This window comes from Sylvia atricapilla, chromosome 7 (assembly GCF_009819655.1).
Source record: "Sylvia atricapilla isolate bSylAtr1 chromosome 7, bSylAtr1.pri, whole genome shotgun sequence".
Classification (NCBI taxonomy): Eukaryota; Metazoa; Chordata; class Aves; order Passeriformes; family Sylviidae; genus Sylvia; species Sylvia atricapilla.
In genome coordinates, this window is record NC_089146.1 from 20,429,670 (window position 1) to 20,536,590 (window position 106,921).

Below are 106,921 nucleotides of genomic sequence, written 5' to 3' on the forward strand. Positions count from 1 at the left end.
TGGACAAGTTAATAATCTCTGCAAAGTATATTTGGTCTTGATGAGACTTCTCACATAAAAATTATAAACTATATGCAAAAGCTAAAACATACAGTATAATTAAGTACTGTGGTTTCCCTATAATTTCCAGCATGTTTTTTTCTTACCTTTCTTTTACCAGCTACTAATTTTCTCCTTCAATAATTTAAATCCTTTCTGTTAATCTGTAACTAAAGTAGACTTTGCAGATGAAATGGTACAGTTCTAATCAGATACCAGTCTGCTATGGCATTTTGCTATGTGTGATACTTGCTGCTATCTGGTGCAACCTGGAGAGATCTCTGGAAAGGCCAGCTTGCTGGAAAAATACAACAAATAAGCTGTGTTGCATAGAAGGATTTAAGAAATATTACTTCACTTTCTTCTTTCCAGCATCAGGTTAAAGTTCTTATGGCTTAAGCACATTACAGATTCCTAGTCTTCTCTGTCATATCAGACTCAGCTTGGATACCTTTTCTGTACTGTACTCTTGGTTTTATTTGGAAGATATTTGATTTCACAGTCATCAGTCTGTGATCAGAGTGAGCTCCCAGGTTTTAGTCTTCTAGCTACATAAAATTGCCACAGCTTTTAAGAGAGGATTCTTTTCACAGTGACTGTGATAATCGATTCTGAATGCTGCCCTCACTATCTCCTGCATGTTTTATTTTGCTGAAGATTATAAAGGGATTCTTTTCTTATCGTAAACCAGATGTCTATGGCTCTTAAACAGAAGTAACTTTCAGTATATATTTCATGATTTAATTTAGAGTTAAGAGAGAGACAGTTAAAACTAGGAAAATGGACATCTGTAACAGTGCAACTTCAATACATTACAAAACCGTTGCTCTGAGATCTACCTCCTGGCTTTTTTCTCCTTCAGCATTGTGATTCAAGTCTTTCTCTGAACTTGGAGTAAACTGTGAAATGTGTTCAAAAATTACATTGAAAAAGCCATCACTAAGGAGGGATCTTTGCAATGATCAGTAATTTTTATCAGTAGCCTTCCAGGCACATATATAGCACATATGGATATCCTGGTGAAGATTTACTCAGAAGATAGGACAGCAGTTTCCAGCTGTCTGCCTTGTGCATGTGAACGAGCACAATTTTCTGGTCATAGTCTCAGTCACAAACTATACATGAAAAAACATGTATAGTTTGGAGCATTAGGACATAAATTCTTAATAAAATAAAAAGTATGCAAGATAGAATTATGTCATATAAAAAGCAAGGTACATGTTGTCCACAATAATAAAACCTATTAGGGAAAAGAAAGAAAAAATTAAAAGCTTCCTTATAAATATGTAATAATTTTAAGATAATTTCCCCTTCCTCATTATTCCCCAAGTGATCCCTAAGTCCAGTCTTTTACCTGCTTTTGTGTAATTTAAAGGGAAATGGAGATTTCAATTTCTGCGACATTTGAAAAATTAGACTTTCAGCAACCTTGAAAACACTTCTGCAAGCACCTGGAAACATCAGGTAAATTTGCACCCTTAGGAATCACAGAGGATCTTGACCTTGGCCTTGAAGCCAGTAGGCTGGAGTTCACCCATGGCATGTGTTTGTTCTGAATTGGTGAGTCAGTAGAATAGCACAGAAAGGTTCTGTTTTGTTACAAGAGTAATTTCTATTATGTTTAACTGGAGAAGCATTACATGTTTCTGTGACATGACTTAGAATAGAACAGATTCACTTTTGTTATTTGCTTTACTTTCAACAGAACACATATTTAGTTTGACTTGCAATTCAGAAGAATCATAGTGATTGTATAAATTGTATCCAGGTTAACTATCACTAGTTCAAGTCTTCATTAACTAGAGTGTACTTTTTGTGTTACATTTTTTGTAACATACAATTCTTATCATAAGGTGTAAAAATAAGGTTATTTTATTGAAAATTATGGGCAAAATTATTTTATTTTATATTTAGTAATTTCAACCAGAATATTGGTTGATATTGAACTAGATATTACAAATTTAGTTGTTTCTGCTGTTTCAGTTTGAAATACATAATTCAGATTAATACTCAATACCTTTCAAGTTTACATAGGAATGATAGCTACTTGATACAGCTGCATCATTTGCTTCCCTTTTTTTTTTTTCATACATTGAGACAGTAACAAATCTGATTTGCTGCAGGCTTGATCAAAGTCGTTGGAGCACAGATCTTGAAGAGCACTAGCATTAAGCTCTTTCAGTCTTGACAAAGGATGAAGTTGTGGCAAAATTAAATTGCAACTTTCTTTATGTACTCAGCAGTTTTTTTCATCAGTGGCACATGAAGTGGAAAAGAGGTGATTTGGAAAAGTCTAGAAAAGGAACAGCTATTAGTATTATTATAGTTGTTGTTACTGCTGCTGTTGTTGTTTCTTTTATAAATACTATAGTAGTTACAATCTATCCTAAGAGTCGCTCTGATCTAAAGTGGACAGAGTGACTTGGGGATTAAAGTGTGTCCAGCTACAGGACATTACTTTTACTTGTGCCATGAATTTGTTCCTATACCTTTGTGTTCCTTAACCATGTAATCTGGCCTTGCCAGACATTTTTACCTGTTGATCCTCCCTCTCATCTCAGTCTTCATATTTTATGCTGAAAAATGTCATGTTTCCTTTAAACCTTGATAAGCACAGTCTGTGTTTTAAAACAATTTCCTTCTACCCTCACAGAAATCTAGCTTCTAAGCCACTGTGCAGCTTTATCTTCCCGTTCTTTTTCATTCACTTTAAATGTTTCAAAAATTTTCTGCCCTTGGGACAAGGATTTTCTAAGGTGCATCTTGAATTACTTAAAACAAGTTATGCAGTAGAGTTCTGTCTGTAAAACCAGGAGACAAGAGTTCACTTAAAACGTGGTTGTGTAACTCAGCTCAAATTGATAAAATTTTGATCAGAGTCTATGATTCCATATTTCTCAAATGCAGTTTCATAAGTGGTAAAAAAACCCAACAAAAAAAAAAGAAAAAAACCAACCAACCAAACAAAAAAAACCCAAAAAAACCCCAAAACAAAACAAAAAACAAAACAAAAAAAAACCCACCAAATTATTTAGGGTGACTATTTGCCCTTTATTTTCCCCTTCTTTTTCCTGATTCTATATGTGGGCAGCTCAATCCTGTTTCAGTCTTTTCTCTTTAACTGTTTGGCCTAAATACACTGTGATGCATTAATTAGCATATACATGTTTATCTTTGTGAATCTTAGTCTGGAATGAAGCCCATGAACTTGTATTTGCCTATAATGGCCTGACTTTTAAGGTTCAGCCCAGTCAATAAGCATTTCATACACTGCTAGAGAGAGATAAAACATCTCCTTGTCCTGGTGCCATCTCAGGCACACTGGCCTCAGAATTGTTAATGAAGCTGTTCGGCATTGCCACTTAACACAGCATCTAAAGTCAATACCCAAATAAGTCATTCAGCAGAGCTGTAATTTACCTTCTAACACCACCAAACTGCCTTCACCAGCTCTTTGAATGCTTAAGTGCTTGAAAGGTGTGGTGCATTACAATGTAAAAAATAAGACCGAAGGCAAAATCTTGAAATAACAATTACAGTAGGTTCAAAGAAACCGCATACATCTATGCACTTCTTTACCTTTATTAAAAAATGAGGTCTTGCTGTTTTAAAGTTAGACTTCCAAATATATCTAAAGAACTACAAAACTGAGAATGGCCTCTAAGTGTCAGACTGAATGTCTTATCTAACCTGATATCCTTTCTCAGGCAGTGTCCAAAAATGGATGTTGAGGGTACACTAAAAAAGGAGGGGAAAACGTATATACTCCCATAAATATTCCTACCATCAAGCATCTTGTGGTTCAGGAACTTCCTGAGCCAGAGATGGTGCTGTGTATTGAAGAACTCTTGATGAATTTCTTTACTGTTAATTTTCCCAGTCTTCTCCAGGAAGAGACAGGGGAGATAAAAGTAGTGCTCTTTTAATTTTCTAACCTTTATTTCTGAGAAAAACATTGGCCCTAGTCCACAAAGTCAGAAATAGCTATAGTGCTGTTATAGCAGCTCAGTGGCCTATAGCTCCAGTTAGAATGATAATGGCAATTTCACATCTCCTGGCACAAATGCATGACACTGGAGCTACACATTGGTCATGGAGTGGGACTGATTGATAAATAAAAAAAAAAAATTTGCTGTATTTAGTTGGGTTTTTCTTTCAAAGGAAAAACTTAAAAATCCCTTTAATGAGCTACTTAAAAGCTGAATCTTCAGATGTTTTAATTGTGCAGTCATACTGCTATGAATAGAACATTGCACAGTCTTGTAAATCTGGTCTAATGCCCAAGTCAGATTGGGTGAGCTAAGGGCATTTCTTTTGCAGATTCCATATGGAGCATTTAAAGCCTTATCCTAGCTTGTTTGTATTTTTACTTTATTTTAAAATGAAAATATTTAGACAATTTCATGTGACTTTTGTTTCTGATTAGTACATAGTCCTTAACTAGAGTGAATTGATAGATGTTAATGTACAGTAAAAAGCAATGTAAATTGCTGCCTGTATACATAGTAATTAACATGTGAGAATTCTAAGCATCATTGTGTTTGTTTTTATGCCACAGTAAACAGAACAAGTCCATAGTAGATTGTTAAGCCTTTTTTTCCCTCCTGATTTTGACAAGATACAAATGAAACTCTCCAAACTATGCCTTACTCAGTGGATAGCAAGCAGTGATTTTAGCACAGCAATCTGGAAGGTACGAAGTTTGAAAGGACAGCATCTCTGGTGTCATGCCCTATGGTGTATAGACACAATCCCTCCACTAAAAGAAAGTGGGGAAAGCTAATGCTAGAAAACGCTTCAAACATTTCTTAGATAAAATTAAACTTAGCTAAAACTTAACTGATTAAATTAGAAGCACTTAATGATTTTGAATATATTCACTGCAGTTTGGTACCTCAATAGCAAATAGGTATGAATACAAGTTATGTTTTTATGCAACATCTCACAAAGGCAAGACAGCTTTCTCAGTCTGTGTTGCCAGGGGCATATTTTTAAATGCGAGACTACTTTGCTGCTTAATTACCATTTTTTGTTTACAGGGCAGATATAATGATATATATACTGGTGGATTCTTAGCAGAGAATATACCTTGAGCTATTCTATCCTGTGTACTGCTGCTAAGCATAGCCAAGGAGAGAAATAATTTCACTTCTAAATTCTCCAGAAATCTGGCTCTGAAACTGAACTGTTAGCCTGAGCTGAACTTCACACATATGCTAATTTAAAATTGTCTTTGACATGTCTGCACAAGCCCTGTTGACTATGCATAGATGCTCACTAAAAAGGTAATTCTACAAGGAGACAATGGCAAACTGCAAAAAAGAAGCAGTCAAAGCTGGGCTTTGAAATTACTAGAAATTATTTATGCAAGCTATCAAACTCAGAGCAGTAATAATTTTCAGATTAAAACCTCAAAGAATTTCTGTAACTAATGTTTCATCTCCCCATGATGAAGCTTACACTAGATTTAAAGCCACATTCACTTGTAATACACAGCCTTAGGCTCCTGTCCAGTGTGTTTGAAAAGGTCGGTGAACTCTGCCAGGTACTCTGACTGAAACCTTTGTGTAAGTATATATTCATGACTTTTATTCAAATGTTTATTGAGGGGGAAAAAATACAGCTTTCAAAAAGCTTAGAACACGAATAATTTCTGGATCTATGAAGCAGAATATGTGCCTACAATATGACTTAAATAAAACTTGGTGCAGTTGTATTCTTGAAACTGCTAGCATATGAAGGTGGGATGGGCTTTTTTCCCAACAAATACATTTCTCCAGGTCCTTAGAATTCACTGTGTGCACATATCTGATGAAAACTATCTTTGATTTGTCCATGCTGAACATCTCAGTATCATCCTGTATTTAAAACAGATGTGATGTGTCCCTTTGGAGCTTTGCTGTGGGTCCTGTTCCAGCTGTAGGTCCCTACAGCACACCTGAAAAAGCCCACTGCACGCAGAGCAATTTCACCTTGTCAGCATTCCAGAGGCGGAGCATCTCTTCCCTCTCTCCTCCCCATTTATTCAGTTATCTAATCAAAGTACACAGTTCATATCATCCAGGTGAAGCATTTCACTCCCTTTCCATGCTTCCAAAGCATCTTAAGATATGGCATTAGATTCCACTATATGTATGTAGCACCTCTGGGGCTGTCCAGAAAGCATGAGGGCTGTAAAGTTACCCAGGCTAGTTCTGAGCAAGCTGGCTAAGTGTTGGAGTCCAGGGCATTCCTTTGGATGCCCTAGGAGGTCACAAACCTTGGCAGAGAGGTCTGGAACCCCATTAAGAGGGTTTGAATCCTGGCCAGGGGGGTGTGGAGCCAGTCCAGGGGAGTTGCCTGGCACAGAGCCCAGGGAGACACAGCCTTTGATCTCAGTCCGTGGAAAAAGCTTCTAACATTGAGAGAAGAATTACAAGTCACAAAGGTGTGAAAAGGATTGTGTAGTGTATCACCAGGTGGAAGATTTTGTAGTTTTGGGGTTCTCAGTATGGAAGCGAACGGGGAACAAGATGGAGGATTTAGGGCAGTACCCTGGCTGCTTCTTCTTGTCCCCTGGCCTCCATCTTCTGATGTGACGGTGTTTAAGGGGATTGGGTCAAAGTAGAAATGACCCTGTTAGTATAGGTGATAGGCATTGGCACATAACTGTAAATAATATACACATATAAGAATCTGTATAAGAAGACATCAACCTCCCATCGAGAGGGAAGTTGTCCTGTGTCCGAGCAGCAAAATGCCTCAGGTGGGCACAGAGAACACTGTAAGATAAGAATTAATAAACAACGCAAGAAACCAAGAAAAACAAGACCTTGAAGACTCCGTTTCATTCTTGCCTCTGGCACAGGGCCTTCAGAGGGCAAAAAAGACTCTCTCGAACCACCACGTGAATCTCGGGTGAAAAACCCAACCCGAGAGCTAAGTACCAAGAGGTACAAATTTGTGCAGCATAAGGCTTCTCCTTGGCTAATGTAGCTTGTTTTCATGCTGCAGTACAACCATAGCAATATAGATTTTGGAACCTAAGATAACTCAACTGCTTATAGCTTAGCTATTGCAGACATTTTTTCTGTCTCTGTAGAAGAAACCCCCTATTCCCTCTGTATCAAAGTATATTTTTCTAATAGAAACAGGAGATTATGTTTCTTGTAGTGTTATCATATATAATAGGATATGATATATATCCTATTATATATGATCCAATAAGGCATAAGCTAATGAATTACTAACCAATTGAACAGATATGATATGATATGATATGATATGATATTATATTATATTATATTATATTATATTATATTATATTATATATATGAATGTATTTCTTTTTAGAGGTGATTTTCTTCAGAAATATTTTTTACAGTTTAGACTTTGCAGACTTCAGTGTTGAGGATTTTGCACACTATGTGCATTCAAAATGTGGAAATTTAGTGCAAGAGAGCAATTTAGTGAACTTGTAGTTTCTTCTAAACCCCAGCTAAGATTAACATTTAATTCTCATCTATTTTTCATTGCAACTACTGTGGCTAACATGATTTGAAAGAACTAGAAAAAACTGTTTTAAAAATTAATTAACTTTGCAAGGGTACTTCACAGCATATCTGAAGCTTTCTAGTATTACTCAATTCCAGTGTTAATCCACATGAATATCTCACTAATTGTTACTCAATGCATACCCAAAAATACCATTCAGCAACAAAATAACTTAGAAATTATGATTTGTAAGCAGTAAAACATTTGCTTTCATGATCCAAAGGCAAAAATAAAATACTATCAGAATGAAAACACAATGGTAGTAATGAGACTACATTATAGTATCATTATTCAGGTCTTAAATATGACCTAAAAGGACAATGCATCTCTAATAAAGTAAATGCCTGAAATGTCCCAATGCACATTGGGATCAAAAACTATTTGGGGCAGTATTGACTATTGGGAAAACCTTATACAAAAGGCAGAAATTACTTAGTCCTGCATCTGAAAGTAATATGGGGTAGCTTTTTGTGGCCTTATTTCTACTTTGTCTATCAGGCCAAAGCTGGATATGCCCCAGCACCTCAATGTCTTTCTTGTAGTTCAGAACAGAACACAGGATTCGAGGTGTTCCCTCAGCAGTGCTGTGTACCGGGGACAGTCCTCTTCAGTTAAGTGCACAGTTTTAAATGGGCTCCCAAACCTGTCCCTGTGCCTACAGCAACGCTTTCAGTAGCTGTGTACATGTGTGTGCACGCACCCAAAACCTAACCCACTTTCTGGAATGCAAACCCAGAAACAGCAACTGTTCAACAGGATGCAACGTAAGCTGATTGACTACTCTGTAGAAAAAGAATTACATATGGATTTAGTTTTCATTTAAACAAAATAAAGAATCATATATTTCCTTGCATTATAGTGTAAGGGTAAAAACCTGATTTTTATCATGTCTCCTATACATGATAAAATATATAGAATAAACAGCTCAGCTTTAATGTATTTAGTTATGCATCAGAAAGGTAATTTAACAAGGAAAACATCTTCCAGTTCCATAATCTGCTTGCCAACTACTTTGCACAATAATATTGGAAACAACTGTAGTGTGACACAGTATGATTTTCAATTGTACAAAACCACATTAGGAGTGCATTCAGGTTACATCCTTCAATCACAAAATGTCACTATAACTGTTAAAAAGACCTTGTAAGCAGACCTTTACCATAGTGAAAAATATTGTAAGGCTCCTGTGGTCTATTTAACACGTCAAAAAGCTTTCACCTTATGCAATAATGGGCTTACCTCTTTGAAAATCATACTGTCCACTACATTTCTAGAGCATCTCTCATTCAGAAATATTTGTATTCCCGTTTTTGGCAATCTCTTGAAGAGAGAAGAGCAAACAGAAGTACTGAAGCCACCTAGGACAACTTCTGACTGTTATGAAAAATGCTATGGGATATTGCTGCTTTTTTGGAACAGGCAAGGTTTTGTTTTTAGCAATTTAACTTGTATAAAAATCCCATAGTTAGTAATATCCCTGGAACTTCATGTCTCTACCTAAGACAGAAGTTCTCCTTCAAGTATCAGTTGGAATTAGCAGTTCTCACTGCCTGCATAATTTGAAGGTTATGCTAACAGTAATCAGAACTGGGTATTAATCTGCAAACGTTTGTACTAAATATACAATAGCACCAAGTACATTCACCAAGCTGCAGCGGGTGGCAGCTTGCCACATGGATTAATGTCTCCAGATAAATGATTATTTTACCTCAAACCATGGACAAAAGATGACATTATTGCAACAGTGCAATTAATAACCTACCAGTTCATTAAATTGTTACAATGATATCTTCATGGATCAGCTTGAAAAATCTGGGAAAGTTGAAATGTTTTGTTGTGTGTTTTTTTTCCTTTGGCTATTCACTAGAAGAGACAATGAATAGTGTGTTAACTTGGTATTCTCTGATGCAGCCTTCTGTTTATTGTGTATGAGAGTTATGTTTGATTTATATGAACAATGTATTGAGCTCAGGACAACGTTGGAAACTTCATAAAAATCAAAAATTTTAAAAACGAGCATTTGATTCTGTCAACATCTTTTGAAACTCAAACACAGAACTGATTTTCTATTGATAAAGAAACAAAGTGCCATAGAAGTCCAGAATCTGTCTCTCAAAACTGAGACCTCGAAGAGAAATGGTATCCCCAGTACCTCATAAACTCAATTATTTTAAGTCTAGTTACTGTGAAACTGTCACTGCAGAACATGGCCTGCAGGTACTCAAGTGCAGAGCCTACAATGTTTCTAGTGATCAGAATTTCAGATGTGTTTAGTTAACAACTGAGATAAGAGTAAGACATGTGCTAGTGTAAGACAATAACCTCTCCCCTCTTAAAGTGAGATGGGCATTATTTGGTGAACTGCTTTTTTAGATAATCCCCCAGGCTCTATTGGAAATTGCAATTGTCACCACTATTTATTTTTTTTTTTAAGGTTATTTCCCTAATTTTTCTGCCTGGCATTGCTAAGTTTCTGTTATGAACCCATGTGAGCCATTCAATAGATTTCAATCTTTGTGGCATTAATACTTGCCAAAAGAATAAGACTAGAGCATATATTGGTTTTGAAATGAGATTATAAACGGAGTGGTACAACAGCTCCTTATCTATTTGTGGTGAAGCAAAGTTTATTAGAAGGGATGACAACATGACACCAACACATGTAATTATTCTAAGTAATACACAATCAGCTACAGGGTCTTCAGCTGAAACATCATTATACCGTTTAATCATCTCACACCTTTGCAGCATGGGAGTTTCATTACAGTTTAGAAGGTGCTATCACCTAATGGTTTTGCCCAAGAAGTAGCTGGTTGGAAGCAGAGAATTCTCTCATACTTAAACTAATGCGACAAACTGAATGCACAAAGTTACCATGCCCTGATTGCAGGAACAGTCAACATACAAAAGAATTTCTTAACCTTCATCCCTAACCTAGGAAGTGGCAAAACAATCCGAGGAGTGTAAGAATAGAAAGTGGACTGTGAAAAGAGAAAAGGGTCCAAAACTTACGTAAGGTCCTCAATGAAATTGTTCTTGAGAGTCTTAATTGATCACTGCCTCTCTGAAAACTGGACCATGGAAAATGCAACTGACTCACCAGTGATGAATTTTTTGGTTTAAGAAACATACACAGATTAATGGGGTGTGCCTGATAATGGCATGTGGTTATTCAGGGTGTGAACAACCTCTAGGGTCTGTCAAAACAGGTGGCTTCAGGGTTAGTCTCCAGTGAAAAAGCAGAAAAAAAATCTTTATTGAAGAAGCATACTGCAGATGAGAAGGGCATATACAGGTGAGAAGGATATATTATTACAGTATCTCTACAATGCTATATAGAGTATTGCACTAGCTCTGAAGAATATTAACATCGAGTATTATGAATATTGACATCGAATGGTCAATTTTATTATTTTTTTTCTAGATATATAATCGTAGAACTAGTCAGAAAAAGGACTTTTATACTTCAATGCAATGTTCTACTTTTTCCTATGGAGAAAAAAGAGAAAGGTAGAAATGCTTTGACGTTGGCTATTTTTCAAATTTTGTTAAGCCTTGGGCAAAATATTACCTGTAAAAAGAGTTATATATACTGGGCCAGAGCACCTGGTCCCACAGCACAGCAGGAAGGGCGCTCTGTGCTGACACAGGTATGCAGCGCCTGTGCCTCATCTGCTCGGTAGCTATGCACAGGAAAGCTGAGTTGCCGTCATACTCAGCGAGCAAACTTTAGATTAGCCTGAAACCGCTCCCGACGGCGGGAGCTCGTCACCCGTGACACGGCGGGGCTCAGCCGAGTCCCGGGCGCGCCGGGCAGCGGGCACAGGGCGGTCCGGCCCCGATGGCCGGGCAGGACAGTTTGCCCGAGGGTGCCGGACCCCACCGCGGGGTTCGAGAGCATCCCGGCCCCGGGCTCCGCGCCTGGCTCTCCGCACCTGTGGGGATTTCGCCTCGCACCCTGGTGGCTGGAATGGGAAAGGGCTGAGCCCGAGGCAGCCGCCGGGACGCTTCCCTCGGGGAGAGGAAAATTCCAGCCCAGAGGAGCGGCCCTGCCCCCGCTGGCCGCTGACAGCCCGCGGCCGGGGCCGAGCGGAGTCCCCAGTCCGGCCGCAGCTGGACGGACAGCCGGGTGTGTGGGGGCGGGAAGGAGGGAGGGAGGCGCTGGGATGGGAACAGGGAGTCTCTGTGTCTCCGTGCGTGCCGGAGCTGGGAAGGTTCCGCGTTTCAAGTTTCTCGCCGCGAAGTTCAGTTTTGCCTTTTTTTTTTTTTTTTTTTCGCTTGCTTCTGTGTTTTTTCCCCTACGCCCAAGGTGTGGTTCCGCGAGCGGCGGGAGCCTGGCGCAGCCGGTGACCTCCGCCGCCTCCCTGGGCAGGCGCCCAGTGTCCGCCCCGTAAACAGCGGGGAATGCCCGTGCTCGGGGGCGAGGCGGCGCCGGGGGCTGCGGAGCGGGGCCGCCCTCCTCAGCCCGCCCCGAGCAGGTGAGGCGGGGAGCCGCGGCTGTGCGGGCGGGTCTCCGGCTTGCGCCCGCCCTGCGCTCCCTTGGCCGCCGGCATGGACGGCCGCGCTCGGCCGACGGCCGCCCCGCCACCCTCCGGGTAAGCACAGCTCCAGGCGCGGGCGGGAGCGCGGCCGGTCCCGGCTCCGGAGGGACAGCCGGCGGGAACCGGGGCCGTGCGCGGGGCTGGGCGAGGTGAGGCGAGAGCCAGGGGGCAGCTCGGGTCGGGGAGGCCGGGGCCGTGCGCGTCGGCTGCGAGGTGCGGCGCTTGGGAGGCAGCCAGCGGCGAGAGGCGGCTCCCCAGCGCCGGGGGCGGGCGTGCTCCCCGTGCCCTTCCCGGGGCTCCTGCGGCGGGGGGAGGCGGAAGCCCCGGGCGGGACCGCGGGCAGATGGAGCGGCGCCGCCGTTAAACGGCTGCGGGAGCGGCCGCGGCGCCTCGACGGCACCTCCTCGGCCGGTTCTCCTGGCCGAGGCTGCGGGACCGGCCCGTCCTCGGCCGCCGCCCGCCTTGGCCGTGCCGACCGGGCAGCGGCTGCAGCGCCAGCCCCGCGCCGCGGGCAGTTCCCGCGGGGACGAGCCGCAGCCCGCCCGCCGGCGTTGCCGACCCGGTGGCCGTGCCGGACCGCGGCGCTGCCGGGACCTGCCGGGTGCGCGGCATTGCCGGGATCGGCGCCTCTGGCAAATCCTTGCAGGTCAGCACTTGCCGGTCGTAGCATCCTTCGGCGTGCGGAGTTAACTTCCAGCTCTCTGGGCGGGAGTGGTGGCGGTTTGGAAGGGCTGCGCCCTCCTCGGTGCTCTGGGAACTGCCGACGCTGGGGAAAAGAAAACAAGCAAGCAGCATCTGTTTGGAGTAGTGAAAGCACTGGCTGGTTTCTTTTTACGTGTTAGGCCCCTCTATTTTTATTTCGCTTGTAGTAGAAAATATAACATTAGGGAGTATCTTTTTTAAATCCTAAGTAAAATTACCCCAGTTATAGATCAGGAGTACCAGGATTTTTCCTTAACTAGTCAAGTACGTTTGAAAAAATTAGTTTACTCAGTGACTTCACTAGGAACTAGAGGGAATCAAAATACTGGTAAGACTGGTGAAATTCTGTGTAAATAGAATGGACAAAATATGTGGCGGATGTATTTTTTAACATGAACATTTTTGTGAAGCTTCCATTTGCAAAAATGCGTTACTTGGATTGCTGACGAGGTGGCTACAGGACAAACAGGTGCAGATGATGGCAATTTACTGTAGTGTTTGCAGCAGTAATCAAACCAGTTCGAAGTAATGGCTCTAGTGAATATGGAAGACTCATAAAGGGAAGGGTATTTATTCACTGAAGGCCTTGTTATGGTTCCACTTTTATATGTAGCAGTCGAGAAATAATATTGTTAATCAATACAGAAGGTATATTTACAGTATAGATAATTACTACATTTTTAAGACTCTGTGTACTTAAGCTGGGTTCGAAGGACTGAGTGTAGGATAATAGTGTTTTTTTCCAGGTTAGGGAGTGGCAGTATGTCTTGAAAGCAGTATGTCTTGAAAGTCTTCGGTTTTACTTGTGACCAGGCACCTAAAAACAAGCAAAAAGACACAATTAAAACTTTGGCTGTTCTGACAGTTCCTCTAGGCCTGTTGCCTGCCATAACGCTGTTTGGTATAGTGACTTTTGGCGGCTGCTGCTTGACATCTGAGTTCTTTTTATGTGACTTCAAGCATCTGCCAGCATCCACCTCTCAGTTTCAAGAAACACGTAGCTATCAGTAGTGCTCATTGCATTAGCCCTGCAGAGCGATTTTCAGGCCTTTTATTAGCTGTTCACATATAATTTGGTACTTAGAAAATCAAGTTACCATGCCTTTCTTACTATAAAAGTTCTTTATCGATAGTCTTAACTATTTCTGTAAGATGGTCTCATTTGCTCATGAAATGCTGGATATGAGGAAAAAAATGTGGATATACCAGAAAATAAGACAACTCCCAGTTTTACTGAAAATGGTCCACAGATACATTTTTGAATAGTATGCAGTTACTGTTCCCTCTCTGAGATGATAGGAAAATTTGTGCAATCTGGGAAGAATTTCAGTTGAAATAGCATTTTTCTTTAAATGTATTACCAAATGATGTAATATACTGCATTACAGCTCTTCTTAACTCATCTAGCCAGGTTGAAAGTGTTGTTAATGTGCAGCTGAGAACTGTTTACCAGGCAATGTATTCTTAAATCACCGTTTGAAGTTCCGTGGAGTAATTGCTGGTAACTCTTAACAGCTGAGAAAGTTTGTTTATGCTAACTGCTAAGAAGGTAGTGTTTTGTAAATTTTCAACCACTGGTGTTAGTTAAAGCTTGGAATTCCTATATAACTTGATCACTGGTGGCGCTTTAATACAGAATTTTGTTATCAAATATCAGATGGGGAAAAGCTTTGGAAAAGGATCCTGTCATATCTCTTTTTTTTTTTTTTTTTTGCATACAGGATTATGCTTTTCTGTTGAAAAATTGTTTATTAAAACCGGTTGAGGATAAAAATATTTGTCTGAATTCAGTGAGAAACATGCCTGTGTTATGCTCTCTGTACATTCAAGGTAAATAAGAGAAGATTCTTTTAAAAAATGCCCTCTGCTGGATTTTTTTTTTTTTTTTGGTTTTGTTTATAATATGGTGAATAGAGAGTGTGCCCAGCAACTGGCTGGAATATTTTGGAGTATGATGAATAGGAGGTGTGCCCACTAACTGGCTGGCCATGACACATAGTTTCTTCTCCTGGCAGGAGAAACTTGGCTGGACAGTTAGGCAGTTTTATAGCTCGTCTGTTCTACTGTGAGTCTGAGCAGCACTCAGGGCATAGACCTCTGCCCAAGCCAATTGCCAAAGTCTGCTCCTGTTCATCACAGAGCTGAATTTTCTTTATGCAATGATAGGAAAATGTGTGATTTAATATTTATAAATAAAAAAAGAAGTGGCTGTAGTTGGTATCCTACCTTCTGAGCACAGTTTTCCTACTGTTACTGGACAGCAATCCCATAACATGGAGCTTTTTTTACATTACAGCTACATGTCAGTAGCTGACACAGGATTTTACCATGAAGAACTGTATTATGTCTTAATAGGCTATTAGAATATTAGAGCAAATGTGAATTTTAGTAAATGCAGTATTGATATCCTTTGAAATACTAGCCTTGATATTGAGATCCACTTTTAAATAAATTGTAATATTTCTGAGAATTTAGTGTTATTTCATTTGTTCCCGTAAATCATATTTAAAGCTATATGTTTACATAAATATGTTTATTGCAGAATAACCTGCTTTACCCAAGCAAACCCCCTTTTTTTTGTATCATTTTTATTGTGTGTAACAAAAACATGCCTAGGAGATGGAGCTACTCTCCTGGGCCTGGTCGTGTGGGGAAAGGGGCCAAGCAGCTTTGATTAGCTTAGTGCCAGAAACACTTCTTGTGTGTGTCTTCAGGTTCCCCTTCACTGTTGCTTGGCATAGTGGATGTGTTTGAAAAATATAAGGAGAATAGTAGAAAAGCCTTTTTCACATGATTTGCAGGACCGTCTCAGGAAGTGAGAGATGTTTTCAGAAAACCCAAGAAGTTTACCTTTTCTCTTCCATGTAACTGAGTTTTTATCAAATCATTTCAGTCACATTACGGAGGACATCAGCTGTGGCACAGTGTTGGCAAGTGCCTAGTGTCAAGCCTGGAATACTGATTTGAGCTCTCTTCCTTCTCTTTCAAGTGTTCGTTTGAGTCAGCTCACAACATAGCCACAGGTTTGTTCAAGTATAAATGAAAGTGCTTGTGTTGCAGAGTGTGGGAAGGGACAGCAAGTGTAGCAATAGCTTCACAAGCGTTCTGTGCCCCAGCCACAGCCCCAGAGTGGGAGTGGGGATTTGGGTATATGTCTGAATTTGCTCCGTTTGGTGAAATTTACGTAAGGGTGAAATTACATTTTTCTTTTGCAGTGAGTTAGCTGTTTGCATTGCTCTGTATATTGTGTACATGTGTTTATCATTAAGTGCAAGGCCTTTTTGTGCTCGAGCTACTAAGTGGTAGCACTGTCTAGGATCAGAGGTTAGGCCATTATGGGTCTAAGAAGTAGTCCTATCTTAGGTATGCTTTGTTTCTTAGACTGAGGAGTTCAAGATAATACCTAGCATGTTCTTCTCACCCCATGACCCTGATGAAGAACAAGTAAGTGAGCAATAACAAAATGGAAAGAATTTTGAGAATTTGGGACTGTAGAGCTTGCTGGATGTTTGAAACAGGGAGTTAGCTCCTTTGTGGGTGAATGCCCATCAGGAGCCACTTGAACGCTAATCATTCCAGGGGCCATTTTGCCAGCAGAGTTCCAGATGGACATGTAACACCTCTTGAGGTGATTATGCTGTTCTTCTTAATGTATCTACCTTAAGCAAGGCAACCTCAAATAGTGGCTGTTAACTGAATGTTGTATTTAAAAGCTGTTTACTCAATCTTTGTCAAGTCTGAAGTCATAGCTGAGTGCCTATGGAATAGTTACTGGTAATGTTCCCTGTTGGAGTGTGTTGCTGTGGGAATGAGATCAAGAAAACATTAGGGGGTGGAATGTAGATACTGGGGTGAAAAAATGTGTAGGAGGGTAATGCACAAATAGAAATCAGCAGAGTTGTTTCCAAGCTTTGTTGGAGTGTGTTGGTATCCTGTGAAGAAGAAAAGTGAGAGCTAGATAGTGAGGTATCCAAAGCATTTGGGGGAAAAAGCACTTGGGACTGGAAGATGGGTTTTGGTGTTACCTTAGGGTAGGTTCTTTTCTTTCTGCAGTTACTGGATTTTTTCTTAATATACTTCAAATGGGACCACAGTGTTTACATAAACCTGAAGATCGCTCTGTTTTGAGTAGGCCCATCTGTATTGGGTGGAAGAAGAAAAGAGGGAACCAAAACCTTAGATTCCAGAGGAAACTAAAGGTCTTTATGGGACTTCTGTCATCTGACAAACAAAATAATTGAGTAGGAATATTTTAAAGTCACAAACAAATTATTTCTCCTGTAATCTGGCAACACCTAAATAGGTCTCCCTTCATAAAGTGCTGTACCTTTCTGACTGTCTTGACTGTAGTTTGGAAAAAAAATTGAGCATGCTTGTTTTTGTAGCCTGATGCTGTTCTGAGCTGCCACTGTTGTAGTTTTATGTGTACTGGGGAACAGCAGATGCCAGATTATCCAGCCACTCCTTGGAGTTGTAACAAGGTTAGCATGCTCAGCTAAATATTTATCTTTTTTCTAGAAATTACCAAGTTAGTATAATGAGTTGCTATGTTAAAGTAGTGGATACAAAGAGTGCCAGGTGTTCTCTTTTATGGCTGCTTGCAAGTTAAACCAGATTTGATTGTGCACTTTCTTTTTTTCTCACTTGGCTCTCACTTGCTTCCTCAGCAGCAGCCCTGCTACTCTAACCTAAGTTCACAGAGCTGTCTGCAGTTTGAGAAAGCTGCTCTTCAGTGTGAGTATCCCTGTGTAGAGCTCTAAAGGAGCGTTAGAGGATGACAAGAAGCCGAGACATTGGCTCCTAGGTTCCTGTGGGATCCTGTGGCTGTGCCCAGCATTAGCACAATGAAGAGGAAACTCTGTGCAGCTTGCAACAATGGAGGGCTCAGGGAGGAAAAGCATCCCTGCTGTTCTGAGCTCCAGCAGCCAATTTAAAACTTGATGCTTCACCTGAATTCTCTCCTGAGGTACGGTCCCACAGTTAAAAATGCAGCTCTTTATGAAGTAAATTTAAACACTTACTAACTGGAGTTCCGGTAGATATGATCTGACTTAAAATCTTAATATGATAGACTGATGGATATAACTGCACTGTTTTTTCATGGCTTAAGAAATGTTTTTTTATGCAGAAATGGAATACCATGTCTATTCTTACAGAATTTAGAGTTCCTGGATTTGGTTTTATTTGCCAGGAGGTTATCCAGTTCGGAAGGGGCATGTGCATTTGTTAGGTTGTTGTAAATGATCAGAGTGCCATAGGTGGTCAAAGGATGAGTCTTTAATCTGTCTATGAAATATCTCCCTTGGGAACTTGTATTAACATGTCAGCTCTGCTCCATGTCTCTGATTGTCAGGATTACTATTTTCAGTTAAAGAAAATAGAGCATATGAATATTTTTAGCTGGGCTTAAGCTTTTTTCTGTGAGAAAGCATTGGTTTTGTTGCAAGCTTTAGCTCTACAGAGGTTCTCATTGAAGAAAAAAGTTCAGCTTGGAAGCTTTCTAAGCTGTGTTTTAAAAATACTTCCTGCACATTTCTTTGATTTTCATTTTTCTTCTGGAAATAGAGCTACTTGGTTTGGAATCTTAATAATAGATAAACAAATCTCTCCTTCCCAAACAATGCAAACTGAGGCTCTATGTTAAACAAGAATTGTTGTGATTTTGAATTTTCCTCCAACAGAAAGAGACAAAAAACCTCCAGCAAGGAAAACACCATCCTATCTCAAAACAACAGCATTAGAAAATGTGTATTTTCCTTTAAAATCAAATAAATTTTCAGTCTAATATCCCTGAGTTATTAATGTATTGATTTAACTTTTTAATTTGTTTTTATGGGCCTTGGTCTTCTGTTGAGAATTAGTATTCCCTTTTGGTATTTTATTTTAATTTCAGACCTTCAGATGGGTTTTCTTCCAAAGACTGAAGCTTTTCTATTGATGAGGTTTGACAGGTAATTGTTAAATGTTGTGCAGTAGTGGGAAGAGCGTAAATGTTTTCAGCTCTGTCCTTAATACAAACTTACAATTGACAAAGTTTTCTGGAGGAACTGATTCTTCTAATTCCCAAACTCCCCGCCCCCCCCACCCCCCCCCAAATGAATTATATTTTTTTGTTTCACTCAGTTTGAATGTTTGCTTATTTTGTCCATCTGTGTCCCCTCCTTGCCCACCCCCTCGTCTACCCCTGTTCCCAGTTTGATGTGCTGGGATCTTTGCTGAATCAAGTGAGTTAAATAAGAATGTTCAAGGAAATGGGACCATCAGTAGCATTGTGTTACTATTGCCCAGAAACTTTTTGTGTGTAGGTATCAAAGTAATTTGAAGGGCATTAAGGAAGAATATGGTGTGCCAAGTTCGGTTTGTGGTTTTTTTGTCCTTCACTAGTTTGCCATTTAAGTATCATTGTATTGCTCTTGATTTTTGTGAAACTTAGCTCAGTCCTTCTGTACTGTCAAACTACACTGACAAAACATCTGGGCATAATATTGCAGGTATAGGATTGAGCTGGCTATTGTTTAACTGTTCTTGTGACAGCAATGTTGAAAGCTCTTATTATGTTGCAGGAATAATGCTTTGTCTCTGATCTACTCAATAAAAGAGGAGCCAAAGCATCTGTTAGTAACAAAGTCGAAAAAATGAACGTTTACAACTTGTTATGCTGGGTATAACCCTTTGAGGCAAAGATGGAGTACTTCTCTCTTTACTAGTAGCTATGGACTTCAACATTCTGTCCTTCTCATTAAAAATAATGTTGTGCAGAATTAAAAATGTAGCCATTCGGATTTTGAGACCATAGAAATTATTTGCATGGATGGATGGGCTTTTTACTTCTTTAGTTAGTAAGACAAACAAGGTGTGTGTTAGTTGGCAACAATAGTCTAGTAGGTGGAATTTCTGATAATTTTCAGGCATTTGTGTAAAATCAGAAATTCAACCTGTGCCGTAAATTTGGGCTTTTTTTAATTTTTGGTTTTTAAAAATAGTTTTATATGCAGAATAGTTAATTTCTTATAAATTAGGTATTATTGTATATGTTGGAAGTTGTTTTCAGGCTCCCAACTTCATTTCTGAAGAGTTACTGCTTTTTCCATTTACCCTCTGGAGTCCCCAGACATAAACTTCTCTGTATCCTCTGCTGGTCTCTGATTCATGGTCTCTTGCTTCCCCTTGCCTGCAATTTTGGTCCTCTCCTTCCACCCACATTACAAATCAGCCTCACTAATTCCATCCTTGGCACCCTCCTTGAGCTGTATTTGCCTCATTCACTTTTTAAAGTAGTCACTGCTTGGAGGAAGTTCCTTTTTGCTCAATTCTAAATGTTTGTAAGTCTACAGCTACTAGTAAAGAAAGATGTTCTTCATTTTTGCTCCCGGGGGAAAGAACTCCAGCAAGTTGAGTAGATCTTTTAGCATATTGGCTTTCTACATTATTTTAAATCTTCAGATTTAGAAAAAGCCTGGCCCTTCAGCTTGGTCTTTCCATATGTTGTGTTTTTTTTTTCCTTTTCCCCCCCTCCCCAGTATCCCATTCTGCCTGTATCTAATTCCTCTTCCCAGACTTTATATTGAAACCATAAATTCTTCTCTTTATTAATTTGCTTTTGTGTTTAAAAATAGTATATTTTATTTTACCTAGCTCAATGCATCTTATTCGCTTGTACTTATATGGGCATTGAGAATATTTTTCACTACGCTGTTGGAGGGGAGAAAGGTTTCCCAGGCCCTTTTATGTGGCATTTTAAAGTGGGGTCATTGGCTGTCTTTGCAGTTGCTGATCTCATCTGCTCACTTATCTATAGTTGAGTAATGCCTTGGACATTGCAGGACTTGAAGCTGAGGTCTTAAGGCAGGCAGTGATAACTACAGACATGAAATAGAATTTTTTTTCCTTTATTCAAGCAAGTCAGAGTTTACCTATGACTTTTATGGGCCAGTAGCAGTAATTTTATTCATGTATTACATGCTGTCCTTTCTCAGATGTCTCATGACATCTGCATGATAGATTATCAGGAATTTGTCATAGAAATGAGCTGGTGGAACTGGGTCTGACGTGTCTTTACTCCTTCAGCTTATTCATGCTTCTCTCTTGTTTCCTGATGGTTGATTGGGGTTTCTTTTTGGAGTAGGGAGAGGGCTCTGTTTTTCTGCCAAGTGATATGTGCAGAGATCAGAGGATTTCAGAGGAAATCTAGATAATTTTTGTGATTTGTTTTGATGGTTCTTTTGCAGTGCAGGACACAAAATCCTCCCCTGCCCCATCTTAGGTACTGTTGAGATATTCTCAATACACCAGGCAATGCTTGTTCACTTTTGTAGAAAAGCAACGTAAAAATGTGGAAGATAGGGAAAACCAAAGCACTTTGTAAGCACTTCTTCAGGGCTGGTTGTCAATAGTGAGGGGTATAAGAGAGAATCTGAAGAGGCTTATTTTGGAAAAGTAATAAGGATCTGACATCATTGTCTGAACTGTTGGAATCTGTCTGATTTCTAAGCATCTTTCTTTGACTGTTCTTATATTTCCACTGCCCAAACATTCTTACCAACTTTCCAGTCTTCCTCCCAAAATACACTGCTGTAATGCATCTTTATCCATAAATCTTAAGTTAATAAAGGAGGAATGCAATGAATTGTAAATGTTGGATGAAACCCTAAAAGTATACAATGACTTATTTTAGAGAAAAAAAAAAGGGGGATGTGGTACTATGATAGTTTTAGAAATATTCAAACAAATCAACTGGTTCTTGTTTTTTGGGTTTTTGGTTTTTTCCTTCTGATGGTGTTCTTTAAGATACTGCTTGTGGGCTCCAGTTATTAGGTTTTCTTCCTGCTTTTATTTGCCCCAAAATTTTCCTGAATTTTGTAGTTATAGTATGTAAAGCCTGCCAGCTAACAGGTTTACAGGATTTTTTTTTTCAAGACTTCTTGCCAGTACTTAATCCAGAATAAGATTTTATGTTAGAATTGAGACTGTTTGGAAATAATGACACGTAATACAAATGCTGAGATTTTATCCTATACTCTACAGCTCCTATAGATGGAGTCTTTGAAGTGACCTGGTACCCTGACTGAGTGGTCTTGTGCAAAGGTCTCTGTAGTGTTGGTCACTGCTCTGCCCCTCTGCATTAAGAGGCAGCTGTCCTGCAGTCTGTCTCCACTGAGAAGAACAGCTGGATATTCCTTCACATTTCCTGAGTGAAATCTGTCTATTCTCTGACTGGTTGATGCTGCCTCTTCCTCTCATGGTGGAGATGGACAGTAGGAAATGACGAGTCCAGTGAATTGTTTATTTTGTAAAAGTGTTTGTCAGGGCCACTTGTGAGGGCTTTAACAACTTAATGTAGAAACGCCCTTGCAAAATTCTACCCTAGTTTGTTGAGAAGTGTGCAATTAATTTGCCAACTTTTCCTTACTCTCAGTAAATTTTCCCTACTCTCAGTAAGGAAAAATGGTTAAATATTTAAAGAGTCCATCTGTTACCGGAAAACAAAAGCTCCAAATTTAGAAATACTTTACAATGTTTTAACTTTAATTAAAAAAAATAATTAAAGCCTCATGAGATCTAGAAAACTCTATATATACTTACTGGCCTTTCCCACATCCTGTCACATCAGATTTCACATCTCAGTCATACACTGACTGTTTCCTTGAGTCAGTTTGTGGTATCATGTGAATAAATGCTCAACATGATCGAAAGATCTCCCATCTGTCTGTAAAAGAGCTTGTGATCCCTTATCAAAGACAAAAGGGCATAGCTAAACACGGCATAGCATTGGTTGGAATTAACTCAAAAAGCTTGCTTCTGTTGATAAAATGAGATCCATCAGAAAATGTGAGTCACATTCTCAAACTGACCTAGCTGTACCACTGTTATGTACCATTATGATAACCATTTGATTAACAAATGTTTTCACTTAATATTTAAGTGATGGTGAGAAAGAAGTGACTTGGTCACTTGATCTATGAGAAAGGCTGATTGATTCAAAGATCTGACTCCAGATGTGGAAATTACTTCGTCCTCTTCTCCCCATTTTTTTTTTTTTCATTGGTTGGATTTTCATAGTCGTTGAATAATTGACAGGTTGCATACCTCTCTCCCTTATGGACTCTAGGTAGGAGGAAGTTTGTGTGTCTTGTTCTCAACTGAATAGGTTTGCTGCTGCTGTTGAGCTGATAGATTCAGTTTGTTGCAGCTTCATGTCCTCTTCAGTCAGAAGAAACCAGTGATAAGTTGCTGGTAATCAAATCATGGAAGTGTGAAGTAGTTCCATTTTCTGTTTTTAATGTTAGACAATGTTTTTGTTTCTTTGTCTGTATTCACCTTAGGCTACTGTAGTTTGTGATATTTTTCAAGTATCAGCTCTGAATTTCTGCCTTTCCAAAAAGCCTTTCAGCTTTAAGCCAACAGCATTATGCTAGTGACTTTTTATCCATGTAATAAAAATTTCTAAAATTCTGATCATTGTCATTTTACATGTGTCAAAAGAACAGTGGGATGGCTACTAGCCACAGTTTCATTCTCTGGTGTGAAGCCAGAGTTCTTTCCATGGATTTCCTCTGTTGGGTGGCATTCAGAACCCAACCCATACTTACTGGGAGACAGAAAATGTGGTACTTGAGGGAGGTGAATGGGCTTTAGGTTACTGACAGTTTTACTCAGCAGGGTGAGGGTGAACTCTGGAAAAGTTCACAGATTTGCAGCTGAGTTTTAGTGCTCCCTTGTTTATGTTTTGTTCTGCTTTATGATATGTATAGATAGCTGCTCATGAACTTTTTATCCAAATTGACTGCTCTGGATTTCCACTTGTTAACTTCAGTTTTATGACAACAAGTGAAGCATTGATCTGCTGCAGTTAAATTTGAGGAAATAATGACAAATTTTTGAGATTTTAGAAAATGAAATTGTCTGCAGCTTGTCCCTGACCTATCTCCTAACACTAAGGACAGGAGCAGACACTGGTCAAAGTGATCTGATCTACATCCTTGTCGCTTTGGATTCTTCTGCTGTACAGTGTTGGCAGGATTTTTTCCTGGTTTTTTTTTCCCCTACCACAGACTGTTTTCTGATCAGACAAATGCAGGGTTCTCTATTGCTCTTGAATCAGGGCCATTGACTTCTAAATAAGAAATTTGTTCTGTATTGGTATTAGTAATTGTCTTTTTGTTTTCTCTGAGATTGTACTGACAAGCAGTTTACCACTTGCTTGAGGATAAATAGTTAAAAAATGTGGATGTCTTATAGCTAGCAAAAATTTCCTCATTTTATAAATTTTTAGTGATTTAGTATATTCAGTAAGGAACAATTTCTTCTAAAACTTTTGAACAAATAAAGTGGTAAAGAGTTAAGCACTCTTGGTGTTTCTATTTCTAAAGTGTGACAACATGTGAATGGCATGTTCATGAGTTACTGCATGGTTACAGAGTATGAGCATTTAAATAATTCAAAATGCTATTTGGCTGGTTACTTTCATGGGTAAGAATGTGGAAAATACTGCATTTCTGACAGGATTCTGATGGTTGTGATAACACAGGATAGAGAATTATTTAATGATCCATGTTATGTCTGATCAAATGTTTTAGACATACATTCTTTTAGGCATTTTACAGAGATTTACTGTTATATTCAGGGAAAACTTCTAAATCCAGGGAGAATGTGGAGATGGTTTCAGATATCAGGAATTTCTGCGTTTTACAGGCTTTAGGAGATCTGGCAGCTTAGATATTTTTGTCCTTTCCTTTGAAATCCATGAAGTTAAGAAAATCCATTTTGTATGAATTTTCTTGGGTGGCTTTTTACATGACTTCCTAGGTGGAAGAAGTGTGTTGCTGTATTTAGTTAACATTTATAAACTTAAGTCACATTGTGTCAAAGTTGGCAGTAAACGTGTATGTGCTCTGTGGGTCAGGTAGGTACCATGTAAGAATTTTCATAAGGAAAAAACCAGGAAGATAAAATGCTGCTAAGTTGAAGGGTGCTGTTTCTGATAATGACAAGGCACTCAGTTATGGGGACTCCGATAAATAAAGCCTGTAGACAAAGTGCCCAGCTGTACTTTAAGATGAAAACAGGATGTTGGTTGTATTGCTGCAGGACTGCTGTATAAATCAAAGGATATGCTGTTATTGCTGTTTAAGGAAGCTGTACTCCCTTAGAGTGGGTCTGTGTATAAAAGAATGGTAATTGCTGTGCTTATCAAGGACTGGCAGTTCTCCTTTTCCAATTGTGACCTGGTGAATCCACCTCAAGCTCATGACTTAAAGCCTTGCCAGTTATTTTAATCTCCTATTCAGTAGGACAAACAGAATGGGGTTATTTTTATCTCTTTATGATTGCTTAGAACAAGTAGAAAACCCCTTTTCTATATTTAAGTGAAAGGTGATTTTACTGAGGAGGATGTGAAATATTTCCCCAGTGCCTGTTAAACCCTGTTGGTTCAAGCTGTGTCCAGTTAGTTGTGGCATCTGGAAATGGCCAGGTGGCTTTGTCCCTGTGCCAGTGTCCTTGCTGGTGTGTTTTTTTTTTTTTTTTTTGCATTCACTTGTAGCCTCTTTAATTTTTTTTTTATAGCCTAAGCCATTTTTAGTTTGTTCTCATATTCTCTTTTAAAGGACTGCTTTGCCCTGTTTGTACTGTTCTAATGTTCATTAATGCCAGCTAGAATGGTGTTGCCTTTTTTTTTTTTAATAAATAGTTTTTATCCTTCTAAGCACTACATCCACATATACTTTCTCTCCTCAGGAAGAAGTTATGCCCAAATACTTTTCTGCTTTTGATTTCCACCAGGTTTTTTGTTTTTTTTTTTTTTTTTTGTTTTTTTTTTTTTTTTTGTCTTCGGGGACATCATAGAATTATTTGGTGTGGAAGCAACCTTTGGAGATCACCTATTCTAACCCCCATGGTAGAGCTGTAGTGCACTGTACAATGGCCTAGATAGTTATTTAGGAAATATGAGTAAGCTTTTCTTAGGCAGAAGTAGCTGAATCTGGAACAACAAAAAGTACCTGGATAAAAGTTGAATTGGTATTCCTGTAATATGCATATGTTTTTATAGAATTTTTTTTGGCTAGGTCCTCAAAGCCAGAACTATTTTGGTAGTTTGATTAGTAGAGTGTTGTCATCCTCCTAGCATTTGTATTCAAGTGCAGAGTTAGCCTTGCTGCAGTGAGAATCCTGACCATGAACCAGATGGGAAACCATACTGCTGATGGAAGCAGAGGAACAGAGAAAGAGAGGGAAAAGACATTGGTGAGCCAGGTGTGCAGTACTGTAAGGGAAAGCAGATATAATCCTCTCCTCAAAGAATATTCACACAGCACAAACTTAATATGGTTTTAATATCAATTGTGCTTTGTACTGAAACATAAATTCATCTTTCAGATGTGTAGTTTTCATGAAATTTGATGCTCATAATGACTATTTCATTATTTACCATCACTTATCTACATTTCACTGAAGTTCTGTAAGGGAAGGATATTGCAGGAACTTTGTAGGCAGCTGTGTTTAGGTTCTTGAGATACTTAATGGTATTGCATTTTCATAATTCCTGATTCCTTATGGTACCCACTTCTCAGTATTTTTTAATCAAAAATGTTGATAAAATAATTTCATATTTAAAACTAGGATTTGACTGTATTCCAGTAACAAGTAATGAATGTGTTTTTGAAGTAAAGCCTCTCTAATATACTTGTTTCTGCTTTTTCACAGGGGAGGAAGAAATCTCAAAATCTTAAATGTGCTTCATTTCTTTACTGCTTGTAAAGGAATTAATCAGGTGTGAAGTCTCTTTTTGAAACACAAGGAGTTTCTGTAGTACAGATCAAGTTATGTTGGGTGTACTTGGGAGGATACATTATTACTACAGAGTTAAAAAACTTCTGTGAAGGGGAGCCTTTTCTGGGGCCAGCAACTGATTTTTGAAGACATATTTGTCAGTTATCAGATGTCCTAGTGTCTGTAGCAGCAGTTTATTAAATAAGGGTAATGTATTAGGGTTGAACAGTGATTTTGGAAAATGCACATAATATCTAAATAGTCATGCTCTCTGGTAATTAAAATTTAAATTCTAGCTGTTCATATAAATGTGTGGTTCTTTCACAGGCCAGAAGCATGGTTATCAGGAGACATGCTGTGGAATTACCCTGGTGTGACCTTGCAACTGATGGATTTGAAAAGCATTAAGCATTATTTGAACTGGTTCAGTACTCTGAAGGCCTCTTAATTGTACTGCCAGTGTTCTTTTTCTTAAAACTTGTAATGAAGGAAAACTTGTAATGAAGGAGGTTGTATTCTGGAGTGCTTGTCTCAGTTATGCACTCACACAGGCAGCTCTCACTCTGCTCTCGTATTGTACCTTAAAATAATTCCAATTGTTTGCTTGTTTGGTTTATTTTAATTTTGAGCAAATGCTGTGACTTTTCATCCACAAAGCAAATAGCTGTTGCTTTCGATTAGTAACTTAAACCTTGGCAAGTACGTAAATTCCTCAGCAGGGCATTGGTTTTGAAGAGCTGCTTATGTTCCGGGGAAAACTTTTGAACAGATTGTTTCAGAACATGTGATTTTTATTTTTTTAAAACTTTTTTCCTGCTTCTGTGCTACATTATCTGCACTGATTTACTCCTTTCCTCCAGGAAACACATTTGCATTAAAGATCCGGTCTTCTGTTTATTTAGTTTCTGCTCCTTATTGCTTCCATGGGGTCCTCTTTGACCTTACAATTAAAAGAAAAATAACTGATATCCTGGGCATTAAATCAAGAAGAAATTAAGTACAAGCAGCCGATACATTCTGGTGGATTCTTTCACTGATCAGACATCTCTTTGGACACGCTAAGATACTCAGGAGTAAAAATAAAGAAAATTATTTAAAAAAACACTTAAGGAAAATGTTTTTCATGAAACCTCTGATGCTTCACTTAAGGCTTTAAACTACAAGGGATATCACCAGTTCCTATTATTAAATGTTGGCTTTGTCATCAGAAAATACCAGTATTTTCTAGAAGGTACTCTAACCTGGCCTGAATCCATTCTTACTGAACTGAGCTCTTTTGACTGACTTTTAAGTAGAATAGTAGCATTGCACCATAACATTTCATAGTCCCAGCTGATACACCCAGACTTCTGTTTTAATTTGGTCAGCAGATGTAAGGACTCCTGCTGCAGTTAGTGCAATACTGAAATAACAGTAAGTATAAGAGATCATTCAGTTTGCTTTTAAGCTTAATGGTATACAGCAAATCCAGTGAAATAACAGTGAGAGTTCTCCTTCGTTGGTTTATTTAAATTGTATTATGTTACTATAATTTTGTTGGAAATAAGCAAGACTGATGAGAGATACAGCTGTCATATCAAAGAATTGAAAGGGTTGACCACAGTGTTGTCTGCTTAATGTCACTTTAAATGTCTAGGCTTCTTAATTTAGTCTCATTTGAACATAACAGTATCATGTTTGGAAACACAGGATGTCAAGAAAGGAAACAGATGATTTACATCCCTTAAGCTTCCATAAGTGGCAGTTTCAGATTTTAATTTGACAATAAAATATTGGGATTTTTCAAAAAGAGCTACGTGATAAAAGAAGGTGGGGTACCAAGGCCTACAACTGGGTGCCTAGGCAACTAGGCTTGTATGTACTTTTGCCTTTCGTCTTTTTATTACAAAAAAAAAAAAAAAAAAAAAAAAAAGAATATGAACAGGAGTGGCCAACCTGAAAAGGCATTTTCATCCCTCCAGTGAAGAAGATAAGAAGCTGGCAGTGTTAGTTTATGGCTGGACTTCATGATCTTAAGGGTCTTCAACCTAAATTTTTCCATGTTACTGTTCCTTCACACAGTCACTTAGGTTCATCACTTAACATCAATTGTGATAAAGTTATGCAGTCATGTAATTGTAAAAAGATAGAGAGAAATGATAGTGTGGTCTAGCTCTATAATTTTTTTCTTGAAATTTTCTTAGAAGTTTTTGATATTGTTACTATTCTTTGCTTTTGACAGTCACCTGATATCCTTGTTAGCCAACTTTGACACCAGAAAGCTAATGGTATAGAATATTTTTAAAGCTCTTGGGTCATATTTGCAGTCTGAAGAAGTGTTTCACACAGTCGACAGTGTTACTGTGGCAGAGGTATCCCCCATTCAACCCTATTTCACATTGGCAAGTATGCAGAAGATGGAATTATGGGAATATAAATGATGGTGAGCTTGAGAAACGATGTGACCTTATGCACAGAAATAGTGTGCTGGTGTGAAGAGTTTTATGAACATCCATGTTTTAGCCAGATGTTCTGTTTAGCAAAGAGACTCAGCTGGGCTGCTGGTGAGTGTTTAGGAGGTGTGGTCTCGTGATCATCATTAGGAGTGGGGCCCAGTGGGGTTGGGTAGCCACTGGCTGCTCCTTAGATCACGAGCATGGTGAGAGGCTGGTGGACCTTATGAAGAGGCATCCAGCATCACTCAGTTTCCTCTGCCTTTACCTACTGTAACTCCTAATTTGACAGGTGAATTCTGGTATCTCTTAGCAGCAACTCACACCTTGTTTGAGGCTCTTTACATAAATGAAGTGACAAAGAAAGCTGTATCCTGTTTTTGTGCTCCCTGTCAATATGTCTGAGTCAATACTAGACCAGCTTTGTCCAAAAAACTTTATTTGTGGCTGTCCCAGAACTTTCAATACAGAACCACTTACGTATTATGGTAGTGGCAGTAACATGATTACATCAGTTTTCCATCCATCTTCACTCCTGTCCTACTGAAATTGCTAGTCTTCATGACTTCTGAGCATAAACTGGGACAGGGACAAGATTGTCCAAGTGTGATGGGACTTCTGCATTACAGGTTTCGGACTCCTCCTGGGATGATTATGATGATAAGAGTCAACTGTCTTAAGTTTTTAAGTTGGCAGAATTTGTACTCATAAGATCATTTAATTGAACAGTACAAAACTGCCTTTCAGTGTGTGTTTAGCTTATGCTGTAATGCATGCCCATACAGCCATACAGACAGATATTTTTGTCTCTTCTGGATTTTATTTTATTTTATTTTTTTTTTTGGATCATGCAATACTTGGTTGTTCATTTAAAAGAAAATATTTTTGTTCTAAAAACAAATGACACACACACAGCTGTGTGGCCAAGTGACCCAGAGAATATGAGTTCCCATGATCTGTGTGTATGTGCAAGTGATGGGGACCAGAGCTTGTTCTTTGTCCAGTAGTTCAGTTGTCCCTGGCCTCAAGGGAACACGCAGCCATGCTCCTCATCCTGTTAACTTTCCATGGGAGTATAAGAATGTGCCTTGTAGAGCTGGTTGTGTCCGGGGTTTTGCTTTGCTTTTTGAAATTTCTTATGTCTGAATTCTTGTGAGTTGTGCAGAAATTTGGACTAAATATTGATTGGAGAAGAGTGTTAAATTGTGTGGTACTGCAGTTTTTAGGAACTGAACAGACATGTTTTGCATTGACAAGAGCTGTGCAGCCATTTATTTTTGTCCTTTATGTTCTTGAACAAATACTTCTGTACAATGATATTTGAAAAATGAAGGGAAGTATTTAGTCATCTGCATAAGTAAATAACTTTGAAGAAGTTCTCAGATAACCAAGATGTGAAAACATAGATTATATTTGTTTGGGTTTTTTGTTCCATGTTGGGTGAGACAGGACTAGGATTAGTAGAATCCTTTCTTTGGTATTTGATTTTATGAGTCAAAATTCGGCTATTTGATTTTTTTTTCTTTTATTTTGTGGGATTTTACGTGTGTGTGATCTCTTATCTACAGTCTCTATGAAAACTCTCTTGTAGTATATCAGACACCAAGTGCTGTTCCAGTTACTAATGTCCAACTAGGAAAGCTTAATGCATTGGCTAATTTCTGCTGTCCACAAACATTATTCTAAAGCTGTGAAAAATATGTACAAATTAACTATAAGCACTAATGTTTCTTAAATATGGAAATTAAAAAGCAGAAGAAAACATAATTCAAACAAAAGTCATGCTGGTTACTTCCATATGTCTTCTTAGACACAGCTTCCTCAAAGTCCATACTTCAAGGGATATGGCCTTGGTGGACAATGTACTTACTTCCCAAATTTGTCCACTTTCCTTTAGCTTTCTATTAATAATGTTAACCCAGGACACAGAGGTGTCAATAGAGGGGCACAGAGTCGTCTATTGGAAGCATATTAGATTCCACCCAGTGTGTCTATTTTTTGCTAAAATGGTTACTTTATTTGGAATTGATGGAGTTCTCTTCCATTAGTTGCATTCAGCACATGACCCTGCAGTGTTATATGTAAACAGTATCATAGTTGATGTTGAACTGATGAACTGAGAAGTTCTTGTATAAAGTGTTGGAAGTAGACTTACTTGGCGTCCACTCACCAACAATTCAATAAAGCCCTTGCTCTTCCATTACAAGCAGAGGAAATAATAACAGAGAAATCTTGATATTAGTAAGAATTTTCCTTTGAGTTTTCTGGTTGGTTAGCTGGTGTTTTATTTTGTTTTGTTTTTGAGAGGGAGGTGCCTTAATTGCTTTTCCACTAAATACATGATTTTTAAGCAATATTGACAGCAGGCACTGATGTTTAGGTACCAAACTTAATTTATTTTTTCCAGGTCACTAACTTTTTAATTTAGTCTTTGTCAGGCAGAAACCCTTTATTAGCAAGCAGAGTGCTTTATTATGAGTCTGCAAAGTAGACAAATATGTGCTCAAATCAAATTTATATAGCTTTGGCAATCAATACTATTACATAATCATCTGCCTTATCTAAGGTGATGGCTATATTGGGCTATTTCTTTGCCCATGTATTAATGTTATGCTATCTAATAACGAAATAATCTCCCTATTATTTTAAAAATAATATTAGTTTTTTAATTATTTAAAAGGATATTAATTTAATAGTTCCCTATTAGTTTTAAAAATACAGGGAGCAATCTTCTAGCAGAAAGAACGGCTTATACTTACTTGGCTGTTGGAATAATTGCCAGTCTACTCTTGAACTTCTGTCTGAGGGGAAAAATTAAAACTTTCTATGTTTTAGAATTCTTGCTCTCTGGAATAAGACAAATGATAGCAGATGAATTAGTGTTCTAATTTATATTATGCTGCAACCAAACTAAAATACAACTTTCTCTTTATTTGTTACTGATCATACTTTCAAACTGAAAACTTAAATTGATCTAGGACTTCAGCAACTAAAATAGTTGTGCATGATCATGTAGTGATCCAGAATCTACTAAAATATCAAATTTATACCTTGAAGGGACTTTTTGTTTTTTTAAAGTAGAAAATAACTGGCAATCCTGGATGACCTCCAACTCTCCTTTGAAAATTGGTTAGTTCACTAAATGGACAGGAATAGCACTTTTTGGCAAATGTTTCTGCTTTAACTCAAATGGCAGGGATTTGAAATTTGGGAGAGAAGAAGCCAAAGCAGATTAAATAGACTTCTAAGTTTAGCTTTGAAATACTGTTGTAGCAAGTCATCTAGTGTGGATGAAACTAAGTATGATTCTTTTATATATGAGAAGGAAAGTGTTTTAAAGCATATGATAGTTTTGAATGCTGTGTTAAATTTTTTCAATAGACTTTTTTTAAAGTTAAAACTGTCCTTCCTTTCAGAGAAAGAGAGATCTGTTTGAGATTTTGTCATCTCAGCATTGATAAAAAGTCATGGTATGAAGAAAATTTTTTAGCTTTTGTATGAAAATGCACATGCTTTGGGAAGACTTTTTTCTTCAATTGCTTCAGAATGAGCTGACAAACCCAAAATAGGTATCAGTTCCTAGCCTGTCTTTACAATAACATTCTTGTGTTAATACTCTTAAATAGCATTTTATGAATTGATAAAATACCCTGACAATTCTAAAGTAGGTGCCTCTTTTATGATGTGATTTATATGCTAAGGATATTGGTTGCTGGAAAATACATTTGAAGAAAAAACTACTGAACTACTCTTTTGTTTTATACAGATGGGATTAGATATGCTCTGATTTGTCTGGAAAAAAATAAACAGCCAAATAGTTTCAAAATACAGCCTACTTGCAGTGCCACCCTGTGGCTTTCTTTTCTCATGGCTTCTATTAACGCAACCAGTTTCTGTTGCCTCATCCACACCGAGAAAGTTACCCATGAACTTAGAAAATGTCTGGGCTCCTAGCTGCAGACCTGGTCTAACCAGGGTAGTGCCGTACATTTTTTGCCTGTCTTTAACATTATTTGTCCTTGCTGAAACCTGCTTAGAGGAAGAGCCAGAAAGAGAATTTCTAAGCAATACCAGTTCATTCACCTACTGCATCAAATCACTAAGCAGTGCCTGGTTTGGTCATTGAAAAGGAAAGATCACACTGGAGCTGGAAAGCAAAATGTGCCACTTTCCAGCAATGGCTTGAAGGACTATGGTAATTGGTCTCATCACTCCCAGCAATGTTACATATGCAAGTATTTTATTTCCAGGTAGTCAGTTTTCTAGGCAGATGGTTTAACTTTAAAATTAGATAGTCTAGGTAGACACAACACTGCTTATGGAGGTGGTTGATTTTATTTTGTATTCAAGACGTCTGCATTTTTGTTGACTTAAACTGAAGGATGTCAGAGAGACTTTGTTTTTAAAAGCAGTGTTATGCTTTGAAGTAGTGGTGCTTCACCTTGCACCATTTTAGAGTTGCTCAGATCTTGGTGGGATAAGTTTAAGACTGGTTTTCATATATAGGAAGTAACATAATGTGGAAGGTATTTCCAAGCAAGCACAGAAGCAGCAACTTTTCAGCACTGCACCTGCTCGGCATATCTTGGAGAGGAAAAGCTTTCCTTTCTCACAACCAGCTTAGGTTTAGTAACATCTCTGAATGAAGGGCCAGGTTTTACCTGTCTGTATGTTACTGTCATTCTGGCAGGGAGCAGCAGAAGAGCCCCTGCTGCCCAGGTGGGAGCAGTGACATCCCTGTTCTGGGTGGCCTCAGCAGCATTCCCTGTGCTTAGGCCACAGTCACCACCTCTGGCTCGCCACTCCCTAGGCCCTAGCATACTTGAGTCAGTGCTCTGAGAGTTTTTATTGTAGTACTTTGAACAGGCTCTCAGTATTTTCTTGCTGCAGGAGTATTTATTTGAGCGAAGGCCCTTCCCACGCGCGGGGCTGATGGCGCTGCCCGGGTTTCGCTGCCTGCCCCAGCGCCGCGCACGCCGTCAGGAGGCAGGGCCACTGACTAAGGGGACAGATCAAGTCTGGGCTAGCAAAGCCTCAGCATGCCTCACTGAGACACCTCTGGGCTTCAGCCTCCTCACTGAAGGAGAGCTTTGTGGTTTTCAGCAATACAACCGAAAAATGTGAGGGCGCGGTAAGTGTCAGTCTGTATACTTAATGTGTCTAGGCTTTTCTGATAAGCAGGTGCTTACATTTACATTAGTCTCCTAATTACAAAATTTATACTTGGTCTTTCTTGGAAAGTGGATGCTTCTTTTTCCAAATTAACATATTTTTTGTGTAACTTGCAGGTAGAGCAGTATGAGTGTGGTATCTGAGTTCTTGCAGAATCTTAAAACCAGCTGTGGAAATATCTGCTGCCATAGTACATACTTGCAGTTGTACTGTTTGTTGGAAAGTTTTGTAGTGAAAGTTGAGAGAGATAAAAATGCGGTTTTCTTCTTCCAGTATTGTCAGGATGATTCCATTCTTTGTCACACAGGCTTGTGCTTTTTTATTTATTAGTTTTATTATAAATTAAATATCTAAGCAAAATGATGAACACAAAACTGAGAAAGAAAGAGAGAAAATTTTTTGTCAAACAGTTTTGGGTGCTATAATACTTGCAGTTAAATACACCTTTTGGTAAGTCTGGATTTCCACGTAGGAACAGCCAAAAGTAGTAGTAGATGTGAGGGACAGGGACAGAGAGATTTCTGATTACTTATCTTTATTTTGGAAGCTTGTTTGGTCTTTCTGCTGCACATCAGGCGTCTGAAGTAGGGAGGGTGTGTAAACTGAAGTGTATACAATTTAAAGTGATTATTGCGGAAGTTCTTCGGGCTGCTATAAATTGCAATGGAATGGACAAGTTAATTGTACTATAGATTTTGGGGGTTGTTTTTAAAATGACTCAAGGATAAGTCATGGACATTTCTGATTACTCCTTCTTAAAACAGAAGACAGACTATGGAAATGTACTCGTAAATGTACGTTCTTTTGTATCACAGGTCCTGACTTGAGTCCTTCCTCTATTAGAATTTTGCCTGGCACAATGTTTCCTTCAATACCATAGATCACAAAAGGGCTGTAATTGCATCTTAAGAAAATGTATTTCAAAACCTGTATAGTGTACATCAATTGTCATTAGTCTTCAGCATTTTGAATAAAAGTCTGTTAGGGTCTCTGGTGGCTTTTCACTGGGAAAGAAAATCACTTCTCGTTGTTGAGAAAGTGAAATTCATGACTGTGCTGTAAGCCCTGCCATATCCTTTTGGTAGGTACTTTTGGTTTTGTCTTTCTTTAAAATAAAATTTAGAAAACTGTCACAAAAGCTCACCTCTGAAACTTTCTGTCTCTAGGAACCTTTGTGAAAAGACACACTTTCATTGTACATACAGCCAACAAGATGAGAGGAAAACAGCAAAAAACCCAAGGGAAAAAAAAAAATTTGATACATGCTGTTCCTCGAGTTCTGGGATATGCTGTCTCTAAGTTGGACTGTTTGATGTTTTATAGGAAAAAATATTGCCAGAAATAGTCACTTACTGTAATTGTTTTTCTTTCTGTTGAGGACTTGCAATGTTTACAGGGCTACAGTGAAACACTGAGTCATAAAAACTTGGTAAATTGTATTCTTAAGTTTGAAACTAGATAATGCAGATAAAGCAGACCAAATGTTCTGTGACTGTAACCATAATAATGTAATGTTTTTCTAGCAGCACATCAAGACAAGACTTCTAGAAACATTTGTGAACTTGCTATGGTATAAGAGGCCTATTACTGCATGAGTAAATATATTCCTTTTTCTATCTCTTTCTTCTTTTTGTTTACATTTGGGAGATTTTTCAGTGTTTATAGTCCAGAAAATAGAAGTGTTTGAATATTTGTATCAACTCCTCTTTAAATCTTTTCTGAGCAGGTAGAAAATAGACTTTTTTCAAGTAGATGGTCCAGTTATGTGAAAGGCATGGTGCAATTATGTGAAGACAATTAAGGACTTGGAATTTTTCAGTATACAAAATTTTTTTAAGCATTTCTGTGCCATTACACAGAGCAGACAGTCTGCAGAGGCAGTATGGCACTGTGGGATGGGCTGAATGCCCCATACAATGAGGAAAGGTTATGGAGCAGATTATCTGGAGTGATACTGTGTGGCATGTACAGGACAACCAGGGGATCTGTCCCAGCCAGGATGGTTTTGGTAAAGGTGTATTCTGATTGACCAACATATTGTACTCCTGTGACAAGGTCTAGTGGATGTTGCTTACCTGTGCCTTAGTAAAGCTTCTGATACCATTGCCCACAGCATTCTACTGAAGAATCTGTGGTTGCTCATGGCTTGGATGAGCATACTGTGTGCTGGGTCAAAACCACATGTAATGGAGCCTGAATGCACTTGCAGTTCTGAATATTAATCTAGAACTAGGATTTGAAGGAGAGAAAACCAAATTTAAGCCTTTAAATTTTTTTTTGGTACAAGTAACATTTTCATCATGCTGACCTGTTATATTTGATCTTCTTTGAGATCTTCTGAGCTGTTTTTTACTGGTACCATATAATCTCTGCTTTATCTAGAATAAAGTCTGTATTTTGGAAGGCATATTTCCTTATGTTTTATTTTTTTGTCTTTGTTGATTTGAGCTTTCTTCTACAGAATGATAGAGGGAATCCCCAAACATGACTAGCTGCTCCTTCCAGAAGCTTGTGTGATACACTCCCAGTTTAGTTGTCTGTGATACTAATTCCAAAGATAGATGCTTATCTGAATTATGGAGGTCATGTGTATGTATTAAGTAAGAAAGAACACTGTATTGTTTTTCCTCATTCCTGTCTTGTGGGTGGCAGGGAACCTGAGGCTTGTTCCTTCCCACGTGCCATCTTTATAGCTATGGACTTTTGCTCCCCAGACAATTTCTTAGCCCTCTGGAATGAAGACCCTCTCGTAAATCAGTTTCAGCTTCTGTAAAACAAAACTTTATATGAGTTGTTTGATATCATTAATAAAAAGGGGAGGACTTTCTACAAAGATTGTAGTATTTATCTTGTAGTACAATTAGCTGTATAATTTTTCCATTGTCTTGTGTTTAACTTCACTTTGAAGAAGTACCTGAAACTTGCATGACAAAGTTTATAACTGTAATACAATAATCAATTTCTTTTCTTTTTTTTCATCTGATAAGCACAGAAACTCAAAACATTAGGAGAACTGTTACACCAGATGCACTGTTCTGAAGAATGAAGTGAGGGAGTGCTGGGTGAAGCAAACACAAGGTGTCCTTGCTTCACAAACTGCTGTTTAGCATTGAAACACTGCAATTATTTTCAACTTATTGTTTTGGAAGGAGACGAGCGAGTGTTACTGAACTTGACCAGAGGTACAGGTTTATAAAAACCACACTATACTGTGTGCAAATATTCAGAACAAGAAAACTTGTTCAGCTTCTTACTGAAGCTACATCTGAATTTCTTACTGCAGCACTGCCATAGAAAGATCTGTCACAGTACAGACTGTTCTGTCAAGGAATGGATATGATTGCAGAAACTTGTATGTGAAATTGGATCTAAAAGTTTCTGAATGAAAATACGAGATTTTTCCTGAAGAAAATCATTGCAGGGGCTTTATTTTGTCTGGTGGGTGGTTGTGGTGTGTGGGTGTTTTTTTGTTTTTGTTTTTGTTTTTTGTTTTTGTTTTTTTTTTGTGTGTGTGTGTTTGTGTGTGGTTTGTTTCTTTGTTTTTAATTGGCTTTCTAGGCTTCTGAGAGTGATTGAAGTAAGCACTGTAACTCTGGTTTTTTTTCAGTTTTCTTGAACCCAGTAGTGACATTAAGTGTTCCAGAAAGTCTCTGCAATACCCGGCTCTCACTTCTGCTGGTTAAGGAAGATAATACTGCTTCAATTCTCCTTAATGTCAAAATAGATTGTGAAGAAGAAGGAGGGCTGCAAAATCTTACAGAATAGTCATAATAATAATTATTATAATAATGTGTTTGTTAGAGAATCCAAATTCTCTTTCCCTGCCGTTTTTTGTCATAAGTGAGTGAGCTTGCTGGTCTTAAAAGATATTTTTAGCATTACAACTTTTGAATATTTGGATACTGTCTCTTTTTGGCTATGTAACTTCAGTTACAAGTCAGGTTTTCCACATTAGGTTGCTTTCATGATGGTTTGGCAGTGGCTATCCTCTTTTGAACCTCTGACAGTTCAAAGAGCTGTATGGTTGTTTCCATTTGTGCCTGGTAACAAGGGTGTCACAATTTCTCAATGTACTTTCTAGGTGATGGCAGTTACAAAAGGAAAAAAAAAATCAGCAGCAGCGCTCAGTAGTATTTTGGGACATAATTCTGCCAAGCCACCATGTTCCTTGTTCTCTAGCACCGTGTGTGGGTTACCTAGAGGTGTGGCTGAGGCACCTGGTGAAAGCACAGTGGAGTTTGGCTGCAGCCTTGGCCTTACAGTGTGGGGAGCACAGGAATGAGGGCAGTGTCATCAGTTAGTGACTAGTATGTGGTTACTAAAATCCAGAGGGGTGTTAGTGCTGAATTCCACATCTTTCACTACTATTTGAACCATGATGTTCAATAACACAGTTTACAACTGGCAGCAGCTTAACTTGTGGAAATAACCTGAGTGCAGATTTTTGATTTTTTTTTTTTTTTTTCTGGATCAGAGATTTAGGGATATTGCAGTATGCTGTAACCATGTCATAGGTCAAGCTTGGGTAGATGATTATAAACTGGGATTAAAAAAAAGTAAGTATTTAAGCATTAAAGCAATGATCTTATGATAACACTGTAGCAATAGACCCATAGTTGTTGCTCCTAGCTTTTCTGTAGAGGGTGGTCGGTGTAATGTGTATTGGCAGAATTCTCTAAGTTGGTATCTTCAAAATAAAAACAAGCTGAAACTTCCCAGAGGCAGCTGAATTAGGCCTGTTCACGGCTTTCCTGCCCACGTGCTCTGCTAAATAAAATAATACAGTTGTTTCACAAAATGAGGGAGAGCTGTAAAGGCAGCTTTACTGTGACTTTAAATCTGTCTTGAGAGCTTTCCCAGAAATATGAATGTAGTAATTATATGATTAAAAAATAAGGAAACTTTTTGGGTTGTGCACTTCCTCAGGCTGTTAACCTAACCACTAATTAACCAACAGGAAATTCCAGACCTGAAAGTTTCATTATTGCTATACTGAACTGTGAAAGTATAAGTGTGTTAATGAGGATTTCATTATAGCCATCTGTAACTTGTTTTTAAATTGTGTCAAGGCAGGAAAAACATAATATACCATCTGTTACCTAGCTATATCAAATTGACATGAAAAATATTGGAAAAAAATCTCCCAGTTTATAACCCTGGTTGTCTCTTATTTTCTTATCTTTTATTCCTGGCAGCCATTAATCCCATGTCAGTAATACCTACCAGCGTGTAGCAACATGTCATTTACTTCTTAAATTATGTATTTGGTTCACTTTGACTTTTCTGTATTGTAACTTGTGTACCTGGGAGGGAAGAGATGCCGACTTCCCAAAATGACAGTTTTTGGATTATTAGTGACCTCTTAATTTTAGTGTCATGTTCTCTCAAGAATGTCTGAGAACATTCTGAAACTTCTGAAAACTCAGAAGTTGAGGATTGTCTTGCAATTTGCAGTTCTTTTTGGTTTTAAGTGAACAAAACTTTTGGATAACATGTATTAGTATGCTCTTATTCTCTGACCTAGTGAATGTAAATTGAAGCATTTTGCTCATCAGCCACTTACTTGGGGGTTTTGCTGCTTTTACCTTAACCCTTGTGTTCCTCCGTAGAGCTTACGTGTCACAAACTACCCCAAAGTACCTTGATTTCTGGTTTTCTTTGACTTTAACAATGAAGGAAGGTGTCATGCATTACCTTGCACTTCCCAAGAAATACTATGGATCCTTGATTGTCAGATGTTTGTAGGTGTAATGCAGGTGGAGCCATAGGTTAGAAGAAGGTGGTGGCCCCATGGAAAAGTTATAGAACTTGCTCTTGGAGGGGTGGGACAGAGAATTAGCACATAAGAAAATACTGAAAGATTTTTTGGAATAGTGAGGCAGATCCTTTGTAGCTGTGATGAAATAATGACTCAGTAAGGTCAGAAAATATGCTAGTGTTTGCGTAGTACCTTTTGTATTAGTTGGATCTGTAATGTTAAAATGAGGGTTAAGGGTGGTAATTGAGGTAGAGAAGTGAAAGGGTCAGGCAGGAATTTCTTAAAATCATTCTGTCAACAAGCAGCCCAAAATACAGGCTTGTTCTTTGGTTCATGGATGTTTTCTGAGTAGACAGTCTCTCTTTTGTTCTGAATTTGCACAGCAGCTAGGATAGTTTTGTTGAGGGCTCTGAAATACCACCTTATTCAGACAAAGTATATTTGGTGGCTGAATTTAACGATAAAAATCTGCTTCTCTGCAGACTCATGCAGCAAGTTCTGTTACAATAAAATGAGGAACTCTTTGGTGTAGCAGTGTATCTACAATGTAAGTCTCGTAAGGCTGTGGAAAGAGCAAATCTAGGGGCTGTGGTGACCAAATGTATGAGGAAAAGCCTGCTGGCACAGTCGTGCTTGTCCTTCAAAAGGCTTCTCCTCATCCCTATCCCAAAGCTTTTTAGGAAACTAAGCAAGCATGGTATAAGATAGTAAATCTTGTGTGATTATATAATTTGCCCCATAATCAGAACAGTGATAGGGGAAGTGTTCTGCTGTGAAGGTGAGGGCATGCCACCTCTGAGTTCCCTAAGGATTTGTGCTGGAACTCTTAGTTCAACATGTAATAATCTAGGAAAGCAGCTGAATAGTAGGGTGAGACTTTGATGACAGTAAAATTTATTATTCGTAGTAATAAGAGAAGATACGACTCTGAAGACTTGCAGAAAGGTTTTTCAAAAGTAAATGGATAGTAAAATGAGATTAAATTCACTTGAGATAGACTTACTACAAATCAGTTTGCCATGTGCGTTAGCAAAGGAATAGAGAACAAAAGGGAAACTAGGATTTTGCTAATGCATAAATCTCTAATGACAACAGTGCATGGTTTGGTCTCTGCTGTATCCACAGTGATGTAGCAAACAGAAGAAGGTTCAGAGAGGATCAAGGGAGATGGTCAAAGGTGAGAGAGAGATTGCTTAAGGGACCTGGGAACTGCGACCACGGCGCTGTGTTCTTACATTTACCTTTTATTCATGTGCCAATTTATCTTGTTCTAACTGTTCCAAGTAAGTGAAAAGAACATTCGGCAGAATTGTCTAATGATGATGCATGAAATTCTTAAACCAAATGTTAACTAATGGTAAAATATTACCACTTACTGTTGAGTGATGATATAATCTAAAATCAACTTTCCTCATTAATGTGTGACTTGCATAAGAAAAAGAAGTTCTTGGTCTCCTTCCAAACCATTTGTGAAAGCCTCTTGTCTATGCTCTCTTCTCCAATTCTTTTTGATCTAACAAAACTATTTGCCTTTCCTTAGAGACTGGACTGTGTTGGTCTGTCACAGAGGAGATGCCAGTCCAGTTGGTACAAAGCAATGGAAGAAGAGTAGTAAAGCAAGAATTTAATTTGGAAGAATGCTATTCTTACCCTGGTAATCTGTGTTTCCTGCTATTCTTGCTTTCAGACTTTAGTTTCTCATGGATATTTAAAAAAAATAATCATTACTATTTCAGGGGTAGATGAAATATCAGATAGCTTTAAAAAATGGTCTTTTGTTTATAGCAATAGAGACAATAGGTTCCAAAAATTCCTAGCTTGACAGATATGTCCCTATTAGGGATTTTTAAAAGCAGATAATTCTGAGCAGCTTTTCCATATGCACATTATTGATACACATCCATTGAGTTCTGACAATGCATTGGGCTTTTGGAGTTGTGCTTTGGGTTTGTGGGGTTTTTTTTCCTCCCCATGGCAAAGGTACTAAATGCTCTGGGTAATCACAGACAAATGAATCTGAAAGTATTAAAGATCTAAAAATGAATACTGGGAGAGTTTTGGTTTATTTTCCTCTCTAGTAAATAGAAGTCTTAATTTTTTGGTCTTGGAAACAATTCTGTGGATTAAGGAGCATGAAAGATCTCTACTCAAATGTGACCTGAACAGGAACCTCTTTGGGAACTGTTTTGTATTTAGTCCTATAATTCTATTTAGCAAAATAGAATTATTTTGCTTCTTTTAAGTATAAACACTAGTAATTATAAAATAAATTGCAGTTTATGGTGCATTCACATACATTGCCTTTCATTGCTGATACTATTCAGGTGATGTTTCAGTTTTAGGGAGTGTTGCTACACAGCAATGCCAGGATTTGCAATTTAAGTAGATGCTTTATAAAAAAATAAGCACTTTAAAATTCGGAACCAAATTCTAACAGAACTTTTGAATTCCATTCCTTTTTATGATGGTTTTCTCTTCTTTTTTTTTTTTTCCCTAATACCATGTATGTATATCTCCTCTTTCCTCATGTTTTAAAATTCTTATAATTTGATATTCATAAGTATTCTGGGAACTTAAAAGACAAAAACAAAACCACAAACCCCAAACCCCTGAAAAACAATCTATGCTGAATGATACTGGAGAAAAAAGTAGAAGTAACCTTTGTCAGATGAAGGGAAAATGGCCAGGTACGTACTTGTAGAAATGGAAAACACTTCTGTCCTTTCAGGTTATCTGAAATGCTGGAGACTTGCTTGTTGTTACTAGTGTTAAATTCTGTTGGTCACTCCCTGAATGAAAGCCCTATGATTTTTCTACAGTGATAAATTTGCTACTTAATCTATGAAAACCGTAAGGAGCATATTGCTAACTGAATAAAGTATATGTAAAATAACCACAAGATAACAGCAGGACTAAAAAAAACCAGATGTTTTATTACTGTGAATATTAATTGTATATTTCTAGCTGTAGCGCTTAGAACCCAGGTAATAATTACTGCCTCCAAATGAAAGTCTCAAATACTGTGTCCTGTGTGGGACATACCAGCCACAGGCAATGTGTTGGTGTTTTAGCCAACACTGATACCCTGTATGCACCAAACTTTTCCTACAGGCAGTCTTGTCCTGCAAGCCTGGCTGCATGTGCATTATTGCCCTCTCCAGCGTGTCAGTCAAGTGAAAGGATTTTAATTCTTTTATTGTTAACTGTTGAAGTTCAGTTGCAGAGTGCATTTGACTTAGAACACGACTGATTCATCTAATGGTTTCATTCAACCTTACTCACCCATAGGCAAAGCTGACTTAGATTTCTGTTTCATCTGGCATTAATGTGGGATGGAAGCCGGTGACAGGACTTCTCAGGTAGGAAAGGTTAGATAAGGAACTGTCAGAAATGTTGGTTACTCAGCACACAGGCACTCACACAGGTGTTTTCCTCTCACTGAAGCAGTACTCAAGCCACTTCGAAACACTGTGGCCTGATACAGATCTAGAAGCAACATATACTAATGATAGAAACCTGCAGGATGTTGTCACTGATGACAGCACTTGCCCAAAGGGTTTATTGACTGCATTCCTCCCAAGTCCCTGGGCATATTCAGCTGCAAGCAGCCCTCCCATGGCTGAATGCATTAAGGCTGACTTTGGGAACAGGTAACTGAATCAAGAATTGCTTTTAAGCTGCTTTTAAGCAGCTTCTGGTTTTAATTGACAATGAGGTCAAGCTTCTGTAAATTATCCTACTTTAAATGCTTCTGAGTTGTTTTTGGTTTTGTGATAGCATAAATATTGTACTTGGCTTGTGAAATTGATATGTGAAAAATCTTAAATTTCAATAATTTTGTAGGTAGTACTGATGATCAGATTAACTGGATGTAAATGGGTATTTGCCTCTGTTGTCTAAATATTCCATTAATCCCTTAGAATATGCTCACCTGAGGTGTTTAGTTGGATATCTCACAGGCAGAGAAATGGGGAAGGCTAAAAAGCAGTCTAAAGAGACTAGTCCTAATTCTAAAAATTCCCATTAAACTTGTTTTGTTCAAATAAAAGGGGTGCAGGAAAACAGGATTGGATTCTTTTTATGGTATAAAGCCAAAGAAGACATAACAAAGCTACTTAATACTCTTTTGAATTGGCTGAAGTAGATATGTCAGGATTACAGGCTGTACAAATCTCTAGATGTACTCTGTAGGCTGTTTGGTCAGGTGGTGGGATTATAAATAGGTAGGCTTACTGATGTCAGCAGTAGTGGAAGGGAACAACAGTGAGCTTGCCATGCACACACACACACCCTCCCTTCTACCTCCATATGCTATTGAAGGAAACTCACCTGATATTAATGGAGAACAACCACCTGGGCTATCTTGGAGGTAAGCAGAAAAGCAGTGTAATCAATTTTAGCTGTTATTCTTCCTTCTCCATGTTTAGAGGCTGAGCAGAATGGCTTCAAGGTAGTGATTGTGTTGTGTTGGCCTAACACCTGCTGTGAGGAAAAAAATATTTACCAATAATTATATGCCTGCAGTAGCATATAAGTCCTTGCTCTTGGAGAGAGTGCAAAATTCTGAGTAGTAGGGCAACACGAAAATTGCCAGAACTTAAATATAGGCCTGTATGGAGAAAGAAGAATTAATGTCTATTGTCCTTTTTCAGACAAAGTGCATAATAATTCTACAAAAGGTTTATAAAATCTGTCTCTGGCTAAAAGATGAAGGTGTGTAAGGATGTTTATCCATGTGGACAGACTGCTGAATTTTCAGTGGCACATTTCTGGATATAGAAGCTGTTGCCTGTTTTATTTTAAGTTGATATTTGGTGCTTAGGAGCTCAAATCATTCATGTTTTTGAGGTTGTTTTAAATAAGGAATGCTGTTATTTCATGCAGATTGTAAGGCTTTTCTGATTTCTTTGGTTTCCATCCATCAGAATTTGATCTAAAATTTTGTTGGGGGGAAAAACACCATTAGTTGCATGTAATATCTTGTAAAAGTTGATTCTTCTAGTGTTTAATATTGTAGAGTCTTTGCTGTGTATTCTGTGTGTTCCTTGTATGTTGTATACTGGCTTTATTTATCATGGAAAGCATTAAAACATTTTTAGTACCTAAATAGACTAAATTCCTAAATAACTGCACAGTGGCAAGATGGACTTTGCTTACAGCAGCAAAGAAAGAATTTAAGGAATAGTGTTCAGTTGAACTTCTTGTAGAAGTCAGTATTCTGCTGGCACTGTATCATCTGTTAGCATGTTAAAAACTCAGCAGTCAGGTATATTGGCTGTAAACTGGATGTGGTAGAGAAAGTTGAATATAGAAGTGAAGTATATTAGTTAGAGCAAAGCATTCATTAGGAAAGTTTCTTTACGTTCCCCAGAGCAGACTGCTGATGATTATAATCATTATTATATAAATAAGATTTTTTTTTCCTACTTTGTATTTAATTCTGAATTCCTGTACTTTTTTACAGAAAGTGCGGAGGCTTTCCAATGGAAGTAGTTGGTCCTGCAAAATAGCTTTGGTGTTACTGTCATGCAGGGAGCCAGCTTTCTTCAAAGAAATATCTCCTTTCTTCAGAGAAATCTCTCTTCCTTGCCTCTTGCCTGTTGCAAGAATGCAGTAAGGAGTGGATCCAGGGGATTTTGAGTGTGCAGATATAAGCAGAGAAGGGGGATAATGACAGCTCTTGTGTGCAGATGGGGATGAGTTTGGAGACAAAATAAGAGCATTCATCTGCGGCCCTGAGCTGCCAACCAATGAGGGAGGTAAAGTTAAAGTAGGACAAAGGGGAGGGAGCTCCTGCTGTCAGTGGCTGCAGAGGTGGCTGTGAAAACTGCTGGTCAGGTTTATGCTGTGCAGAGAGCCGGGATGGGACTGGTGGCTCTGCTTTACTCTGCCCGCTGCCCCTCGCAGAGTGCCTGAGATGGGGCTGGGGCTCCAGCTGCAGCACTGGCATTGGAAGAGTTAGTAAGTGTGACCCTGTTCCTGAAGGTAAAAGGTTTTTCCACTTTGCTTTCTGGGGAAGATGCAGGCAGGAGAGTGAATGCTGAGGAGGCAAGCTGTAAAGGATGAGCAGGAGAGTTTGGTGGCAGGTGGGTACTCAAAGCATTTCTTAGTTTTGCAAGCAGTGTTAGCCCAAGATGCTCGGTTTTTCTGTTTGGGGAACTGTAGCTACAGTCCTCATATATCGGGAGAAACCTCTTTATTACATCAGACTTTTGCAGATACTAACTGCCGATATACTCTTCTTGAAGTCTAGTAAAGAAGATGCTTGGTTTAGTACAATTTCTTTGCCGAAACTTAGCTCTTTTTTTCTCTTTCTTTCCTGTAGTGAGCGAGGATGCCTTATTTGTTCACCTGGTTGTCTGAGTAGGAGCTCTCTATACATTCATTATGTGTCTCATAGCATCTGTGTATAAATGCATATAGACATACAAACAGAGAGAAATATTTATATTTTATCTTGCTCAGGATAGGAAACTTTTCCTGCATCCCATTCCCTTCCAATACTTAACATCATCTCTGTTCTTCGGTTTAATAAATTCTCCTATTTCTGAGTTATGTGAATGTACAAAAGATTTTAAGTGTTACCAAACTCTAGGTAGATAAAGGATATAACTACTAAGAGAAAGTTTCTGGTGAATGAAGAACTTTCTAAAAGGGAGAAACTTGTTCTATTAAAAACCTGCAGGAAAAATGAAAATAAATTGCAGTGCTTTCTAAAGTTGGTATCCTTTCTCAATTATTCTTTCTATATCTGAATTTTCAGCTGGGAGGTGCTGCTGTTGTAGTGAAACCAGCCTTCCACAGCAGGTAAAAGGAGAGGGCTTGGATTTTGTCTTCCCTGTTGGTGTAGAGCTTCTTACCTGCTGTCCTGTAGTTTTTTATCTGTTACCCACCCAAATCTACACCCCCGTGTATGTCAATGAGGGAAAAGGGAAGGGTCTGTTTTGGCCTCTTCCCTGGCTGCTGTGATACTGAGCAACTCTGCTTCTCTTTTCCTTACCTTTCCCAGCCTCTAAATCTATTCACTCCCTGCCTCCAGTGTTACTTCTAAAACATGATTTTGAACAGGAGAAAAAAGCAACAGCAGCAAAGCTCAGATAATTGACAGTTCTTCTACTGATGTTCAGAATAGCAGCTGGAAAAGCCACGAGCAAAGCTAGGTGCTTCATCCACAGGCTTTGAAAGGACAGTGGCATACCTGCTTTCATGACTGGGGGTAACAACCAGAAGGACAGATTCAGGTTATGTTCTATTAAAGAGCCCTTAATTAAACTTTCTTACTAGTCGTGGAAGAAAAATAGCTGTATGAGCAACCTTTTAGCAGTTCTTGATAAAGATTTGAGGGTTTATTTTTAGTGGAGGTAACATGGTTTGCTTGAGTTTTGAGCATTTGTTAGATTTATTAGTGTATCAAAGGTTAAGCTCCCCCTTTCAGATCAAGCTGCTCTTTGTTTTCTTTTCCTGTTTATTCAGCCAGTTATATATTACTCAATTACTGTTACAGATTTACTGCTTTCTCTTCCCCGCTCTCCTTTTCTGTCAGGCTGTTTTCGTAACTGTAAATATAATAAAGGCTAACTGAGCCATACAAGGTTTTAGTAGTTTTGAATGCCATTCTGATTATTTTGGGGTTTTTTTGGTAGCAAATCTATGTTACTTTTTTGCATTTTTTTACTTTGAGAAAAAGCTGCAGAAATAGATGTAAGTATCTGCTTTCTGCAGAGGTGTGTCACACATGGACGTGCCAAATTTGTATTTTGTGTTAGCCCTATTTACTTCAGAAGTCTAAGTTCTCAACCTCTTTAGAAGTAATGTCATTGGAACAAATTTTTCATTGAATTTTATTTGTTAGGGTTTTTGGGGTGTGTGGGTTGGTTTTTTTTAATTTTTTATTTATTTATTTATTTTTTAATATTTAATTTTGGGGTGTTTTTTTCAGGAGAAAAAAGTAGTACTTATCTTGGCACAGCAGAATGTGTTGTGACAAAACTTTGTATCAGAACACATTTCTACAATGCCTCAATAATAATAATAATATTAATAATAAACTTTATACTAATTTAGAGGAGGAAGTATTTTTTCTTTTTTTTTAGTCTTCTCTTGCCTGCTTGGATTCTGAGCTTTTGGCTCTCTTCCTGAGAGCAAAGCGATTCTTATGTCTAGAGGGGAGCTAACTGTGTTTTGTTGGATGGTACAAGACAGCACTAAGTCAGCAGCTTTTTGTTCTCAGGAGTTGGGTCTTTCATATGTTTTAAGTGAGCTTGAACAGGTCATTGTAATATTAGTTATGATTCGGCTTTGAAGGGCAGTTAATTATTATTTTTTTCTAGAAAAGTTTAAATTTTTACTTTAATTAAATTACATGTTTATACTGGTGTTAGTGTCCCTTTAATGCTGAGGGTCACATTTAAAAACATGCCCATAATACAGATTTGTGTTTTGTTGTCTCAAAATTGCCTCTTTTTCCTTGTACTGATAGAAAACATTTAATGAATTATGGCTCAAATACAGTCGCTTCTGTTTTCAAGACTGTCACTGCCATGGGGACAAATAATCAGAGGGGGCAAGTGTCTGTTCCAAATGGTCTGGAGGGAACTGAAGGATTCATTTGCTGCTTTCTTGCTTTTAGTGTGAACCAGACATCCAGAGATTCCATTAAGCTTTCACCTTACTGTCATGGTTACCGTCCCAGTTCTGTGATTTATTTCTCTCTAGGATAAGACTTAAAAAAAAAGAAATCTTCAGAGCAATGAGGCTAGCTAGGGGGTAAATCCACACATCCCATTGACTAGGGAAACTTCTTCTCTCACAAGATCTTTAAAAACATGTCCTGATTCCAGGGATGCCTCCTTTTCTTTATCCACTTTATTTATTGAAAAAGAGTGGAAATGCATTTTACTTTGTTGTTGTTGTTGTTGCTTTCTTTATAGCAGAATAAAGGCATGAGTAAGAGAACAAACGTCTCTTACTTTTTGCTTTGTTGCTTGCTGGAACCTAACTGAGTAAATCCATAGAGATAATCTTCAAAGATCACTTAATTAGTAATATTATCACTCATAGCATTACTACTGCCATGTCAGTTGATATATCAGTTGCACTATGAGTTATCATGTTGGCAGAGCTATATACCCAGTGACTTATTTTATACCATATTGGTTTTCTCTATTATTTTTAAAATATCAGTATTATTTGCAGTATTTGTATTGTTTCAGTCTTGGGAATCTATATAGAGAAGAGCCCTGTAAAATAACCTGTTATCACAAAAGATTTACAGACTGTTCATGTTTGTTCCTCTACTTGGAAATTGAAATTAAAGTGTGTTTCTGAACTTGGTGGGTTTTTTGGTACCTATTGAGCCACCTGCAAGACTCAATATCTGTATAATATGACCTCACATTCTTCCCCAGATAACTAAACGGATGAGTTTAGAATCTGAAAGATCATATTTCTCTCTGGAGCAGTACAGCAAATATTTTTCCTTTATATCCTCCTACATGTATCATAAGCCTGGCTTGAAGGGATAACCTAAGAATGGACATTGTTTGACTCTCATTGATCCATACCTTGATCTTAACATCTAACTGGTGCTTTTATAGTAGGAATAAAGAGAGAGATTGTATATCAAACAGTGATATTGATGTTGAGATGAAAGCCCAGTATCAAGGCTGGTAGTCATGTTATATAGTTGCTCTGGGGCTTGCACAGCAAATATTTGGGCTGCTTAATGTTAAGGAAAAATATTAGAATACTACCACATGTCTAACTTAAAAGTAACCTTTTCTGAATCATTTAGTGGCACTCCAAGTTTTGTATAGAAACCTATGTGCCTGGTAATAATTTCATGAAGATGAATAGAATTTATTTTTAAAGTATTTTTTCATCTATACTTCTGCCTGAAATATATAGGAGTGATTTTTTGAGTGACCTGCCTTGACAACTTCAGTCATGTGCTGGACCATGAGGAGCAGATCAGATAGTAATGCTGCAGTTGTCTTCCCAGCTTTTTCCTAGCAAGTAGTGTTTGATCTTGAAATCTTGCAGTGGTGATGCTGTGAAACCATTATCCACAAAGAAGGAACAGAATAAACTCAGTCTAGAAGATAGATTTGTTCTGAGTGTTAAAGATGAATATTGGGCTGGGAGTGCTTATAGGTGAAACTGGGAGCCTAAATATTTAGTATACCTATTGGCCAAAATTGATGTATCATTGTTAAAAAAAACAAATCAATGTTTTTAAATAGGCCTGAAGTCTTGTTCAGCTCTTCCTTGTTTGGGAAGATTATGTGTGAGGTTTTGGCTGTCTGCTTCTTATGACATGGCAGTGAAACAGCATTATTATAATAATTGCTTGGGATGAGAGGTTGAAGACAATAAAAGCTCTAGAAGCTTTGTTACGGTGGATGTTTTCCTCTCATGATATGATCTTCGTAGAGTTAAATCCTTTTCTGACTCTGAGTGAAAATAAAATGCTGCTTGTAATTTTGAAAAATATAATTTTCTAAAGTTTGATTTAAAAAATCCCAACAAACTTTTTCAATAAACCAGTGTTCTTCATAGTGCCCTAAGTCAAATTAACCAATTGAAGTGTATCTCTTGTGTTTAGAAGGTTTTTAATGCACTATGTTTAATGAACTGTTTCAGTACCTGAGAGACGACTGAATTGCAAGTGAGATCTTTATGACCTTTCCTGTCCTAGGTGAATGCTACAGACAATTTGAGAAAAGGTTCTGGTGTTGGAGGTTAGATTCAAAATAATTTCAGTGAGAGTGCTATCAAGCTGTCTTTGTATACTCTCATGTAATTGTGTTCCAAATAGTAGGATGAGTGCTGTAAACAGTAGTATTCCTTGATGCTGTGGCCTTTGATAGTGCACTGATCTAGCAGATAGACTTCCTGGGGTTTTTTTCCTCCATTTTTTTGGGAAAGAGGTTCTTATTGAAAGGAAATGCTGGTGAAAACTGGAATACTGAGGTTACTATAAGTTCAAGTATTGCTCATTAATTTTTAGTGCCTTTCTGTAGTTACTGATAGTTAAAAAATATACTGCTTGTAACTTCCTAACAAGACTTCTAAAAAAAATCAAATAAATAGATGTGTTATTTGTTTACTATGTCAGACCTTTATTTTAAAAAGGCTTCTATGCATCCAGATCACTGACACTGTTATTTTTTTTCTTTGCAAGCAGGAAACTTGTTGAGATACAGCAATGATGTTTTATTCTGTTGAAGTGGGATCTGAAGCACATAAAATGTTGACCTTATGGTCTTGAATTTGATTTAAAGATGCACTATTTTTCTTAAAAGGTGATAGTCTTCTATTTACATTTGCCTGAAAGAATTCTTTAATACAGCAGTTGAATTGTCACACAGACTGGCAGGAATTGCAGGTGGGACTCCAGAAATTCAAATTTCTAAGAGATACGAATCAGTTCTGTGGGGAACAATATAATCTCTACTAGATAAGAACCAGCTGAATGCCCTGGCATAAGCAGTGGGTTCCAAGTGCTTTGGTAACAAGGGAAATAGAAGCTCTGCCCAGGCTGCACCACCTTGTGTTTGTGGTTCCCTGTGAGAGCATTGCCTGTGCCCCTCTGACAGCCTTGCCCAGGGCTAGGAAGAATCAGAGAAGAAGCATTTATTTACTTTTTTGCTTTGGCTCAAGCAGTAGTTTAAACAGAAAATTCATGTGGAAGATAATATGTGGCTGGAATTGTTTATCTGATGATAAACAGTGGGGAGCACATCTCTTTCAGAGAGTTGGGCTTGGGCAGTTTCAATGTCTGGTGTATAGGATGGGTTAGCCACTTGATAGGACTGGGACCCATGGGGACAAGGAATGAGTGAGGACTCATATGTAGGATACTTCAGCACAAGTTTCAGAGGAGTTCTTATTGTTATTGAGTTGTGACCTCATTTGGTTAAAATTTCTCTTTTAATTCCCTCTATATTAACTAATTTATAGCTAAATAAGCTGTAGTTTGAGTCTTCCTGCATCTTTCCTGTAATTCCATAGCAGCAGTGAAAATGAAGATCATGTTTTGGTTGTTCTAACCAACCTTCTAATGTATATTTTGATGATTAGAACAGGTTGGCTAAGGTTCTAGCACATCTGGAAGCTGTGTGAACATGTAAGATGCTGTAAGACCACTTACTGAGCACCTTTTTTTCTGGCCTCTGAAGGGTGGTTTTTCTATGGTGGGGAATTACTGTCTTTGTTATGATTGTATTTTGTCTTACTAAAAATAACAGATTTTGTTTTCAAGAGGAGAAACTAGATTAACTCTTTTTAGCAAATCAACAGCTCTCCTGGTTTGCTGAGTACCTGGTATAGGTTAAGTGGCATGAGAGTACCAGGCTTCTGTTTGTTCTTTATGATGGATAAGTATTTGAATTGATGGTATATATTTGGAATTACTTTTGGTGTTAGGATAAAGTGATGTGTGGAGGATGCCTTGGTGAGAAAATCACTTTCATTGGCTTCTTGAATTGCAGAGTAGGAAGAGAAGGGTTTGTAGGTAAAAACTACATCTGCAAGTGTATTCTCACGATCACTTGAATTGTTTTGGCTGTCCACTACCAGTTCTGGGGCTGAGTGCAGCCCAGCCTGCCTGTTCTGGGGCTGAGAGTGCAGCCCAGCTCCCCTGATAAGGTAGAAACACAGGCTGAAGTAATGAAAAAGCAATGAGACTGCATGCAAATACTATGGGCTGAGAAGGAGAGATGAGAGAATCAGTGAGAACTGAAAAAACCTCATGGCATCTGGAAACAGAAAATGAAAGCATTGGGACCCCTGTTGTTTAATAAGATGTTGCCAAAAACTTGGCGTGACTTCTGAGAAAGTACATTTGGGATTTTTGCTCCTTTGTGTGGGGTGGGACAGGTAAGCATAATTACCATAAAGTATATTTCAGATTTTATACAGAGGAGTGGGGTACATGGCTCTGCAGTGGGGGGCACAAGGCTTTACTGACCTTGTTAGATTGCCTGACCCTGTGTGTGTGTGTTCTTTATAAATACGTAGAACTTCAACTTGAACACATGTTTTGATGAGAGTATTTGGTCACTTTTAGCTCTCTACAGTTTAAGTTTGACACTATGACTAAATCACATTTATTGCTGTGTGTCATTAAGCACTCTGGTGATATTAGAGTTCCAGTGATAAAATTGCATTTTGTTTACTTAGTGGAAAATAGAGTCCTAGCATTTGAAATAGAAACTAGCATTTGAAAAGAAATCTTTCCGTGGCACTTCTTTAAAGATTAAATTCTGTGATAAATAGCTTTTAACAGTCATTTGAAGTTAAAGATGTAAGAAAGAGTAAAGAAGGAAGGACAAACAGCACTAGTTCACATTGGGATTTTTTGATATTAATGTCATAGGGTTAAGTTTTTATGTTTTGGGGATTTTATTTCTAATACTTGTATTGATGCTCTGTACTAGATAATAATTTATATTTACCAGTTATATGAAAGCTAAAAATCTTGCAAGAAAACCCCAAAGAAGCTGGGGAGGAATATAAAGAAGTTTGATTTATACATTTTGCCATCTTCATGTAACCCTGAAACAACCCAGGCAAGCTGCTGTAGAGACCAAAGTCAAATTTTCAGTTCATGCTGCACATCATGAGTTGCATATAGAGCACACCATACTACTTAAAAACATTGACAGAGGAGGTATAAATTTTGAATGTGAGTTCTCATTCAATGTTTTTGGAGGCTTGCGAGTACTCCTGATTAGCTCGGAGGGGATATGAATAGTTAATTATTCAGCACAGAGTTCTGAAGTTCAAAACTCTAAGCACTTTCAGCAACAGATCAGTCATGTGAAGCCTCCTTACAGTTTTTTGCAGTGCTGCTTTGGACCTTGTTTATTCTTCATTGTGAGTGACTTGAAACTTTGCTTTCTCAAGAAAGGTGTGTGTTCCTGTTTTATGCTAGATTTTCTTATTTGTTTTAATTCTGTAGAGCAATTATAGGGGTTAATTTCTTTCCTTAGGTTTAAAGCAAACAAATTTTGGTACAGCTCCATCTAAATGACGAGCATATTTTTGGAACCTTTGTGCATTATGTTGAAATTTGTTTTAATTTTCTGGTAATGTTGCTTCATTCAAGAATGTTTATAAGATATTCAAAAACTCTCGTGAGGTAATGCGTCTTGACTGTGTTTTGGTTTTGTTTCTAATGGTTAAGTTCTTAATAATAGTCTTTTCCTTCTGAATATATTGGTTAATTTGTGGAGAGTTATTTAAATAGAGATACGGGACTAGATGTTGTAGGACATGAGACTCCTGCATTCAGAATTTACTGTAACATATATATATTAAGAGGGGTTTATGCTGTTTTAGAATTTTTTAGTGAAATAAATGCAGCTTATTTAGTGATCAGTCCTTGTATTCAAGACTAAACTAACTGGTCACTGACATGGAACAGGGTATTTAGAAAATTAAAATAGGAGAGATGGGCATAGGTGAGGGAAATACATGAAAGCATTTTGTGAGCAAAATGTCAAGAAATACTACAACACAGTAGAATTATGTTATACTCTTATTTTATTACTGTATAGAAGTAAAATAATGTAGAAGTTAAATAATGTAGAACTCCTATTCCTCCTATAAAATTATTCAAAGATTTCTTTGAATAATTTCAATAACCAAAACAAAAATTTGAGGAGGAAAAATGTCACTATTTGCTCCAGTATCTACCCTGTATTAAGCATACTGGTAGTACAATTGGCTTCATACTGCATAACACAGTATTTCTGTTTATACTAATCCAGTAAATCTCTTTGGAGCATGCACAAATAGGGTCTTTGCATAACCAAGGGAGAAAAAACCCCGGCTAATTTACTCTTATATTAAAGAACATAAAATACATTAAAGAATTCTTCTTGGCTTGATATTTATTCAGTGTTCAGTGCTTTTTGTGATGGATACCATAGCCTGTTTTGTCTTCTGTCACCACTGATTGTATATTTAAGGTATTCTTTTAGCCCTTTGTTGCACATATTACTTAAGAAAAGACTAAAGTGTCACTTGTTTCTGTTTTGAGACTTGGTAGTTTGCCAGTTTGGAATCATATATTAATAAATAAATGCATACTTGAATTTTAATTTTTATCAATTTATTTCAGAAGAAAATCTAAAGCACCACCTCCTCCATCTGAAGCAAAATCCATTGCTATTTCTCCGTTTGATAACACAGAGCCAACCAACCTCATCATGGAACAGAAAGAGAATGTAATCGATAAAGATATTGAATTATCAGTGGTCCTGCCAGGAGATGTGATCAAGTACACTACAGTTAATGGGAGGTATGTTACACAGAATGATATTTTTGTTTAATTTTACTTTTTTGCTCAAGTTTACTTCGACCTTCATCCATGTTATAATCATTTGGTAAAATGCATGACTTGTGTAAGCCTGAATATTAAGTATGTCCAAAGAGAAACAGTGAAGTGTCCAGATCACAAGCCTTAGGAGGGTTAGGGTCACTGTGGGAGCTGGGGCAGTGTAGCCTGGAGAAAAGACTCAGGAGGGACGTTATTGCTCTCTGCAGCCACCTCAAAGGAGGTTGGTAACCAGCTAGGGTTTGTTTCTTCTCCCAAGTAACAAGCGATAGGACAAGAGGAAATGGCCTAAGGGGAGCTTTAGGTTTGATATTAGGAAAAAATTCTTTATAGAAAAGAAGCATTGGAACAGGCAGCCTGAGAAACTGGTTTATTTGCCATTCCTAGAGGTATTTAAAAGATGTGTAGATGTGGTACTTAAGGACATGGTTTAGTGGTGGACTTTGCAGTGCTGGGTTAATGACTTAATGATCTTAAAGGCCTTTTTCCAGCCTAAATGATTCTGTGATTCTTTGATGATTTTTGGGTAGATATAGAAACACACGTTTACCCACCATTTCAGACGACTGTTTTTTTAAGATTCAGAAATTCTGTGATGATTTTTGGGTAGATATAGAAACACACGTTTACCCACCATTTCAGACGACTGTTTTTTTAAGATTCAGAAATTCTGTATGGTACCTGTCAGTATGTGTAGCCACATCTGTTGTTTTTTCTAGTCACTGGAAATCTCTATAAAATATCGATTTGTATGATATTTGTATGATGTGAATTTTCCCACATAAGTTTTGCTTTTTAAAGATGAGTTTGTTCATCCTATTACAAAGTTATGTGTTCAGCACTTGCTGAGCACTGCTACCTGTAGACTACTAGCAGTTGTCAAAAAACATGTAATCAGTTCAGATGAAATCGGTAGTGCTTCAAAAAAATTTATAGCTACAGCTTTGGATTTCTTTTGATAATTATATTTTGCTTAAGCTGGTTTTAGTTTGAAATGCATATTTCAGGCTGTTAATTGGTAGGATAGATTGTGCATGTAACTCTCACGTCACCTGTTGTTCAGAAGAACCTGAACATTTGCTGGTGAACTCAAATCATAAATCCTGGGACCTAAAATGTAGGTCTACTCAGAAGGGTCTTGTGCAAGACTGTGTATGGATCACAGCAATTTGGATGCTATCCTAAGCTGAAATAAGACAACCTATTTGTATACTGTCCTTGTGTTAGTCTGTAGGCCATGTCTCTCCTACTGAAACCAAGCAGGCTAACTTATACATTCTTCAAACCAGGTACTGTAAATGTGTGCTTATACCTACTTCTAAATGAGAGATGAAATCTGGCTTGGGTCTGTTTGCACACTGTCATTTGCTGGAGTTCATGAATGAAGTTGTTGCTTAGACATCAAATATCAGCTTGTTCACCAGAGCTCCAGTGGGTCTTTTTATACCTCCCCCTGAGTCTGTGATTTTCAGGATAACTTAAATATGAGATTTTATTTCTCAGAAGAAATGTTCTGAAATAATGTGAGGACTTGATGCTTTATGCTGTTTTTTTCAATCATGTTTATAGCGAGGAATGTTGCAGTCTGTAAATATGACGCCTTCTTAGATACAAGGCTCCATGTGTACACTGTCAGCATTTTCGTGTTCTTTTTGCTCCCTTTGTCCAGTACCATGGGCCCTCTCTCATGCTTTGCTCAGAATGAAATGCCAGAAAAGAATGTTGCATCTATTTTCACTTGGTCAGATTACATTGTGTTTAATTACTCAATGTTCAGGAGAGGCCTTACAGGCTTATCAGGAATTGCACTTATTTCCCAATCAGTTTTATTATTCCACAGTTACAGGATTTTTCAATCAAGATACTGTATGTGATTGATTTCGTAAGGGACTGTCTTGCAAATAAGAGCCAGTATCAGCACCTCAGAATGAGGGTAGATGTGCAGGACCTGCAGTCCACTGTGAAATGTGTTTCAAGCTATCATTACTTCTAGCTTTGTGCTGTCTTTATAGTTATATATCCTGAACAAATAGGCATGAGCCCTCTAGAAATTATATAAGCAGAGAAGTTGTTACTTTGCTTCTCCCTCACTCATAATTGGAGGTGAGCAGCTCTAAAGGTCCCAAGGAGAGAACACCTTTTAAATCTCACAGTAAAAAAAGCAAAAGGGTGAGTTTTAACATCTGTGTGCTCGAATTCCATAGTCCACTAGAAGAAACTTTTCTTTTTTGGGTTGAGTTGGTTTGCTCTGTGCTTTGGCATAATGGGTAGCAAGAGCTGTGTAGCACAAAGCAAGGTGTTAGAGTGATAAAAATCCTAAGTATGTAGAAGTATGTCGAAGTATGTAAATACATTTATGCTCAGAGATTTCCAGAAAACCTAGAGCAATCTAATGAAGTTAAGTTGCAAATAAATATTTTACGGAAGTTGGATAAAGGAAGACAAGCAGATGGATGTACTCTGAGGTAGCTGATGGCCTCTTCTTGGTGCTTTGCTGAACATTAATTATGGAAGCTTTTAACTGTACTGTGATATATGTATTCTTCTACCTATAATCCTTGAAGGTTTTACAAAAAAAGAATTTTACAAGTTTTGGAGGACATGGTTACAAGAAAAGTTTTTTTCTTTTTTTTTAATCACTGCAGGAATATCTTTCTAAAGCAGTTATTGAAGATATCTTGCCTCCAATGGAGTGGAGGGGACTTAAAAGTCCATCATCCTCCAGTCCGGCAGGTTGTTTCTGGAAGTACCATTGGAAAGCAAATTTGTACTGAATCACTGTTCTCATGTACTAATTTGCATGTACCTGCTGTTTGTGAGCAGCTGTTTCTCACCATTCTTACTTACCAGTCAAGTACTGTGACTCTGGTTAACATGAGGGTGTGCCCCTGTCACTGTTCTGCATTTCTGTAGGACGTCTTTCTGAGTTCCTTGCTTGTCAATTCTTGTTCTGGTCATCTTTGATATTCTTGCTCCTCTCCAATAACTGAAGGACAGCTTTTAAAGTCAGCTGGTGTATAAAAATTCACCAGAACAAAGGTAACGAGTAACTTACTGGATACATTGGTAACCAGAAAGGTCGCTTCAGAAGCTGTGTCTGCAGCTTCCTCTGGCTGCCTCCTCCCTGTCCCTGCCCTGCTCTGCCCCCAGCCGGATGGGGGAATGATGAGATATGTATTTGCAGCCCTTTTCTTCATATGGTAGGATGCATGTACTTGTTTTATAAGGGATTAGAAGTACCAGAAATGAAGTATTCCCTCCTTCTGTCTTGTAACTGAAGCAAGTTGTGCTATATGCAGGAGATGCATTGAAATAAACTTTCTGGTTTAGCAATGTGAAGAGGGAGGAGCAGTTCTGCATTTCTCCTGTTATGTATCATCTAGATGAAAGCATGGGAGTGTATTACATTCTCCTATACCTCTTCAGACCATCTGATAACTACTTTTTCACACACTGGAGTACCATTTTGGTTTTTTGCCACGCTTTTTTGTTTTATTGTTCCTCCTGCCTTTGTCTCCTGAGGCAGGTGTTCTCCTGCCACTTAAGCAGGCAGAAGCTTTACTATGCAAAGGAAATATCTGTCAGCTTTCGAACAGTTATTGTCTTCTGGAACTGCAGCATGTGCACCAGAGAGTCCAGCTCTGCTGCTAGAAATCAGAAGACAGTTTGCTTATGGAACATTTGTCCTTTTAAGATGCAGGGAAATGGGAATGGCATTCTACAGCAAATTAAAAGGGGAAATTCAGTGTTCATAATAACTTCTAACACTGTGTCATTCTTAATTATTTTACGGAACTGTATCATATGAAAAGTCTGCTTTAACTTACTGCTTAATAAATATATTAATGATCTTTGTTATCTAGAATTCTGCTTAATCTGATGGTTCTTTGTAGAAGCTCTTTCCACATTTGGCTGTGCTACCAGAATACTTGCCTCAGTTATGAGATTACATCTAGAATTTAAGATTTCTGATAAAGCCATACCAAGCAAACCCTGTATTAGTTTTCTCAGAGACACTTCAGCATTTTTTTCAACATACCATTTGATTGCTTCACACACTTTTATTTTCATAATATCCTTGTGAGACAGAGCAGGTGGTGGATTTCCTTGTTCTTAGTTGTAACTGAAGGATGCAAAGGGTGTCACAGTGAAATTGTCTTTACCCAACTAAAAAAAAATTACTGAGGAATGATCTGATGGTGCTATAACCTAATTCAGTTCCATAACATGCGAAGTTAGGACATTCTCCTTACTCTTGGTGTGTTTAAACATCTATGACATTTCTTTTTATAGTACAACTTTATTAAATGAATTTCTCAGCCTGTCTCAATACTGTGTTCTGCATATTCTTCATTAAGCACTGAGGAAACAAGGACATACAGGTACTGACTACATCTGACAAGTACTGTTGGCCATTCTTCATTGTGGGAATTACATCACCCAGAGCTTCTCAAGAAATGGCATTTGCCTACTATATTTTCATTTAGCTTATTTCTCACTGTTTATATTAAGCAGCTAGATAATTCTGGAATCCCTAATGCAAGACCTGCTTAAAATGTGACTTTCTCAAACTTCATTTTTTCTACGTCTTCCAAGTGACTGGTTCACAGACTTTCTGACAGTAAAGTCCTGTGTAAGTCAAAATGGATATAAGAAGGCCAAGCTTTGCAAAAAAACTGTTCTTAATGAATAACAGAATATTTATCACCACTGTTAAAGTTCCCACTAAATGTCATAGGAGGTAACTAATCCACGTGTCCCTGTTGACCTCAGGAAAAGCTTCACACAACAAGAAGCTCCCACTCTGTTCAAGTACTTGGCATACTTTTGTGCAAGCTGGTTTAATTTTAGTGGCTTTTTTTTAACTTATGTTTTTAAAGCTCGAAGATATTTAAAGTTAGTGTCTAGCAGTAATTATTTAGTTCTGGAAGGGAAAGGACAATTTGAATTAAATGTTTAGCAGCACGTCTTGTTATAACCTGCTTAATTGTCATCTGTTGTGACAGTTCCATTTGTCTTTTACAGGAAGCCCATGATGGACTTGCTGATCTTTCTCTGTGCGCAGTATCATTTAAATCCATCAAGTTATACCATAGAGTTGGTATCAGCAGAAAATAGCCAGATTAAATTCAAACCTAACACACCAGTGGGAATGCTTGAAGTGGAAAAGGTGATTGTAAAGGCGAAACAAATGGATAAGAAGAAACCTGCTCCAGTTATACCAGAGGTGAGCACTAAAATTAAGCATACTGAGAAATTAGAATTGCTGCTATATTCAACAAACTGAGCTGGTAGCTCATGCTCTTGTTTCAGTGTTTCCTGTTGTCTTCCATCCTTTCACCTTGAAGCTCTGTGAAATGCTTTAGTCTGTTTTTGACAAGCTCCTCTTAGGTACAGTACATCTCAGTTTGTGGCAGCTAACATCTTTGCTGCTGAAAGAAGGAGATATTACAATATTATTTGAAATCCCATGTTTTATCTGCCTTATGAAAAATTCTGCAGATGAAGTACAGTCTTGAACAAACTGAAAATCAACATCTTGTACCATCTGTCATGCTGTGATATATGTACCCTTCTGATTGTATGTTCATTTTCCTTCAATACATACTGTTCCCTCTTGGCTTTTTTTATATACCCTCCAGAGGGCAGGAGCTTTAAGAAGCGCTAAAACAGTTTCTGGATGTTGCCTGAATCTTTCCTTCCACCTTTGTTGTTCTGCTACGTAGAAGAATGCTGACTTTTAATTTATCTAAAGCACATACAGAGGGCCAGGAGAGCTCTTCTGCTTCCCTCCTACACACGTGTTCTCCTTGGGGCTCATCGCCTGACTTCCACAGCTGCCCAGAATAACCCTCCAGGCATGTGCCCTGCTGCACAGGCACATGGCAGTCTGCTTCATGTGTCCTTTTCTTGCATGGAAGGGAATAGCAAAATAATTCTTATTTTCTTATGTAATGTTTCTGAACCTGCAGCACTGGTCAAGTTGGCCATAGGTGCAATTCTGGTGATTGCTGTTAGGCTGTTGTAAAAATGCCATTTCCTTCAGAATTTGTGCCGATATTTATTGGAATTTTCTTCTCTTTAGCAAACAGTAAGAGTAGTGATAAACTACAAGAAGACACAGAAAACAGTAGTAAGAGTTAGTCCACATTCACCCCTTCAAGAACTCATACCAATTATCAGTAGCAAATGTGAGTTTGATCCTTCACACACACTACTGCTGAAGAGTTACCAGTCTCAAGAACCCCTTGATATGACAAAATCTCTTAATGACCTTGGACTAAGAGAACTATATGCCATGGATGTCAGTCAAGGTAAGATAACTTTTCTAAGTTGCTGTTAGATAAAAGATAATTGCTTAATAATTGTATACATGTTGTTGGGTTTTTTACTTAGGAAAATATTTTCTAGAAATTTTATATATATATATATATATATTATTGGTCTTCCACAAAATTGAAACTGACTCTTGTGTACCTGGACCTCTGTTTCAGAAGTGCTGTAGTAAGTTTTATTTTCTAATCAAGTGTTCACTACCAGCAGTTAGCTGAGTACAAATCCTCCCTTAAATGTAAAGCCTTCTTTTCCTTCCCTCACACCTTCCCCACAAACTCCAACATCCTACTTCCCTTAGCTCCTACACGACATCATGATGAACTGAAAAGGATGGAAATGTTAGAGAAAATTCGTTTTCTTTAAAATAATGTAAATTTTTAAAAGCATTAGAGTATTTTGATGGTCTTTATGTATTTTTTCTGAGTGCTGCTTGCTAGTTTTATAGATTGTGAAGGAATAATAATTGTCTTTTTAATTCTGGTCCAACAGGGACACAATGCACCAACTTTCTAATATTTGTACAGGTATTCCTAGGCCAGATTTTAACTTCATCTGGACAGGTGACAGGTTAACTAGACTGTAATTAAACGTTTTGTACAGTGTGGTTTGTTTCATTTCAGACATTTCTCACAGGAAATTTTACCTCAGTGTAGAAAGCAGTAATATTGATTGACTCAGTCCTGTTATTGACCACTGTTTTATTTGCTTGATTTTAATTCTGCTTTAAACTTGTGGGGCTTGTTGGGGTTTTGTTTGTCTTTGCCCCTCTTTCTGCCTGAATATGGTAACCTTATTGTTTGGTGATTACAGTTTCAAGAATCTGTCAGTTTACTTGGTAAAGGTCAGAATGACAGATTTGGACAGTATTTCATTTTTTCCACAGAGAAAACAAAAATGAAATATCTTTCTCTTCCACACTGGAAACCAACATATTTTAACTTGCCTAAATGTGTTACTTTGACTATGTGTGCTCCCAAGTGCATTATTTAGTTTTTTTGTCTGGTTATTTACTGCTTTCATCTACAGACTGGAAAAGCTGCTTTTTGCATGATAGGTTGTGTGTTTCACTTGAAGGAACAGCCAAAAATACCAGGGCATCTATGCTTTCTACACAGCAGTGCCCTGCTAGGAAATTTAAATATTCTTCACTTCTCTTAATATGAATTAGTTCAGCATTTCAATTTTGCAGGCAGGTTCAAAGCTCTGAATTTTCCATTTTCTTCATGATAGTAAATGGTGAGGTGTATCTTAATAGAATTTAAATTCAAATTTTATTTTATTAATATTATATTTTATTTTTACATTCCTCTTTGTTTACCAAGTTTGGACTGCCTAACCATCCAAACCAGAACCAACTAGAATACTTCTTTTTCTCTTTGCTTCAGAAATAAAAGTGGAACCTCCCTACTTATGTACATAGTTGCAGTCTGTGTTGTGTGTCTTCCAGCTTAAGTTCTTGAATGATTTAAGTATTAGACCTTTTACTTCTGCAAGATACCCAGTTAATTTTTCCCTAATGTTGAAGATCTAGCTTGGCTTTCTGTGTTTGTATGTTGTCACTACATCCTTGATTCAGATTCACATTTTCTGTCTTTCTTTTTGTCTTTCTGTAGCCGCATCACCAGTTGATTTAAATTTACCATCTTTTCAAGGTATGATTTACTGAAATAGGCAGTGAAACTTAGCCCTTTTGGGACATTAGCACCTGGCTTAACTGTGGCATGAGTGATATTTCTGTCCTATCTTAAGCGCACATTGAAAATGATAGTGCATAATTGGATAGACACAGCTATATAGAAAGTATTTTTGTACAGTTTTACCCTGCTTAGATCAATTTATTCAATTTCTGGTCATGTTTATATTGATACTTTTACCGGACTTGCTGATTTCTATTGCTTTATTACATGTGCATTCAATGCGAGGATTTCTTTAAGAAAGTTCATTCTAGTAAAATTTTAAAAAAGTCAGTAATGAGATTTACAAATCCTCTGCATGAATAAAGCAATTCAAGGAGGATAATTTCTTCAAGATAACGAGAATAGATTTGACTGTCTTTACTGCGCGTGCCACACAGTTATGTGTGCACTGATTGAGTGTTTGGGTGGTCTTTCTCTGTCTCTTGCACACCATGTGCAGGCTGGGACCTTGCTTGTTCCACTTCTCACTTTGCCGTAAATTTAAGCCAGTAGGAATGGAGAGCTGAAAAATCTGATGCTCTTTTTCCCGTTTACTACTTTGGTGATGTGAACATAGCATATGGCAAGTGGGGTAGGCTGGATTAAGTGCTGGTATTAAGAGCAGCTGCAACTCATCTGCCCTGAGTTCTGAGAAGGAAGGAACACCATGGATGATAGGCAAACTGTTTATTTTGCAGCACCTAGAAAAATTATTAATATAAATGGTTCATTATGTGTTTTGTGTATTGTTGCAGGAAGTTTATGACATGGTGAAATAGTAAGAATGCAGGAGAAATAATGCTTCACGAAATAACATCTAGAACTATTGTTTTCTATTTTAGGCTCCTACCAATCTGAAAACATAGATGTTCTGAAGGAGAAAGAAAATAAAGGATTTTTCAGCTTTTTTCAACGAAACAAGAAAAAAAGAGAGCAAGTAAGGTGTTCCTTTGTGTAAGGAAAACTTCCAGAAACATATTCAGATTGACCAATCAACACTGTTGATTATTTTCCAGAAAACATACGCAACTTGGGTTTCTTTTTATTTCCCACACCTCAAGGCTGCCAGTGCCCCAGCAACTCCACTGATGAGCAAGCCCAGGCCAACGCTGATCGCGAGGTCCAACACTGTCAGCAGGCAGTACGACTCCAGCACGCTGCCAGCGGAGATGCCCAAGAAGCGCAGGGCTCCGCTGCCGCCCATGCCGAGCTCCCAGAGCGCGCCCCAGGAGCTGGCGCGGGCACAGGTCACACCCGCCTCGGAGATGGTGAAATCCAGCAGCTTTGAAAGGAGTGAACAGGTCAGTCGCGTCTGCTTCACTTCTCCTGGAAACCACAGACGTCATAACCCTGGTAACCCTGTTGTTAATGTATGATGAAGCTTGAAATAAATGGGAAGTAGAAGTGAAGTAATTGCTTCAAAAAAATTTGGCTAGAAAACAACTATAGAGATTGAATGATGAATTCCTTTTAAACTTTATAACCAAAGTAGCTGCTGTATTTTGAAAAGGTAAAACCAATTTCTTATATAAATTAGTCTTGTAAGCACCTTTTTCTTCTTTTGGGTGAATACTTTATACATTTAAATATGAGAAGATGGTCTCACTTTATTATAACTATTAATTATTCCTGGTAAATTTGAATGTTTTAGTTACATAGGGTAATGACTTGTTTGTTCTTTAAACTATGTTGTAGAACAAAGTGGACATGGGGAGCAGTCTAAACATTGTTCCCAGCAATTTCACGTAAGATTTTTATTTTAAAAACTGGGCTGTGTTTTATTGAAGCTATGAGATCTGGGCTATGTATTTGAGTAACCTATATATATCCTATGACATGCAGAAATTCTGACAATAGAATTTGTGAGAATTGATGCATTAACTGCTATCCTGGTATTGCACATATTGTCAATTGTGAATTCCAATTAAAGATGAAGGTTAAAATTTTTGTTATGTATATACCTTTAAATTTATTTCATACTTTGCTTTGACCACAGTATCTAAAGGTGGTCTTTAGATATGAGGTTATTGACATGCTAGAAAAATTAAGTGCAGAACTAAATGAAATCCAAGTCTGAGGGATTACTTTTAAGTTAGACTTGGTGACAAGAAATCTTGTCTTATCTTTAAAGACTTATCTTTATACTATGTCTTTATCTTTATACTATGATTTAGTCTTTCACTGTTGCACAGAACCACAAGAGAGCACTGTTTAACAGAAGTTCTGCCTTTGTGTATTGTGTCCTGCTGAAAAGCTTTGTCATTTGAAGAAGACAAAGATTTCTTTCTGAATTTTAGTAAAAGGAACCTTTGGGGAGAGTAAGAAAATAATGATTTTTTTTTACCATGTTTCTCTTTGAATTGAATTCAATTTCTTAAAAAATAGCTTATTAATGTTAACATGCTTTAAATTATTAATATTTTATTATGTCTAAAAGTAATATATGACTGCTTGGCTGTCACTCAAGCAATTGCTTAGATTTATTATTTTGTACTGACATTTCTTACTGATCGAAAGTGATCTGACTGAAGTTGAATAGTTTACAAAGAGAGGACTAGATCAAGTTACATTTTTGTGTATATTTCCTATTTTGTACTACTTTGTGCAACTAACTTAAAACTTAGAGGCTTTTGGCATACTTTTTTAAGATGACTTCTCTCTTGTTGGGATTTGATTGCATAGTGATTTATCAGAAAATGTAGTGCTTGGACTTAAATGTGGATAAATATTTACTCTTTCCTTTGAATTTTATTAATTCAAGTGAAATATTTTGTCTTTTAGTATCTACCTTACTATCATATAATGAATGAATTTGGCATAGTACATAATTTTTAACTTATCAGGGAAGTTCTGATAAGGATTCTGTGGGAGACTTCCTTGGAGAAAAAAGTTCCTGCTTGGAAGAGTACTGAGACATTTTCAGAGACAGCCTTCCTGTAGTACAAAAGTAGTCCATTCTCCTAAGTGGGAATAGGAATAGACATAAAAACAAGCACTTTAACGTTTTTAAACAGTCTTATTTAAATATGCTACTGAAAGAACTCAAATGCAAAAATCAAAGGGGGCAGAACAATTTCCAGAAAGAAATACACAGATACTTCTTGGACATGCAGAGGTTCTCTTAGGAATGCAAAAGTAAGCCTGGTGCTCCAAGTGGCAGAAGATGGCAAGAGCAAGAAATTTGTAAATTACTGGCAAGCCGAAATCCAAGGATAAAGGATGAGGTCATCTGCATTTTATTATAGCAAGGTGTTCATCACAGTCTACCTCAAACTTTTTATTGAAAAAGTGAGATACAAATTGGACAGACAAAACACAAGATAGGACAAAAAGTGGCTGCAGTTCAAACAGTGGGGGTAATGGCTCCAAGTCAGACTGCTTGTAGTGTGGAGTTCCCAAGAAGTTAGTAGTATGGCAAATACTGTTAAATATCTTTATAAACAATCTACATCATGGAAATGAATCCACCTTCAATAAACTTGAAATTGGGACCAAAATGGGCAGAGAGGGTGGGACTCCAGCCACCACTCAGGGAGACAGTGATAGGCTGAATGAGTTTTAAAAAGGATGCGTATGAAATTCTCTATGTGGAGTGAAGTAATCCAAGCACCAGTACAAGCTGGGGTCTGGTCATGCCATCCACCTTGAATCCAGTGTACTCAGTAGTTTTATGCTACAACTGCACTACTGTGTTCAGATTTTTGTCCTGTAGTTCAGGATTAAAAACAGGCCACCATGATGTTTAAAGGTTTGGAAAAAATAAATATTTTAATGTAAAGATGGCTCAGATAGTATGTAATTGCATTCTTATGATATCTGGACAGCGAAATCAGTGATATATTCTTCACAAGGGTACATGTGGCAGGATGAGAACCAGTGGGCATTAGCTTCTCCAGAGGAAATTCCATTCAGACTGAAGAACAAAACTCACCGTTGTGAGAACTGACTGTTGGAATAGGTCATTCATAAGAAATGGCAGAAGCTTCTTTGGTGGAAATGTTTGAAATGTTCCCTGACAGGCTCTAGCAATAACCAATAATAAAGTGTAAGAACTTGTTTTCAACAGAAGGTTGGGCAAAATTATCTCAAAATGTCTCACTTAATCTAGGTCAGCTCTCAGTAAATGAGGCCAGTGCAGTGGTCACACTAGATCACAAGGATTTAATTATAAACCATATAAGAATTTGGTCTATCATGTTCTCCTCCGTTGAAAATATATTGTCCTGCTGATAGGACTGAGTGTCTCTCAGGTTGCTCACCAGTCTGATTGGTGTGTTCACTGGGATATTTAGTATGTTTGGGAATTTCACTACGACTTTAGTGTCCAAAGAAGTTAATTTACAAGAGTGAAGATATACTTTTTTTTTTCTCTTAAGGGTTACTTTTTAATCTCCTTTTGCCTTACAAGAAGCATTTCATTGCAAATCAAACTGCTTTTAAAAATGCCTAAGTTCTGTAGCCTGCCCTTCAGTTTACTTGGCAGACTGGATACATAGTTTATTTCTTCTATACATGGGCCCTGTTATGGACAAATACTTTTGTAACATCCACAAGGAAGACAAAGTGAAATGTCAGTTTTGCCTGGATGAATTGATTGCCTAGTTTTGAGAGAAATGTGTAAAAGTAGTAACATCACAACAGTGAAATGAGACAACTTTAGGAGAACAGAGTTCCCACCGTTGTCTTTCTTCAAATTCTCAACATGCTGTAGTTCAGTTTCTCACACTATGAAAAAGGGTTTTAATGTTTACTTACCTTCTACAGATTCCCTGCTACTTTTCCATTAAAGAAAATGCTTTCTCGTGATGTGAGTAGTTACATTCTCATATGAGGGTTGGAATTTTTTCTGCCTCCATTTCAAGGTGATAAGTTATTTGTTTTTAGGGACATGGTCCTATTTTTAGAGGACAAAATTGTACAGTGGATGTCAGGGTACCTTTTACATGTCATTACATAGCATGATTTGCTTATTTTTCTACACGAGACCTTGAAGACACCTAGTAAGCTTAAATGGTTAATGTTTGTCCAGAAAATTTCTGTGTTCAATCAGATGGAAAATGACCATGTTAGTCTCTAATATTGAAATCCCTCGCTTACTTGTCAGTTCTAGTACTGGGCAAGATGACTCTTGTCAGAAGTATGTTTAAAACCAGCAAGTTTAAATACACTTGCAAGGAGAGAGGACTCTTAAGGGTTTTTGCAGTGTTGTGTAATTTAGTGTGTGTATCTTCAGTTTCCGTAAAAGTGGCTGCAATTTTCTAGTAATAACACCTCTTTAAAAGAAAAGCATTTGATTATGCCCAAAATACCACGGTTGATTTTCTTCCTACCACTTTATTTATAAAATCTAGACTGATACATCTGCATTTTATAACATGAATATTTCTCTCCTTACCCTGTTTACAGTTATTGAAAGGAGCATGCATAAAGTATACTTGGGTAGGAACAATTAAGTGAAGATTTTTACTCAAAACATTTACAGTTTAAAATAATGGATAGGACTTCTCAACTGTAGAAATACAAATTGCTGTTGCTTACACAACCCTAGCTCCTAAAGAAATCTAAACCTCTAGGTTTTTCTTTAAAAAGATGGGGAAAAAGAAGAAGGGAGAATGGTGGAAGGGTGAGAAGCAACTGAACTATAAAGTACTTCTGAAAAGATTTTTTTAAATCTATTGTCACAGGACAGCTTAGTTAGGATTTCTGTGATGGGTGAGTTCCATGCTGAAGAAATGACAGAGGCTTGCTTGCCTGCAACTTGATGGTCAGCTCTTAAAAGGAGCAGTTGGGCAATGATGCATTGAGCACTATGGACAGCAGGGAAGATTTGGGTGGAGTCAGGCTTACCAGGGAGAAGAGAGTGCTCAGGACTATCTGAAGTTTGCATGAGATGATCTGATACTATTCTGAGATGTTTCAGAAGTGGTGGTGAAAGAAAGTAAGATGTTGCATGCATCCACTTTTCAGTGTATCAAATGCATACTTCACTCCTTTATTGTGCTTGGTCCTGTACAAGCAAGATAAATCTTAGGAGAAAATAGTCATATTGGTTGGTTGGGCAAAATATCACCAGCTGAGTTTCTCCAAATATATTCTGTATGTCTTTTCTTTCCAATGGATCCAGAGGTACATTGCTTCCTTTGAAGTATTTAGGATAAATTTAAGTATTTTGGGAAGCTTAAGCTTTCCAAAATGTGTAATAGAAATTGAGTGAATGAATTACTGAAAGAACAAATACGTATTTTTTGCTGTTACTCCTTGGGCATATGTTTGCCTGCATACACAAAGGGAAGAAAGAAATAAATATTAGCAATATGAGTAGCAATGTGCTTTGCTATCCCTATATGATGCAGTCATCTATATGTTTCTGTTAAAAATAGGTATGTATGGAGCAAAAGATGGAGGATATGGTGATATCTATCTAGTGACCCTTGGTGTGAGGTAGGGTTTCCAGCACACTGAAATGCTCCAGTAATGCTGTATTCTTTCTCAAATGTTTTTTGGTTTTTTGCTTCCATTGCAGCTTCAAAATTACCTTAATTATCTTTATTTGCTTTTTTGAAATTATAAGAAGGGCAAGGCACTATGTCTGCCACTGCTTACAGGGGCTGGAACTTGGGAATCACTGGCATCTACTAGTGGTGTGTTTGCTTTGGGTGGGATTTGGTGCCAAGTTTGAGACTAAAAAGTTTTAATATCTACTCTTGCTTGTTGCAGGATGAGGAGGGTGTATGGTGTTAAAAGTAGAACTCCTGCATATGTTATAGAAGTTATGACAGAGTTCACTGGTGTTTCTGCATAAACAGAGTTAATTACTTTAGTGAATCCTAACAAGAATTTTAATTTAAATGTAACTGATATAGCACTGGTTATCATAGGCAGTTGGTATGACACATGAACACCCAGATGTATATTCCAAAACTTTGTCAGATACGTCTTAATAACATTATTTTAATTTTTTTCCATCTGTTTAAAGTACTATTTTAACATTACAGCCTTTGTTAGGATTTGAAACCTCTTAATATTCATATGTTGAATAATTCCTGAGAAAATCTGTTCAACACTTGAACCTTTACTGGAACATTTAGTACTTTCTTGAAATCTCTCTTTGCAAATTGTTTGTTTCTTTGGATGCAAAGGGCAGTGGAAAGGCTTATAAAAATCTTCTAGTAGCATTTGTGCTCTTGTGCTGAGAACATGACTCCCCCCTACACAGACACACTTGTGTTGTGCAGAAGGGAACTCTGGTGACATCTGCTCGGCTGAGCGGGCGCGCAGAGCTGGGCGCCAGCCGAGCCGCCGAGGGAGCCCGTGTGGAGCACAAGAGGTGCAGACCTTGGAACAGGGAAATGTGGCTTTGTGCAGAGCAGAGGGGCTGCAGCCTGAGCACAGCTGCCAGAGAGGAGACGAACACAGCTGCCCAACTGCGAGGAGGAAATACTTCAGCAGCAGAAAAAAGCCTCGTTTGGGGAAATAATGTTAGATTTGATATCCCCTCCTGAATAAATTCAAAGGGGGAATGAATGCTATTAATTATTTTTACTTTTTGAGATCTATTTTGGAACTGTGAATAAGAAATTATGAAAGTATAAAGTGTGTTTTGTTGCGTGACATTTTAATCTAGAAGCTGACTTGTTTAAAAACTACTCAAGCGTGCAAGTATTTTTAATTAGGAGTGCTGTGTTCCTATCCTCTGGTGTTCTTAAAAGAACATTTCACCTTGTGCTTTGTGTTTTCTCGCTTAAAACGTGACTCTTGCTTTGCTGTAGAAGGTTTAAATTGCTTGCTTAGGCACTAGAGTGATGAGTAGAATTGTGTGTACACTTTTGGGCAGTGGTGCTCGTTGTAGTGCAGTATCTGTGGCTCTGTTGTACCTGATATCAGGGTGGGACAAAGCAGATAACTGAGGGTGCCCAGGGTGGCTCAGAGGATAGTTTTTCATTCAAAGCCCTGCTCAGTCATTCAGGTATTGTGCTGCAATCTCATGGGAGCTCCCAAACGCTGCCTGACAGGCACCTTGTGCCGGTATCTTTACTGCTGTAATTTTCTTTATAGATTTGATTGTATGCAATCAAACACTCTAGCTTTTGGTCTTTAATATCCCACTTACTGTGGAATCTTTGGATATTTATTCAGTGATAGTTTTCTAAATGATAAGCATCTTTTCCCATGGAAATTGACACAGTCAACAATTCTATTGTTTGATGTTTTCGAAAGGGTTGTCAGTGAAACAAGACTATGTTGCTGTCTTTATGCCTTCTCTGTTCCTTGATATTGTGCTTTGTGAAGTGGGCTGGTTCATTGAAGCACAGAGAAGTTCTCTGGAGATGACCCCACACCCAAATGCTGTGTGGATCCTTCTAGACAGAAATGAATGTCGCTGCAGGATTTTATTATACTGTTGAGCAGACAAGTGATAGGAATCAGAATTACTACAGAAACAGGCAGCTGTGTCCAGTTCCAAAATGCATTCCTTTATTGCTGGGATCCTGAACATTGTCCATTTTGTAGATGTGTATATAATTTTCTTCAGCATAACTGTATTTAAGAATGGCAGGCAAATTTACAACCATTGTCTTTCTAAGACAGATAATGTGTTTCTAAAACAGCTTAAAATGCAATTGGACTGCTGTGTCATAAAAATATGAGGTCTTCAACAGATATCCTTTGTCCATTTTTTAATTGTTTTGATTATTTGTGAATTAAGATTTTTTTACTTTTGCTACAATAATGAGGACATTCCTATGCTGTAATATCCATAGGTATTATAACCTTTTTCTTGCAACTTACTAAATTTAACTTTGTTAAATATTATGAGGCAGTTGTACTTGATAAGTTTTGAAATTAGGCATTCCAAAATTTTTTATGAAAGTTCAGGTATTTCAAGGAGGAAAGGAAATTTATAATAATTATGTATGCAGGCTAATTAGGATTGCTGTTGAAAGAATGGATAAGGAAGCACTGTGTCATGTTGCTGTGGTGGAGTGTAGTTGAAACTTCTTTCCAGAATGATTTTAGCTACTTTTAGAAAAGATTTATTTTGGGTTTGTAGAATAGCCCTTGGGCATAAAAGAATTCAAATTCTCTTATACGCTATATGTAACAACTGATTTTCTTTTATTGCTCTGTGTTGCACCTCTGTGAATATATTCAATTACTCGAGAAAATCTTTTTTTTTTTTTTTTTTTTTTTTTTTAAACAATTCCTTGGAGGAATTAAGATGAGGAACACAGCACGTTTGGGAAAGAGAGAACGTATTACCAAACGTATATTATAAATACTTTTTGAGAACAATTACAGGAGCCGTTTTGCTGTTTCTCGCTGGTTGCTAATGATGCTGCTGCTGCCCTGTGTCCCTGCCCAGGCCCCGGTGGGATTGGTGCGGAAGGGTTCCCTGCCGCTCAGCGACACCGCCTCCGTCAACTCCTCTCTGCGCAGGATGAAGCGCAAGGCGCCCTCGCCACCCTCCCGAGCGCCGCAAGATCAAAGTGAAAGCAGTAATGAGCCTGGTAATCTTTTTATGCTGTTTAATTGGAAGGCAGCGGAAAGTATAGCTGGCTAAACATTAAAGTAACACCACCTTGTGAGATAAGAACCTCAAGTGAGCAACCACAAAACTGCAAATGCGAAGAATACATTTAGTTTTGTTACCTCACCAAGCGGGGAAGCATCGAAGCAGCACCAGGGCAGAGGCACCCAGGTGGGAACATGGGCACCACAGAACTCGGGCCGTGCCAGATGACTGCCAAACCTGCTCCCTTCCCTCTGTGTCAGGGATCCACACAGGTGTATTTACCACGGTGCTTTGATCTTTCCCACAGCAGGGCAGGAATCTCCAGCATGTCCCGTAAGATGCCTTGTAAGTCTATCACAGGCCTGTATTCTCTGAACACAGGTGTTCCACTTGTCAAACACACAAGATTAAAAAGCCGTTAATATCGTATATGTGGGGTTTTGCACCCCTACTGCAAGTCACTTGAGTGTGCTTACGATCCTTGTCACCAATCTTCCTGTTTTCCCACAAATGTGTGAAAGAGGTATTTAGAGCATGCAGATCAGAAAAAACCCAGACAATACCAAATTAATTATAGTTAGGTTAAGTATAGAATTGTGTTTATGTTACTCAAGGGGACTGCTAGGGGTGGGGAGAAAAGATCAGCTTCTCTGGATCTGAGAGAGTATAATAGCAAATGGACTGACTAGAAGAATCTAAGAGAAAGTCCACCTTTTTTTTTTTTTTAAATTCTTCTGTTTGATCAAAAATTCAGTTTTCTGCTTCAAAAATACCTGAGTCAAGATTAAAATATCTGGAAAATATGACAATGAGCACTAGTTGCTTGAGAGGAGTTTCTTGAAGAAATCACTAGTCTGTATGACCACAATCTAACATTTTATCTATGACTTTCATTGGTGCCAAAACTGAGAGGTGGTAAAGGTTGTTACTTCACTTTTTGCAGTAACAGAGTCAACAGAATCAACCTCCACTAAAGCAGAAGGAAGAGCCACTGAAATGCAGCCTGAAACAGGTTGGTTCTTTCTACAAAAGTACTGATAAAATTTACTTCATAGCAAGTTATGGTAATTCATAGCAATAAATTACTATAAATGGGTCATAAATATAGAACTAATTTTAACGCTTCAGATCAATTAACTTTTCCTTTGGAGTGCAATTATGGCTTTCTAAAACAAGGATATTTTACTTCTTTTATCTACAGAAACAAATACAATATATTTTGTATTACTATCTGTGCTTTACATTTTATAAACTAAACATTATCCCCATTTTCTCTCCTTTCTCACAAGTTGCAGAGAAGAACTATCCAGAATTTCTGTGATTATTTATTTTTTTTGTACCTCATAACAAGCTTTTCAAAAGCTAAAGCCCAGTGTTGTTTTTAGAACTCTGCCTTGTGCTGCCCTTGACCTGCATAACATAGGGGCAAGAGCAAATCTGTGCCTGGCTTTTGGTTGGCATCTGAACAGCCTTTGAAAACATAAGTTGTAAATCTAAACTGAATACATAAATAGTTGTTTATACATTAAATTATTTGTTGGGTGTTATGGGAAAAATGTGATCTATGAAAGTATAGCTGTTTAAAATACAATTATTTAGCTGCTGAACATAATGCTTTTTTAAATTTATGCAGTTTGTACTGTGAAATACTGTTGTTTGTAAGCACCAGACTGTAGGGTTCAGCTATGAGATACAACATCTAGAAGTCTTCTAAGATTTGCAAAAGCTTTTAGAATAATCAGTGCCAGTGCAGTCTGAAAGAATAACTCTTAAATGCATTTAATAAGAATGAAGTATATAAATGCTAAGCCTGTACTGTCATTATATGAGGCTAAGCACTCAGTTATTGTGCTAGTTGACAGGAATTTAAAATTTGTTTTCCAGCTGTTTTATTCTGGATGCCAGTCAAATTGTTTGGAGTGGTAAAACAAAAATGTACCACAAAAGCTGAAAAAGTCATCTGCTAGAATGCTAGGTCTCTGGAAAAAGGGGGGAAAATAAAAAATCAGTAATCAGTAAATTTGAGCTTGGTTTGTGTTTAGGACAATTTATGCAAATTATTGGACAAGGCATTAATAGAAACAATATGTAGCTTAATAAATGGGATTATGAACCTATACTGCAGAGTCTGGAGATGGAATGAAGTTGTAACCTTTCCTTGTAGCTGTTGTAGCAGATGAAAGAGAATAATTCTGAGTGAGTGGTTTGTTAATTGGTACTAAATTTTATGTGTTAAAAACTGCCTATCTACATGCAATGGGTTTAAGATGAGCAAGTTTATCATACTGTGATATTCAATCAAGTTTTTTGTTTTCTTGTACTTGTTTCTATCTTAAGATTGTTGATCTGTACTAGAAATTTCTCCTTTCCCATCACTGTAATGTCCAAGTGCTGTGTAGATAAACAACCCTGAACTTCAAAGAAATGACTTGTTTATTTTTCCATAGATTTAGAAACTTCTGCTTGAGGCATTTGAGTTCTGTAATTAAGTATTTTAATTTAAGCTGTAGTGGAAAGAAATGGAAAAAAGTAATCATCTTTACTGGGCTTAGGACAGTCTGTGTTGAGCCCTTGGATTTACCTCTGCAGTTAGTGACAATCTTCAGTCTCTAGTTTTCCTCATGTCTTCATGCAGGGTCCTTTGCTGGAGACTTAATGTAGTGCAGTTTTTTAAAATGTACATACAAGTCACATAACACAGCTTCATTGCCTCTTTTTCTCATGGGATACTGCTGCTCTCTGGTGGCATCTCTGAAACTGTTGTGAGGCCTGTGTGTAAAGGGTCCTTTTAGCAAAACCCCTCATGCTGTGAGAACCAATATTAACCTGTAGCAAAATCAGATGCACTACACCTGTCCTATTCCTAGTCTGAAAATTATCCATGTTTGGTATTGTTTTAGATGGATCAAATAGTTCAGTGTCACTTAAATTGCAAAGTTGGACATAATTTCAGCTTTACAAAAAAAAACCAGAGGAGTTTGTTCCATTTGGATTAATACTGCTTTGATTGTCAGGCATTTGAGAATCATTGTGAGGTTTTTTTTGGCTGTGACTGGCATTTGTTCCAGAGTGGTTCTGTTATGCAGTGCTACTTCAGTAAATTAGCAAAAAAACCCAAGCTGCAAAATACACTGTTACCTTTTGCCCTAAAATGAACCACTGCAAATGTTCAGTTTGGTATCTGTTAGCTATGCACTACTCCACATTACGTGGAGCTATACAGTATGGAACAGGCAACATTTCTCCTGTGAAGTGACAGTTTTCCCATGGTGTAGAAACAGTGTGTACCTTGACAAAAGGAGTTTGAAGACACACATCCACTAGAGTTAAGCATTGACAGAGAAGTAATGTGAACATGTGGGATAATAAACAACAGTTCTCTTTATAAATTATGATTTTTTTCATCTTCCCAAAGTTTAATTAATGCCTAGTCTTTCTTTTTCTAGGGAAGATGGTAAAACAGTATTCAAAGCAAATTTTGAAATGAGATTTTTAGAAAACTTTCCATCAAATAAATCCCTTGATATAATCCTATTGGTTACAGTATTTCTTAAGCACTTTGTTAGGGGCTGTGGTGTCAAGAGCAGATTTGCATGATGTAGTCAGGCTTTCCAGCTCTGGTGCTTATGAGCATGAGAGCTTACAAAGTAGCACCAGCTTGTTCTGTCTGCTGGACAGAGGGTATTCTTACTGCTCAAAGGAGACTTGCAGCTGGTATGTCAGTCATCAGGGGTTTGTGTGTGTGTATACACATATATGCGTGTGTGTACTTATCTATTTATCTACCTTCACAGTGACATACTGTAACTCTAACTCTATTGGTTTAGGGCTACTTAACATTCAATGACTAATGTTCTAGAAGAATAAACTGTATGCAGGTAGAAATGCAATTTATATTACATATAAATGGAACTATGGATAGGGTGTATAAGCAATAAGGCAACAGTATATAGCCAGTATTGCTGTAAGTTCTTCCTAGCAATGTGTTGCATGTAAAAGCTCTAGACTGAGGGTTTGGAAACAAATCAGAATCTGAACTGCTCCTCTAGGGAGCAGTTACCTGCTTGACGTAAGTGAAGGATGGTTTTTAAAAGTTGTTTGTCTTCAAATATACTCAGATTTTATTCTGCTGCAGCAGTGACAGCCCAGGTCTGGAATGAAACCCAGTAACAGATGAAAATCTGCTAGCAAGCAAGGCTGATCTTATGCTGACAAATGAGGTAGAACATTTTTGAAGAAGTGTGAGGGCTGTTTTTGTTTTGTATTATCCATTTGTAGGTCAGGGTAGTCCACCCCAATGCTTGGAAGGGTTTCTAGCGCAGCAAAGAACAGATTTTCACATAGCAGGAACATCAGGAATGTCTCCTATCAACCTCTTTCCATCCCAGGAGAATAAATACAACTCAGCCTTTGTTACACTCCTCTCCAGAGGAAAAGCAGCAGAGAAATGACAGCAATGCCTGGGCACGAAGCCAGAGCAGCTCCAGAATGCTTCCATTTCTCTTGTCAGAAGTTCTCATTATTCTTTGTTGTATAATTCAAGTTTCCATAGAGTATTTAGACCGAAAATCTCAGTCTTTGTTCCTGTAGCTGGTATGGCTCAGGCCCATAGCATAATAGGTCTCACCAGCGAAGGAGGCAATGTTCTAGAGATCCAGTTGTGGGCTGTGGGATAATCTTAGCTGGTTTAATGTTTGATCACATTGTTATGCTTGCTTTGTTCATTTTGACATATATATTTAACCTGTCACACATGAAATGATACTACCGTCACTAAAATGATCCCCAAAAGAATGAGGCTGCTGGGTATGAGTTTTCCCTAGGTGGAAAAGAGGTTGGTGGACAATGAAAGGAAGAGAAGGCCCTTATGACTAGTAAACCTGTAGGAGTCCCTGCGATACCAGTGGGACATATTTGTATGTACCTGTCCTGGAACCACATGGAAGGAGCTCACCTGCAGCACTTTGCAGTCTTGCCTTTCTTTCCTGGGGATCTAAACTGCCTTTGCATTCATGAGCACTATGGTGTGTGTTGATCACATCACTTAATGTGTAACTACAAAACACTATTACAAGATTGCAATATAAAACCAAGAATTAAATAGTAAAATGTTTGGCTTTTGTAGTTTTTCTGTAATTTTGAATGAATATCTTTGGTATTACCAAGCTCTTAACTAACGACGCTATTGTAAACAGCAAAGTTTCTGTTCTGTACTGAGCCTTTCTCCAATACATACATCCTCTTATTACTTCTCTATAACACTGTACTTCTCTAGAGGTACTGGAAGCATTGTAGGATACCAGCTGCTTAAAAAAAAAAGTCAGTCTGACTTTTTTTTTGTATTCTGTGATCTGTGACTTTCCAGTGTTCCTTTTTGTTTTCTTTGTTGACTTGAGTTTACACTTGGAAATTAAGTGATACTACTTAGACCGAAACATAATTGTCCAGGTGCAAGGCTTGTTTCTAACAGGTGTCAGTGCACCCAAAGCAGATGGGAGTACTCTGGTCAGGTGTATTTATTAGTTCAAGTGCACTGCTTTATCTGTGTCCTAATCCAGCAACTCTCTGGCTGTAGATGTCAGTATTTTTATAGATCTATGAACTTTATTTTTCTACTGTAACATGAAGCACTGCACAAGGTACTTCAATACACTTAGGATGATTATGGGAAATTTTTGATAGTGGTGATGAAAATTGTTAAAACCATGGACAAAATTGATATATGGGTTATTCTTTAGTTCTTGGACATTGCTACTCTGATATGGAGGAACTGTGTATTTTAAACTTCACTGAAGCGCTAATGGAGGAAGTACAAGCAGTCTGGGTAAAAGCAACTGTCTACCTCCATGAAATCTAGGGTTATGAGATAAAAGTATATTTAACAATCTTAATTCAATACCTGGGTTAAATATGGAAAATGTTTTTCAGTAGGTACAGATACGGAACCAGATGGACAGTAGTGTGGTGATCAGCATATTCTTGTGTCAAGAGAGTGAATTGAAAAGAACCAGAGAATTCTGTGAAGTCTGAATGGATCTATTTTTAAAATTATTTTTTAAAAATCTACCCGAATTGTGAATAAAAGTCAGTTTTCTTTCTTCAAACTACTTAGGCTGCCTTGGACAGTCCCTTTTAATCTGCAACCTGCATTGAAAACTGTGGCTTGATTTGGGTTTTGTTGTTTTTGGAGTGTTTTTACTTTCTTTTCCTTTCTTTTGTGAGTGTAGATGTAAGGAGCTCAGATTACAACCTGGAAGAAATTGATGAAAGGGAAGAAGAGATAGGTGTGCAACTGGGAGAGGACGGTGGAAGTACCAACACCTCTCCTGGGATGGGAGAGGTTACTGCAGCCTTCAGCTCTGCTGAGGTACCACTGGAAAATGACAAAAACGATCCTGCTTCATCAGCTCCTGTTCCTGGCAGTGTTCCCATAGACAACTCGCAAAGCTTCAAGGAAGAAAAACAAGAAAATATGAGCACAGATGGCAAGTAAGTACGTTTTGTGACAATGAAAGGAGCATTGGGGGGACAATGGGGGAGGCAGATAAAATGCAGAGTGCTGTTACATTGTGAAGCACAGAATAGAGAATTGTGAGAGAGGAATGAGCTTTAATATGCTTAGCTTTCATTGTAGCACTCTTCTGTGCACGGTAATTCATGAAGCTTTTCAACAAAAATGACAATAAAGTGTTCTGCAGTCTATTCTGTTTAATCTTCCCTTTCCTTGCTACTCAAACAGCTGGAACCTAGAAAAGCTGAACCCAGCTCTAAAATGCCCAGTGTATTTACTAGAGCAGCATGCTGCAAAAAAATTTGGATTGATTAGTTAAATAAAAATATACAAATTCATTCTTGCAGATGGGAGAAAATGGATAGATCAGCCATTTTCTGTTCTTTTGGGCATGATCCTTATTCCTTGCATATTTGTTTTTGCTCTAATTTTTATTTTTTCTTTTCCTTATATGTGGTCTTGACCTGTCTCAATCCATTTGCTCTCAGGAAAACAAGTTAATTCAGCTTTTTTAAAGAATAAACACATTAGTTTCCTTAACCGCTCTTTTTCCCTTCTGGTGATGCTGTACCTTTGCCCTTCAGCATGTTTGTTAAACTACCTGACTCAGCAGGTTTCCAACATGAGTTAGTGCCTGCTTGAAATAAATGTTGATTGTCCAGAGAAGTCCCATTGTGTTAATGTAATTCACTATTTCTCTGTTCCCTGGGGCAACTAAGCTGGCTACTGTTCCCAAATTAAATTGAAAGAACTATTTCGATTATTGTACTGAAGCCAAAACGTGTGACTGCCCTAGTAGCCAAGAACTTTCAAGGTAGTAAAGAGAGGCTTAACTTGTATTTGAAGGGACATTTTTGTCAGTGCAAGGCCAAATGTGGCTTTGCAAAAATCCTTGATACTCTGTCCTGCTGAATATTGTCCCAATTGCTTGGGTGTTTCTTCTCTTTAGAGATCTAATAAATTGTCTTGAATTTGCAATTTTTCAGGCCCATGGTATTGGGTCAGTTTGCCTAATTGTCCAGAGGATGTTTCTTTCCTTCTCTGCCTGTGAATTGGTAGTAACCTTTCATGTCTTGTAGTCCTGGCGACAATCAGCTGGAAGGTACTGCACTCTGGCTTTAGAGTTTGGCAATTGCTTCCTGAAATATCTTGGGGATTCCAAAATGAGGGGTAGGGTTTCTCTGACACTATATTTCTGGAAGTAGATAATTTCGATCCTATATATAACATCTAGTTACACTGAGAAGTGTTTTTTTTTTTGTTTTGTTTTTTTTTTTAATCAGACCAGGGATATATGCAAAATATTCCAGTTAAAAGTCACTAATTTCTATAATGATACTCCATGGTGTTTTGTGGCTTTTGGGTTTGGTGGATTTTGATTTTATTTTATTTTTAAATTACTATTAAAAATATAGTTCAGCCCGTTGTTAATAGTTTTAGCTCAGTCACCCAGCTGTGTTAAATTGAACAGAGGGCACAGAGGGTACAGAGTGCAGGACTGAGCTTTAACTTTCTTCCAACAGTAATTTTGAGAGCATAAGCTCCTGTTAATGGTTTATGGGACACTTACAGTATGTTTGCGACTATACAGGCAGCATGAGCATGGATAGTTATTGAGAAATGTATAATTTTAAATGATTCGAGGCAGATCTGTCACCACCTCAAAGCACTGGTTCTGACAACCAATGCATTTGATGTAGCAGCAAATAATTTGGAATCTTCATAATGCCAGTATTTCTAACTATATGTTATAAAAATACCTTGAATGAAGTTTAGAGTTTTAATAACTTTTTATTAAGAAATTTTAAGTAATTTTACCTTTTTCATTTACTTTTTGAAACCAAGGACTTAATATGTCTTCCCTACCTCCAAAAAGATGAGTTGTTTATTCAGCATTTTTGCAGTTCTCTTGTCCCCCATGAAATGAGGGAAACAGATATTGCATGCATTTCCAAGATGTTTAGTATGCAAGTACTAAACATCTTGTTGTGTGTGTTTCTGTGCTGTTCTCAAGGTACTTCTTGAAAGGGACTACTTTGAGAAGTCTGTACTGCTCAATTCATGTGTTCATACAGTGTCAGTGTCTCATGCAGCATAGTGGGGACAAAGTAAGGACACATTTTAGATTGGGGGGTGTCAGAACATTTTATATGAGTGAAAAACCATTGTAGCTTCACTGGAATAGAGTTGCTATTGGAAAGGGGCTTGTTCCAACTGCACATGTAAACAAAAGGAAGGGGAGAAGAGAAGGGAAGACTGATCATCTGCTTACACAGAAGCAAGTGGAGCTGCATGTCATTTTGGTAAAATATCATGGCAGCATTTCCTCATGGTGTTTTTTTTTTTTTTTTTAATCAATTCTGTTGAGTATTCCAGCGTTTGGCAGAGCGGTTCTGTTTTGTCCATCTGTGTTTGGAGAATATTGCCAGTTCTCTTGCATCATTCCTTGTATTTACTGAAATGAATGATACCAGCATATTTAATGTACTGTTGTGCTTTGCAGAGGACTACAGACTAAAATAAGCAGTGTGGATGCTGGATTTCAAACAGACAGGAAGCTTAAAATTTTAGATCAAAATAAAACTGATGGTGAGTAGTTCCCACTTGTTAATACTTGAAGCTTGAACTTCTCTATTCCTTTGAAGAAATGGTTATATAGTCACCTTTTGTATTGTTATCATCAGATTATTTTCTTTATGCTTGCTCTAGCTCTAGTGTATTTTCTTTGTGATGAGGTGACAAGAATTGGCTGCAGTTTTGGGTTTTTTTGGGTTTGTTTTTAATATATTTTTGTTTTAGCAGTAGTCAAAGCTGCATCGTGCTGTTATAGGATGGTGTGGGTGGGACAGTGCTCAGGAGGGGGAAGGCTGGACACAAAGGTGATCCTGCCACATGGGGTGACATGGCTGCCTCATCCCACTGGGGAAGAAGCCATCAGTCATTCTTTGCTTATTAAATAGGGTGAGTTTTCTGCATGAAACTGCAAATATTTTTAAGCACAAATAAAAGTGACACGCTGATCTGAAGCAAAATGACGACATCCTGTGCATCTAATGGGTTATAAATTTCTCTGTGGATTTAGTGACATGACTGATTTATTTTACTCTTTTGTGACACTGATTTTCAGATTTATATATTAGGCCTTCTATAGTCTTTTATCCTCAGTACACCTTTGTTAATAAATCACAACAACACAAGTCCTGGGTATATGTGATATAAATTTTAACTGACATTTTATAGCATACATGAAATGAGGATTCCGCCCCCCGCCCCCCTACAAAATACCACTCCATATGACTATTCCTGAAGAATTGCATTTTTCCCAATATTATGTTTAAAACAGTTTGACTAAAATATTCTTGTGTTTGAGAGATGATCACATGTTTAGTCCAGGAGTAGAAAATTGAATTATCAGACCAACTAAAGGGCACAAAAAATAGGTTTGGCAAATTACTCTTGTCCATATGTTTTTCAATTGTTTCCTTGTACAAATACATAAGGTGTAGTTGACAAGATTTGTAACATTAAAACTAAAGAACAGAAGCCACAAATGTGTGGAACTAAATAAAAACTGTATCTGACTCCATATTGAGTAGTCCTTCAGCTCTTGAGTCACTAATGCCTATATAATGCTGAAATTCATTAGCACGTTTTAAATTGTTGTATAATATTTTTTTTTATTAAGTCGATGCATGGCATCTGTAATCTGTTTATTAAGGAAGAATACCTGAGTTGGAATACAGTTACCCGACAATATTAGTCAAATATAAATATTTCTTTAAATAGCCTTTAAAAGGCTTAGGAAAAATATTAGCATCAGTGAGAAGCTACTAATTGTGATTAAATACACTGGATGCAGAGCTTCATGATGTAATGAGGAAGATTGACTCTTTTTGGCATTTGTATTAATTTTGGAATCTTTCTTTGACTTTAAGATCACACTGAAACAAAACTCATTCCAACAACAGAAGAAGGGAAAGAACTTCAGACAGCTGAAATTGAAACAGTAGATTTTAGAGAAAATAACAAGCTCGAAGTTGACAGACTATCAAACTGCCAAGCATGTAAAAATGACATCTCTGTAAGTCATAGGAATTATCCTCAACTGATTTCAGAAAAGCAAGATGACAAAACAAATCAAACTGCCTTGGACACAGTAAAAACTCAGGATGTTGGAATCCAGACTTTGGATGGCAATTTGGGAAGGACTGCGCAGAAGGAAATTATTGTTCCTCAGGGTGTTGAATCACCCACATTTAGAGAACTAGTCCCTCAACACAACAGAGATAAGAACAACTCCCTTGAACCAGTGATGCATGGAATGCATCAAGGGAGTCAAGATACTTCAATAGAACAAAATCCTGAAAGACAAGAAGTTACTCATAAAAAAGTAATTCCAGTAAAAGACCAGAGTCACATCTGTATAAATGGCAGTGATATTGCTTCACCAGAAACAACTGCTGAAAGTCCAGATGACTCTCCTGTTAAAGATCACCCTTTTTATAGACAGGACACCAAACCTAAACCCAAACCTGCTAATGAAATTACAAGGGATTACATACCAAAAATTGGGATGACTACTTATAAGATAGTGCCTCCAAAATTCTTAGAAATGATGAAGAGCTGGGAATCAGAAGGTCTATCAGATCATAAGGATCAAGAGGTATCTACTTCGGAAGACTGCAAAGAATTCATAGTGCAAACTGAATCTCCTCATTTGTCAAAAAGTGTTGGTCCTTTACAGGTTGGTTCACAAAATGAAGCTGCTGCAGCAAATGGTCTGCTGCAGAGAGTGAACAGCATTTCTGAACATACTGTGACCTCTGGAGCTGAGATTACTGCTGAGAGCAGCCAGATGGAAAGAGAGTCTTTCAAGCAGCGTGTCCCACTGACGCTAAACTTGGAAAATACAAATGTTTCTTCTGAGACTCAGGACAAGTCAAATGCATTAAGTCCATTAAGTCCTTCAATGAAGCCTAGTTCTTTTTATCTGCAGATGCAACGAAGAGCTTCAGGTCACTATGTGACATCTGCAGTTGCCAGAAGCACAGTTTGTGCTCCTAATTCAATTCAAAATGAAGTTAAGAATACAGAGATGGGTAAAAAAATCTCATCACCTGATTTGACTTCTTTGGCTTTACAAAAAACAAGTATTCCCTCTCCTCCTGCAGACCAAGAAAAAGTTGATGATGGAAAAAACATTGAATCTTCCACTTCTGTTAAAAGCAATAAGCCTTTAAGTTTTCCCTCCTGTCCTCCAGCACCGTTGAATCTAAGAACTCTCAGAACTTTTGCAGTTCCAAAGCCATATTCCAGTTCAAGACCATCCCCTTTTGCTCTTGCTGTCTCATCTGCAGTCAAAAGGTCACAGTCATTCAATAAGACGCGTACAATCACTAGCCAGACACCGAGAGAGGAATTTCCAGTGGAACCCTCCTCTGTCCCTTTGGCAGCTGGATTCTCCTCAGCTACCTCCATGCCTGAAGTGAAAAGTCCTTCCTTACAGACCGTAACAGCGGGGTCACAAAATAGTCTAATGGATAAGGTAAAATTTATTTCTAATACTAATTGGCTGTGGGTCCAGGCCCATCAAGTGCAGCCGGTGTAAAGGCTTGTTTCTGAATCACTCCCTGGTCAGAAAGTGCTGTATTTGTACAGGGAAAACACCCTGCAGTGTCCACCAGTAGCACTGTACTATAATGAAGTGCAGGAATACAGGCAATGTTAGAAATGAGAGCAGCATCATTCAGATGATTGGAAGTAATTATTTCTTGCCATAATTAGCATCCTACTTTAAAGAACTGTATATTAAATAGTCGCTTACCTTGTATAATACTTATTTTTATGTTTGGAGTGCTTATCATCTGTTCTTTATAGTTCTGTGTGTTGGTTTCTTAAATTTAATTCTGAGTGGTGTGATCCATTTGCCTTCAAGTGGTCATGCCACAAGCACACTTGAATGGAGATAAAAAGTTTTGCTGGCATAATTACTTGAGAGAGAAAACTGTGCTGTGCTGGAAATGTGGCTGATCTCAGAAATCTTGAACCAAGCAAACACTAGAATGGCAGCAGTTTGCTATGCAACCTTGTGCCAGGTTGACTCAGATTTCCATTTATAACTAATTCAGATTAAAAGTTTTTGGCTTCTTTTCCTTCCACTTCCTCCCTTTATAGAAAGGCAGCCATGTGCATAGTGAGCAGAAGAGTCAGGCACCGTCAGGTGCTTCCCCTGACCACCCACGCCCTGTCACTAAGAGACAAACCGCGATGACGCTCCCGCGCGCTGACCCCGAACAGATCCACCAGAGCTTGCTGGCTGCAATCCGCTCTGGAGAAGCTGCTGCCAAATTGAAAAGGGTGAGTTTTCATCATTGCATCCAAAACAAGGAACTCATGGTACTTCCTTCAAAATTACCATACTGATGCCTGATTCTAAAAGCAGTTACTTTTGGCACAAACTGCTGCCAGGAGGTCTCTTAACAATGGGAAGGGAGCTGGGGAGGAGGGTCAGTTTTGTGAAATGAACTGGTGAATACCCCCACAGAGTTTCAAATGTCTGTATTTTCATACACTACAAATGTAATCAAAATCTCCCTGAAATGAAATAGAAATCTCTAGATGATCAGTGAAATATCTCGTGTGTAAAATCTGACTTGTGTTTACATGGTTTGAAGTGGTATGGCTTTAGAAACCTGCTGAACAGCTTTGTTCTAGACCTGAAATGTCTGCAACCTTTTGCAGGCAGATAACACACAGTTCTGAAGATTACTTTCCTCTATATTAGACTTTATTAGGTCCTTAATCTGTTAGGCATCATAACTAAGCTATTTCTCAATGTTCTGTCAACAGTCCTGAAAGAGACATCTTCCCCTACCCCCTCTGGTTAAAATTGTTCTCTCCTAAAATTAACCTACATATCTCTCATTGAGTGAAATAGTCTCCATTTCTAAAATCTGCACTGCTTTAAGTTTGCAACCAGACAATCATAGTCTCACAAAGTTTTCTTGACCTCACATTAGTATTTTGCATTCTGTTTTGAGGGATCATTTTTCATTGCAGAAGGTCAAAGAAATTCAGTAGTTTTTTGTTTTTCTTTCCTTTTCCACTTGAAAGAAACTAATGATGTGTGGAAGGTGGATATAAGGGACATTTTTGGTTGTTTGTTTTATGGAAGTCTTTGATTCCCTCGGGTCAAAATCTTGCAGTGAATGGTCAGATAGTGGAACATTCCATTTCATAGGTTTTTGTTTCAGTGTAGTAGTGCAGCTGCCTCTCTGAGGCTTGTGAATCTCCTATCCTTTCTAGAGTGAACAGGAAGACTGAGTTTCCTGGAAAAGTTGCAAGCAGGCTCAAGTAGAGTTTGATCTCTAGTCAGTAAAAATGGCATATAATACACTGTAGAATGCTTCTAACTACATGCCATTAATCATTAAAACCAGGTTACGTTTAAGAAAATGCTGTATTGCTCAGAATCTGTTAGAGGTAAAATCTGTTCTAACAGAAATAGGGTTTGGATTTTTTTTGCATATATTTTTAATTTTTTTTTTCTTCTAGTGCATAATTCTATTCTGAGTACCATGGCACTTCATTTATTTATTGACTTTTTTAAAATAAAAATGGTCTTAGTGTAGAGTTGACCCATATAGTCTTTATCAGTCTAAGTACAAGAATGGCATGGGGAAGGGGAGAGAGATTATGACTGAAATTGATTTTTCTCTCCCTTTCTCTTCTGTGGGTGGGAGATGTTCTTTGTCAGTAAATTATATGTTGAGACTAGGGTGATGAAAAGGTTGTACATTTTGAGAAGAAATTATAATAATGAAGAAGCTGTAACCATAAAGAAAAGCAGTCTGCAGCACAGAAATGTGAACCAGGCTTAAAAAAACCCCTGGAACACAAACAAAATGCAATGAAGAACTCACTGAAGTTTTGCCAAGCATAAAATTGTACATGCTGTTCTTTTCACTCTGAGTGCATATGCTGTGGTACAGGTATGTATGTCTGACAGCAGAAAGAGATTTTTTTGGCCTATAGCAAATTTAATAAAAAACATGGACTCATTTTAACATGGAGAACTGGTAGTAGTAGGGCAGGGAAAGGAAGCATTTTGTATCAGTTATTTGTAAGTAAGTTATTTGCACCCAAAAGTGCTTCTGAGAATTGAGAGGACTTGTAGAATGCATACACCTCATAGCTTCCAGTATCGTGCTGCAGTCAGGAAAAAGAGTAATAATCTGATCCATTTTAAATAATGAGAGAGATATCTGTCAGGTGCTTGGTTCTCTTTTTACCTCTTACCGTATTCTCTCTTCTTGCAGCTCTGAGAGACATTTAAAAAATAAAATCCTGGCGTCACTTGCCAAGTTTTAAAATTTTTTTCACCCTCTGTTTTACTTAATATGTTGTCAATATGCAGTGCTGAGATCTGTGGCCTTTTGTGTTGCTGGTCTTTCCTGTTCAATAGGGCCCTCAGTAATTACTAACCTAAAATGGGTCAAGTGAGGTTTCTTTTTAACGATTTTTCTCTTGAGAATGTTTTCATTGTGTTTAGTAAACTGTGTGCTGTGGTATGTGGTTCTCATGGCTGTGGAGCATCTACAGCTCCCATTAACTCCAGCTGGAGCTCTTGGGTTATGCAGTACCACTGAAAATCAGGCTTTGGCTATCTGTGCTAAAAGTTATAGTTTCTTCTGATAAAAGAAACATGACCGTGGTATAAAGAACTGTTAGAAGATTAGTAAGAAATCAGGTCTGTTCAATATTTAATAAAAATGTTTGGTATAGTGATGTTTTTCAAATACTTCTTTGCAACCAGGTATGGAGAAGTGCTAAAAATTACGGGGCTTTTGAATAGCTATATATGAAATTTTTAGCTATAGATGAAATATCTAGGATAAAATATGTTTTTCAGTAATGTCTTTTGTTTCCACTTCTGTAGAATGTATGCTTAGTTAAGAAATCATATAGGTCTTCCATTGCAATGAGAAAAACACTAAATGAAGTAACACTCTGTAACATATTTGAGAGATAAAAATCTGGATATTTAGTTTAACATTTCATTAATCTTTTTTTTTTCTTTTTTTTTTTTCCCCCACCCTCCCTCCAGGTTGGTCCTCCATCAAACACCATAGCTGTCAATGGAAGAGCCAGGCTTAATCCTTTGTATTCCACAGAAGCTAAGGCTAATCCCTAGATATTATACCAAATATTTTGCACTTTACTACTGCTTCATAGGCCAACTTAATACTAACTACAAATTTTTGAAAGTGTAAATGCAACTATATGTTAATATATTTTTTGTCAACGGTTATAACAATTTCAAGCTGGGTCTTTTGATGCCTTGAAAAGATTTAGAATATGTAAATTATAGTAATATTTTGCCTTTTTCTCTTTATAAAGCTGACTATGCTGCTAAAAAAATTTAAGACGAGGTGTAGGTGAGCTTTGCTTATGACAGAATGAGAATTGAAGTTTCTTGATTTTAGCCTTCAAGACTGACCAATATTGTAGCACTATGCTGAAATTACAGATTGGAAGCGACCTAAAAGTTTTTGATCAAATCATTAATTTTTGATTGTGTATTACTTTAACAGATTGTATGAACTTAAATCAACCACATGCTGCCTCCGTATTACTTTATTAATTGTAATTAGTGGAAATCTTAATTCAATGCAATACTTTGTTTCTGTCTAAAAAAGAGATGCTTTTATTCCTTTAGCAGAGAGTAATTGGGATATGTATTTTTATTTTTTTTCTCTTTACCCTTCTGTAATTTTTTTTTCCTGGTAGCACACACAGAGAAAAAAATCAGGACATAAATTATTGGAAACTTTTGTACTACTCGAAACCGTTTCTTAACAGTAGCACTACATGATGTTTCTCAACTAGTCTTTAAATATCTATATAGTGTTTACCTAGCACTCAGATAAGCAATGTTTTTTGTGAACTAATTATATTTTTATGTCGTCAACAACATATAGTCATTAATAAAAAGCAAATTCCAGTTTTGATACTTAATGAAGTAGAATATATTTTTCACTAGTAGTATAACTAAAAAATGCACTGCTTTGGACTTATTAATATAAAATATTTTAATCCTAAAACAGCACAAAAACACATAAATCATGCTTATGTTAGAGAGCATCTATTTATAGATTAAGCATTAACTGCCAAAATGGGAATATATATTAAAAGAAAATGTTTCATGTTATATTTTATCTATTTTGAGTTTCTTGTCAAGATTATACATTTTGGGGAGGGGATGGAAATATGGTCACACTCATGATGAAATGGCTACATTATGGATGCATGCAGCAAGTCCTGGGGTATTTGACATTAAAATATTTTCATGCTGGACTTGATTTAAAATTAAGCAATTGTATTTAGTTTCTATTCTTGAACAATATATATATTTTGTACTTTGGAAACATTATGTAACTCAGTTTTAGAAACTGATCTATATGTGCATTTTCAAATTGTTTGCTGCCAGGTTTTTGTGCAATAATCTCAAAGAGGTCTAATTACTTTCCTAGTACCGAGTCAATTACCGATTACAAGTTACGGTGTTAACTTAATGCTGAAAACCTTTAAGGAATGTTTTAGGAAATAAAGGTTCATAATGAGATCTGATGAACACTTTTTCATTGTTGTTCTCTCCTGTTTTCTCTCCTGTATCTTAGTCTCTTGTCAATGTGTGTTACCACTTCCATCTCCTCCTTGTTCTTGCCTCCAATCAAGAGTTCATTCCGAGCATGGGGGGAGTCACATGGTAGTTCAAAAGATCTGTTGCAGTGTCTGACTGCAAAAGAAAGTTTCAACCTTCACTTGAAAATAGTGAAATAAAAGATATAAGAGCTTTTCTAGTTTCTAACTGGGGGATACATTCTAGATTTCACTGTGTCTTCAGGGACAGATTTGAAAATTGTAACTTGATGTCTGGATTCTAGTCTGCTCGTTGTGAAGCCTGTGTTTTAGGCATTCCTATACACCATGCTGATCTGTAACTGCCAGAGAAGGGACTGCATTGTGAAAAGAGTCTCTTCCTTATGCATTGGGTCTGGCAGGGTTACAGGTTTTTCTTCAAATGTTGGTATTCTCTGCCAAGGTGACCAAAATTATTTCATAAAATTATTTTAATCTCCATCTGTGCTAATACAAATATATATGATGTTTCACTTTTTCAAACACCAACAAAATCTGATTTCTTGTTTTGGGGAAAGTTCAAATAACTATACTTTGTTCTTTAGTTTTGACTGCAAAATTGTACTACAGTGTGTTTCTTAGTCCCATATACTAAAAATAAACTGCCTTTTCATATGAGCTTTTGAAGACAAATACTATCCTATGTAACAGAGATTAAAACCACCTTGCTTGAATTTTAGGGTTTCTTCTTTGTGTTACTGAACTTAGTAACTAACTGAAATGTCTACACATGCTATAGTACTGTGAAACTCTTCAATGAGACTTTTTGTTACTAGCCAGCAACTTTGTTTAGTAAAACTTTGTCTTTCCCTTTTTCCAACATGTGTATGTAAGACATTTTTAAATCTTGCTATTGTATTTCTACAGATGCTTTTTTTCTTAAACTCTTCTATTAAAGCCTACTAGAGAAACTCTTGTTGATGAACTTGATGTGTTTATTCATTATTCAACCACAAAAACATTTCTGCTCAATTAACAAGTAAGTATTTCTAGTAACTGCAAGCCCAAGCAAGACAGCATTTTATTGAGGCATAATTTTTGTTGTGAAGACCTTATATGCAGGGTAAACAGACTATTTTTTGAACCCAAGAATACTGAAGTTTGGACCACATGTATCACAGATGTCCTCCAACAGGAGGCAACTAGTTAGGCCATAGCTCTCATCTCTTAAAATCCCCTTGCTTTTGCATGACAGTCAAAATGAATGGGAATGAAAGCAAGGATACTGAAGTAAATGAAATGTCAGTGTAATTGTCCAGACAAAACAGCAGCCCCCAGCGAAGGTGCATTATGACCTGCTGGCACCAGTTCTTTGAAGAATCAGCACATATCCGCATAGCACAGTGCATAGTTCGGACTCCGGGGCTTTCAAGTTAAGGAGGGCTAGCAAAGGCAAAGGGAGGTAGTAAAAACGAACTTGTTAGCAATTATAGATGATATATTTTTGAATTTATTCTACAGAAGAATAAAATTAAGACTACAGATGTACCTGGAGAAGGGAGCAGTTCTGCTGGGACAGCATCACCAGGTAACTTTTGGAAATACACTTGTGACAAAAGGTTGTAATGCCAAGGTAAGGCATTACAGCTTATGTAATGCTAACATCTAACATCTTGCAGGCAGCTGCAAGATGTTAGACCACTTAGTGTCTCCATATTTGGCATGTACATTCAGTAATCAGTGCCCTAGTTTTTCCAACAACTTGTAATTGTAACATACAACATGATGATCTCCAAGGAAGACATGAAAATTATGTGGCTATGGACCAAAAAGGATGGTATCACACATGACAGCTCCTAATACTTCTAACTTTGTTTATTACAGGTAGTTTGGCTGTTACCAGCCAAAGCAAACATTTTCAGTTGGACCTGCTTAGAATCCTATTTTAAGTTGCCAAAAGGTTTGCAAGGAAATAGGTTTGCCAATAGATTTCCAAGGAAATCTATTTAACTTCTGTTAAATAGAAACAAGGAAAAACTACTGTTGAGAAGTAGGGTGTACATCCTTGGCAAGACTGCATCCTATGAGGTGTAGGACAACTACAGCAAGATAAAAGACTAAATGTAAATGACTAAGCAGGTGGGTTGGTAGCCAAATAAATAGAGCTTTTTGTAGAAGGGAACATGTCTTAATTTGTCTGTGTTAACTTAGTGTGAGGCTGAAGTCAAAATGGTGTGTTTGGACTAGAGCTGTTGCAATCACGGGCCCAAAAGTGTTGATACTGTGAATGGTCTGGAGCTGTGGTGTTCTGTTAGTGCTTGGCTGCTGATGGTGTAGCTGAAATATCACTTCATGTAGACAGATTGCTTATGAAGTCTATTTTGGTGATAAAGCTGTAGCAATATCAATAGAAATGCCTCACAGCTTCTAATTGAAAAGCATCCCTTCTATGGGGGAATATTTTATACAATCCAATTGAAAATCACAGATGGATTTTTTTTCTTTGAAATTTCTGATGAGGTAGCCTTGTGAGAAGGAAGATGTCCTTATTAAAAGGACATGAAATTTGCAAGTATGGGAAACTATGGTTGTTAAAGACTTAAACACTTATTTTCATTTTGTCTTCCTTGAAAGAGCTATGTAGTATAGGAACTAACACAGAAACTCTTTGTCAAGAGTCTACTGCAGTCTATTGTACATAAAGTTGCATTACTTTTTGTCATCTGTTCCTACTCATTAACACAAGCAGTTTACTTTTTTGGTGGGTTTATGTCTTCAAGGAGCACATTTGGAAGAGATGTATAGTTATCTCATTTTTAGCTGTATTAAACCTGACATTCACTAACAGTACAACAGCTAGTGTTTAAGTGAAAGAGGAGATGAACGCTTCTCTTCTCACATCCCTCCATCACCATGAAAAGACCACCAAAACTGTTAATGGACTAAATTATTCCTAAATTATTCAAGACAGTTAAGAGAAAAAAATAACAGGAGGGAGAAGAAGAAGGGATGAGGTAGAGATAAAAAGAATTCTGCTGGTTTTGATCTGGATGCTTTTCTTGGATAACATGTTCCACACTTGCTGATATAGTAATGAAATAAAATAGCATTGGGAAAAGGAAAAAGAAATTTATCCAAAAAGGACACTCATAATTTTAGAAAATTTCAGCATAGTAGTAGTATTGTGCATGTATGGACCTGGAAATAACAAGGGCTATATCATTCCCAACTGAAATAGAACTCTAGTGCCAAAAAAGAATCCCGAAGAGTTTAATTGGAATGTAAGTTGCTAATTCTTCTGTGAACTTCCCAAACTCTGAGAACAGTCTTGTGCCCATGACAAAGCAGTGTCATTATACACAAATGCCAGTGATGTTTGCTTGTTGCCAGTTTGTGATTGTACAGTGAGTGTATTTTTAGTAGCTTTTCAGTTGATAGCAGCTGTTCTGGGTGAAGAACAATTGTCTTCTGTTTCAACATATCTGCTTGGTGATTCCTAAAGCATTAGTTTCCATGAGTGTCTGGGCATTCCCAAACAATGCTTGTAACAGGAGTTTTAGGGATGGGGTGAAAAGTTTATTCTTAAGTTTACCCTTAGTCATGTCAATATTCTCAGAACAATTGGTACACTTTTTACTGAGAGTTGAGTCACTGTTGATACAAATAAGAAACCTGATATGTAAGCAGTCATTGTTAAGACAATAATAGAATGCATTCTTCAGAAACTCCTAGTCTTCCAGGATGATGGAATAAATTTTCTTTAGCCTCTTCATCTATTTTACCAGTTGTTCTCAGTATACTAAACAGGGCAGACTTTGCTTTGCCTGTTATGTTTGATGTCAGCCCAGCCAGAGCAACAAGAACATGCTAAAATACCAGACATCCAAGGAAATCTTCACAACTGACAGAATAGTTTAAGGAATGTGAATATTAAAGACTAGGCTTTTGTATGTGGTGGTGAACAACCAAAGGAGTATAAAGGAATTGAAGCAGACAATCAGCTCAGGGCTGAATGAGAGTTAAGTCCACAGAACAGCTAATAGCTGCTAAAATCTGGCCAGCAGTGGCTGTTTGCAAGTGCTAGTGTCCTCAGTGAGCTAGTGCTGGTGTGTACATTAACCACTAGAGTACTTACTAATGGTTACAATATTTCTAGTTAAAAAATGTTTAATAAATTGTAGCTGGACTCAGAATTTTGTAATTTCCCCGTAGCTACGTGTGTCTGTCTGCCTGTTTGTTAATGTCTCTTTTTCCTTTTTCCCCCTGTGTGATTCTAAGCCAGTAAGACTGCAATCTAACAGGCTATAGTCATGCTTAATCTGAAGTGGCAAAGCAAGAAAAAATGAATTTATTCCACATTTGTCTAAGGCTTTACATAGCTCTGATTTATCAACAATGCAATAAAAATAGTATTTTAAATAGTTAAGCTGATTGCAGTTTTCTAAATTAAATACTTGAATGAAATGGGAAGATGGAATGCAGGAGTTGCAAATGGTCACCTTTGGTTAAACACCATGATTGGTCTGATCAGCAGACACTATTCCATTGCTTCAATTGCTAAAAGCTAATTAAACACTTGCATTCTGCTAACTGAAGTGTATTTGACTACCTGCAGTTTCAAAGTGCATGTACTAAAAAGGAAATCCCTGTGCTATGAACACCAAGCTGCTGCAATTCTAAACTTCAGCACCTAAGTGAAACAAGGAGGTGAAGCAAAGGTTGAAGAAGTGGATTGCAGAAAACTTCCTTTTTAAATTGCAGAGGACTTAAATTGGGAGCAAGCTGGGCACCCAGGCAGCTGCACAGGTGGGTGCCTCACTGTCAAGTATTAGCATACTGTTAACCCTTCTCAAAAGCAGCCACTAGTGCCGGGGTGGTTCTTGAATTGTCAGAAGGCAGTTGAGCTGCTGCTGGCCTCAGATCTTTAAGCATGTTTTGACCATCTCTTACACATCAGTATAACCTCAGCCTGAGCTCTACTGTGAGCTTTGTTAAGAGCTTTAACAGAAGCTACCATGAGACACAGGCATAAGCTCTCTGTAACAAGTTCACCTAGGGCTTGGTCCCTCAGGAAAAGGAACCCCAAGAGAGGGAGGTCTGGGGGACATGGGCTGCAAGGTTCTACCTATAAATGCTGATTTTAATTTTTTTTATTGTATTCAAACTCTCTCTGCTGTTGTGTTCTTTTAAAGAAAAATTCTGAAGTAAAAAACCCCAAAACTTTACACTGTTAGGTGTGCTTGGAAGTTCAATAGAAATAAAAGACATTCTTTGCTTCCAACTAAAGATAAAACGCTGGAAAGGCATAAGGAAGGGTCTGCTAGACCATTTTGTCAAGAAAAGGAAGTAGGTGTGTCTTGTGTAACTATTACATTACTTTAAAAACATAACTTGGAGGTGATGTGAAATGTGAGTTTCCTGATCATCAGGGGGAAGAACAACATAAGCAGGAATCAAACAAATCTCCAAGTGAAAAGATATTAAAAGCAGCAGATTTTTAGATTGAAATTTGACTCTTTAGATTGCTTATCTAACAGTGGAAGGCAATTTGGGTGAGAGAATAGAACAAGACCTTTAAAAACCTTGTCAAGAGAGATTAAAGAAAGGGGGTTGCTTCAGTTAAAAAAAAAAAAAAGGAAAACTGATTAGGATGACATAGCCATGTTTCAACACAAAAGTTGCTACATGAATGCAAGTGATTAATCATTGTATCTTCAAGCAATAGGCTGCTCTAGCTTTAGAGCATAAAGGAATAACAGTTATTCTGGGTCAAACTAAAGGTTTATTTAGCTGGTTATCTGGCTTTTGACTATGATCACAAGTATATGCTTAGGGAAAAGCATAAGATTATAAAATACACAAAGTAATACTTACCCCCAAGTATGCTAAACCTTCAACTATTTTTAGCTCTGAGAATGCCAAAGTGAAGATTATTTCTATGTATTTAATAGTCTTAAATTGTCTGGTTCAAGGGCTTGGCAACTTATTTTTTCGACTTGCATAAATTTTGAACAGTGATACATAGCTGTGTGACATGGAGTTCTGTAACTTAATGATACACTGTCTGAAAAACGATTTTTTTTTTTATTGTAAATTTCTACTTGCTAGCCTAATTTAATCTTCCCCAATGCTTTTCCTGAAAGACACATTAACTCATCAATCCCCATTCATACTCTCTGTGCCACTCATATCCTTATATAACATCTGGAGTTTTGCCATAGACATTTGAGGCTTATACACTTCTGCCATTTTATCAATTATATGTCATCAAGGTTTGCCAAAACAAATATGTATGTATGAGCATGCCTTTTTTTATTTCTGTCAATATCTTGGGAAGAAGATTTTTCTCTCTTAGACACATCTATTTTTTAAATCTGTCGCCTTTTGCTATTTGCTATAGCGAGTCACCTGCAGGATATGCCTATTCTGCACAAGATCAAAGTTTGAGAAAAGTTTGTGTGTCCTGCTTCTTATCTAAATATTGCTGAATAGAATCTTGTGAAGTCCTGTTTATTCACAATGTGGTCACCCAATTCACAGGTGATGGTTTCAGTTCTCTGGCCAGTGAACAAAAGAACTTAAAACCTTAAGGATATGATATATACTTGTTCAATAATTTCAGCTTAAGTAATGGTAAGTACTTTTGTCTACAAATACAAGTAGCTGTCCAGAAATCTGGAACAGAGTGAATGTATTGCCTTTAGTTCAAACACTCTAGTCTGCCTTGCCATCAAACACTGTTTTTTCCTGAACTGTTTCTGCTGATTCATTGTTACCTGACTTTGTATTGTGATGTTTAAGTGAAACATGCTGCTTTAACTGTCTTTAATTGAACTACCTTTGTGGCAGTGTTTTTAAGATGGGTCTTTTGATGCCTTTTTAATAGTACATTAAAACTTAATGAATGCTGAGTAACACTAGAATCCCTATGGAAGCACGTATGGTATCTGCATTAATACTGAATGCATAATGATCGTAGAATTTCAGTGATTTCCACATGAATCAACAGTGATGAGCCACTTAGTGTTACACTCAATTACATCATGTTTAATTTATGTAGCATTGTTTGGACATTATGTTTAAAATGTCTTCAGTAAATCATTGAAACTCTAATTGAGCCTCCATTTCAGGGACGAATTGCAATGTAAACATAAAATTCATTTTTTTTAACGCAACAATTAATTTATTTTGAAGCCCACTTGCAAAGGGTCAACAACTTGATATATTCTCACTATTGCTCCCTGAGAAATGGAATCCTAGTATGAAAACAAACTGTAGTAGCTGTTAAATTGTTTCTGTTCCCTTAGTTATGCAGCCACCAGACAGTGGAAATGCATTAATCCCCTGAAATCTCGGAACAATGGCAATACTTCACCTGCCCTATTTGACTGCTGCCAAGCAATTCAGAAGACCTTTTCAGGTCAGATTATCTTGCCCAAATCTACACAGCAGACTCAGAAGCCTTCTCCACAATGCCTAACACCACAGCATCTCTCGTGTTTGGAAGGCCCTTCTGGCACATCCATGATTCCCTTGCAGCAAGGTGTACCAAGAGCTTTTGAAGAGTGACCATGCCATCATCTGCCACAGGTAGACAAAGAGATGGTGAGGGAACCTACACCAAAAGCAGACACTGTTTTTCAGCTGTTTTCCCACCTTGTGCAGGACCAGGAAGCAAATGTGGTCTTGATTGCTTGTGCAGAGGAATATAGTTTTGCCTCACTTCCAAAGCATCGCCTAGGTATGAGGACCTACTGCCTCACTTCATCTCCCCAGTACCACATTGTAGCACACTGAAAATGGGCTGTTGGTTGGCCCTGTGGTGAAGGCTGGAAAAAGCTGCCAGTGGCAGCCCTCCACTGAAGTCTTCCACAGTAACCACTACAGCAGTGGTATTTAAACAGCGCCCAGACTTACCAAAGGATGCTGTGCTGGACTCCGCCTTTCCAGACTGACTCCACATGGAAACTGGAGATACATGTATATCTGATCATAGCAAAAAAAGAATACAGATAAAGGTGCTTTGTAAGAGAAAATGGAAATAAAGCATGCACACTTCAAACCTCTCTAGGAACAGTAAACTTCTTGGCTTCCACTTTCCCTGATACCTTTCAGCAGATAACACTCTGACACAGTGTTTCTGGGGGTGTCTGCTTGAGCTGGTTTTGGACAGGTTCCATAGTAGATCTGTAAAGATTCATTCATAGAATAAAGCTGAGTTTGCCTCTTTTATTCTGTCAGCTCAGTTACTCAAAGAGCCACCTAAATTGTTGTGATTGTGGCAGAGAAGACACTGCCTTCCACTACTCCAGAAGGGGTCTTGAAGACTCTTCTCTCAGTCCTTTTCACTGTTAGTTCAAGCCAACAAGGTCTTTAAAGGGTCATTTTGACTTTAATATTCCTCCTCAAATCCCTGTTCCAAATACAGTAAACTGGAGAAGTTGTGGCTGAGAGGAGTTTTAGTTCTGTGAGGTTGTCTAGTCCAGCTGTCTTAACAAAAAAGACTAGAGGGAAAGAGGACTGTGTTAGTAGACAAGATCCTACCAGCAAATCCATTAATTTATTTTTAGCTTCAGAAGTTTTTCTTGTTAGCTTCTAGCACTAGGCACCACATCCAGTTATTTTAGTTGATAGAGGATTTAACAACTATGAGTTCACAAAGCTATAATTTTAATTTGCTGTTCTTTTTGATCTACTATAAGATTATCTCATGGCAAGGCATCTAACAAACAGCTGACCAGCAACATCATTAGAGTATCCACAGACAAAGAACTTGATAATGATGATAACAATACCTGCTCTCATTTCCCTGGATTGCTGAAAAATGCAAATTCAGACCTTTAATAATTGCGGCTTGGGCTTTCATTTCTGACAGCAAAGTGAGAGGAAAAAAATCTTTCCATCCTAAGAAACTGTAAAAGAGGCTATCAGAGGGGTTTTTTTTATTTGTTTGTTTTTTGTGTTTTTTTCTTTTAATTATAATTCACTTCATTCAAGAATTTAATAAATGCAGTAGAGAAAAGATACTTACGGGGAACCTTTTTATTTTGCTTTAAAAAGTTCTTTTTTGGTTTATGTTGATCATTTAAATGATTGTTCTCATGATTCAGGAGATCTATGCCATGTTAATTTAATTCAGTTTTAATCTGAATTGAATAAAATTGAATAGCTAACTTGCTGGCTGTGGTGATAAAATGCACGTACTGCTTAAAGAGAAAGTATTTGAAATATACACAATAATCTGAAATGCACTTCTCTTCAATGTATGCTTAATAGATTTTAATGATGTAATTATTTTTAATTTTTTATGTTGCTATATATTTTTAGAACCTGCCAAGTAAGAATATTTTTTAGAATTACATGTAATGAGGTTATAATATTACTATAGCCTTTGGAATAACACCAATATAAGGAACAGTAGAAGAAAATAATTGAATGTATGCCTTGAGCTACATGATGACTGTTCAAACAGACTTCACAGAAAATTAGATTTCCTTGAATAGTGTTGTGGTTACAGTGATATAATTCATGTTTCATAACTCTGAAGAAATAATGAAGACATTATAACCAGAAATGTGTCAATTTGAATAAATTTATTATGAATTGCTTTGGTTTAAAAGCTCCCAATATGTTATAATAGAAGCCTACGTTCTTGCTTGAGAGCCAGCCAAACTAGGGTTTTAATATTTTAACAAATCACTTAATGGTAGATTTTTCTCTCCAAATAAACAAAAGGAGAAATGTTCTGAAAGGACTGTGATAATAAAAGATATTAAAAGATACCTTTCTTACTCCCCATGGAAATTCAAACAGCTTTTGCCTGAATCCAAGTTGCAATGAAGCAAAATTCAGCTCATGCAAGAATTAACTCCCTTCACCCAGTGCTGAACTGTAGTTACATTTAGATTGAATGCAAAGGGCTACCTCCAGCTACACTGAAAAATACCTTCTCCAAATAAAGCCATGCAGGCTGGGAATGTTAATTGGAATTTGGTAAAGGGACTTGCACAAAGTCCAGTATCTCAGTAAGTTTCATGTATCACCCTCAGCCATACATCCTGGCTTTAATATGATTAATAGGTAGTGTTGGCTCTGTGGCCAGGGCTTGACAAAATGCTAAAATGGGCTTGAGGCCTTGAAGAGCTACCACAGGAAAAAGAATCTTCAAACACACTTTGTTAATTCCAATTCTTTAAGCGACTTTCAATGGTTTGAACTTTTACCAGTAGGCTTTTTGCCAGATTAGTTCCTGTCTGTCCTCCCACAGCCCATAATGAGAACACAAACCCCATAAAGCTACTACAGATTCTTTGTTGTGTGCTGTGGCAAATTTGACAGAACTGTGCCTGTGTGCTTAGTCCATCTGTGGGATGGATATGTCATCTTGAGGGATCCAGTAGCACAGAAATCCAGGCATAAGAAAGTATACCAAGTTTATGTCTAGTGTGGATGTATAAAGACCTGGACACTATAGAAAGACATTATATTAGTCCAGCAGTTCTTGATGGATAGAATGAAAGTTCAAGTGGATTTGAAGTACGAGAACATCACTGTCTTATAAAGTGAGTTCAAGTTGTGTAAAAAAAAAAAAAGAAGATAAAGAAAAAAAATATGCTTTTTCATACTTCTGAGGCATGTATAATGACTTTGCATAAATTTATGAAAGTGGAGAACACTGAAGGTTGAATTTGAAAGGACTGAGTGGCTATAGTAATTTTCCTAATTTTAGATATGATCTCAGCTTGTACTCAGTCTTCCCAAATACTTCAGATACACCAAATGTTAAATTTCTTTGAAGTCAGGTGCAAATTATTTATGAATGTGTTCAGTAGCCAGCATTTTTCTCATTCTGCCCCTGTCCCCCCACCCCAAGGGAAATTTGGTAAGACTTTTTGACTGTTAAAGCAGAATTTTTAAGGTCACTGTGTAACATAATTGTCTGGAATTATCTTCTATGGTATTATTCATATATTGTGGAGTATCTCCTTCACAAATATACAAAAGCACATAAGATGGTTTCTTATATTTAGTGTTATGAAATTGTTCTATTTGTCATGGTTAAATTATGACTATTTGGAAAAAAAACCCCATTTTTAAAATTCTAGTAGGTGCTAAACAACTCCATAGCACAGCTTCAATAAACATGAAATCAAAGGTAAAGGTACTTTTTTCTCGAGCTTAAAGGAAAAATGCCTTTTGGACCAGATTTAAAGCTGATTTATTGTTTGAAGTGGCAAAGTATTAATGCACTTTTTTTATTTTTAGAAACAAAACCCCTTCATTTTACAAAGGACAAGCCTGATTGTTAGAGTACTAATTTTGGACTCAGAGTTTGCATTTTTTTACTGAGCCACCAGTTCCATTAGATTTTGAGACAATCACTTAGCAAATTAATTGCACTGTCTAATTTTCAACAGCAAACAGAGATGTTTAAGTCAGGAGACAGTTTTCCTAAGATTTTCTATATTTTCAGAGGAAACAAAAAGTCTTTCTGGGATGGTTGTCAGCACTAAACCTCCTGTGTTTTTTTAGCTGACATCTGGAGTCTTCTGTTTCTCTCCTTTGTGATGGCCAGGCTAACATGGTATAGTTGTCTAAAATCAGGTGCTCTGAATACCCTCTTAGGGTTGCTTTTTAAACATGTTCAGGCACATAAAGATGCAAATATTTACTCATCCGTATGGAGGGAATAAATACATTAAAATGTTAGGTGCACTGATGTTATGATAATTAGGTCTGTAATAAGTGCTGAGATTGGCATTGTTAGACAGGGTTCCTGAATTACGGAGACTTGCATTAATAACCTTTTAATATAATAACTTCCAAGTAGTCAGCACATTGCTTTTAAAATATGAACGGTAGGTTGGTTTTTCAAGGGTTTGTTAAATATCTCATTTCCCGAATATAGATTTCTGGGAATAACTCTTGAGACAGAGCAAATTACCTTCTCTGTGTGATTAATTCATTCTAAAGAGTGCTAAATGTCCTACCAGGTGATGTATTAAAATGGTGGCAGGTATGTTATCCTACAGTGGCACTACCTCCGGAATTCCAGCTGGACTGATGAGCATTTGTTTGGTTTCTGTCATGTGGCAGAAACATAATGACTCCATCATCAGGGTTCAGCAGAGCTTTCCGTTTCAGAGCTCATTTTCAAGGCGTTCTAAATTGCACATGCACAGGTAGATTGATTTGGAAATTGCTTTGTTCAACCAGGGCTGGTGCAAATTTGAGGGTGCAAATCTGGGCTAGATTATTCCAGTGATTTTGGAAAAGAAAAATTCCTCCTTCCCTCACATGCATGCAGATTTGCATATGAACACATTTCAAATTTCTTACTGTTCCCAGAATTAGAGAAAATCTCCTTAGATCTGATGAAAGCTTTCAAAATCCAGTTTCACACTCCAGTATGCCTGATGTTCCTAGACTTTGTTTCTTAAAGCCATGGCTGGTTTTTTGCAAGCTGCATATTACAGTAGCAGAAAAGAAATAATGAGTGAAGTTTTGGCACCTGAATACAAGCGACTGGTGACATATTTAATACTTGATATCTGAAACATCCCCACAGGACAGACCTCTGTGACACAGGCTGAACAGGAAATCTATGCCATCTTAGGGCATGGTAGAATAGGGATCTAAATTGGTATGAAAAAAAAAAAAAAAAAAAAGGCCTGCATTTAGGCAAAAGAAATCCCTTTTATATCAATTCTTCCAAAAACAGAATTCATTTTGTCTTTCAATTGAATCCATCAGCCTTGTACTCTGATAACAAAAGTGGAGTGCTGTATGCCTTGAGTCTGACCAGGCATGTTGTTCCTTTAAGTCCAAAAGTTTACATTTGCCTTCCTTTTTGCATGGAGACTCTTACTGTGCTTTGTCTAGTTCTACTGTTTCAGCGTCCTTGGCAGCAGCACAGAAATGGCTGAGACTTATGAGTGGTGCGGCTGTTTGTGAAAGTAATTTTAACTCTACATTTCTTGTTTTTACTTTTTTGTGGTTGGTTTGGGTTTTTTTGGGGGGGTGAGTTTGTTGGTTTCTTTTAATGCTTGTATTTTGTTTCCCACTCTACAAAATGACTAGTGTTAAAGGATCTTGAATCTGATTTCCCAACAACTCACATTACGGAAACTAAACTTCTGTGTGCTGGATAAACACATGGAGTACCAGATAGCACAGTCACCTGCAACCTTCTTTCCATAATTTTTCTGCAGTATTCTGAAGGCATGGGAGGTCAGAAATTATGTTTTTTGTGTAAGGTGGGGTTCCAGAAATAGGGCTGTAAAAAGTATCAGCAGTACTCTTCTGTTGTGAAACATCGCCTGTTTAATTTATCTAAATGGTTAATAATTTATGTGATGTTTAAAGTCATCCACTTGTCAATTCCCTTCCAGAAGATTACATCTAGTGCAGTAGCTGTTGTGGTACTAGGAGTAGTTATGGCCAAATGAAGCACGTAATATACTGCTGCAGTTATTTCTGGAAGTGAGTACACAGCCTCCAACTACCATTAGATGCAGACGTAGCCACTGTAACCCCCACGTATGTAACACTCACCCTGGGCTATTACAGTTCTCTCTAGGAAGGAACTTTAGGCCTCAGTTCAAGGTTGGCCAGTGCAGATTGCATCACCTAATGCATCGTTTATTACAGACGTTCTGTGACTGATTTCATGCAGCTCTAGTGCGAGGGAGCAGAAGCCAGCATGTCACATGTTGACCTGCAGCTCACAAACCCTACATGCCACTCAGTCACCCTACGCTGAATCTCATTATCTGCTCTTGGCTACAACACTTCAGAAATCACAAGCTCTTGAGTTGATTTAATTTGATTGATTTGAAGGGTATAATTCTTATTCTAAAAAAACCTGCACAGGATTCCATTCCAATCTTGTGTTACAGTTCAAGGCAAAGTTCCATCAGGGGGATGTTCTGACAGAGCTATCACAGGGAATCACAGAACTTGCTATTGAAATAGCAAACACTGTTGTCGAATCTGGCAATAAAATCCATCTCTCTACTCAAGTTTCTTACAAAAGTATGCTAAAGTATTCATGCTTTTCAATTGAAAAAAATGTCTTAAACCAAACAACAACAGAAAACAAGTGCAAATCTGCTTCTTGATAGTAAGTGGAGAAAAAGAGAATATAGTCAAGGAGAACACTGGAGTGTTACTGTTCTGTGGTTTGTGAAGCTGTACACTGAGTTTCAGATTAGGCTGAAAAGCAGCTTGAGAAATGACTGAAACTGGTGGTGCTGATTTAATCCCTTGGAACCTTTTCCTTACATGCAATAAAAGATTCACTTTTTAACAATAAATGTAAACTTAACATTCAGTGCAAGCTGTAATAATAGGGAACACTCCTCACAAAACACTCAACCGCAGATACTTTTCAAAGACTTACACACCACTGCCAGGAAGTTAGCTAGTGGTATCCCCACTTATGGTCACTGGATAAACTTGGCTCACATGAAGTACTTCAGCCCATTTTCTAAGTTATAAATGGGCTTTTGAAATGCTCAAGAAGGAGCAAGAATGCACAACTCTTTGTATGAGGACCATTTGTTCAACACATTTTAAGTCCATTGAGATAATAAATACAGATAAATTGGGGCATGCCTTTTTTACTGAACAAATTACTTTTTTCTTAGGGTGATTCTCTGTATTCTTAAGGGGGATCATCAGTGTTGCTGCTGATGCAATTTATCTGGAAGGGCTTTTGGAGAAAACGAATGGGGTGATGGCATGCCTGGATGCAGCCTTGCACTGGAAAAAGTTGCTATTTCCGTGGCTTCAATTTAGCACTTGAATGGACTACTGCAGCTAGGACAGAAGATGGTGTAAAGGTATGGTATTAGTTCTCTTAGGGCAGTGAAGCTTGTAGTGGTAAAATCATTATATGTACATTGCGAGTATTTTGATAAAAGCAATGAGGGATGGGTAGAAGGGCAACAAAAAAAAATCCAACAAAAATCCTCTACAGTTTTCAAAGATAATCAGAGGTATTTTGGATTTTTTAAACCTCCACTTTGTCAGTAATAATTGTGAGTTTACTCTAATTAAAGGCATAATTTTGTCACATTAATCAAGTGTTATGATTCTAAATAGCATACACGCTTTTGAGAACTGGAGAGCTTGATTTTCTAGAAGTGGGGTGCATACTGAATAGCTTGAATCTGTTGCAGTTTTTCTCGATATATATTTTAATTTTACTTGATAAACACCTGGACCTGATTATGACTAAGAAAGGTAGAATTAAAAGACGGGAAAAAGCCTACCAAGTATTGAAGAATACACAGAAATTTAGTTTTAGGGAAATGTTAAATCTTAGAACAACTGTAGTGCACAAGCAGTACAATTATCAAAAACCACACTAGGCAGCTGAAGTGTATTTATGAGGAAAAGGAAACCAAGTCACACAGCTCAACAAATGTTTTGGTGTTAGGTCTTAGCAGAAATCTGCCAGTCTTTTAATATCAACTCTATTAACTGTTCAGAGATTACTAGGTTTGTACTCATTTAAAGGAGGAGTTAAAAAAGGTTACACTGGAGCAGATTCTAGGCCAAACACTCTCAGATACCTTTAGGCAAGCTCAGGAAACCATTTTTATTCTTACAGTTGTTTGCAAAGAGAGACAGTAAGGCACGAAAACCTTTAGTTTCACATTCTCACGCATGCAACATTTCCAGTGCTACACTGGAACTATCACATAGGTCCTCCTGTGCCTCAGTATTCACTGACTGTATTTTCCTTGTGCAATGCTATTCCCAGAGAAAGCACTGACAGCTGCAAGAATCAGGACAGACTATGAGATACAGAAAAAAAATTAAGTCAATTTGTTTCTTACAACATGCAAGTGAAATTATAATGGCATTATATTTTTACTGATTTTTTCTAGAAGTGACATTGTTGCTGTCATGACTAATTACCACCAAAGTTATCCTGAAAAATAAAGTATTTCATTTATTTGCTATTATTCATTCTAATTGTGTTTTTTATTTGCCTGGCATTTTAAAACAATTACATGACTAAGCCAAAGACACAAAACTACACCATGTATGTCAGATCACAGCTGTGTAACACGTTGCACAGAATAGATGAAAAGTCAAAATGTATTTTCTTTTTGTGGCTGAACTTTTTAAATGCAGATGAATATCACTATACAATTGCCACTTGCAGGTTTTTATCTCTTCCCAATCTCAGTTTCCTACCTAGAGCACCTATACCACTTGTCCTGCCTTCTATTCTTCTGAAGACAATGAGGTATAACATGCCACAGTTATGCCTGTGAATTAATTAGGCAAAAACCCCAGCGGCCTGGTCTTTGCAGTTCCGTAAAAGGATAGCTGTTCATAAGCAACGAACAAATCCAGTCAATTATCTGACAGTGTAAAATTCCTGATATATTTGCCAGACTTTGTATATAAGAACTTAATCAACTCAGACTGCTACTTCTGCTGAACAGAATGAGCTGTTCAGGGGACAAGGAATCCTTCATTTCATTGAAAATGAATGTCCTGCAAAATCATCTGTGACTCAGCCAAAATGAAAACTGTGAGTATTACTTCTATGACACAAAAATCCTTCTCCAGAATTGAAATCTTGGCTTATGTGTGATCATTTTTTTTCAGCGGATTCAGGAAAACAGCAACGCATTTGTCTCAAAACATTCTCTATTTTTACCAGTCTCACATCTCAGTGCCCTGACCATGCCAAGGCCAGTCAGAAGGTTTCTGCATGGGGCTGTCTTCACCGGGGGCTTTCAGGTTTTGACTATCGAACGGACTGGCTTACACAGTATTACCCCTCTGCTTGGTGACATCAAACTGTTCATACAGAAAGGGGTATTTTTTATTTTGAAATCGGATGAACGCTGATAAGCAGAGCCCTGGAATTGCCACAGAGGGATCTGTGTACATAATGCAGAGCAGGAGCAGGCTGCTGTGGAGCAGCCCTGG

The 106,921-nt window shown here is 37.7% G+C and overlaps 1 protein-coding gene across 1 annotated transcript; it reads left to right on the forward strand.

Moving 5' to 3' along the window:
• The first annotated feature begins 11,885 nt into the window (after positions 1–11,885).
• Positions 11,886–90,699, forward strand: COBLL1 (cordon-bleu WH2 repeat protein like 1). Its single transcript, XM_066322877.1, has 13 exons — positions 11,886–12,167; positions 55,072–55,251; positions 60,313–60,514; positions 61,373–61,601; positions 64,142–64,236; positions 64,361–64,600; positions 72,664–72,808; positions 73,757–73,825; positions 79,041–79,302; positions 81,828–81,913; positions 83,260–84,869; positions 85,499–85,681; positions 88,431–90,699. The coding sequence occupies exons 1-13, from the start codon at positions 12,124–12,126 to the stop codon at positions 88,515–88,517; spliced, it is 3,432 nt and encodes a 1,143-aa protein (XP_066178974.1). The 5' UTR covers positions 11,886–12,123; the 3' UTR covers positions 88,518–90,699.
• Positions 90,700–106,921: the final 16,222 nt, after the last annotated feature.

What these genes read in the sequence shown, in the direction of transcription:
- COBLL1 (XM_066322877.1), top strand. Translation starts at nt 12,124, where the DNA reads ATGGACGGCCGCGCTCGGCCGACGGCCGCCCCGCCACCCTCCGG. An exon ending in GCCGCCCCGCCACCCTCCGG is followed by an intron (nt 12,168 to 55,071) that starts GTAAGCACAGCT and finishes AATTTATTTCAG; the next exon opens with AAGAAAATCTAAAGCACCAC. An exon ending in CTGCTGCCAAATTGAAAAGG is followed by an intron (nt 85,682 to 88,430) that starts GTGAGTTTTCAT and finishes CCCTCCCTCCAG; the next exon opens with GTTGGTCCTCCATCAAACAC.